Raw genomic sequence first — 144,179 nt, 5'->3', positions numbered from 1 at the left:
AAAGAAAGGAGGTAAAGAAGAGAAGAGAGGGCTTCCCTAGTGGCGCAGTGGTTGAGAGTCCGCCTGCCAATGCAGGGGACACGGGTTCGTGCCCCGGTCCGGAAAGATCCCACATGCCGCGGAGCGGCTGGGCCCGTGAGCTATGGCCACTGAGCCTGCGCGTCCGGAGCCTGTGCTCCACAACGGGAGAGGCCACAACAGTGAGAAGCCCACGTACCGCCAAAAAAGAAGAGAAGAGAACCTTGGAGTACAGAAGGGTGGGTGCCAATGGTATCCAGAATTTCTCTTGCAGTCTTCTACTGAGACCAAATAGAAATGCAGGACATTTCCTAGTGGACATAGCTGACTCCTTACACTTCTGACAGCGCTATCATTTCCATGGGTTACCCACAGTGCTCCACCCCACCCCACAAACCATCTGGGAAGTTAGATTAGCAGAATTTGTGCTGAATCTATGGGGTGGGGGGAGAGAAAGAGAAAGAGATGTGGAAACCAGAGTACTGAAGTTTCCAGCAGAATCAAGAACAATGTAGTGTCAGATTTTAGCCCCAAGAAAATGTCATAAAAAGAACTCCAACCAAACTTGGACTTTTCAAAGTGGCTATAAAATTGCAGGGTTCTGCCCACTTATCAATTCCCCCTGCTCCTCCCCCCCCCACACACACACACATTCTGAAGTGTGTGTAGCTGCCCAGGTGTGGTATTGGTGGAAGCGGTGATTGTTTGAGTGGGATTGGTTTATTCTGGTTTTGCTTTCATTTTATATCAAGAGTCAGAAATGTAAAACACCTTTAAGTTGCCCCTTACATTTTCACGGATAAGATATTTAGGTGGATATGTTACAAGTGTAATACAAATATATTGAGTGGCCATGAAAAATAAAATGTATGGATTCTGGGGATATATTCTGACAGTAGTAAATGTTTTCACATCATATGATTTTATGGTATGGTCAAAAATTCCCCTAAAAGTAATTAGCTGAATAAAATGTGACATCATGTAAAGGTAGCCCCTATTAGCAATTGTTCTGACAATCAGTATGAATAAAGCCAGAATAAAAACTTTATCAGATCAAGAGGATAAGATTACATTTCTGGAAGATGGCACGCATGAAACTACATGTGCTGAGACTGGGGAGACAGAGGACACCATCCCAGCCCAGGTTCCCTCTGCCAGAGCAACCCAGTACAACTCCTGGGACTGTCATGAGGTTAAAAATAAAATAGTTTGGTAAGAAAGTATATAGAAATCTAGAAAACTATGTGTCACTATTTATTATGCATTAATATAATTATCAAAGATAAAACCATTCTTAAGATATGCGGGTAATTAAATACTGGGTGAGAAACTGAAATAAAGGAGCAAAGACTTATTAGAGGCTACATTTTGTCATATTATCATTTACAAAAAACTAGGACAATGCACTCTGTTTAGTAGAATGTTTCAGGAAACACAGTAATAACAACAGCAACAATAATAATAATAAGCTTTGCATCTGTATGCTAAACAACTAAAACCTCACTTCACCTTCCCAATGTGGATATTATTCCTGTTTGATAATCAAGAAAAACATTTAGCCACCTGCCCAAGGTAGCTCAGCTCTAAACTGCAGAGCCAAGACTGAAATCCAGTCTCCTGACATGTCCTCATATGCTCTTTCCAAAAAGTGCTATTTAACAAGCAAATTTGTTAATGAAGCTAGATGCTGCTATTAAATGACCGAAGTCAAGTAAAAAGTTTTTAAGAACAAATAACACAGAAAATAACAAGTGTTAGTGAGGATGAGGAAATTGGAATCCTTGTGCACTGCTGGTGCAAATATAATATGGTACAGCCACTATAGAAAACAGAATGGAGTTTCCTCAAAAAATTAAACATAGAATTACCATACAATCCAGCAATTCCACTTCGGGGTTGAAAAGTCCACTTCTGAATTGAAAGCAGGGTGCAAAAAGATCATTGCAACCCATACTCATAGTAGCATTATTCACAATAGCCAAAAGGTGGAAGCAATCCAAGTGTCCATCCACAGATGAATGGATAAACAAAATGTGGCATATAATTCAGCCTTAAAAAGAAGGAAATTATGGGGCTTCCCTGGTGGCGCAGCGGTTGAGAGTCTGCCTGCTGATGCAGGGGACACGGGTTTGTGTCCCGGTCTGGGAAGATCCCACGTGCCGCGGAGCGGCTGGGCCCGTGAGCCATGGTGGCTGAGCCTGTGCGTTCGGAGCCTGTGCTCCGCAACAGGAGAGGCCACAACAGTCAGAAGCACGCGTACCGCAAAAAAAAAAAAAAAAAAAAAAAAAAAGAAGGAAATTATGACACATACTACAACATGAGTGAACCTTGAAGACATTTGGCTCAGTGAAACAAGCCAGTCACAAAAGACGAAATGTTGTATGATTCAACTTATGAGCTGCCTAGAGTGGTCCAATTCATGAAGACAGACAGTAGGATAGTGATAACCAGAGACTGCAGGGGAGGAGAACTAGGGAGTTATTGTTCAATGAATACAATTTCAGTTTTGCAAGATGAAAAGAGTCCTGGAGACCGTTGTTGGTGACAGTTGTGCAACAGTGTGAAATACTTATATGAACATACTTATGTCACTGAACTATCCATTTAAAACTGGTTAAAATGGCAAATATATTTTCCATAATTTTTAAATAAATAAATTGTACTAATAAAAAAGCATCCCTTCAATGAAAAGTATCTGTGATGGTTAATTGTATCCATCAATTTGGCTAGACTATGGTGGCTAGACTAGTTTGGTCAAATACTATCTAGATATTAATGTAAAGGTATTTTTTAGATGTGATTAACATTTACAATCAGTTGACTTTCAGTAAGGCAGATTACCCTCTGTAATGTGGGTGGGCCTCATCCAATCATTTAAAAGCCTTAAGAGCAAAACGGAGGTGTCCCAAAGGAGAAAATTCTGCCTCCATACTGCAACATAGAAATTCTACCTGAGTTTCCAGGCTTCAGACTCAAGACTACAACATCAGTTCTTACCTGAACCTGCAGATTGTCCTATAGATTTTACACTTGCCAGCCCCACACTTGCATAGCCAATTCCTTCAAGTAAACTAAATGCCTCTCTCCCTCTCTCTCATAGTCTACTGATTCTGTTCCTCTCCAAATCCTTGATTAATATAGTATCTAAAAATCTTAAAAAAAAAAAAAAAAGAAACTCATGTGTTTAACACTAGTAGCCAGCAGAAATGCAAATTAAAACCACAGTGAGATATCATTACAGACCTATCAGAATAGCTAACATGAAAAATGTCAAATGCTGGCAGGGATGCAGAGAAACTGGATCACTCACACATTACTGGTGAATGTAAAATGGCACAGCCACTCTGAGAAATAGTTTGGCAGTTCCTTTCCCAACTGAAAATGGAATTATTATATGATACAGTGATTGTACTATTGATCATTTATCCCAGAGAAATACACATTTATTTTCACAGAAGAACTTACATATAAATATTCATAGCAGATTCATTTATCTGAGCCAAAAACTACAAACTACCCAGATGCCTTTCAAAGGATGAATGGTTCAACAAACTGGTATATCCATGCCATGGCATACTACTCAGCCACAAAAACCAATGATCTACTACATGCAACCACCCAAATGAACCTCCGAAAATAAATGATGCTGAGTGAATAAAGTAAATCTCAAAAGGATTCGTACTGCAAGATTCTGTTTCTGTAACAATCATGAAATGACATAATTATAGAAATGGAGAACAGATTAACGGTTGCCAGAGGGTAGGAAAAGGGGAGGAGATGGGAATGCTATAAGGGGGGAACACAAAGGAGCTTTGTGGTGATGGTACAGTTGAGTATCTTTATTGTGGTGGTGGTTACCGAAGTTACACATGTGACAAAATTGCATAGAGCTACATACACACACACACACAACTTGTGCATATATAACTGATGAGGTTGGAGTAATCTGTATGGATCGTGCCAATGTCATATTCTTGGCTGTGATATTATCCTGTAGTTGTGTGGGATATTGGCATTGGATGTTTAGAAGGGATACGTGGGACTTCCCTGTACATTTCTTTGTAACCTCCTATGAATCTATAATCACTTCAAATCAAAAGTTAAATAAACTAATAAAACACCTGTTTTTTAATATTCATGTAAACTTTCTCTCTTTAGGAAATTAGACCTTATTCTAAATAAATTCTTCGTTCTAGAGTTTCTTTAATAAACATGCATTTTTCCTGATCCACTCTAAGACCAATTTTTTTGTCCATTTAATCTGCCAGCAATTTATTTCCCAAACAATAACTGCCTATGTAATAAAATAAAATTACCAGGAGGCAAACTTACATCTATTAGGACTGTTTACAGGTTTGTGAAATGTAACTACACCAAAGAAATCAAGAGCAATGAACAAAAGAGTAATTCTACTTATGCAAATAATGTGATTCTATTATTTTAATAGTTTATGACCCCCTTTAAGACAAATAAGCTTCAAGATTAGGAATGCCACAGATCATTCCACCACTAGACATTTCTATTGACTGGGTTAGTTCCCTTTCAATACCAAATTAATGAGCAGTCATGGCAAACAATCTTAGTAAGGTAGTTTGCATATTTATGAAGACCCAGTCGCTTAATAAACTGTTATAGGGCAATGAAAGTTTATGGAGATCACTAGAAATGTCAGACTAGTACTCTAAAGATACAATAAAATTTAGTAATCCTCATTTAAATCCCAACCTATCTAAAATAGAAACCAGTAGGGGATTTTTTTTTATTAGCCTTGTCTAACTCATAACAGAATCTAATTTTCTTATGTAGTGTTCTGTTTACTAATATTTAGTTGACCGTATGGAAGGGCTGCCATGAGCTAGATTGTATATAATAAATTTAAGGGATTTAGGTTTAATTTTATGAAAGATGATTTCTACTCTCTTTAGCTGTACATATAAAAGTTGATGGATAGTTAGAGAGAAGGGGTATGGTAGCTAAGATTATAAATAAAACACCGTACCAATAAAACTACAACAACACTACCCCTAAAGCTAAAATATTATGCTACCATGTCACAGTAGGGTTTGGAACTAGGTAATGAATCAGATCTTCCGGTTTTAAGCAGAGCATTTATCAGCTCAGAGTTTATCTCCACATTGATGACTGTCACTGTTCAAAGTAAAATCATTGTTAAGCTTTTATGTATTATGTAACAACTAAAAGCCACTGACAAGTGTATAATGATAATAGCCTTTAAAGGCAGGATTCTGTAAGTTACTTGTCAAGCTCTAGTTAGTGGCTGGCCCTTTTCCTCCTAGCTGCAGCATCTACCAATCTTCCCCACCCCTGAGTCTGTTAGTCTCCTCCCTCTGTGGGGGGTCAAACACTGGGACAATCTGGACCCATTTTCATGTCTGGCTGAGAAGGAAGGAAAATATTAGCATCTAAAACTATACTATATATCCCAGCCCATCACAGCATATAGGATTATTAAAGTGATCTCTGCAAAAATCAAAGAAGAAATGTTTCTGAAAAGGTATTTCTTGTCATTTTACATAGCTCGCAGAGATTGCCCCTGAGAAAATCATAGTGGAATTAAAATCTCTGACTCGATAAGGATGGATACGTTTTTTTAATTAACTTGCTAAATATTTTTTCAAAGGGGTGTCTCTTTATAAATCCAGCCAAAACTGTTTGTACTTAGAACCCAAATGCCTCAACAAATGTTTTCTACATATTCTACCAGCCAATGGATAATGTTTGCAACAGCTAAGAGTAGAGGAAAAAAAATCTGGATCTAAACCAAACCAGAGGGAAAAGAGGTACTAGATTTTGCATCCTTTATTTTACAGTCAAATTAAATAATTTTTGAGAAGACTTAGAGTTTAAATATTAGAGTGGAAGCTTTTCTCCTCCACATCAAGAGTTAATACCTTTAATTTTTGAAGAGCACGTTTAAATGTATAAGAAAACAATTTCTAAAAAGAAAAAGAATATAAATGGAAAAATTTAAGAAAAAAAATTATTGAATAGCACGTTGTGTATGTTCAACTTCATTAGTGGTCAAAGCATGTTGGCCAGGTTGGGATGAAAGTATGGTAAAGGTGCTGCCAAAGGCACTGTGAACTGGAAAATCCATTTGAAAAGGACTATAAAAATATGTAGTAAGGAAGGTAAAAAAAACTTCATGGCACCTTGACCTGATCAGCCCACTCCTGGGACTGTATGTTAGATGTGGCAGACGCTGCAGAATCACTGACTCATCCTTAACCCTTTCCTGTGTGCCATCTTCTGGCCCGGTGTCGCCACATATCACAGTTCTAGTTAAGGAAAGTGAGAGCAAGTCTGCTGGGTGCACCTTTCTTTCTCCTTCCTCCTACTTTAAATGGGAAAGTGGTAGTTGAAGCTGAAGCAGCCATCTTCTGGACATAAAAGAAAGATCGTAGAAACGCTGGCCCTGAAATCAGTGAACCACCGAATCAATGCCAACAACCAGCACATAACCTCCAAATTTGCTGTGTAGGAGAAATAAACCTTGGTTTGTTTGAGTCACTTAATGATATACAAAGGAATAAATTCAATAAGAGAATTGCTTAACATGCTTCTGACTAATTCAAGATTTTTCTATAGGAGTGAAAAAAGGAAAGCAACCAATTGCTTCCTAACTGGGAGATGTTTAGGAATAGTGATGCAAACAAATCAGATGATCAATCTGAAGATCATGTGTTTGGTGGATTGATTGTATTAATGACCCCAATTTTTTATCCTTTCCTAGATTCACACCTTTTCCCATGAGACTTTGCAGTTACTCTCAAAAAAGAGACAAGATGACTCTCCTGCCCTTGATTCTGAGTTCAGCCAAGGCACTTGCCTTTGAACAATGGGATGTTAGCAACCATGGCAGAAGCTGTCTTGAAAAGCACTTCTGCAGCGTACTTGTCCTCACGCTAGCACCTCGGCCATCTTCATGAAAATCATTCCAGGCGAGCCTGCTGAAGGCCAAGACATGTGAGTAGTGCCAGGTCTCCCCAGTTGTCTGAGCTGAGGCCCTTCTAAGCCATCTGGCAGCCAGGCAACTCTCAGACAAATAAGAGAGCCCAGCCAAGATCAGCAGAGCTGCCCTAGATGGCCCATGGCTGCCACATAAGGAAGCCCAGATGAGATCAACTGAGCCCACCCCAGACCAGCTGAACTCTATAGACTCATGGAATATTTACTGCTGCATGTCACAAGAGGTTTTGTGGTCGTTACACAGTATTTACATGGCAATAGGTAATTGATATAATGCAAAAAACAAATTTTATTTAATATCTGATGCTCATCTACAATATACCAGGCCTTATGTTCAGCAAAAAAGAAACAGGATTGTATTATTCTGTGAGGACAAAGTTGTAAACTGTATGACATACATGGGAAAGGCTAGGAAGGATGCTAATGCCATTTATTGTCTTTATTTTGTTTGTTTTGTCTTTCCTTTAAAATGGCTTTCACCTGCCAAGTTTGTAGGTCGGTGGCATGCAAAGGATGAAGGAGTAAATGTGAATTGAAAAAAATGGAGAGAATGAATGACAAGAATGGTGTAGAAGTGGGTAAGGAGACATTAGAATGACCAATAAGTCCTTTTTGGGATGGAGAATACAGAAGCATGTTCGTAAGCTCAAATGAAAGCACTGGAAAAGATGGAGCATTAGAAGAGATGAGAGACAGGAAAATTGATGTGTAAAGTCAGTGAGGAGAGTCAGGAAGACACAGGTTGCCCAGCACAAGTGAGGGCTGAGATGGAAGGAAAAGAAGCTACCTCTGTCTCTAAAACAGTGGAAAAGGATGGAAGAGTTTTATGTGCTTTTAACTGTAGAAGGTGATAAAGCTGCTACCTCAAGGGCTGTACTTTCTTAAGCCGCAATGCAGCAAAATTATGTACCAAGGGTGAAGAGAATGAGGTGGGAAGGGAGCAAAAAGCGTTTGAAAGAAATAGTGAAGGTCTGTGAAAGGAGGCTGAGTGTAGGTAACACCAAGGATTCCTGAATTGTGTTGCAACTTATTTCCTGTCTCAAAGAAGAAGTTATGTTTCAGAAGAATTTTTAAAAGCACTTTAAAGTGACAGCAGAGAAAAATCTATATAAAAATAATGCCTTCATTAATACCTTGCTTACTGGTATTGCTGAAGTTTCATTTTTAAAACTCCTTGATAGTTTATTTAGGGGTCAGCATAGATTCAATAAGATATGGAAATTTAGGTATAAGGTATAGTGAATTAAAATATAGACCAAAAATGCACAAATGAGAAAAAATTTTAAGTTATCTTCATGCACTCCACTTACAATTATAATTTTAATTAGAACATCTTAACTGCTCCATTACTTGATGAGGATTTTCTTTTCCTAATTCTATTGTTGCTGCCTTAATAGTTTCTGCCCTTAACTGCGTTAAAAGATTCTATGGTTGTAAATTCCTTAGTAGCAGTTTGGGAATAAAATAACCAAAAAAAAAAAATGGGTATTACCAAAAATACACATGTAAGAGATAATGGTGTTTAGTGTAAAAAGTAGGATTTAATTTCCCTTCCCTACTGCCACCATGTTACTTTTTTTTTAAAGCAAGGGGAAAGAGGCTGATATTAACAATTTTAAAACTAGTTTAACTTTGACAACCAGGGAATTAAAAGTCATAAGTTTTGAGGAAAAGAATGGAGTAGGGTCCAAAGTTACTGACATCCACAACCTCCTTGACTTCACTCGGTTACAGCATAACTTGAGTAAGCAGTCGAGTTATTCCTGTACTCCTGTATGGATATATCGACCCCCCAAAAAAGTACTTTATGTGCACAAACACTACCACATTTTTTCCCAGAGCTTTCTAACCTGTTTGGGGCCATAAACCCTCTAAAAACACACATTTGCACACATACATTGAAATTTTGCACATAGTTCCGGGAGGTTTATAGATCCCACAAAGCCCACCTAAGGGTCCTCCTTGAATCTCTTCTAGATCCTGTTTTCCAAGGTTCTACTAGATTAATGAATCTATGAAACTATTTTTGTTCTGTTCAGCACTGCATCAGCCTTACCTAGAGGGACAGTTGAGTGTTACCAAATGGATGTTTCACCTGAGGCACTGAGATGCAATAAATCAAAATGAAGAATTTACAGAGAAAATTATGAAAACTAGTCCCCTGACTCTTGGACCAGTCAACCAGGTTAAAGATTCTTTTTAAAGGGGGTCGAAGGAAGGATTTTTTTTTTTGGACCCAACAACAGTCTCAGCCTCCACTACCCCTCTCCTAACTGCACCCTCACCTAAAGCCTAGTAAGCAGGGGCAGGGGTCTTCAGTGGGACAGTCGGAGAGCCCATTACATGTGATGTATGTCTCCCTTACTCTGCAGCAGAGTGGACCGGGGGCTGACTCCTAACCTGGGAGATCCAGAGGGGCAGAGAAGTGACCAACTACTACAGAGGGGAATTGCTGTGCACCACTAAGAACCAGTGTGGGGTCAGTAGGTGAGGAAAGACTCAGCAACAGAAAGCTCAGGTAAAAGTCAGAAGCCCTAGGGCTTACAGATGGAAGCTCAAACATCCACTGACATCAATTTGCATCCCCCCTCCTCCTTCCAAGGCAGCTGCAGGTGAGAAGTTCCTAGAGATGGGGATCACGGAGGGAGCTTTGAAAGAACCTCACAGAGAACGAACTTCAAGTCTGCCTGAGCCAGCTCACAGCAGCACCATTTCAGGTAAGAATTTTATTATAGTTTTCACACCCTTCACCTGCGAGTTGAGAGAAGAGGTGAAGAAGAAAAGAAGGGCGATGACACTCTCTCACAGAGCAAGGGACCAGCTGAGGGAAAAGAGAAGATGGTTGACAGATCAATTATGAAATTTTGATTATTGTGGAGGACTGAAGACTCTAATTTCTGAACTGAGAATGTTTATGCCTTAAATCCATTGTGGGCAGGTCTTTTACTTACCAAAAGTCCTTTGAACCTGCCTACAGTTTTCAGTGGAAAAGTCTCTTCCATTAAATGCAATTTTAGAGAAATCAGGGGAGACCGAAACAAAATTGCATTTTGATTGTGTCTCTCAAATTATTTGTTCAGTCTATAGCATGAAACAGCATTTCAGAGGTTGCAAACTCCTGGCATGCATGCTTGGTGAGTCTAGGAAATAAGTGTGTCTAGCTGCTGAAGCGATTTTTAATGATTTAATTTAACGTGAATGCCTTCAGGTGCCATTGGTACCCCCCAGTTCAGCCTCACGTCCCCTACCACCGACCATTCACAGTCACTCATTTATGTCCCTGGCTAGTCGGTGAACGCACTTGAGTTTGAGGCGGGAAGGTCTCCACCTTAGAGTAACAGAGATGGATTTTATGTAGATTCAAGCAACTCTAAGTCAAAATCTTGGCTCAAGCATGTATTGGCTTATCCTGGACAAGATATTTAATGTTTCTGAAAGGTCTTGTCTATAAAATATGTTCAATATCTATCTCATCAGTTACTTAGAAGCTAATTAAGATACTGTGTGCAGTGCAAGTCACCTATCACAGAGTGATGGCCCGATGAATATTAGCTTCCTTCCTCCCCTTAATTTTTTATTGCTAAGTACATCAGATGAGAAAATAGCGTTGTATAAATAACTGTTCATTGCATATACTGCTAGCTTTTCATTTAGCTGTTTTGAAGTCTTTATAGCAAAATTACATTAAGAGAAAATTCCACCTAATTATAAATAATAACCAAAAATTGAGTTGGCCTCAATTAAAACAATTTCATCCAAGACTCTTCAAAACATTAAAGTTAAAATATGTGGCAACAATATAATTAAAAAGTCAAAAGTCTTGTAATTGCCTTGTTTTTGCAGTGAGTAAAGGTAAATGCATGAAATCTTTTAATTCTCTCCAAAGGACTGTTTACCTTTCACATGGCCTCATCAATTTTTATTTGTTTTTTGTCATATTAAGGTCCTTTTCAATTACTATTTTAATAACTATAGCTTCAGGGTGATTAAGCTTTGTCTTTGAATGAGTAGTTTTAACTGCTGGCTTTTCTGAGGAATTACACATTCTTGACTGGCATTGACAACTCACCAAGTGAAGAGTTACAATGGCCTGTTGATAGATCAAATTCTAAATGAAGGTCATATTTATGTTGACATGACTAGGAATTAAGACATAATCAAAGCAGCTCACATAAAAGCAGTTACCTAGTCTAACCATGCATTCTGTGTGTGAACCTCTCAATTATATTGCTGATAAATGATTGTCCCCCCTCTGCTTGGAAACCTCCAATAAAACAACTCACCACGACCATGAGCATCTGATTAAATTTTAAAACATGTGTAAGTTTTAGAGACTATTTCCTTATATCGAACTAAACCAACTGGCTCATTAGCAGAGATCCCTCCAGTCACTGCCACCTGATACCTATATACACAGCCATTCCAATTTTATCTGCCCAGAGACCTCAGCTAAAATGTCATCTAAGATGAATGCTGCCCAGATGGTGGCACGTTATAGTTAAGCCAGTTGATAATTGTTGCCAATGGCATCAAAATTGATCCCTTTTAAAGTTGCCTGTGTGCTTTAAAACTTTAAAAGTGCATGTGTGTGTGTGTGGTGGTGTGTGTGTGTGTGTGTGTGTGGGGGTGTGTGTGTGTGTGTGGGTGTGTGTGTGTGTGTGTGTGTGTCTGTGTGTGTGTGTGTGTGTGTAATTTCTTTATGAGTAAAACCTGGGATAAAGAACATTCTTGATCAGCATTGCTGAGAGATGGTATCTAAAAAAATGATGTCCTCAACTTATGAGAAAAAATAAAATCCCTTTTTCTGTGTCACCTCTACATTCTTCAAAATGAAGACACTGCTGGAAAAGAAGCTGGGGACCCATGTGACCAGCAGTGACTTTTGTGATGTCAGCTCTGCTTTGTAACAGACCCTGAGCTAAATACCTTATTCTCATTTAAACCTCCAGTCACCCACATGGTAGGTGCTATCATCATTGCTCTTGAATGAAGAAACTGAGACAGAGAAAGATAAAGCAATTGTCCAAAGTCATACAACTAGTCAGTGAAAGAGGCAAAATTTTTACACCATGAGTTGGAACTCAGAGCCCAATCTCTTCACCTCTGCAATTAGTGTCTTAACCAATCATTGTAATCCCATCCCTCTTGCCAGTGATTGGTTCAGCAACCTAGGTTTAAGCCAATTAAAACACTCCATAGGTTCCCTTGGAGACAATTTCTGCCCCAAGGATGAGCTGGTGATCTAAAGTGATTCACAAAACCTGGAGAGTGAACTTTTTTCAGAAAACTTAAACCTAACTCACAAAAACTTTAGGTAAAACCGATAGTTTATTATTCTTTAATGTAAAATTCAAGCTGATAAGGTAGCTCTCCTCCACAAAACTGTCAGATGTCCCAGCTCCTTCTACCTTACTGCTCTGCCCTTTTCCATAACAGACCATCTCAAGGACTAAACCCATCAACAAACCCTCATTCCATCATGTATGTGTGGTATGTGTGTGTGTGTACACACACACACACACACACGGACAGAGACAAGGAGAGAGAGAGATTGGAAGAGAAATGTTATTATAGGAATTGACTCACGTGATTATGGAAGCCACGAAGTCCCACAAGCTGGAGAACAGGAAAGCCAATGGCTTAATTCAGTCCAAGTCCAAAGGCTTCAGAACCAGGGGAGTCAATGGTGTAAGTCCCGTTAGGAGTCCCAAAGCCCAAGGTAGGGGGGTGGTCCAACTTTGTAAGTCCTGGTCCAAGTTTTAAAGCCCAAGAACCAGGAACACTGATGTCTGAGGGCGTTCAGCTCAACACAGTGAGCAAATCTACCCTCCCTCCCCCTTTTTGTTCTATTGAGGCCCTCAGCAGATGGAATGATGCCCACCTGCATGGGTGAGGATTATTTGCTTTGCTCAGTCTACTGATTCAAATGCTAATCTCTTCTAATGTGTGTTTCTAGAAGACACATTTTACCAGATATCTGAGCATCCCTTAGCCTTGTCAAGTTGACACATAAAATTAGCCATCACAAGGAAGAATAGATATTGGGTTATAACTAAGGTGTCTGACATATTCAAGAAGACATATTTTCTTCTGGACATGACCAAGGAAGCATGCTTCCTTGGATGTTGCTGGCAAGTATGTTAACACAATGGGAGAAGCCAGCCTGAGAATAAAGATAAGGCAGAGAAGAGGGAAGAGCCAAAAGAACAACAGAGAAACAGAGCAAGCATCCTGATTTCCTCATGCCTGAGGTCCATGCTACCTGTTAACCGCCTGTTAGGTGAGATAATAAATTTCTTTATTGGTTGAATTAGGTTGCCCATTAATTGCAGCTGAAAGGAATCTAACTACTACAATGGCCAAAAGACAAACAAGAGCAGGGAAGGAGAGAAGCAGCTGGATCCCAGTGACCTCATAATAATTAATGAGGGCTTTCATTTCTCTTTAGGTATAAGAACAAACTTCCCTACCGCTTTTTACTTTATCCTCTCAGTAAACTCTTAGTTTTCTACAGGAATGTTGTACATCATCTGTATTTGAAAACAGAACTAATTTGATACCCCTGACAGGATGGGCTGCCTTGTGCTGAATTGCAGGTCTCTCTAAGTGTGGTACACAGTGATACATCTTAATTAGAGAGGGTCATTGTAATCTCTAAGTCAATTAAAATTGCTCAGTGGCTTAGTTGTAAGTAGTGTTCAGTGAAGCTGCAGAATTGTGAATAACAATCTAAAATCATCATCATTGCACATTAAGAACAACACCTAATATCAGCATAAAGCATAAAAGTACAAGAAGGAATGAAAATGCAATGTTTTCATCATGCTATGTAATGCCCTGCAATTACTTAAATATCCACACAGCATACACTGCAGTTAAGCTGTTCTAAGTTTTAACCCCTAATTCTATAACCAAGTTTAACTCATAAGTTCATACCTCAGCCAGAGCCATATTTACAGTCCCATTACAAGGACTAACTTATGCTTTTGCCACACACCAGGAAAATGACTATTTCTGTCACTCATTAAAACAGAAATCATACAATATACCACCTGGTTTTGCAGGGGAAATCAGTTGTAAGGCAAACAAAACATAAAGACTGTATCAGTAACACTGCCGTTATATGTAGCTTAGTCTACACTGTAAAATATTCACCATATCCCTCAGTCCACCCCAACCGCCCCCCTAAAAAAATGTGTTCCTATGTTTAAAGACCTGTGGATCACTCTAATCCTGACTGGATGATTAGTATTATTACATCAGTTCTAAATTAATGAATAACTGCTCAGATATTTCTCACACATGGATACCTCCAAATTATTACAGTCTAAATTTTAACTTTTCCCCCATAGCAATCTTACCCCAAGTCAAGCATTTCAGATCATGACAATGCATATTCTTCTAATATCAACTCATCTAATATAGCATGAAAGAAAATCTTAGAACATTTCCTTTGCACTGTAGTATTTTCTAATAACTTCTGATCACAACACTTCTGAAAGCGATTTCAGTTTATCTGTAGAAGTTATTTTATTTAAAAAAGTACATAAATACATATATACTTACATCATGGTAGCTTGTATTTATCAGCAAACATTCACGCTACCTACTCCCACCCTTGCTCTGTGGGAAGAGTATACTTCTCAGCCCAGTTATGGGTTTGGTCAGAAGACTTTCTTTGCAAATGGAATTTGAGTGAATATGATTTATGTCCAAGCAGAAACTTTTAGTACCAGTTTCTATCACTCATTGAGCTCCAGCCCTCCACCATGAAGAAAACTTTCCCTACATAATGGCTGCTCATTCCACTTAGGTCCCCAGAATGAAAGAATATATGAAACAGACTTGAACCCAGTCCACAGCCTGGAGTGCAGTCCAGAGCAGCCAAGCAGAGCTGAGCAAAACTACAACCAACCTGTAAACACATGAGTGAGAAATAAATATTATAAACCATGGAAATTTGGCGGTTGTTTGTTACTGCAGGAGAAGCTCACTAATATATACCCAATGCTTCTGAAGGGCATTTAAGAGGATATATAATAAATGTAACCCTAAATTAACCCCTTTGAATCAGATACTTAAAAGTTATTTGACCAGAACATAGTCAACTGGAAAACCAAAGGGCCATTTTCTTCTTCTCACTTTAATAGGCTTATTCTTTGTCTGCTCTGACACCTCTCAGTAGAGACAAATAGCCCAAAACTGCTATACAAGTCTTTGAACACTTGAGGGTAAAGGATGGGAAATCCCTAAGAAAGTGTTTCAAATTCTATCTTGATTAGGATAGAATGGAGCCAGGTCAAACCCTGAATCTAGCTTCTTCCATTTTCATCTACCTCTCAGCTACTCTCACCTTCATATCATTGGGATATGACATTCCTACATTCTAAGAACTTTTAAGGATAAGATAGGGACCCTGTCATATTCATTGCTGTATGAATTCCCCCAGTGTTTATTAGTGCCATCCATAGAGTAGGCCTTACATAGATAGGATGATAAACAGAGAGACAGCTAGATGCATCTAGCTATCCCAGCCACATTACTAGAAGCATCTACTTCACTGGATTCTCATCGCATGCATTCCACATGACGTCAGCCCACATCCCCCTGTTTGCAGTTCTGCAAATTCACCAATCTCTTTCCAAACTGTAATTCTATCTACAGGAGCCCCTTACAGGAATGGCTTTCCTCCCTTTTCACCAAAAAAATACTTCAAGACACGGTTTAAAGTCATCTCCTCTGTCTTTCCCACTAAAGTGCCAGCTCCATGAAAACAAAGGCTCATCTTTCTTATTCAAAGCTGTATCTTCAGCATCTATCTTGATGCTGGTATGAGGTAGATGCTCAATGAACACTTCTTGAATGGGGAAAGAAATTAATGCAAAAGCTCCCCTAATCCTCACAGACTGCTTTGAACCTCTCTTCTGGTCTCCTATTATAGTTAATAAGTACTTTAATTAAGGAATTGACAAAACTGTATGATGACTATCTATCACAGTACCCAACTGTTAATGACCAATAAATATTTGAGGAGTGAAATATTTATGGCAGAAACAGACTAAGATTCTCAAATCTGTGCCTGTGGGGGGTTTTTGTTTAGCACACATAACTGAGAACTGGTTTTATAGTGAGAGATTAAATAATACAGTTTGCTTAGGTTGGTCATCTCCAAACCCTGTTTTCTTTTCTAGCAAACTCTCAGCTTGAGGATGACCAGAGACTGCTTTGGGTCTGGCTAGGCACACACACACACCTCTATTTTAATTTTTTTCACTATTTTTTGTCCTCTTTGTCATCACTAAAATTGCTTTCAATGATATTTCTTATTTTTTTCTGAGTTTTGCTTCCACTTTCAAATTATCTTAAATCATTTTCCTGCCTATAAGGTGTTAGACTCCACTTCCCAATGTAACACGGCTCATTAACTTAATAAGCATGCTTTGTTATCTCCTAACAAGTCATTATTGCAACATGAAGCCTGGTTTCTAGGACAACAAGCCTCCCTGGAACATCACACCATAAGGTTCCCAGGTTGGTGTTAACCACTGATGCCCAATCTTTGAAAATAGTCCTGAAACCAGTGATCCAGGTTTAGCCCTATATTCCTTAATCCTTTCTTTTTTTTTAATGAAGCAATCATTTGTTGATGAATAAGTGTCTTTTTCCTTTGTCCAACATTTAATTGGCCCACATTCAAAGAAAAGTTTAAGAAATGACAGCAATGTTGGATTTCAGAGATATAAAAAATACCTCTTGTTGGTCATTCTTGCCCCCCAATTTCCCTCAAAAAATTCTCCATCAGCTTCCCAGTTTCTGAAATTCCACCATCAGTATTCTGTTGATTTGTTTCGTTTCCTTTCAAAAGATAAATATCTAGGGGTTAAAGTAACAAAGAATTTTCATTAATATCTAAGCATTAATTCACTTATATCTAAGCATGAATTCACTTTGGGGAGCAATTTTAGTCCCACTAGGGGAGCTTACATTTGAGAGTTCTGGAAATCTAAGAGGAATGAATGAAAAGGAGGAGTGGGCTCAGGAAACAAACTGACCCACTTGTAGAAAAAGTGAAGTAGATTAAAACTCAAGAGTCTTGCATGCAGACAGTCTAAAGAACTCCTATAAATCAAAATGAAAAAGACAACCCACTAAAATTTGGCCAAAAAATTGAACAGGCACTTCACAAAAGAGGATATTCAAGTGCTCAATCAGTATACGAAAAGATGTCCAACACTTTAAGTACTACTGATACACGCAACACCATAGATGATATTCCAGACAGATGTTGAGGAAAGAAGACAGATATGAAAAACTCTAAACTGCATGATTCCATTTATATGAAGTTCAATAACATGCAAAATGAATCTATGGTAATAGACATTAGAGTCATGGTCATGTTTGTGGGATGGGGTGATTTGACTGGAAGTGGGCACAAGGAAGCCTTCCAAGTACTGGAAATTTTCCATATCATGACATGGTGGTGATTTCATGGGTATCACCGTCTGTTTAAAGCCACCAAGCTATACATTCAACACAGCTAAACTTTTCTGAAGGTATATAATATACCAATATTTTTTTTTCTTTTTCAAATCAGAAGCCTTTGGTTGCAATGTGAATGCTGCAATATTTGGGTCCTTGGGTCAACCATCTTGAGTTACAGAATCCAGGCTTTGGACTCTCTTCCCTCATGAGGAGTTGGTAAGGTGACTATAGAGATCCTTTCCAGGCCTGGGTGAAAGCTTCTGCCTCCTTTGGTTCTGGACTTTGCCAAGTCAACTTCTGATTTCCCCACAGAGTCTTTAGCCCTCTCCTGCTTGTCAGTCCAGGATCTTAGAAACAGACTTAGGGTCCCAGATGGTAATACCCAAATGTGAAAATGTCGTTCTTGGATTTTTGTTTAACATGTTTTTCCTACTGAGACTGAACTTTTGAAATAAATTGCTTATCTAGTACTCCATGGGGTAGTTAAATAAGAACATCAATCAACCAACTTGCTGGATTAAGTGTTTTCTCCAGTTCTCTTATAATAGCTATGGCATTTAAGTTCTTGGTCATCCCTGAGACAAAAGGATGGAACAACTCTTGTCTTTACTTAGTCACCTCTTCCATTCGACTGTGACTTCCTTGAAGACAAGAAATTATCTCATTCTTCTTTGTATCCCTGGCATCAAGCCCAGTGCCTGGTACATAGTAGGTGCTTATTAATTTTTCTTGAATTAAAATGAATGAGTAAGACCTTCACAAAACCTTTTGTCAGAGGCAATTTTAACTTGCATTCAACATCCAAGGAGAGTGGGCGTGCTGCTTTGGCTCTGACATTGAATAATCTGGATGTTCCAAATTTCTTCTTGCTCATTTATCCTCAGGAAAAAAAGGGAAGCAGGGGAAGATCATGTTTGTGGGCCTGGCAGACACATCTCAGACTCATCACCCTGTGTGACAGATCAGATGAAGCAGGAGCAAGACCAAGGCCACCTGCCCTGCTGTCTTCTGACTGCTGATGTTGCCTTAATCACCGAGCCGATGCAATTTCCTGCTGCTAACCCTCGCTATGGTCCACTGGGAGGTCTCATTTGTCACTGTCATTACCTTTCAGATCAGCAAAACATCCGTCTTTAGTTGGGCCTTCCTTCAATGCCTTGTTCAGGTATATAGGAAGCTCATGGTCAGCAATGGCAATCCAGGACAGTGGTCCTCAGTGCCTCAATATGAAGGTGGATTCATGCACTTTGATATACTAACTCTATCAACAGTAATTTTGAGGAGAGGGTGAACCTCAGTCTCATTTCAAAGGAGTAACACTTTATTTTTATATATCCTTTAGAGAACATATTCTTTGTATTTTTTTAATAACTCGCATATTCTATGGAAAGACCTTGATTAAATGTATAGCTCCAGGGCTTCCCTGGTGGCGCAGTGGTTAAGAGTCCGCCTGCTGATGCAAGGGACGCGGGTTCGTGCCCCGGTCTGGGAAGATCCCACATGCCGCGGAGCGGCTGCGCTTGTGAGCCATGGACGCTGGGCCTGCGCGTCCGGAGCCTGTGCTCCACAACGGGAGAGGCCGCGACAGTGAGAGGTCCGCGTACCGCAAAAAAATGTATAGCTCCAATTCCACCAACGCTCTCACCTCTGTTACTACCCTGAACCCAAATCAGTCCTCTTCCCCCTCCACTCAGCTGAAAAACTGAAACATACCTGACCCCAAAAAGGAATCTGAACCATATGCAAAATGCACCCTCTCACATTTGACTTGAATAGAACTGGCTTTCTTATCTGACAAACGTCTGTCTAGCATTCACTATGTGCCAGACACAGTTCTAAGAGTTTTGCAAATATAAACTCATTTATGACACCAGAATCTCATTTTATGGATGAGGAAATGGAGGCACAGATAGACTAAGCATCTTGCCCAAGGTCACATGGCTAGTAAATGAAACTCTAACCCAGTGCATCCCATTCCTGAGTCCATGCACTTAATCAATCACTACAGTCAGACAATAGGAGGTCTTTGGACCTAAAGGCCAGGCCCAAAGCTTCCAGTAGTGTTCTGACAACATTACTTAATTACCTAATCAATTCTTTCAGCCCTGGCTCAGAACAAAGGAGAGGGGTATGTGTAGGTGTGGGTGTGGGTATGTGGCGGGGGGCGCACATGTGTGAGTGCACAGTGAACAAATAGTCCACAAAACTGTGCCTCTACCACTGTCTCTCACATTTTCCATCTCATGGTCACCAGTTGGGTCTCCAGAAGCAAATGTTCAGAGAGAATCTGAGGCACAAGATGTTTATCAACCCCTGTGAAGGGAAGGGAAAGGAGGCAGAACTGAGCAGGGAAGAGCCCAACTGTAAGGAAGGCCCAGCAAAGCCTCAGTCAGGCAGCAGAGAGTCTGGAGCACATATGGGTCATCCAGGTAACCACCAAGGGCTGAGGCAGCTGTGCCTTTGTTCACCCACCTTGCTCGGTTATCAGTCTGGGGCTGCCCCACGAAGGGCAGCCTCAAAAGAGGCAGCTCTGTAGCCAAGGCAGACCTTGAAGGAGCACAGTCCCTCAGGAGGGCATCTAGACTTTCCTTGAAGGAGGTCTGGGTGGCGCAACTCCACATATACCAAACCAAAATCCTACACAATCTGTGACCCTATTGCCTCTCTGACCTCACCCCCCGCTTCCTGCAGTCTCACTGGTCTTCTTGCCAAGCAAGCCCCTACCTGAGGGATTTTGTCCTTGTGTTCCCGCTGCTTGCTCTCATGTCCACATGATTCGCTCTTTTGGCTTCTTCATATCTTAGCTCAAATATTACATCTCAGTGAAGCGTTTTCTGAACACTATTTTAAATCTCTCTCACCACCCCCCAACCCTACTCTGATACCCCCAATCCTTCTTCCTGCCATATTTCTCTCCATATCATTTATCATCTTCTGACATAATATATAGTTGGTGGCTTACATATTTTTAATTCTTTCTCTTCATAAGCACTATGAAGACAGAGGATGTTTTCCCCTGTTGTGCTCACTGATTTATCCTCAGTACCAAGAACAGTGCCTGGCACACAGTAACCCTAAGGCAATGAATGACTACACAGAGAGTAAAAGAAGGAAGCTTCTGTCTCCTCAGCGCCCTCCACAAGCTCAGGACAAGAGAGATGCCTTCCATGCATTTCCTACCTTAGAGGCAAGGAACCCTGAACATGCAAATCTCTCATGTCATCTCTATTAGACACAAGGTAATTCTTATACTTCAAGCAACAATAAATATGCTTTAATTCTAGTTCCTAGAACAATCAAGCACTACTAAATTTTCCCACCAAACTCACATGGATTATTCACTAGGCTGATCCGAGCGCCCAACTACACACTCCATTATCAGTAAACCCCATCGGTTCCAACTGCAGTTTTGCATGAAACCCATTCTTGTATCCCCTGCTGAAATATCAGTGGATTCTTGTCCCCTTCTCATTCCCTTTCCCACTTGGGGTGATAGCATTGAGAAACTGAGCTACTACCATTCTTTTTCCCATTATATCAATACCAGGTCTTACCAGTTAAGCTTTTTAGTAAACACTGCTTTGCTCCATTGGTTAAGAGGGCGGGTTCATGATATCTACAAAACAGAAACAGACACACAGACATAGAGAACAGATTTGTGGTTGCCAAGGGGGAGGGAGTGGGGGAGGGAAGGAGTGGGAGTTTGGCATTAGCAGATGCAAACTGTTATATATAGGGTGGATAAACAAGGTCCTACTGTATAGCACTGGGAAGTATATTCAGTATCCTGTGATAAACCCTAATGGAAAAGAATATGTATATGTGTAAGTGAATCACTTTGCTGTACAGAAGAAATTAACACAACATTGTAAATCAACTCTACTTCAATAAAATTTTTTAAAAAGAGTGTGGGTTCCTGGCTCCCCCACCTACCAGAGGGGTGTCCTTTGGCACATTGCCTAATAACCCCATGCCTCATTCTCCTCACGTGATCTATCACTTAAGGCACTTTAGACACATAAAGCTCAGGGCCTGGCACATTGTTGGGACCTAGGAAATAGCAGTTTCTATGACTCCATAATTCTCTCTCTCCTGCCTGCCCCACCCCCATCTTTGTCACTGGTAACTGCGTTGCTCTCAATTCTTCCTTCTCCCTAAGTCCTTCTTCCAAGTTTTACAGCATCCTGAAATCTTAAAGTCTTACAGTCTTCTTGCCTCATTTTAAAATCTTTTTGTAAGTGGCTTCACAGATATAGAATATAGTAATTCCCAGGACTCAGGATGACCCATTTGGGGCTGGGTTAAGTGATAAAAATGGATTAGATGCCCACTCAAAAGAAGCATCATCGCCAGCAACAGGAGACACGTTCCCCTTCCATACTTGTACGTTCCTTATTGCAACCCCGTGGAACCGGCCAGTAGTCCCCTGTCCCCACAGGAAAAAAAAATTCTGTAGCTCTTTGAAACACAATGAAACATAAAACATGGCATTTCATGAAGCCAGTTTCTTAATTATGGAATCTAAGAAGTCACAGTTTTAGTTACTTTGCAACTAGACTAGTAGTTTGTCATTGTTGTTTTACATTAAGATGGAAACCAAAAGCAAGATAACCTGTGAGCATCGCCTTGTAGAGAGATTTACAACCACCACAGCAGCTTGGACCCCATCAATCTTCATTCACTGAATTAATGTGCTGGTGCTGGGGAAAGGGCAATAAACAGATAAAAATCCTTGGAGTCCTGGAACTTACTTCCTAGTGGGAAGACAGAAAATAAAGATCAGTAAGGGAAATATATATTAGATGTGGTGAGTGCTGTGGAGAAAAAAGCAAGGATGAGAGGATGAGAGGCAGGACATGGGAATGCAATTTAAAATTTAAAATCAAGTAGTCAAAGACCTTACTGAAGAGGTGATATTTAAATAAAGGCTCTAGAGAGAGGAAGGGGCCAGTCATGCAGTTACCTGGGATAAGAGCCATTTAGGTAGAATGGCACGTGCAAAGCCCTAGCCCTAAGTGGAAATATGTGAGTGAATTTGAGAAATAGCATTGAGGGCAATGCCCAGGGTGAGCGTGGAGGAGATGGCAGAGTCAGAGGGAAAGCAGGGGCCCGATCACACGGGGCCTTTCCGGTCATAGTAAGGATTGAGCTTCTACTCCCGATGAGATAGGAGCTTCAAGAGGCTTTGAGCAGAGGAGTAAGGTGATCTAACTTCCTTTCTAACAGGATTGCTTTGATTAAAGGAGTTGGAGACAGAAACAGGAGATACTGCCTTTAGACCCAAGCAAGAGGGGCCCCTGCCCTGGGCCCCATGTTGTACGGGGTCCTGCATAAAACAAACTCACAACATGTACATTTATGATAGTACCCAGGGCATCCTTCTTAGTGATCAGGCTCAATTCCAGCACAGAACAGCCTGCAGTCGTAAATATGTATTCCCATGACTACCACGTTTCAGACCCTTTTAGACTCTTCTCCACACCTCTTGCCACATGTGCAGCAAACAAAACGTGACTGCCCCCAAATGCCATCAAGGCTGCAAACATGGGAGCTGGACACTGCTTAGGAGCGTGGGGAGGATTTGAGAAATGGATGTGCCTAATTAAGAGAAGTACGACTTCACTTACTTACTTCCTCTTGGAGAGCATAAGTGCCATAGATAACAACATATTATGTCTCAGTTGTGCTGAGAGTCCATTTCCTTGCTTCTCTTTGTGTTCCAATTCAGCATTCTTGAGATATTCACGAATGGCCCAGGGTTTGCAATGGTTGCATACTTAATGGCTAGAAATATTAAACAATTCATCTCTCTCTAAATTTGTATTTATGCAGGTCCAAACAAAATTCATGCTGGAGCTAAATTCTAGAATATTGTTTCAAGAGATGACGAAAATGGCAATATAAGTGATCATAGTTTATAGGATGAAATTTAAATATTTTGAAATATTGTTTACAATAGTAGTAATATATCATCTGCAACCCCAGTTACAATACTTGAACATGATATGTAGAAGTTGTGGTTCTTATTGCTAGTTCAGATGAGCAAAGTTTCTCCAAACTGAATTGAAATTAATATGTTTAATTAATTTTTAAAATACAAGGACTCAACAAGAGTGGTCTAATTTGATAAAACTATCAATAGAACATCAATTACATGGAAATCTTGGTTATGTGGCATATATTTTACTGAAATTAAGTTTTAAAAATAACATCTACAGGATAGACATATAGTAATGCATAACTTAAACTCTTTCTGTACTCATCCAAATATCACCTACCCATTAAGAGAACACCCAGACGCACACAACAGTAATTCAGTCATCTGTTATGTTTTGCTTACTGTTGGTCATATAAAAATCATTAATTGTTTCTTACTTTTTCAACATAAGAGTATACGTTAAAGTAGGAGGATAGAACATATTTTAAATAACTTTGTTAGATTGACTCATAAAGTTCGAATATTTAGATATTTATTATGTTGGGTCCCATTTGTATTTTGGCCCCTTGTATCTTACGGAAATCCAATTTGGAGGTTACTGTAATAAAAAAATCCTGGCAATAAATGATGGTGGTCTCATCAGGGTATGGCAATGGAGATGTGAGAAGTCATCAAATTCTGAATACTTTCTGAAAGAAGCACCAGAAGGATTCCTGACAGACTGGATTTAAGTGTGAAAGGGAAGAATCAAATGACACAAGGTTTTCAGCCTGAGCATCTCCATAAAAAGTTGCCATTATGTGAGCTAGGGCAGGATGTAGGAAGAGCAGCTTGGGGAGACTTTCAGAAGCTTGTTTTGTCATGTTAAGCCTGAGATGTATTTTAACTCTCAGCAGTTTTTTTTTTTTAATACATTTATTTATTTACTTACTTACTTACTTTTGGCTGCATTGGGTCTTCATTGCTGTGCACAGGCTTTCTCTAGTTGCGGCAAGCGGGGGCTACTCTTCGTTGCGGTGCGTGGACTTCTCTTGCAGTAGCTTCTCTTGTTGCAGAGCATGGGCTCTACGTGCACGGGCTTCAGTAGTTGTAGCATGCGGGCTGAGTAGTTGTGGCTCACGGGCTCTAGAGCGCAGGCTCAGTAGTTGTGGCGCACAAGTTTAGTTGCTCCGCGGCATGTGGGATCTTCCCGGACCAGGGATCGAACCCGTGTCCCCTGTTTTGGCAGGCGGATTCTTAACTACTGTACCACCAGGGAAGTCCTCTCAGCAGTTTAATACTCTGGGGAGGCATTCAGGGGAGAGGTCAGGATATGCAACAGTCATTAGGGTAGGAGCAGGATATGGGTTGCATTCAAATCCTTGGGATGCAAGAGATCCACTTTTGTTTTTGGGCTTTCAACGAGACGGAAGACATGGTATAGTTTAAAGAAGGGACATTGTTGTGCCACTTCACCCTTGTAGCAGAGAGTGGCGTACAGAACCCAGAAGTCACCTCCCAAAGCCATCCCAAAGGCTAAGAACTTCCTTAGTTGGGATGCCCTGAGGAAAATTCATAACTAACCACCAACCCTGGATCCTAACCCTAAACTCTTAAGTTCAGACTTCCTATAAAGTGTTTACCACAAACACACATGTAAGACACCGCTGGATATCATAAATCCTCCATGTGAATTGTTCCTCTCTTACTGGCCCTCTGCCCAGCTACCTTTTGCATCACATCCTTTGATGTGGTTTCTCTTCCATCTTCCTAGGTTAGTTGGTCTCAGCCTCCCAAATCCCTCCGACCCAAAGATGGAAAAGGCATAAAGAAAGAAATATATCTATAAGAAAATACAGAGAGACAAAACTCTAAGTTCCTGGAATCTCTTCACTATCCCGTCCTCAAACTGGAAAAGAAAAGTCTAAGTGCAAATATCGCTGTCTTAATCATTTGTGAATTTTTACTCTCCCTGTGACAAATACAAGCAAAGCCACAATTAAAGCAATATTGCAATCTAAATAGAGAAGAATTGCTGAAGCAAGGGCTAAATGTCAAAAGTAAACTTTATCCCAGCCTGCTGGGTAATCTTTGGATGAGAAACTAATGCAACATTTCCAAAATTGGCATCTTACAGAACGCTGTTCCATGGGATGCTGCTTGATGAGTTCTATGCTCAAAATAAATATAGTATCACTGGACAAAACAAAATTAAACAAATTTCTTTTCTGTGGGAATATCAGGGACTACACTAACATGCTCTATGAATCTTTAAAAGGGAGATAGAATATAGCATTTCCAACATTTGTTTGACACAGAACCCACTCTTTGCAGTAGCTCATAATAACAACTTCCAGTAATGGTTTTCCTCTGAACACAGTTTGAGAAGTACTATTCTAATATATATATACATATATATGAAGATCAAAAATAAATTATGTTTTTCAGAGTTTGTTTATCTGGCAGAGCAAGGCCAAAATGTTTCCCATCACTTACTCCCTGATTTGACTCACCAAGATTTGCAAATCTGCATAACTATATGCCTTCATTAAACCAAATTCAATTTAGAGTCAACAAATTCACTTCTTAATAAATGAGGCTGTTGAGTTATTATATATTCACAGCTTTAAATATTCACATTGCAAGTGAATTCCCAAATACCCACCTGTTACAGCAATGTTATCACTGAATAACCAGAATTAATTATTTTAGAGATGATGATAATGAAGCCAAAGAATTTATCCAAATTAAGTGTTCTTCCATGAAGAAAGGGCTGAAACTTTAGATCAATAATGATTTAATTTTACTCTGAAATCTTTGGGGGACATTCAGTTCTTCTAAGCACAATAATTAGATGAATCGCTGGATCTTTGCTATGATGAAGCAATATCTATATCAACTTTCTTTTTACCTTTTACCCAACACACAAGTCCATATAATACAGGTTTTTTATGAGCAAACCCTTACACACTGATTGATCTTAAAAATACTTTAGCTAGTCTTTACTATTCTTTCTGTGTATTCTCCCTGAATTAAACTAACATGGGAATAGTTCTATTTTGTGGGAAGGCAATCCTCCCAACAGAATTAGAAACTTTTGAGAAATACCTACCCATCATATGTCAGCTGTTAGCCTCACATTCACACTGAAAAGAGTTACACACATTTTTGTGAGACAGAAAATATTTAGTAAGAATATATTTATTTATTACAAATTTCATTCATATTTTTGTATACAAATATTATTTAAAGGGCTTGAGAAATGCCATTATAATGCTAAATGAAAAAAGCTAGCTACAAAATTAATAGACACATGCTCTCAAATACATATAAATATTTTTTAAAGGTGATGTTCTAAAATAGGAATTATTGACTCTAGGTGATATAATTTTTTCTTAATTTTTCTGTATTATTTTTATAATCATGAAAAGAAGTGAAGCTTACTTTTTTCAATAGCACTACCCAATGTTACCTGACTTATTCCACTAAACCCAAACTACAGTGTTGAAGATACAAGTTTATGGTGAAACGCCAGGGTTTTCCTCTGGGTACAAAAGGAACCCAGTAAAAATGCTATCATCCTCAGCACTGACATACACCCCATTCCAATCTTTTGAAACTTCCAGCCAGACTTGGTCCCCTGCTTTTAATTTCAAGATGATGAGGAGAGAGGCCTGGTCTATTTCATGACCATAGAGCGTTTCTCTGGACTTGAACTGCTTCCTATTCCAGGCCACCAGGCTGATCTGAGCAGGTCGGCCCCTCACGGTGACGTGGTAGGAAAAAACATATGCCCCAGGAATACTACAGTTAAATTTCCCAGTGACAGGGCTGTAGTTCCCTTGGTCATTATAGAGAACCTTGTCAAACTTGATAGGGGCATTTGGAGGGGGGAAAGGCTTGGATAAAGCAGCACTGAAAGCTGACTGTGGGACTCTGGCCACCTCCCCCTTGGAGCCCTTGAGGCCCCGAGAGCCCTTCTTCCCAATAGACCCTCGGACCCCTTTGCTCCCAAGTTCACCCTTTGGCCCTGCAGGTCCCACAAGACCAGGAGGACCCAACTCTCCCTTTTCTCCTTTAACTCCTGGATCACCTTGGGGCCCAGGCAGCCCGTCTGAACCACTTTTCCCTTCCATTCCAATATCTCCTTTGCTACCTTTTTCTCCTTTCATGCCCTCCTCGCCTTTTTCTCCTTTTCCCCCCCTCTCCCCAGAATCTCCACAGTAGCCCTTATCCCCCATCTCCCCCTTGTCTCCCTTGGCCCCAGGCTCTCCATTCAAGCCTGGTGCACCCACAGCCCCTCGGTCTCCTTTATCTCCTTTGGTACCATTGGCACACGTGTCCCCCTTCGAGCCTTTTTGTCCTTTCACTCCTGCCAGGCCAATATTTCCTCTATCTCCCTTAGGACCAAGTCCACCTGAAATGGAAAAATTAAAATAATGGTTAAGGCTCACATATGGTATGACCATTATGCTATTATTATGCTCACAAAATGAAACAAAACCTCTTAACTGGAGCTGGAAACCTGCTTCTTGCCTGAGCAATGGCCATGCAGAGGAGATTCTTACACTGAGCCATTCAAATCAAGCGACTCCCTCATAAAGGAAAGAGTTAATGCTACTGAGAAGCAACAGCTTATATTTAGATCTTATATATCTAGTTTGTCTGTTTGTTTGTTTGTTTGACTTTTAAGATGATGAAGAATATTAGAACTATAGTTGCCCGTTGTGTTCCATTATACTTTGCATTTTGGCCCAACCCAGCTATTCTCCTAAATCTCCATATTGTCCATCCAAACCCAAAATCTTACAGGCAAAACACCTGCAACCCAGAAAGATTTAGAGATCTTTTTCCCAAGGACAGCGAGAAAGAGGTGCAGAGTTCAGATACTTTTACCACTTCCAGACTCCTACACTAGTGCTGATAACACTCCATCCAATCAGTACACTAAATTATTAGAAGATTATTACTAATTGATATTTCCATCTTACCTCCCTGATAACTTTAAATACAAACAGGAAGAAAATTAAGGGCCATACTGCACATGTGACTACACACAGTAGATATACTTTATACACTACCTGGTACTCCAGGTTTTCCTGGGTATCCTGGAACTCCATTTGTTCCTTGCTCCCCACGTTCTCCCTTAAGTCCTAAAATGATACCAAGATTAACTTTTTTCTAACTATATTAGCTATGATATAACAAACACCCATTTCACAACTGTGTCACATTCTAATGCTTCCTTTACCAAAATGTGTAAAGGTAAAACAATATGGAAAAAGAATTTATTGAGTAACATTAGGAATATTTTATTCCAATTGATGGTGAACCATTTAAAGTATATTTGGAGGTAGTGCCAAATCTCTTCAGATTTCAGCTTTTCCCTCAGCATTCTTGTAGCTCTTCAAATCTCTTACAAAACCTATGACATTCTGCCTTACATTATGTATGTCTGTGTTTGTGCTCTTCTTATTACAAATTCTGAACGACAGTTAAAAGGTCCTCTTTTTTTATATCCCTCACAATGTGTGAGAGATCGCACCGTGCACCATATAAGCTAAAACACAGAGCACAACACTCTGCAGTCAGCTAAAACTATTCATGATAAAAACCCACACAGGGGGCTTCCCTGGTGGCGCAGTGGTTGAGAGTCCGCCTGCCGATGCAGGGGACACGGGTTCGTGCCCCGGTCCAGGAGGATCCCACATGCCGCGGAGCGGCTGGGCCTGTGAGCCATGGCTGCTGAGCCTGCGCTCCACAACAAGAGAGGCCACAGCAGTGGGAGGCCCGTGTACTGCAAAAAACAAACAAACAAACAAACAAAAACTCACACAGGATAAAAAATATTGTCCTTGATATACATAAAGCACCAAGGAAAAGCTAATTTTCATTTTGTTTGGAAATTTTTTCATATACTCTTTGGGCAATTATAAAGCTGCTGTGAAAATTCATGTTTGAAAAAATAAAAATATCTGGGCTTTTAGATATTTGCCATATTACCACAAAATGGACTTTTACACTGGGCCTGGCCAAAGGCCCATCCTGTTACAGTACAGCCACTCTAGATTTATTTTAATTGTAACTAATAATAGCAAAAATAACAGTAACAATAATACCTTACTCTCATTGAGCACTTACTTTGCACCAGGTAATGTTCCAAGCTCTTAACATGAATTTTTAAATTTCAAACTTTTAGTTTAATATTAATTTTTATTTGATAATAAAACAGCCTCTCACATAACAGGGAGGCTCACATAACAGAGCACATTTCATCAATTGGAATATTTTTCATTTACAAAAGTTTGTAGCATCTCCCATCAAGAAAGGTAGAGCACATATTTTTGTCACCACTTTCATCACAAAAGAAACTGAGGTATGAAAAAGTTTAGCAATCTGTACAGAGTCAAACATAACTGTATATAATATTGATTGGCATCAACTTACCAGCCATATTATTTATGATATAACCAACAAATTTTGTTTCATTTTTTCCAGGGAAAAAGAAACCCTAAGTCAAATTAAAAGTCATGAGAAGAGGGGACTTTTCAAGATGGCGGAGGAGTAGGAGGACATGGAGTTCATCTCTCTCCACAAATGCATCAAGAATACATCTACAGGGCTTCCCTGGTGGCGCAGTGGTTGAGAGTCCGCCTGCCGATGCAGGGGACGCGGGTTCGTGCCCCGGTCCGGGAAGATCCCACATGCCGCGGAGCAGCTGGGCCCATGAGCCATGGCCGCTGAGCCTGCGCGTCCGGAGCCTGTGCTCCGCAATGCGAGAGGCCACAACAGTGAGAGGCCCATGTACCGTGAAAAAAAAAAAAAAAAAGAATACATCTACAGATGCAACAATTCTCACAGAACACGGGCTGAACACTAGTAGAAGACCTTGGACACCAGAAAGGACAATAAAGATGCCTGCATAACCAGGCAGGATGAAAGAAAGGGAGAAAGAAGAGGAGAGGAAATGGGATGGAACCTGCTCCCCAGTTGGGGAGCTGAAGCAGAAGAGAGGTTCCCACATCTGGGGAAGCCCCCTCACCGACAGAGAAATTGGTTGGGACAGAAGGGAAGCACCTGAGGCTGTCAGAGGAGGGTGGAGCAGCCAGTCTGTGGCAGAGAGCACAGAGTGAGACCTACACAGACAGTCCATGCAACAGCACTGCATGCCCCACACTGGGACATGTGTCCACTGGTGCACACAGCGGTGGGAGCTGGAGCATGGGGATTGGAGTACAAACCCAGCAGGAGTACTATTGTTGGCTGCAAGGAGACAGCCGATGGGGATGGGAGGGAGGAAATATGCAACTGGGAATGCCTGTAGAGGAAACCTGGACTGCCATGGAAGCAAGGCACCACTGTTGAGTGACATGCAGGGGATGCAGCCCCCGCTGCAGCCTCTCTCCCCACGCACCAGCCCCTGCCCATCCCTGCAGGTGCTAGGAGAGGGCCCTGACAGGGCTGGCCCTCGCACACCTGCCACTGGGCACTAGAAAATGCTCACACTAGGCCAGATCTCTTGTGCCTGTGGCTGCCACCTCCCTGCACATCTGTCGCCACTGGAGCTCCTGCGACCCAGGCAGCCATACCACCTCCACGCCCTGTCCTCACTGGGGCAGGCCCAAGTGCTCCAGGGCAGCCTAGGGAACAGAATCCTGTGGGTGGCCCACATGCAGAAGTGGGGCTAAAATCACAGCTGAGCCCCAGGGGCAGGGTGACTAAGGAAGAGGAACAAAAATCTTTCCATCAGTTGCACAAGCTACATATTAAGGCCCTGTGATCAGCTTCGCAGACCCTGCATCTATGGATCTGAATGGACAATGAGTGTTCCCACAAATGAAACTGGTCTAGCTCTGGTAGCTGTGGACTTTGGGGGCAAGCACACGCATGAGCTGGGCCAGATCAGAGTCTGACCTGTCCTCACAGTGCCCACAGCAGGTCGAGAGACCAACCTAGAGGCACTAGAGGGCCTACTGGGGAGGTGGAGGTGGGCTGTGGCTCAGAGCAGGGGCTAGCACAATGACAGCTGAGACCCCAGGAAAATATTATTATTACTATTATTATTATTATGTTTTGATTTGTTCTGTTGCTGGCTTTGTTTTTTGTAATTATTATTTTTATTTAGTATTTTGGAGGGGGTTAGGTTTGTTTGGTTTTTCTCTGTTTTTTTTCTTTCTTTTTATAATTTTGTTCATTTTTTTGTTTTTATTTTTAATTGTTCTGTTTTTTTCCTTTTCTTTGTTCTATTTTGTTTTTATCTTTTTTTCCCTCTTTCTGTTTTTTCTTTTAATCCTTTTTTTAATTGTTTTTGTGTGTCTGTTTTTGTTTGCTTTATTCTTCAGTTTGCATTCTGTTTTAGTTTTTTGTTTTCTGTTTGTGTTAGTTTTGTTTTTAATTGTTTGATTTCATTTTGGGGTTCTGTTTGTCTGGTTGTTCTCTTGGGTTTTGTTTTCTTTGGTTTTGTTTTTGTTTCTTTTTGTGTGTGCATGAGTTTGTTTTCATTTTTGTTTGGTTGGTTTTGCTTTTACCATTTGGAGTTTTGTTTGTTTTTTGGTTTTATTGCTGTTGTTGCTATTTGTTTCTGTATTTGCTATTTCTCTTGGGTTTTGTTTCTCTTTTTGTTTTCTCCCCCCACCCCTTTTTTTCCCTTTATTGCTGTGATGTGTGGCTTGTGGGGTCTTGGTTCCCCAGCTGGGGGTCAGGCCGGAGCCTCGGGGAAGGGAGCACTGAGTCCAGGATGCTGGACTGCCAGAGAATTCCTGACCCCAAGGAATGTTAACTGATGAGACCTCTCCCAGAGGTCTGCATCTTGAATACAAGACATGGCTCTACCCAACTGCCTGCAGGCTCTAGTGCTAGATGCCTCACAGCAAACAACAAGCAAGACAGGAACACAAAACCAAATATCAGCAGACAGGCTGCCTAAAGTTGTGCTAAGCTCACAGACACCCCAAAACACACCACCTGACATGGCCCTGCTCATCAGAGGGACAAGATCCAGCTCCACCCACGAGAACACAGGCACCAGTCCCTCCCACCAGGAAGCCTACACAAGCCACTGGACCAACCTCACCCACCAAGGGCAGACACAAGAAGCAAGAGGAACTATGACACTTCAGCCTGTGGAAAGAAGACCTCAAACACAGTAAGTTAGACAAAATGAGAAGACTGAGAAATATGTTGCAGAAGAAGGAGCAAGGTAAAAACCCACAAGACCAAATAAATGAAGAGGAAATAGGCAGTCTACCTGAAAAAGAATTCAGAGTAATAACAGTAAAGATGATCCAATTCTGTTAAACAGAAATGTTTAACAAGGACCTAGAAGAACTAAAGAACAAACAAACTGTGATGAACAACACAATAACTGAAATTAAAAATAAACTCGAAGGAATCAATAGCAGAATTACTGAGGAAGAAGAACAGATAAGTGACCTGGAAGATACGATGGTGGAAATAACTGCCATGGAGCAAAATAAAGAAAAAAGAAAAAAAAAAGAAATGAGAACAGTCTCAGAGACCTCTAGGACAACATTAAAGGCACCAATGTTCAAATTATAGGGATCCCAGAAGAAGTAGAGAAAGTGTCTGAGAAAATATTTGAAGAGATTATAGTAAAAAAACTTCTCTAACATGGGAAAGGAAACAGTCAATCAAGTCCAGAAAGCACAGACAGTCCCATACAGGATAAATCCAAGGAGACACATATCTCTAAGAGGGAAGTTTAAAGTAATACAATCCTACCTCAAGAAACAAGAAAAATCTCAAATAAACAACCTAACCTTACACTTAAAGCAACTAGAGAAAGAAGAACAAAAAAAAAGTTAGTAGAAGGAAATAAATGAAATAGAAACAAAGAAAACAACAGCAAAGATCAATGAAACTAAAAGATGGTTCTTTGAGAAGATAAACCAAATTGATAAAACTTTAGGCAGACTCATCAAGAAAAAAAGGGAGAGGACTCAAATCAATAAAATTAGAAATTGAAAAGGACGAGTTACAACTGACATTGCAGAAATACAAAGGATCATAAGAGATCCTTTGTAAGCAACTCTATGCCAATAAAATGGACAACTTGGAAGAAATGGACAAATTCTTAGAAAGGCATAACCTTCCAAGACTGAACCAGGAAGAAGTAGAAAATATAAACAGACCAATCACAAGTAATGAAATTGAAACTGTGATTAAAAATCTTCCAACAAACAAAAGTCCAAGACCAGATGACTTCACAGGCAAATTCTATCAAATTTTAGAGAAGAGCTAACACCTATCCTTCTCAAACTCTTCCCAAAAATTGCAGAGGGAGGAACACTCCCAAACTCATTCTATGAGGCCACCACCACCATGATATCAAAACCAGAAAAAGATATCACACAAAAAAAGAAAATTACAGGCCAATATCACTGATGAACATTAAACGCAAAAATCCTCAACAAAATACTAACAAACCGAATCCAACAACACATTAAAAGGACCACATGCCATGATCAAGTAGGATTTATCCCAGGGATGCAAGGAATCTTAAATACATGCAAATCAATCAATGTGATACACCATATTAACAAATTGAAGGACAAAAACCATATGATCATCTCAAGAGATGTAGAAAGAGCTTTTGACAAAATTCAACACCCATTTAAGATAAAAAAAAAAACTCTCCAGAATGTGGGCATAGAGGGAACTTACCTCAACACAATAAAGGCCATATATGAAAAACCCACATCAAGCATTATTCTCAATGGTGAAAAACTGAAAGCATTTCCTCTAAGATCAGGAACAAGACAAGTGTGCCCACTCTCGTCACTATTAGACAACATAGTTTTGGAAGTCCTAGCCACAGCAATCAGAGAAGAAAAAGAAATAAAAGGAATACAAACTGGAAAAGAATATGTAAAACTGTAACTCTTTGCAGATTACATGATAATATACATAGAGAATCCTAAAGATGCCACTAGAAAACTACTAGAGCTAATCAATGAATTTAGTAAAGTTGCATGATACAAAATTAATACACAGAAATCTCTTGCATTCCTATACACTAACAATGAAAGATCAGAAAGAGAAATTAAGGAAACAATTTCATTCACCATTGCAAAAAAAAGAATAAAATATCTAGGAATAAACCTACCTAAGGAGGCAAAAGACCTGTACTCAGAAAACTATAAGATACTGATGAAAGAAATAAAAAAAGACACAAACAGAGATATACCATGTTCTTGAATTGGAAGAATCAATATTGTGAAAATGACTATAATACCCAAAGCAATCTACAGATTCAATGCAATCCCTATCAAATTACCAATGGCATTTTTCACAGAACTAGAACAAAAATTTTTTACAATTTGTATGGAAATACAAAGACCCCAAAGCCAAAGCAATCTTGAGAGAGAAAAACGGAGCTGGAGGAATCAGGCTCCCTGAGTTCAGACTATACCACAAAGCTACAGTAATCAAGACAGTATGGTACTGGCACAAAAACAGAAATATAGATCAATGGAACAGGATAGAAAGCCCAAAGATAAACCCATGCACCTACAGTCACCTTATTTTTGATAAAGGAGGCAAGAATATACAGTGGAGAAAAGACAGTCTCTTCAATAAGTGGTGCTGGGAAAACTGGACAACTACATGTAAAAGAATGAAATTAGAACACTCCCTAACACCATACACAAAAATAAACTCAAAATGGACCAAATATCTAAATGTAAGGCCAGACACTATAAAACTCTTAGATGAAAACATAGGCAAAACATTCAAAGACATAAATCATAGAAAGATCCTTTTTGACCCACCTCTTAGAGAAATGGAGATAAAAACAAAAATAAACAGATGGGAAGGACCTAATGAAACTTCAAAGCTTTTGCACAGCAAAGGAAACCATTAACAAGACCAAAAGACAACCCTCAGAATGGGAGAAAATATTTGCAAACGAAGCAACTGACAAAGGATTAACCTCCAAAATATATAAGCAACCCATGCAGCTCAATATGAAAAAAACAAACAACCCAATCCAAAAATGGGCAGAAGACCTAAATAGACATTTCTCCAAAGAAGACATACAGATTGCCAACAAACATATGAAAGGATGCTCAACATCAGTAATTATTAGAGAAATGCAAATCAAAACTACAATAAGGTATCACCTCACACCAGTCAGAATGGCCGTCATCAAAAAATCTACAAACAATAAATGCTGGAGAGGATGTGGAGAAAAGGGAACCCTCTTGCACTGTTGATGGGAATGTAAATTGATAAAACCACTATGGAGAACAGTATGGAGGTTCCTTAAAAAACTAAAAATAGAACTGCCATATGACCCAGCAATCCCACTACTGGGCATATACTGAGAGAAACCATAATGCAAAAAGACACATGACATGCACCCCAATGTTCATTGCAGCACTATTTACAATAGGCAGGACATAGAAGCAACCTAAATGTCCATCAACAGAGGAATGGATAAAGAAGATGTGGTACATATATATAATGGAATATTACTCAGCCATAAAAAAGGAATGAAACTGGGTCATTTGTAGAGATGTGGATGGACCTAGAGACTGTCATACAGAGTGAAGTAAGGCAGAAAGAGAAAAACAAATATCATATATTATCCCATATATGTGGATTCTTAAAAAATGGTATAGATTATCTTATTTGCAAAGCAGAAATAGAGACACAGACGTAGAGAACAAACGTATGGATACCAAAGGGGAAAAGGGTGTGGGTAGGATGAATTGTGAGATAGGGATTGACATATATACACTATTGATACTATATATAAAATAGATAACTAATGAGAACGTACTGTAAAGCACAGGGAACTCTACTCAATGCTCTGCGGTGACCTAAATGGGAAGGAAATCCAAAAATGAGGGCATATATGTATATGTATAGCTGATTCACTTTATAGCAACTATACCCCAATAAAAATTTTTCAAAGAAGAAACCAAAATAATTTTTTTAATTTCTTAATCTCTTTTATTTTATTTTTAATTGAAGTATAGTTGATTTACAATGTTGTGTAAGAAACCAGAATATTATCAGTGTCCCAGAAGACTCTATTGTGTCCCCTTTTTGTCACAGCCTAACCTTTGAGAGTAACTACAGTTGACTTTTAGCATCATAGACTTTGGGGGGTTTGTACTAACCACTATATAATTGAAATTGTATAGTATGTAATCTTTTGTGTCTGAATTCTTTTGCTCAACATTATATTTGTAAAATTGATTTATACTGTTGCATATAGTTGTTTGTTGGTTCTCATTACCATTGTATAAATATGCCAGTATTTAATAATCTACTATAAAGAATTTATTAATTTTATAATAAAAGCACAATGGCTGTAAATAAATAAATAAATACATAAATAAAAGTCATGAAAAGCAATTCAAGCAAATTTCATAAGACTAGCTAGAGAAATCCCACCATAAGCTGCTCAACAGAGTTTTCTAAGTAGCTTGCTCCTCTTTATCATTCCATTTAAAATTTGGAAATTAGGGCTTCCCTGGTGACACAGTGGTTAAGAGTCCACCTGCCGATGCAGGAGTCACGGGTTCGTGCCGTGGTCCAGGAAGATCCCACATGCCGCGGAGTGGCTGGGCCCATGAGCCATGGCCGCTGGGCCTGCGCGTCCGGAGCCTGTGCTCCGCAACGGAGAGGCCACAAGAGTTAGAGGCCCGCGTACCACAATAAAAAAAAAAAAAAAAAAATTGGAAATTTACCCATAGGCCATCAGGAGAACATCTGTATACCTTTGAAGAGAAAGAGCATAACTATGAATGGAAGTGAAGGAATAATTCTATTCCCAGTCCTTGTCAATATTCATATCCTGACCTTCACTGCAGTTATTCTGGTTCTCGAGTTCATTTAAAGAGTTTAACTGCTTATAATGAATTTACTCAATCAGATAATGATTGAGTAAAAAATACAGTCATTCTACTCATTTATTTTTTTAACTTTAAGTCTTAACTAAGAGTCCAAGTTAAGTGGAAGTAAAAGGAAAATACAGTTGTCACTTTATAGAGACTGGCTAAATGATTTTATACTTTTGATCCTTCATCAAAGCATATTCTTAAGAACCTCATTTTATAATACTTCCCTGTTGTTTTCTTCTACTTCCAGAAGTCTAACTTTCAAAATGTATGAATCACTGAGGAGGTTCATCACTCATCTTTATTTCACAGGGCTTTCTGCTAACATAATTCAGCCACAAAAGGCTTAAATGCTTCCAAGAATGAAAATCGCGTAACTGACAAGTGCGAAGTGCTCTCTCTTACCTTAGCATCTTTTTTGAGTAATTACTTCACTGAATGTTCTACCAGAAATGAGTTAGGCGGTTCCTGAGCCATGCAGAGGGTGATGTATAGATGATATTATGTCTTTTGACACGTGACACTAAGGCTAAAACATTTAACTTGATGGATATATAGTATTTCTACAGGCTGGTGGTATTCCCTGAGGAATTTCTAAATGTCCCAGTGAATCTATAACCTTCCCTCAATACCTTGAAGCAATTATAGAACCAGGGATTTCCCAGAGCAGAGCACCCTCTTTGCTGATACATCTATGGAATTACAGAATTTCTGAGCTGGAAAAGATCTAGGAAAGCCCCCGTAATGACAAATCTTCTTTAAACAGGGTACAAATAAATATCTAGTCTAGTCCTCTCAATTTCCAGATGAGGTAAAGTGACGGGTCCAAGGTCACTGCAAATAGCTTGACTTCTTCCATTTTAATTCAGTTCTCTTCCCACCGTTGACACTGCCCCTGATTTGAGAGTAAGCCAAAGGATATGTCATACTCTCCTTAGTAGGTAGGCTATCCATCTATATGGAATATTCTAGAGGATTGCCTGCTCTGATTAGTTTTATGTAGTATGAAATTAATTTGTATCATAAAGAAGAATTCAAACAGGAGTATATAGGAAAGGACCCTTCCCCAGAGTCTATGCCCTGTGGCTCCCAGTCACTGAGTCAGCCAGGTGAACTACAAGGAACAGAAAAGGTATGTGTGGGGGGGGGAGTATATTACCAGGCAAGTTTAAAATTTCTCAATTGGCTATTTATAAAGTTCACATTTTTATATCAAATATAACTCACAATATGCTTTACCAAGTTTTTACATTTTAAAAAATAGATCCACCTGCAAGAATCTGGTATTTACTTAACAAGCTGCTCTTCTTAAAAATGATGCAGAACATCTCTTGAGTTTTGACATGAAATGGATATAATTACCTACCCTTCTCTCCTTTCTGGCCTTTTGGACCTTGGGGTCCAGCGACTCCTGGTGGCCCTAGGATCCCCATACCACCAGCTTCTCCCTTAAAACCTGGAAATGAGATTTAAAAAACATCAGGGTAGAAAAATTCTCTTTTGAAATTCATTACTTCCAAAAAAATCAGTCATTTTATTGAGGCCAATGACTGTCAGTATCCTAATGATAAAATCTGGGTGAGAATAAACTATTACAGAGTTCTAAGGACAATATTTTTGTCTGATTTGCAATTTTGCACTACCTGAATAGATAAATTGAGCCCATTAGTACTTGTCACTGAATTCATGGCAGTGATCAAATGATTCAGAGAAGCAGTACTATATCAAACAACAAGAAAAGATGATTATCTGACTCTTAACCTCATGTGGACCACACTTTCAAATTGGAAGTAAAACCACAATACCTAACACTTTTGGTTTTCCCATTCCTTCACTTATATACTCATTCAGGAAAAATTGCTGAGTCCCCCTACACACCAAGCATCCTGATAGGTGTCAGGAATCAGCCATCAACATTCCAGCAGTCCCTTCCCTCATGGAGCTGAGAGTCCATGAAAGATAAACATGAACAAATAACCACACAAATAAATAGAAATGGCCACACTGTTGTTAGTTATGTAAAGAAAAGAGAAAGTTCCTATTGTAGATGGTGGTTTAAAAAAGAACTGATTTATGGGATCAGAGGATACCTCCTGGAAAAAAATGTCATTAAGCTAAGACCCAATGAACAAATTAGAAATTTCTGAGACAAAGAAAAAAAAAAAAAAACATGGATGAGTATTTCAGGAAAAACAAGAGTAGAAAAGACCATGGTGTTTTTAAGAAACTGAAAGAAGAGCACCATGGGCGGAGCTAGCGATCAGGGTAAAAGAGGCTGAGGGGCAGGGGAGGGGCAGATGGTGCAGGACTCAGACCTCACTGGTGTCCTCGCTCATCCCAGCAGCCCAGGTCCACTTCCACTTACCTGGGCCACACAGACACCCAAGCCTAGGACAGTTATCGTTCCTGCAACCCCAGCCCTGTTCAAGCTTGATTGGAATAATTTATGGCCAGGTTCTTTGAAAGTTAACCATATAAATAAGTACACTCAATTAAATTGTAATCTTTCATCTTAATTATTATAATTAAGTTGATGGGATGGAGAAAATTATTTTCAATCTGTTGAATTTCCTCTTTGAAAGAACGCTGTATTTGTTTAGATGAAAAGCTTTAATAAATTGCATGCAATGGAGGTTAAGGCTGAAGGCAAGCTTAAGAAGCCAAAGTGGTGGTTAAGCTCTTCTGTCTAAAAAAGAAGGAAGAGCAGAGAGGAAAGGAATGGAGAACAAAGAGCAGGGGAGGCAGAAGCAAGCAAAATGATCAATTACAGTTCACTGTGCAGTGACCCCCCTTCCTCACGACCCCCAAATGCCCAATGTGGTTATGAGGGAAACACACAGGGAGCACACAGCAACTGCCTGCAAGGGCACAAGGGGCAGGCAGGCTGCCCCTTCCATCTAGGCAGGGTGTACATCTTGGTTAGTTTAGTGTAAATATCGGAAGGCTGGACCTAATGGAAGAGCTGGGGCTGGAGGGTGCACACACTGAGTTTGACACCAGGTTCTATACTCTCAGGTGCTATAACCTCTAGAATTACCTGAAACTCTCTGAAATGCAATTAAATCATGCACTGAAATGTAATAATATTTTAATCATTTTCTACAAAGATGAGAAACAACATAAAGTGCTTAACAGTTATTGGCACATAGTAGGTAGCTATTATATAACTGAATTAATGAGAGAAGCTGGAGATAAAATTTCAAATGGAATTTTACCTTTATGAGCTATTAGATAGAGCTGAGCTGTATACTTCAAAACACTTTCATTCAGAAACTCTGTAAAATTAGGCTCATAACTTTTAAAGTCTACATTTATTATTCACATTACAGTAGATAACACAAATGTGATGTATGTACTATGTGTGTTAATTAATGTATGTAATAAGCTGAGCTCTAAGAACAGTGCAGCTAAATCCACCACTGGGTAAGACAAAAGCCCTGATGCTATGACTTATAAGACAGTTTAGCAACCAGCTGTGTTTACATGACCCCCTCCCGCTCCCCACTAGCAGCTTGCCAGACATGATACTAAGAGAAATCCTGGTAAATATAATTTTCTCAGTCTAATTAGATCTCCAGTAATGTTTTGGCAAGCCTGAAATCTTGGTTCCCCAGACCCCTGCCCAGCTTCTTTCCCATTCAATACCACCTCCACATAAACACTGATCACATTTCCCAAAAGCTTCCTGAAATGGGATGAAATAAATGAAAAGCTTAATGAGGATGCAGAATTCCTGATTTTATAACTTTAAATTCTTCAGGCAAGACACAACAAATATTTATATGTAATTCTTTCAGGGAAAAGTGGATTTGAAATTGACATTCTGATCTCACTTTTTCCTTGAATTCTCTGCTGTAGGACATGTGAAAGCTGAACTGTATTACAATAAAAGTGAGAGTATATTCATACTGTATACATGAAAGACATCTGAAATTTTGAAATATTTAACCGTGACGTTCAATGGAGAAAACTGCTGGGCAAGGAGACTGTGTTGCCTCAGAATTTCAATGAGAAGTGAACTGAATCCTGCCTTTATTCTCCACCTCACAGGCATTCCATTTCTAATCCTAACTACAAGTAGAACTCCAAAACCCCATCAGTCAGTATACATTCTTACCAGACCACAGAATTTTCACTTACCCTATTTACATCAGCCATTAATGAAAAGATTGTGTAACTGGAAGGACTACACACCAGTGCTAGGGTTGGTAGGCCAGTCTCTGCTCTAACCAGCACCATCCAGTAGAACTTTCTGCAATTATGGAAATGCTCTATATCTGTGCTGCCCACTGGCCACATGTGGCTACTGAGCACTTCAAATGGGACCCGTGTGACTGAGGAATTGAATTTTTAATCTCATTTAATTTTAATATTAATAGCCATACATGGGACTCTGGCTACCCCACTGGGCAACAGAACCCATTGCATTTGTCACAGTGTTACACCTAGGCTTGTCCCATTCGCATGACAATGTAGAAACCCTTGGGGCAATTCCACCACCAAACCACCACCTCTCAACTCAGGATGTACAAGTGAGAAATATAGGGCCTTGTATATTTTCAAATACCTGGTTTTCCAGTCTCTCCAGGTTCTCCTTTTTGCCCTGGTCCAGATGAACAACAATCACAGCAATTCAAGAAGAAATCAGCCGTGTCAAGAGTGAGGTTTTCAGAGGGGAAGAGGGTGGCAGCACCAAAGACAGAATTGAAAGCTGAGGGGTCAGGGGTTGGTTCTGCCATTTCAGCTGCTTCTGTGAAGGGAGTTTCTTCTTCTTCTGGAGGTTGGCCACTGGATGGCTTTGGACCCTTTGGCATCTCTTTTCCCTCAGACTTCTTCGTGAATTTGGTATATGGTGTGGTCTTTACTATTGTGTCCACACCAGCAACAGCCAAGATAATCAAAATGGCACAAAACCAAGAAAATATCCACATATTTGAGGCTGGAAGAAAGATATAATGGGAATATATACATATATTACAAACAAAAAGACAAAGTGATATAGATATATTCTTATATGAGAGGAATATATATACATATATGAACCATAAGAATGAACAGTATGCATAATACTAAATGATTTTTATACATTTCATATGTAAATGTATGCTTGATTCACAATGGAATATTTTATTTACTTAAAGTATTTGTTGTAAGGAACATTTTGCTTCAATTCTCCTTTCTGGTTGTTTTCCCAGTGTTACACGTACTAAAATACTGTTCTCAATCGTTAAAATTATCTTGCCAAAAAGCAAACATGATCTATAATAAATGCAACATGACTTAATAGCTCATATACCCTGTGGAAAACAAATATGAATAAAATCATGACTGACTTCACCCAGATTTATAGGAATCAAATACATCTGTATTAGAGGGAGATGAAAAATATTGAGCTGAATTGTTTATTTCAGCAAACTCAATTATTTCAAGAAAAAATACTGGTAAAAGAGTCCTTAAATCTACTCAGGATAATGGTCTTGTTATGAGAACAATCTTTTAGAACCTGTTGTAATAAATAGAGAGAATAAAAAATCATAAATTTAAATATGTGTTATGTCTTCAGATTCTTCACATGCCATTTAACTCTCCAATTCTTTGCTTTATAATTTAAGGGTTTTTCTGCAAACTCACATTTATCTTTGTATTATTTTAATGGGCCAAATAGTGGTTATTCTTATTAAGGCTTTTATCACTGTTCAAAGGGATATAAGGTTCCTGATGAAATGAAATTTTGAGAGTTCATAATATTCCATTCCCCAGACACTCCCAGTAGTCCAGTGGCTGCTAACAGGTAGCCAGGGTTAGAAATGCATGATTTCTGATTGGAAAAGGAAGGAGTGTTTAAGATAAACAGTAAGAGAGAAAAGAGAATGGAAATAAGGATAGTAACAACACCTACTATTTATAGAATCCCTACAAAGAGTAGGTGCCTTATATTCATCAATCCAATCTGTTCTCAAAACAGCTCTGCCAGGTAGACAACACTCTCACTCACCTTCACAGATGAGGAAAGAGGCACCAGGTGGTTACATACCTTGTTCAAGATCACACAACCCACAAGTTATTAAGTCAGAACTTAAATCCACGTCTGAATAATATCAAAGCCTCAACCATAGGACCTTCAAGATGGCAGGGAAGTAAGATGTGGAGATCAACTTCCTCCCCACAAATACATCAAAAATACATCTACATGTGGAACAACTCCTACAGAACACCTACTGAATGCTGGCAGAAGCCCTCAGACTTCCCAAAAGGCAAGAAAATGCCCACGTATCTGGCCGTGGGGCTGACAGGGTCTTGGTGCTCTGGCCGGGTGCCAAGCCTGTGCCTCTGAGGTGGGAGAGCCGAGTTCAGGACACTTTTCCACCAGAGACCTCCTGGCCTCACATAATATCAATTGGTAAGAGCTCTCCCAGAGATCTCCATCTCAACACTAACACCCAGTTCCACTCAATGATCAGCAAGCTCAAGTGCTGGAAACCCCATGCCAAACAACTAGCAACACAGGAACACAACCCCACCTATTAGCACAGAGGCTGCCTAAAATCATACTAAGTTCACAGACACCCCAAAACACACAACTGGATGCAGTCCTGCCCACCAGAAAATTCCAGCCTCATCCACAAGAACACAGGCATTAGTCCCCTCCACCAGGAAGCCTACACAAATCACTGAACCAACCTTACCCACTGGGGCAGACACGAAAAACAATGGGAACTATGAACCTGCAGCCTACGAAAAGGAGGCCCCAAATGCAGTAACTTAAGCAAAATGAGAAGACAGAGAAATACACAACAGATAACGGAGCAAGGTAAAAACCCACTAGACCAAAAAAAATGATGCGGAAATATGCAGTCTACCTGAAAAAGAATTCAGAGTAATGATAGTAAAGATGATCCAAAATCTTAGAAATAGAATGGAGAAAATACAGGAAACGTTTAACAAGGACCTAGAAGAACTAAAGAGCAAACAAACAATTATGAGCAACAAAATAAATGAAATTAAAAATTCTCCAGAAGAAATCAATAGCAGAATAACTGAGGCAGAAGAACAGATAAGTGACCTGGAAAATAACATAGTGGAAATAACTACCACAGAGCAGAAAAAATAATGAAAAGAATTGAGGACAGTCTCAGAGACCTCTGGGGCAACATTAAACTCACCAACATTCGAATTATAGGGGTCCCAGAGGAAGAAAAGGAAAAGAAAGGGACTGAGAAAATATTTGAAGAAATTATAGTTGAAAACTTCCCTAATACGGGAAAGGAAATAGTAAATCAAGTCCAGGAAGTGCAGAGAGTCCCACACAGGATAAATCCAAGGAGAAACACACCAAGGCACATATTAATCAAACTATCAAAAATTAAATACAAATAAAAAATATTAAAAGCAGCAAGGGAAAAGCAACAAATAACATACAAAGGAATCCCCAAAAAGTTAACAGCTGATCTTTCAGCGGAAACTCTGTAAGCCAGAAGTGAGTGGCAGGATATACTTACAGTGATGAAAGGGAAAAACCTACAACAAAGATTACGCTACACAACAAGGATCTCATTCCGATTCGACAAAGAAATTAAAACCTTTACAAACAAACAAAAGTTAAGAAAATTCATCACCATGAAACCAGCTTAACAACAAATGCTAAAGGAACTTCTGTAGGCAGAAAACACAAGAGAAGGAAAAGACCTACAATAACAAACACAAAAAAATTAAGAAAATGGTAATAGGAACATACATATCGATAATTACCTTAAATGTAAATGGATTAAATGCTCCAACCAAAAAACAGAGACTGGCTGAATGGATACAAAAACAACATCTATATAAATGGTGTCTACAAGAGACCCATTTCAGACCCACTTCAGACACATACAGACTGAAAGTGAGGGGATGGAAAAAGATATTCCAGGAAAATGGAAATCAAAAGAAAGCTGGAGTAGCAATACTCATATCAGACAAAATAGACTTTAAAATAAAGACTATTAGAAGAGACAAAGAAGGACACTACACAATGATCAAGGGATCAATCCAAGAAGATATAAAAATTGTACATATTTACGCACCCAACATAGGAGCACCTCAATACATAAGGCAAATGCTAACAGCCACAAAAGGGGAAATCGACAGTAACACAGTAATAGTAGGGGACTTTAACACCTACTTTCACCAATGGACAGAAAAGCCAAAATGCAAATAAATAAGGAAACAAAAGCTTTAAATGATACATTAAACAAGATGGACTTAATTGATATTTATAAGACATTCCATCCAAAAACAACAGAATACACTTTCTTCTCAAGTGTTCATGGAACATTCTCCAGGATAGACCACATCTTGGGTCACAAACCAAGCCTTAGTAAATTTAAGAAAGTTGAAATCATATCAAGTATCTTTTCTGACCACAACACTATGAGACTAGTTATCAATTACAGGAAAAAAACTGTAAAACATACAAACACATGGAGCCTAAAAAATACACTACTAAAAAACCAAGAGATCACTGAAGAAATCAAAGAGGAAATCAAAAAATACCAAGAAACAAATGACAGTGAAAACACAACGACCCAAAACCTATGCGATGCAGCAAAAGCAGTTCTAAGAGGGAAGTTTACAGCAATACAATCCTACCTGAAGAAACAAGAAACATCTCAAATAAACAACCTAACCTTACACCTAACAATTACAGAAAGAAGAACAAAAAAACCCCAAAGTTAGCAGAAGGAAAGAAATCATAAAGATCAGATCAGAAATAAATAAAAAAGAAATGAAGGAAATGATAGCCAAGATCAATAAAACTAAAATCTGGTTCTTTGAGAAGATAAACAAATTTGATAAACCATTAGCCAGACTCATCAAGAAAAACAGGGAGAAGACTCATATCAACAGGATTAGAAATGAAAAAGGAGAAGTAACAACTGACACTGAAGAAATACAAAGGATCATGAGAGATTACTACAAGCAACTATATGCCAATAAAATGGACAACCTGGAAGAAATGGACAAATTCTTAAAAAACACAACCTTCTGAGACTGAACCAGGAAGAAATAGAAAATATAAACAGACTAATCACAAGCACTAAAATTTCAACTGTTATTAAAAATCTTTGAACAAACAAAAGCCCAGGACCACATGGCTTCACAGATGAATTCTGGCAAACATTTAGACAAGAGCTAAAACCTATCCTTCTCAAACTCTTCCAAAATATAGCAGAGGGTGGAACACTCCCAAACTCATTCTATGAGGCCACCATCACCCTGATACCAAAACCAGACAAAGATGTTTCAAAAAAAGAAAACTACAGGCCAATATCACAGTTGAACATAGATGCAAAAATCCTTGCCAAAATACTAGAAAACAGAATCCTGAAGCACATGAGAAGGATCATACACCATGATCAACTGGGGTTTACCCCAGGAATTCAAGGATTCTTCAGTATAGGCAAATCAATCAATGTGATAAACTATACTAACAAACTGAAGGAGAAAAACCATATGATCATCTCAATAGATGTAGAAAAAGCTTTTGACAAAATTCAACACCCATTTATGATAAAAACTCTCCTGAATGTAGGCATAGATGGAACTTGCTTCAACATAATAAAGGCCATATATGACAAACCCAAAGTCAACATCATTCTCAATGGTGAAAAACTGAAACCATTTCCACTAAGGTCAGGAACTAGACAAGGCCACTCTCACCACTATTATTCAACATAGTTTTGGAAGTTTTAGCCACAGAAATCAGAGAAGAAAAGGAAATAAAAGGAATCCAAATTGGAAAAGAAGAAGTAAAGCTGTCACTGTTTGCAGATGACATGATACTATACATAGAGAATCCTAAAGATGCTACCAGAAAACTACTAGAGCTAATCAATGAATTTGGTAAAGTAGCAGGATACAAAATTAATGCACAGAAATCTCTCGCATTCCTATACACTAATGATGAAAAAACTGAAAGTGAAATCAAGAAAACACTCCCATTTACCATTGCAACAAGAAGAATAAAATATCTAGGAATAAACCTACCTAAGGAGACAAAAGACCTGTATGCAGAAAACTATAAGACACTTCTGAAAGAAATTAAAGATGATACAAACAGATGGAGAGACATACCATGTTCTTGGATTGGAAGGATCAACATTGTGAAAATGGCTATTCTACCCAAAGCAATCTACAGATTCAATGCAATCCCTATCAAACTACCAATGGCATTTTTCATAGAACAGGAACAAAAAATTTCACAATTTGTATGGAAACACAAAAGACTCCAAATAGCCAAAGCAATGTTGAGAACGAAAAACAGAGCTGGAGGAATCAGGCTCCCTGACTTCAGACTATACTACAAAGCTACAGCAATCAAGACAGTATGGTATTGGTGCAAAAACAGAAATATAGATCAATGGAACAGGATAGGAAGCCCAGAGATAAACCCATGCTCATATGGTCACCTTATCTTTGATAAAGGAGGCTAGAGTATACGATGGAGAAAAGACAGCCTCTTCAATAAGTGGTGTTGGGAAAACTGGATAGCTACATGTAAAAGAATGAAATAAGAACACTCCCTAACACCATACACAAAAATAAACTCAAAATGGATTAAAGACCTAAATGTAAGGCCAGACACTCTAAAACTCTTAGAGGAAAACATAGGCAGAACACTCTATGACATATATCACAGTAAGATCCTTTCTGACCCACCTCCTAGATAAACGGAAATAAAAGCAAAAATAAACAAATGGGACCTAATGAAACTTAAAAGCTTTTGTACAGCAAAGGAAACCATAAACAAGACAAAAAGACAACCCTCAAAATGGGAGAAAATATGCGCAAACAAAGCAACTAACAAAGGATTAATCTCCAAAATATACAAGCAGCTCATGCAGCTCAATATCAAAAAAACAAACAACCCAATCCAAAAATGGGCAGAAGACCTAAATAGACATTTCTCCAAAGAAGATATACAGAATGCCAACAAACACATGAGAGGATGCTCAACATCATTAATCATTAGAGAAATGCAGATCAAAACTACAATGAGATATCACCTCACACCAGTCAGAATAGTCATCATCAAAAAATCTATAAGCAATAAATGCTGTAGAGGGTGCAGAGAAAAGGGAATCCCTTTGCACTGTTGGTGGGAATGTAAATTGATACAGCCACTATGGAGAACAGTACGGAGGTTCCTTAAAAAAACAAAAATAGAACTACCATATGACCCAGCAATCCCACTATTTGGCATATACCCTGAGAAAATCATAATTCAAAAAGAGTCATGTACCACAATGTTCATTGCAGCTCTATTTACAATAGCCACGACATGGAAGCAACCTGAGTGTCCATCAACAGAAGAATGGATAAAGAAGATGTGGCACATATATACAATGGAATATTACTCAGTCATAAAAAGAAATGAAATTGAGCAATTTGTAGTTAGGTGGATGGACCTAGAGTCTGTCATACAGAGTGAAGTAAGTGAGAAAGAGAAAAACAAATACTGTATGATAACACATATATATGGAATCTAAAAAAAAAGTGGTTCTGAAGAACCTAGGGGCAGGACAGGAATAAAGACACAGATGTAGAGAATGGACTTGAGGACAAGGGAAATGGGAAGGGTAAGCTGGGACGAAGTGAGAGAGTGGCATGGACATATATACACTACCAAATATAAAATAGATAGCTAGTGGGAAGCTGCTGCATAGCACAGGGAGATCAGCTCAGTGTTTTGTGACCACATAGACGGGTGGGATAGGGAGGGTGGGAGGGAGATGCAAGATGTGGGGGGGCGGGATATGGGGATATATGTATATATATAGCTGATTCATTTTGTTACACAGCAGCAACTAACACAACAATGTAAAGCAATTATACTCCAATAAAGATGTCAAAAAATAAATAATTAAGAAGGAAAAAAATTATAAAATAAATAGCCTCAACACTTTCCCACAAATCATGTGACATTTATAAGGGTGAGATTAAAGAATAATAAATCCAAGTGTAGGATCAATGAAACAGCTACGGAGGAGACAGATATAAATCAAAGCAGATGAGAAGGGATGAAGGATGCTGCATTTCCAAAACACTATAAAGATCCAAAAGTGCTAATCTTCTTTCAAGCTGTCTTTGCTACCATATTCATCCATTCAACCAATATTAACTGAGTACTGACAGTATTACAAGCACTGAGAAATTATATGTGGTAACATACAGTAATACAGAATAAGCCATGGCCTGTGCCCTCTGGGAGTTGACAATCTAGTAGGAAAGATGAGAAACAACAAAAGCAAAGAGCAAAGTGTGAAGGGCAGATGATAATAATGCATCTCTCCAAATACAGATCCCACAGCCCCACTCCCCCCATCTCTGCAACACTGGGCACATAAACAAGGTTACTGTGCATCGGTAAGCTAAATCCAGCCCCAGCCAAAACCAGACAACACAAATATGCAGTTTAGATATAAAATAATTCAACTTTCATTAGTTCATACAATTGCATTCAATGAAACATTCATTTGTTCAACAAACATTTACTTAAGCATCGAAGAAGTGTCAGGTCCTGTGCTGGGTCATACAATATAAAGACAAATAAATCGAGCCCTATCCCTAAGGATCTTGTCTGCAGTAAACATTCAAATATGGCAAATATCCAAAGTGCAAAATATGCAAATTGAAATATTGGTAACTTTTAATTTTCTTACCACTTTGCTATAAAAATAATTTGAGCTTACAAAATGCTGAGTGTTAATGCTCTAAGGCATTGTTTATGTTCTCTTAAACAAAATGAGGTTATATGGGGAAAAAACAGGGTTTTTATTCCTTACTAAAACATATCTGTATTATTCTTCTAGGCACACAAAGTAGTTTTGATCCCGAAAACATGGTGTGATAGCCCCTTGGTAAACCAGTCATGAGGTGGCAAATAAGAGATAGCTATTGGGATGGAGAAGGGAAAGGAACTAACACTGAGATCATGACAGACATTTTCTAAGCACTTTGTAATTATTATTACAATTACCTCACACATGAACCATGCAAGGTAAGATTTACTACGCCCACATAATGGATTATAAAACTGAGGCACGGAGAGGTTAAGTAGCCTGCCCCAGATCACAGTATTAGTAAGCAGTGAAGCTGGAATTAAAACCTAAATCCATTTGACTCCAAAGTCAGCCCATGTGCTCCCCACTGTGCTGTGCTGCCTGGGGATTAATGAGTGATCAGAGATGCTGCAGAACAAACTGAGTTAGGCCCTTCAAGGAGCTCAGCTTGAGGCCCTTCAGTGGAAGAAAGTGGGACAAGAAACGGGAACCTAATGGGAGACATGAGGAAGAGGAAAGACAAGAAGTCTGGCTCTGACCGTGGAACATATTAGTGTGGGGCAAAGTTACAGAGGGGAACACAGCCCATCTGACAAGAGGCTAAAGGACCACAGAAAGGAATGAGCAGAACCAACCAATATTATGAAGGTGCTCAGTGTCCTATTGGAGGGTGTGACTTGTCCTCATAAATGTCTTCCTTGCATTGTAGCTTCCTGCTTCCCAATTTAAATACAGATATTAAAGGATAATGTAGTCAGTACCTGAAGACTATGATGAAGCTCCCCAAGAACTTGGAGATGAAGCCCTTTTTAAAACAGTAGAGGGCTTCCCCAGTGGCTCAGTGGTTGGGAATCCGCCTGCCAATGCAAGGGACACGGGTTCAAGCCCTGGTCTGGGAAGATCCCACATGCCGCGGAGCAACTGGGCCCGTGAGCCACAATTACTGAGCCTGTGCGTCCGGAGCCTGTGCTCCGCAACAAGAGAGGCCGCGGTAGTGAGAGGCCCGTGCGCCGCGATGAAGAGTGGCCCCTGCTTGCCACAGCTGGAGAAAGCCCTCGCACAGAAACGAAGACCCAACACAGCCATAAATAAATTAATTAATTAATTAATTAAAACAGTAGAGCAAGAGTTGATAGCAACCCGATTGATGGTGCATATATATTATTTCTTTTCATTTGGATTTTTTCATGTTTGTGTAGAAACACAAAAACTTAGCCAAACAAAACCTCCACAATGAGACAAGCAAGTAAGGGCTTTTGACCAAATTTTAAGTCACTAAAACAATAAGACATGACTCAAATGCTAACTCTGAAGTTTAACACAGGTATAAATCTTAACAGAGGGGTTAGAAGTAAAGATCTAAAAGGAGATTGAGGTCCCCAATAAACCTAAATACGGTAAAAGCCCTTTTACTCCTCCTGAAGTTCGCCTGGACTGTAGGCATTTCAAGAGCAGAAAGTTAGGTCTCTTTTGTTTCTGTGTTCCCAGTGTCTAGCATAATATGTATCTCATAAATGTTTGCTAAAATGAAATGAAGTAAATGTAGTAGATTGCATTATTGTCTCCAATTTTCCACCCTTCCCTGTACTCACACTCTTTGATGTATGAGTTTTGCACTGTCTCCCACAAAAGAAATGATGTCTATCCTCCAGCCCCTTGACTTTGAGTTCAGCCATGTGACTTTGGTCAGTAGAATGAGGTGGAAGTGACAGGATACCATTTCCAAGCCTAAGTCTCAAGAGGCCTTATGTGCTTCCACTTGCTCTTGCACTTTGGCCACTGCCATGAGATGGATATGCATGGCCAACCTTGCTTGTCACAGAAGGAGGATGAGAGACACATGGAGCAGAGCTTCCCCAGGTAAGCTGCCCCAGCCCAACTCAATCTAGATGAAAGTCCACAACTGATCCACAGATGTGAGTGAGCCCAGGTGAGACCAGTTGAGGCCAATCTAGATCAGATGACCCTCACTGATCCCACAGACATGTTCCAGTCATCTATTGCTGTGTAACAAAGTACCTCAAACTCACTGACTTAAAATAACCATTTTACCATAGCTCATAATGTCATGGGTCAGGAATTTGGGTCTAGATTATTCAGGTTGATTCTTCTGTTCCAGGAGGCATCAACTAAGGTCACTCAGCAGTATTCAGCTGGTGCATGGGCTAGTCTGGAGAGACTTCACTACAAATCCAATGCCTTGATAAAAATGGGGGAAAAAAAGCTGAGCTCATCAATCACAAGCATCTCCCTAGCACGTTAGTCTCAGGACTGTCAAATTTCTTCAATCAGACCTCAGAGTTCCCAAAGAGAGTGTTCTAAGAACATGGAAGCTACCAGTCTACTTAGGCTGTACCTGAGAAGTGGCACAGCAACACTTTTATTGAATTCTATTAGTTACAGAAGTCACAGAGGCCAGCCAGACTCTAAGGGAAGGGCCATAGACCCCATCTCTTAATGGAAGAAGAGACAAGTAATCTTTGGCCATCTTGAATCCACCGCCGACACTCAAACCATAATTTGTAAGCCATGGAGTGAGTTTGGGAAAGTTTAGGCAGCAAAAGATATTACCAATAGTTCCAGCCTCTAGCCTAACACTATATTTGCTACCATTGAGACAAAAATGACTAAGCAGCCTCCAGGCAGCACCATCTTTCCCTTTCCCAGCAGCAGGTATCCTATGTACTCCTCCCCCTTGTCAATCAGCCCCCATAGTCTTGGACATTGCCCCCATTGAAAGTTCTTAAGCAGAAGCTGGGCCATGTTTTGTTGAGATGCTACTATAAAGAATCTTGAAGACTCTTCAACCTTGAATGCCCTGTCTAACCTTAAATTCTATGACGTGGTTTTATAACAGTAGACATTTTATCAATATATGAAAATGAGTTCATACCATAAAATTGCATTCTAAATACAGGAGACATTACATTCCTTCTAATGGTGTACTTTCTTCTCTCTCATTAAGTTAGTGCCCATGCTTGGGAGGATGTTCTTTAAAGATTAATTAGTTTTTTTCCCCAAAATAAGTGAGGTATTTACACCAACTTAATAATGTATATTTGTAAGACGACTGGAAAATTTTATGTTGAGGCTAAGGCCATGGATTATAAATAAATTTAATAACTGACTAGTAAGTAATACAGTAAAAGGACTAAAAGCCATTGGCTTTGTAGACAGTGAGTCCTGAGTACAAGATTCAGATCTTCTATTTACGAGTTGTTTGACTGGGAGCAAGATATTATACCTCTCAAAGTCTTAGTTCCTTTTTTTTTTTTTTTTTTTTTTTTTGCAGTATGCAGCCTCTCACCGTTGTGGCCTCTCCCGTTGCGGAGCACAGGCTCCGGATGCGCAGGCTCAGCGGCCATGGCTCACGGGCCCAGCTGCTCCATGGCATGTGGGATCTTCCCGGACCGGGGCACGAACCCGTGTCCCCTGCATCGGCAGGCAGACTCTCAACCACTGCGCCACCAGGGAAGCCCTAGTTCCTTATTTTTTAAATAGAGATAATAATAGTAGAGACATATTTTACGGTTGTGAAACTTAATGATGTAATGCATGTAAAGCTCTTAACACAGTGCACCTGGTTGTTACTGTTGGCTATTATTTTTAGTGAGGATTAGAGCTAATGAAATTAGCCAGAAATAGTATTTTAAAGCAGTGACAAGTATTTCCTATTCTCATATTGTACCAGATTGGCATTTGGCCCCATTTCCATCCCTTTATATGCTCTCTCCTTTATCTCAGGAACTCAAAGCCTGAGAACTACTTGTCCCAGAATCTCTTGCCATCAGGGCTCCAGTTTAGTTTCTGCCAGTGAGAAAAAGTTGCATGGGATGTGGAAGACAGAAAGGAAGCAGAAGCCATTATACTTCTGCCGGCAGCAGCTAGTGAACGTATGGACTTTGGCAGAATCGAAGTTTTGCAGTGTTCTCTGGTACAACAACATGATTTCTTGCCCTGGTTGTGTAGCTGGCTGTGACCATCACTAGCAAAGTCTTAATTCTCTGAAGGCAGGTGACAAACCTGACAGCTAGTGGCAGCCCTTCCTGCCCTGTGCTCCTTCCCCTTCAATGACTGCATGAACACCTAATTACCTGTATCAAATCCCTTTCTGCCTTACACAGCTACAGGGGTCCCAGACTAAATCCTACTATAGTCTTCTTCTTCTCCCTTTACTTTTACTTCCACTTCTCTTATTATAAACTCCCAGCCTGCCTGCCTTAGCCTGTCTTATATCCAATCCTACATTCTCTTTTTTCTTAACCCAGTCACTCCTCATCCATCCACAACATCTTAATCTCTTAGAAATTAGCTGGATCCAATTATATCCCAAAAAATTTTGTCAAAAGATCCTCCCACAATGTTCTGAGCCTGCAAATACATCATCCACACCAGTGATGCATCCCAGTTGCATTCTTGAATGCTGACTCCAGTATAATTATAAAGACTTTTGAAATAATTTTAGGCACACAGATAGGTATGGATATGTTGTTGGGCTGTAACAGTGATGGCCTTTTTCGACCTTTTGTAGAGAATTCTTCCCTTCTGACACTTGTATCATTATATAAGATTATAAGATGGACGTTTATGTATATAGCATTCCTTTCCTATGTGAACAGTTACTTTTAATTTCTCACAACACTTCATTATGAACAATATTCCATGCTGTGTTCCTTCTCATACCCATGTTTCACATTCATTCATTCTTTCAGTCAACAAATGTTTATTAAACACCTATTTTGTGTAGACACATTATATGCAGGAGTCATAGAACAAAATATCTGCTCTCATAGAACTTACATTCCAATGAGAGTAATAAATATCTGATGGTAAAAAGAAAATCCAATATTTCAGACTGTAATAGTGCTATGGAAGAAATAAATAGGGGTATTTGATAAAGAGTGACAAGGAAAGATCGTTTCAGACAAGTGGCTAGAGAAAGTGTATCTAAGGAAGTGATACTTAAGTTAGGAAGGCCTGAGGAAGGAGCATTGATGAATCAGAGCAGCCAGTCTCAGGAAGAGCAAGGAGAAGAACTTTCCAAGCAGCAGGAACCAGGTGTGCCCTTGGTACTGGAGGCCTGACCATATGGAGTGAGGAAGAGAGATTACTGTCATGGTCACCCAGGATGCACTTTGTAGGGTGCTGTAGACCATCATTAGGATTTGGGGTTTCTTCTACAAGCTCTAAGAAGTCACTGAAAATTAAAGCATGAGCGAGACCCTGGCTTCTGTGTAGAGGATGGTTGCAGGTGGATCAAAACAATAAGCAGTAAAAGCACATGGGAGCTGCTGCAGTCCAGGCAATAGGAGATGAGGGTGGCTTACAACAGTTTGTTGATGTTAATTCACAACTAATAGGTCAACCCATTCTGGAAAACAAGTGTTACTTTAATTTTTATCTGAAAAGTGCCTCTTTCCCCAATGTTCATCACAGTGCTGTTTACAATAGCCAAGACATGGAAGCAACCTAAATGTCCATCAACAGATGAATGGATAAAGAAGATGTGGTACACATATACAGTGGAATATTACTCAGCCATAATAAAGAATGAAATAATGCCATTTGCAGCAACATGGATGGACCTAGAGATGATCATACTAAGTGAAGTCAGATAGAGAAAAACAAATATCATATGACATCAGTTATATGTAGAATCCCCAAAAATGATACAAATGAACTTATTTACAAAACAGAAACAGACTCACAGACATAGAAAACAAATTTATGGTTACCAAAGGGGAAATGTGGGAGAAAGGGATAAATTAAGAGGTTGGGATTAAGGTATACACACTACTATATATAAAAAAGGTAATCAACAAGAACCTACCATAGCACAAGGAACTATACTCAATACTCTGTAACAACCTATATGGGAAAAGAAGGTTATGAGGAAAAGAGGAAGTTTTATTAGAGGGCTGAGCCCTAGTCAAGAAATGGGATGACTTCAGGGCTTGTTCCTAGGATGTCGGCAGCCCCCTGTGACCTTTCCGCCTAAACAAGTAACCAAAAGTGGTGTTGAGAGTCAAGAGCTGCAGACAAGTGAGATCATTAACATCACACTCATTTCAGGCATGTTTACCCCAAGGAAGAAGGTCCCACAACAGAGCATATTATATAAGGATGTCAGGAAGAGGAAAACAGGGAGGGCCAGTTGCTGCCACTACTTCCTTCTCCTTCCCTGAGAGCCACATCCATCGAATAATCTCCTCTTTTCCTTTTTAAGGTGCCTGCTGTTGAGCTCTCAATGCTATGCAGCCATAAGGATGAATTAGGGAGAATTTCTGAGAAGCTGTTTTCTCTTGCCTGAATGCTTCCAGCAAACTCAGGCAGGCCTCCTTGAGCTCAGAGTTTGAGTTCACAAATAAAACACCATCAAAAGGAAGGAAGAGAAACTTTGCAACTAGAGATTCCTATTTCCCACTTTATTTTTTAAGGGCAGCTCCAGAGTGACTGTGATCAGCTCTAATAAGGCTTGCTCATCCCTTTGTGTCAAGAGATGCAGCAAAAGCATCATAATTTCCGTTATCCAGTGGGAGACTATTTCTCCCAGGGTGTCAAAATAAGTGAATCCATTACAATTTTATTAAGTACATTGAATATAACATTATATATATATATATATATATTCTATATATATATGTATATATATACATATATATATAGAATATATATATTCTACCCAGTTAAATGCTTCTTATATTTAACAAGTATGCAGTAAAATAAAAACATATTCTCATCATTTTTCAGTTAGATAAAAGGGATTAGCTTTGGTTCAGAGTCTAACACCATTTAAAAAAAAAAAAAAAAGTCCGGCAGCAAATGTGGATGCTTTTTTCCTTCTATGTATGCCACCACTTTTTCAGTTACACCTCTTCTCCGCCCACTTTGTGTTAAATCCAGGTAGTATGACAGGAAGCAAAATGTTCTAAGTGGCAGGCGAGGCCCGTGGCACAGAATTGGGTGCAGAGAAGGAATCACATTCAGGAGAGCTGGGAGCAGTCAAGCTAAGGCAGGAGGAAATAATCATTCAGGTGACCGGCTGGTAGAAAAGCCAACTCGACCCACACGGATGAGCAGACAGGTTATAAATGTACTTTAATTTAGGCATGAAAATAAGCCCTGGCCCCAGATCTCCAAAAACCAAAAGAAACCTTTAAGAATGGAATTAGGCAAAGGCAAGAATGAAATTCTTACTACTCTGGTTCATCTTTGTTTATTTCCCTCACAGGGATTCTGAGTGTGTCTGCTGTAGTGGTTTTCCTATTTTATGGAGAGAGAGAGAGGAGGTGAGAAAAGGGACAGTGTGACTGGGTGGGTAGACAATGAGCCACTGATTGTAAAAGGCAGTGGATAACTGCGTGTGAGGGGTGGGGGGATGGGCACATGGGACTCTGTACTTTCTGCTCAATTTTCTGTAAACTTGAAACTGCTCTAAAAGATAAAGTCCATTGATCAATAAAAAGAAAAAAGCAATGGGGCCCAAACATGATTGATTTGTTCCCTTACTTGTTTATTAGTTGGTCCTGGTGGCAGTTAATAATCTATCGAAGTTGCTGCTAAAAAACTGAATTTAAAATTTACCTATGCCCATGATATTTTTTTTTTTTCCCATGATATATTTTTGTTAAGTTTTGGCATGTTAACAAAAATCTATGGTGGAGCCAAACTGGCTTCCATGTTAGAAACTTTCTTCACGAAGCAGGGATTTCACTGAAATTTTTCAACTTCCTTGACATAAATTATTTAGACACCCATTTAAATAAGTATAACCAAACCTAAGCAAACCACTTCATGTTTCTGTCGACCAAGCAGAAGGTCCATCATGGGTGTTCCTCAGCAGGGAATTATTATGGAAAGGAGTGGAAGCCAGTTCACTCGTGCTCCATCAGGTCCACCGGAAAATTAGCCAGAGGTACCCTGATGGGGAGGTTCTGGACAACCTTGAGGATACAGAATCTAGCAGATTGGAGGGTTTAAAGAAAAGAAGTTTGTAATAACCTGTACTGGAAAAGGATCTAAAAAGTATATAGATGTATATATGTATATGTAACTAAATCACTTTGCTGTATACCTGAAACATCATAAATCAACTATACTTCAATTAAAAAATAAAAATAAAAAAGCAAGGACAAGGAGTTTGTCTTTGAAGCAAAAGGTATTTTTCAGATAACATGATGGATGAAAATTTTCATCACTAGTAGCTTACCTTCTGCTGGTAGCCTTGCTTCTCAGTGTTGAAAGATTAGTGTTGAACCTTTTATCAGCTTACTCACATGCTCATATGTAGGGAACTCAAATATGAAATAAATCTACTAAAGATATGGCATGAAATAAATGCTTTATTATACAAAGATACTTCCAATTACCAAACTTCTATTTGTCTTCCATTTCTGCAGTGTTTAAGATCTCCCTTTTTCTAAAATCCAGTGTTCCAAACTTATTCCAGTGCTCTGAATGTCTTATAAACAAACATTAGGAAAGTAAAACGTTTGAGGATGCCAACAGACATTACATATATCCCAAAAGATATCAGTTCCTATCCTGCCCACTGGAATCCGAACTAGTAACAGCTGTTTAGCATCTTAGATCAAGGCAAGAGCAGGCCCCATAGAAACATTTTAATCATAAGTTACTAAGAGAAATCAATCTAGGCCTATAGGTAACGGAGTTGGTCCTTACCCTGCCTCTAAAACATTTCCAAAAGTTTTTGAAAAACCGTTAATTACTTCCCACCACTCATAAGGTCATTGTCACTGACCCATACCATTGACCAAAAAAAGGCAGGAAACAAGGATATTGGCCACACTGCATTTTTCTGGGTCGTACAGACATGCTGATTCTAGCACTTTCCTGCTTTGCTCTAACTCCATAATTTGGCATTAATTTCCAAGACTTCATCATGGATATGGATTCTGTTAACTCCATAAAATGAAGCCAAGAACCTGGGTCACTAACAGCTGTGAGAGGCCTGGGGCAAGTCAGTTTACCATTAAAAACAATGAGTTTGGACTAGATGAGCCAGAATGATAAACCCTTTTCTAATTCTAAAGTATTAAGACTCTTTTCCCAACAAACCCTGGCTAATCATATCGCTCGAGAATTAAATATTGTTACATCCTCATTTTGTCACCTGGTCCAGGGCCTATTATTCCAGGACTTGAGAGGCACGTCATGGAAAGCTCTGCCTGTGGCAGTGGCTCTGGAAGACACTTTAGAGGTCAAGGGCTCTCCTAGAGAAAGCTGAGAATCCCAGAATAACAGGGATCTCTGATGAGCATCAGGTTTGGTATCAGCCCAGAGAAGAACAGAAGGGAGTCTGTCCCTGAAAAAGCTACCAAGAGGTTAATGCTTCACAAGCAAACCAGTAGTCCATTTCCTCCTCCAGAACAGCCATGCTATTTAATACCCCAAAAGATCAAGGACAAAGAATAAGCACTGTAACTCAAGCAATTAGCCAGGTAATGGTCTATGGGGTTCATTATAGCAGAATGTCAATTAAAACACTTGGAAGGAGATTATACAAAGCCCTTAGATTTCAAATCTTATAAGCTACGCAGTAAGACTAAATTATAGTAAATGTCATATCACTACAGTAGGTATCACATAAATGAAATTAAGTTTCTTTTCTAGTATGGACCCTTGCTTAATATCTTATCAATTCCAGAAATTGAAAAAAGCAGCCAAGTGTCTAGTTTTCATTCAGCAATAAAAGATAAGGGATAAAGGATGTGATGTTTCAATTGAATATCTTCTTTCCTACCTTTGGCCTTATTAAGCACTATTTTGTATATCTCTAGTTAATTGTTTTTTAAAGATTAAAAAGTAAAGCAATTAGTTTCATTTTAGATTTCTGCCAAAGAACTTAAGGAGGAAGAAAAGAAGAGGAAGGAATAAAATGCGAATTTCAGAAGGAAAATTATTTCTTAGAAAGATCTTTAGATAAGATTACTTCTGTTTAATGATCTGCCTGACTTCATTCTCACAGAAGCATAGCATTTCCTTTTTTTTTTAGTACAGATATGTTATTAGAAAAATTGGCTTCTTAAAAATAGAAAAATAAATGACAGAGTTCTTTATGAAATTTCAAAAATGCAAATAGCATTTAGGATCAAAAAGAGATGGCCACAATGATTTGCCTTAAACACTGGTAGAAAGAACATAATACATAAAAATTAGTTTCTGTCCTGAAAACCCTCAAGTCAAGTTTAAGTCAGCAGTTAATTTTTTTTATCACTTTTATTGGAGTATAATTGCTTTACAATGGTGGGTAGCTTCTGCTTTATAACAAAGTGAATCAGCTATACATATACATATATCCCCATATCCAGCAGTTAATTTTTATTCATGAATTATAAATCCTTTACAGAGGGGGTGAAAATAAAACGACCATTAGATCTAGAAATGTAATGCTCCACTAATTCTATCATAAGAAGCTAAATGCATATTAAATTTTTATTATTGTTCATAATTGTTCCCTAAAATACCACAGGCATAACATATTTTTGAAAGCAAACTATCTTTTCTCCTCACCAGATAATTATTATGATAGAAACCACATTTTTGATACAACTACCTACATCATCTTAACTGAAGATATACCACAGTATTGTAATCTAAACAAAACCTGATTTTTAAGATCTTCATCTCTGAAAGGGAGTTAAATATTGCATGGAACCAAAAATATGTAGTTTGACCTCAGTAATATCAATATATTATAATCTCCCTTTAGAATTTATTTATTCTACATGTCTCATGGATATTCACAAACTTAGAGACTTTAAAATTAAGAATGATTTTATACTCCATACCACAACCTTCCACATTTCAAAAATCAATACAAAAAATAGATTTAATACAACAGAGGAAAGACTGCCTTCTACCAATTGCATGCTTTTATCATGTCTATTCATATTCTTACTTCCTTGAGGCAAATTACATCAACACAACTTTTTTAAGCCTGGGATCTTATTGCAAAAGACCTGATAGAAGATAAAATAAATCCATGTTTGTAATCATCACCTACCTTATGGATGTTTCCTTATCAGTAATCCCTCTCCTGGATAGCACATTGGAAAATTCAATCTCATTCACCATCAGACAGGGGTCTGTTTTACTCCTTTCAAGATTTGCCCCTACCCAATGAGAGATGAGTACCCTATGATGAGGGGAGGGGTGACTTTTTTTGACTCTGAAGAAAGGCTCTGAAATCTGATGAAATGCAAATATCTTGGGAATATTAAAGCCTTAGCTCTTCACTGGCCTGAACTTCTCTGCCATTCCTCTTGGTTTACAGGATTATCTTTCATCCTAATACTTTAAGACCATGGCACCAATGTGTCAAACAATTCTCCTGTTTAGTAAATGTCACAGTTTTCTGGAGAATCTCCACTGGAATCTATTATTCAGGCAGCATTTGGGTATTTAAAGGCATCTGCTTCCGCTACTGATTGAGCCCTCACTGCAGGAGAACAATCACTTGGGTGACATTTCTGAACAAATACATTCCGCCCAACCTTCCCCTTTACTTCATAAGCCTGACACCCATTGAGGATTGACCAAGACTTGTAGATTCTTGGCCAGGTTCATTTCTAAGAAGATAACTTTGTCATATTGTTTGGGATTACAATAAGATGTTCCCAAGAACTTATACATTACAAAAGCACCATTGGTCTCTTGAAAGATCATTCATTCAGCAAACAAGTAAGCAAGCATTCGTGAGAACCTATCAAGTGCCAGACTCTCTTCTAGGTGCTGGGAATAGAGAAGAAGAAAGGCTGACAAGGTTCTTACCTTCATGGATCTTATATCCTAATGGGAGAGACAACCAAAAATTAAAACACAAAGATGTAAATAGTAAATATCATTTACTAATAAGCCAATGAGCATTACACACAACCTAAAATAAAGTGAAGTGACAGAGAACGAGTGGCTTCTTTAGACTGACTGCTCAGGGAAGGTCCTTCTAACAAACTGACTTTAAGCTGCTTCAATCTGAATGTGGAGAAGGAGAAATCAGAGGATAATGCAAGAGCAGCCCAAGTGCAGAGACTCTGAGATGGCAACAAGCATTAGACTGTGAAAGCAACACAGAATAGATCAGAGGAGAGATACAAAGAAAACCAAATTAAATCCCAGATCAGCAAAATGGTGATATGATTAAATATATTAACATACCTAGGACTGGTGCTATAGAAGGGACTAATCAACCATCAGAACATAGAAAAAGGAATTTGTGAGGCACAAACAGGATTGGAACCCATCCAGACAGGCCCAAGGAACCTAAGGCAATGGGACTTCAATATTCTGGTCCCATTGGTAACCTGATCCCCATTATGAGCTGGATGCAGCTGGTTAGCTTAACCAGAAGCCATGAAATATTTGATTCATGTAAATCCTCTCGTTTTGATTCCACACTCACCAAGTCCTTCCTTATTCTGCCCTCAGAGAGAATGTGTTGATCATAATGCTTAAAATAATTTGACATAGTGATTACTCATGGTAAGTTACAAAGTGGGTTTCTAATTATCATTCGGCTTCCGCTGTAGCTTGCTGGCTTGGAGAGTATGCTGTGGTCAGGCTAATACAAACACAGCAGCCCATATGGTTATATTTCTCACTATAAATTAATAGACTATAAATTAATTAATTTAATTAATTAATTAATTAATTAATTCTCACTATAAATTAATTCTGAAAGCTATCTGTCTCCTCCTCATTTTAGTGTTTCTGGGGTCTTGATCACTGCTGGACATTGACAAATGCAAGTTTAATCAAGCCACTACCTAGAGAATCCCAGCCCAGTCCCAGCTGGCCTTTCCTTCATAACCACTGACTCCTGATGATAAGGATATATATATGTCTATGTCTACCACATCTTCATCTAAAATGCCTGATGTGGGCTTCCCTGGTGGCGCAGTGGTTGAGGGTCCGCCTGCCGATGCGGGGGGGTGCGGGTTCGTGCCCCGGTCCGGGAGGATCCCGCATGCCACAGAGCGGCTGGGCCCGTGGGCCATGGCCGCTGGGCCTGCGCGTCCAGAGCCTGTGCTCTGCAACGGGAGAGGCCACAACAGTGAGAGGCCCGCGTACTGCCAAAAAACCATAAAATAAAATAAAAAATAAAATGCCTGATGAGTTCAACTGGGAATGATGAAGAAAGTTACTGCCATGAAATAAACAATCAAGCACACTGAATTCTCCCTTTGGGTTTACCATGCTCTCTGAGAGCCCTGGCAAGCAAATATCTGTTTCCTCTATAAAATGGAAGCGTTGGTCTCCTCCAGGTCTTTTTTCATAGATTTTTAATTACACAAGTAATATATCAATACATTTGTCCTGTAAATGCATAAAACATTACAAACAACAACACCCCAATTGCTGTCTGCTATTCCCACTGTCCAAAGAGGAGCGCTGTTATCACATTTGAATCCTTCCAAACCTTTTTAAGCATTTACATCCTATGTCTACATACATATATTTATTCATGAAAAAATAGTATTGTTTGCTTTATGTTTAATAAATAGTTCCACATGGTACATCTTGCTCTGTAACTTGCTTTCACTAAGCAATATATCTTAGAATTGGACTCATCTTCATAGAAAGTGAATAACAGTGGAAGATGGTTTAAAGTTGAAGTAATGGCCCCATGACCTGCACAGAGTTCGCTTCTCAGGTTACTTACATTTCTTTTTCTCTGTAAATACCTAAAACCATTATACTGCTTGGAGTTAAAAATATCTTTACCTAACAAAATTGTAATAGCTTTGTTCAGATCTCCTGTATAGCAGTAGAAGTAGATATTTTCCTCACAAAGTATATGAAAGTAAATGTAGATCTTTCCACATCAGAACACAGCTCTCCCCTAGTCTCTTTAATTGTTGCCTAACATTCCATCATATGAATACACTACACTTTTGTGTACTATTTATCAATTGGAAGCTATTAGGCTTATTTCAACGTTTAACCTCTACCAAATGTCACAATAAATATCCTTGTACATTCTTTACTGTGCACATAAAAGAGAGTTTCTCTAGAATAGCTCCAGGAACTACCAAATGACAGCATCTGAGTCTAGGCTCAAGCTATAGTCTGTAGACCACCTGGATCATAGAAGTGTTTACTAAAGATAAAGAAATGCATAATACGAGATAAAAAGGGAGCTTTCTTGGTCCCATCTCACACCTTCTGTGCCAGAATCCATAGGTATGGGGGCCAGGACCTACGTTTTATACAAACACTTTCACAGTGAAGTTAGAGAACTATTAGAGTAGGTGGCTCTCAGGTGCTGTCTGTCTCTAAAAATGTACTAAAATGTCCAGCTAGCAAACACTTGTATGTGCAAGGCTCTGCATTAGGAGTTTTGCACACGCTTCCTGTTGAATCATAACTCCCGTAGTCCAGAGCTGGGTTGCAGTTAAATCTGGATTCCAATCCAGACTTTGTCTACTAAAATATATGTGGGCCCATGGACACAGTGTTTCCCTCCCAGTGCACCCTTCGCTCCCACATCCCACCACTGTGACTGTCCTCATCCACCTCAACACTGTGTTTCCCAGTGCCTCAACACTGCTGTTTCCCAGAGTGTGCTCTGATGAGCCTGAGTCCCTGATGCGTGCTGTCCCTGTCAGAGTGTGATTGGCCTGCTGCTCTGACTGTCTGGTTTTCTATCATTTTCCCTCTGTTATTACCAAATCTGCCTGGATAGCCTTTCTCCTTAGACAGCAGGAGAAGAGACGCTAAATGAGCAAAGACCCACCCATCTTCACTGTGGTTAGAAGGTTACAGAGAAAGCTGTAAATATTAACATATTAATAATTGTATTTAATTATTAATTTACTAGTAAATGAAACCGTGTGCAGGAAGTACTGTTATCCCCATTTCATAGATGAGAAAACTGAACACAGAGAAGTTAAGAAATTTGCTCAAGAGAACCAGCCAGGGAGAGGTAGATCCAGCATTCAAACCCAGCTCTGTCTGGTGTCAAAGCCCAGTGCATACGCCTGTTTTGTACCATTTCTAGTCCACATGTACCTGTGAATTTTTTTTTTTTTTTTTTTTTGCGGTACGTGGGCCACTTTTGTGGCCTCTCCCATTGCAGAGCACAGGCTCCAGACGCGCAGGCTCAGCGGCCATGGCTCACGGGCCCAGCCGCTCTGTGGCATGCGGGATCCTCCCGGACCGGGGCACGAACCCGCACCCCCCCGCATCGGCAGGCGGACCCTCAACCACTGCGCCACCAGGGAAGCCCGTACCTGTGAATTTTATCCTTCCTCTTTTCTGGGCATTTGTGTAGGACTTTATCATTGAAGTACAAGAAACAACCTTGAGCATGAAGTTTAAAGGAGCGTGGACCACAGAAATCTGCATCAATTCATCTGAGAGTGTTCAACAGGCATCACACACTAGGCTGAGTCACATTAGGAATCCATGCCAGCCTGTAATTCTTCACCCTCTCTGATGTGCTGGCACTGGATGGATTTATGTACCACTAAACTTAGATAGCTTAAAACACCTCATTGCCTAAGCCCTCAGTAGTGCTGATAAAATACATGTAGCTGCATTTATAAATCATTACATTTACTTACACTTAAAAAATTGAAAATAATCTTCTCCAAGAAGTTGTTGGACAGTTTCAACTCACTGTGGACTGGCTGTGATTGCTTTTTATGCACCATATCTTTATACTCTTATCACCTCTTATGTAGTTACTATGAACTGAATTATGCTCCTCCCCCCAAAATTCATATATTGAAGCCCTACCCCTCAATGTGATGATATTTGGAGATGGGACCTTTAGGAAATAATTAGGTTTAAATGAGATCGTGAGGGTGGGGCCCTCGTGATGGGACTAGTGCTCATGTAAGAAGAGATACCAGAGAGCTTACTCTCTCTCTGCCACGTGAAGACACAGCAAGAGAGCAGCTGTCTGCAAACGAGGAAAAGAGCTCTCACCAGAACCCTGCCATACTCTGGCACAGAATTAGCATTTTTAACTCATACAGTCCCTAAATATTAACTTTTCTTTAACGGCCATCACAGTCACTTAAAGGAGTCTTTCCGTGTATTAAATTTTGAAAAAGAAAATGTGTTAGGGTGAAATTTAAATTATGAGCAGCAGAAAAACAAATACACAAATATATTTGTGTATTATAATATATACATATATGATATATATCATAATATATATTTATAACGTGTATTTTATAATATATGCATTATATATAGTTATAAATAAAACCAGATGACTTCATAAAATGTTTTATGTTCCTCTTCAGGGTACATTTGTACTCAAACTAATTTATTAGGAGGAAAACAATGAAGGCCCAGAATAAAGCTCTTTTTATAAAACAGCTACATCACCAAGCAGATTATATTCCTGACCCTGAGCTGAAGGAGCTTGTCAGCTTTCTTTCTTTCCAAGTAAATCTTCCCTGTTGGGCTTCAGTCCAGAAAACCTCTCTGCTTTAGCTCACTGCATCTCCCTCTGACCTTTACTTTTCAGATGTGTATCTCATGTAACAGGTCTGTACACTTGACCCTGACTCCTTTGAGCAAACATGAAAGAAGAAGGAGTTCAAGGAGAAAGCTTCCCTGAGTAAGAGGACTGCAGAAAGTCTTCATATATCAGAGCATTTTGATTTTAATAATATAATTTTCCCTTAAATGTACCTATTTAAAAATTAAAGTTTCATTAGTACCATGGAACTTGGAAAGTCCCAAACAGTTTGAAATTAATTTTATACTTTATAAGATTTTAATTGTATGAAGTTTTGTTTCATCCTCTCTCTAATTGAAAATCTCATTGCAAAAATACTCATTTGTTTTCAACTCTGGTAAAATTATAAACCTTATAGTGGAAAATTTAAATAGCAGAGAGCTTCCTTCTATTTTGTAATTTAATGTGTAAATAAAGTCAAATTTTCAACAGCTAGACATTTCACTATACTTGTTAATCATTCAGACTGACTACCAGAAAAAAAGAAAGATTATCTCTTTGGTTGCTTCAAACCTTTTTCTAAAACCATTTAGCTTCTTTCTCATTAATTCAAGCAATAAGAGACCTAATGTTCCTTGAACAACTTATATTTGAAAATGCTTTTTGCTTCCTGAAAATATTCAAGTTTTATAACATTGGGATTTTTTTCAATAAAGTAGAGTTCAAGAATATAGGCAAATCTCTCACCAGGGACCTTTGAAATATTGCAATATACCAGCAATTCAATTTAAACACTAAAAATATTTTCTTTTATATCATATATTTTCTTAAGGTCTGACAGATTTATACTTTCCCTCCATAAAATCAATTAATTTTTGCTAATCTGCATCCCTCACTAATATACATTAATGTCTAAGTGTTTGTTTTAAATACATGGTAAGGTGCCAATTAAAATGAAAACCTTCTTCAGTTATTTGAATTCCATCAGAGCAGTTAGTCTGTGCATATGGAAACAATCCCAGTTGCCCACAAAACAACCCCAACAATATATTGATGGATCAAAAATGAAATATGTGTATAACCTGATTTTTCTCCAGCTTCCAGGTTGCCTAAAAAGTAATTACTCATATTTTACTTACTTTCATATCTATGTCCTAAGACCCCCCCCCCCAAGTATCTCTAAGACATCTCATGGGTGTCTTGCCAGGTGGCACCACAGGCCCCGCATGGTCCACTGTGCCCCACCTTCCCCAAGTCTCTACTGGACCTGCCCCTCTGCTCCCCCTCCAACAGTGGAGGTGACGGTGCACTGTGAATCCGGGGAAATACCACTCCCCGCTGTGTACAGCCACTTGGATGTCTGTTTATTCTCTGGATGCCTTAAAGAGATTTAAGTGTAAAATATTTTCTGTTTCTCTCTCCCGCTCCACATAGAACTCAAACATGAGACGAAAGAGGGCTAGCCTGGGAGATAAATCTAATACATAGACAGGTTGCATTAGAATTCTCCTTCCTCAGTGGCAACTTTTCTTTAATTGATATCTAGTTAATTTACAATGTTGTGTTAGTTTCAAGTGTATATAGCAAAGTGACTCGGCTATACACACACACACACACACACACACACACACACACACACACACACACATTGTTTTTCAGATTTTTTCCATTATGGGTTAGTACAAGATATTGAATATAGTTCCCTGTGCTATGTAGTAGGTCCTTGCTGTTTACCTATTTTATATATAGTAGTGTATATATGTTAATCCCCAAATCCTAATTTACTCTTCTCCCCACCCCACTATCTCCTTTGGTAACCATAAGTTTGTTTTCTGTCTGTGAGTCTATTTCTGTTTTGTAAATGAGTTCATTTGTATCATTTTGTTAGATTGTATATATAAGTGACATATGATATTTGTCTTTCTCTGTCTGACTTACTTCACTTAGTATGATAATCTCCAGATCTGTCCATGTTGCTGCAAATGGCATTATTTCATTCTTTTTTATGGCTGAGTAGTATTCCATTGAATATATGTACCACATCTTCTTTATCCATTCATCTGTCAGTGGACATTGAGGTTGCTTCCATGTCTTGGCTATTGTAAACAGCACTGCAATGAACATTGGGGTGCATGTATCCTTTCGAACCATGTTTTTCTCCAGATATATGCCCAGGAGTGGGATTGCTGGATCATATGGTAGCTCTATTTTTAGTTTCTTAAGGAACTTCCATACTGTTCTCTATAGTGGTTGCACCAATTTACCTCTCACCAAAAGTGCAGGGGGGTTCCCTTTTCTCCATACTCTCTCCTGCATTTATTATTTGTAGACTTTTTGATGCTGGCCATTCTGACCAGTGTGAGGTGATACCTCACTGTAGTTTTGATTTACTTTTATATGATAATTAGCGATGTTGAGCATCTTTTCATGTGCCTATTGGCCATCTGTATGTCTTCTTTGGAGAAATGTCTCTTTTCAAATTAGAGTTTTTGTCTTTTCTGGATATATGCCTAGCGGTGGGATTGCTGGATCATATGGTAGCCCTATTTTTAGTTTTTAAAGGAAGTTCCATACTGTTTTCCAGAACAATCATTTTAAATTCAATATCAGACATGCTCTGAGTAATATTCCATTGCATATATATATACCGTATCTTCTTTATCCATTCATCTATTGATGGACGCTTAGATTGTTTCCATGTCTTGGCTACTGTAAACAGTGCTGCTGTGAACATTGGGGTGCATGTATCTTTTTGAATTAGTTTTCCCTGGATATATGGTCAGTGGCAACTTTTATCTCAAAAATGAATTCCTCCCCCAGGAGAGTTCTTAGTCCTTATGCTTACCAGCTTTTCATTCCTTAACGCTAACTCAATATTTTCCATACAACCCCAGAAGTATCTGGATCCCACTTTAAATTTACGACCTCTGGTCCAGGTGATTATCCACATCTAAAGCAATGTGTAGATATCACAAAAACATTTTCAAAACTATTTCTATTTGCATATTAAAATAAGAATATCTAATTCTCATAAAAACTGTGGAGGTACATGCTGTAGTGGACACTTGTAAGTTTTCTGACAGGCGTCTCTTTGTTTTTTAATAATTTTTTTTTTTTTTTTTTGGCGGTATGCGGGCCTCTCTCACTGTTGTGGCCTCTCCCGTTGCGGAGCACAGGCTCCGGACGCGCAGGCTCAGCGGCCATGGCTCACGGGCCCAGCCGCTCCGCGGCATGTGGGATCTTCCCGCACTGGGCACGAACCCATGTCCCCTGCATTGGCAGGCGGACTCTCAACCACTGCGCCACCAGGGAAGCCCTTTAATAATTTTTTTTAAAAATATTTTTAAGCGTAAGAGTCCTGCATCTTCAAGGTGGAACCCAAAACACTCACTCACATGACCTAGTCTCTACCAATAAGTACTCAATGAGGCTTCAGTTTGGAAGTAAGCAACTTGAGGAAGGAGGCTCTGCACACAATCCAACATATTGGTGAGGCTTACAGCAGAGCTGCCCGGCTTCCTCAGAGACTTCATGCAAGGCTCTAAGGCAAAGTAGGACAGAAACAGTCTCTCCTTGCTCTTTGCCTTTGTTAGCAGCATTCCAAATCACTCCTGGGATTGGCCTCAATATTTTATGAAACTTTCACTGAAACCGCTCTTCCTAGGTTTCTCACAGCCTTTCTGAATTACACGGGACTCAAACATGAATCCAATGGCAACTACATACAATGCAGAGTATGTCCTCCTAAGTTTGGTTCACTGAGTGTTTTCAGCAAAACTGACTCATTCTTCCCCAAATAAGATTCCTCAAGCCTCCTGCAAACAAGTATCTGGCAGGCCCAACCCTCAATTTCACTCTAGGTAAATCCCACTTAGACCCAAGCTGGAGTTCCTACTGTATCAATATCGCCAATGATTAAATTACTAAAGATTGAGCAGATAGCCAACAAGCACCTACTGTATAGCACAGGGAACTCTGATCAATATTCTCTAATAACATAAATGGGAAAAGAATTTGAAAAAGAGTATATATATATATATATATATATGTATAACTGAATCACCTTGCTGTATACCTGAAGTTAACACAACATTGTAAATCAACTATAATCCAATATAAAGTTAAAAAAATAGTCTATTTTGTCTGAAAAAAAATTAAAAAAAAATATTGAGCATATTTAAACAAATTTAAACATGTTTAAGTCAGTAATCAAATCAAAAAACTCCATTTCAACATTTCGGAGTAACAAAGAAGGTCTTTTCACTACTAGTATAATTCCAAGTGCTATTCTACAATTGCAGGAGGCCCCATCTTTACCCCAGGGGTCTGTTCCTGAGATATATCTAAGGACCTCAGCATTATTTACTTAATCTAAAGAGTTCATTCTCAGTTATAACTATCTGAGCCTCCTCAAACATCCCAGCAGCCCCTGCAGTTAATACTAATGGCAGTGGAGCCACCCAGACAAATGCCCCATTTGCTGTTCCTATTATAGTTCTCCTGCTGGTACTGGGCCAGAGAAGTTCAAGCACGAGCCACACTTTGTGGTCAACAACAGCCTCTCTCACAATTGCTGCAAGCTTGGCTGGAATACACCCTCTTGACTTCCCAGAAGCACAACTAAAAAGCAAGCTCTATGCTCCTGAAGAGACCGTCTCGAATTCATAGTTATTCAATCCTTAATAAACCGAAATAGAGGTCACTAATAGTCCTGATTGAATATCTTTTAGGAAAACTACTTCTGTTCCCTCTTTTAGAAGTAAAATATGTACATCTAATTGACATTACCAAATAGAACACAATGCATGTATTCTCAGATTCAAGGTAACCTCATACCTCTACTTGATAGCAATAGGTGGCTATTTTTTTTCTTACAAACCTGGAATGAAAGAGCCTATTCTGAAGAATTTCCTTAACAAAAGTAGTGTTCCAAAGGTAAAGACTTTTTTTATCTCCATGAAACCAAAAAAACTGTTTGCTCAGTAAATCTTTTAAAAGATAAAGTACCTGCTGTGTTTTTTGGTTTTTTAGTCTCAAAACAATTCGTGCCTTCTTACCTAAAAAATCATTTAAAAGCTTTTCAAATTAAATTTTATACATGTATTTTTTGAATAAGTACTACCTGAAGATGGTACAAAATTCAAAATATACAAAGTAGATCTCTCTTCCACCATATTCACCCTTTCATAAACAACCACTCAGTGATATTTTTTTTCTTTCCAGAGATTGCAGAAGAATTGATGCCTGCATAATGACATAACACTTCTTTGGGAGCTTCCTGAGTCAACTTCTCCTTAATTTTCAACTTTCCATGTATTACGATTCTATTGTTTTCCAATTTCTGTATTTTCTTCTGGTCCCTATTATTGTTTTGACATTACCATCAATTAGCTCTTTCACTTATTCTTCCCCAATGCAAGATGATGGCTATTTTGCCTCTTAATAGTAGCTCTGTTCTGCGAAGTGGGGAAGTTGTATTTTTGGTTAGATTTTACTTACTTCTTTGTTTTCCTTATCCAATATAAGGCTACTTATCCTGTTTTTTTTTTTTTAAGCTTTCCTGAGAATATGCACTCTAGTGCAAAAAGCATGTATAGCGTCAAGAACTGTGAAGGGCCTGAGATTTTAACCTACTTGCAAACTAAAGCTTAGCCTCCCACAGTCTGATGGATGTTGGTAGAAGATGTGAGACTTCTGGGCCAAAGACAAAGGGCAGTTTATTCTTCAGAGCGATAGCAACAACCTGAGTACCATCATTTGTGCCAGTTCCCAAGCCTCAATTCCCACAACGTGACATCCAGAAGATGAAATGATACCTACATGTGAAATACAGTGCATTATAGGAGAGGAACCCTCAGCATAAGGATCCCAAATCTTTTATAATGGGAAGTAAACTTGTGTGACTTTTGCTCCAAAAAGGGACATCTTTATTATACTGAACAGTAAGCAAACCTGCCCATTGCCCTGGAGGGAGATACTATCTCTATCTTCCAAGGCTGATTACTACATAAATATCCTCAAAAAGATAGTTCATAACAAAGGTAGTCAGTTCCTCTGCCCACAAGATGTACAGATGTGAGAGGTTATGCAGAATTATCTCCAAATATACAGCACCTACAATCTGCTAGACACTGCTAGGAATTTCAATCTATTCATTTGTCAAGCTTTTATTGATCACTTGCTTTGTTCCAGGGACCACGACTAGTGTCCATTAAAGGAAATAATGCATGTAAAGGAATTTTTTAAACTGTAGTGAGACAAGCATTACCTATTTTTCCTACTACCTTAGTTGATTTATCTTTTTAGTATTTGCCAATAGTAGGTATTTTGTCCATTGCTGTTGCTGGTTATCTTCCAATGTCTGTATTGGTATTTTACTTCCACAACTGGGATTTAGGGGAAGAGTCAGAGTACTAAAGTCCCAGAGCCTGTTTTCCTCTGCACAAAACAGACTGGCTTCTCTCTGCTCATAGCCAGCTTTCCTGGGGCTTTCAATTTCCTCCTTTCATAAAGGGATGAAGGGAGAAACTGATTAGGCTGAAACTCAAAAATGTAAAAATTCTCAGTTGTGAAATCAGACAATATTAAGCACATTTAAAAATGTTAAGCCAAAGATTGTTCCATTGGATTAATTTCTAATTTGAGTTAATCCATTTTACTTACCCAGAATTTGGCATGGTATATATTTAATTATGGTGTGTTATATAATGAATAAGAAAGTACTGGTAACTCTGAATATTTTTAATACATATTCATGTAAAAAAAATTTCAAGATGAAGAAATCAACTGTTCTGTAAGATTATACATAATATATAAATTGTTTATGTAATTACAAACAAAAAAAACTTTAGGTAAGTGAATGTAAATTTCTGGGGTTGATGAGGTTCTCTTACTTTTGTTTACTATTTTCTTTTTTTTAAACAACTCATTGAAATATAATTAACATGCAGCAGACTGCACAAATTTAAAGTATATAATTTGAGGAGTTTTAACATATGGATATACCCGTGAAATCATCACAACACTCAAGATAATAAACGTTCACTCCAAAAAGTTTCCTTGTGCCCCTTTGTAATTCCTCCCTCCAACAGGGTAAAAAGGCAACTTATGGAATGGGAGAAGACATTTGCAAACTATATATCTGATAATGAGTTAAAATCTAAAATATATAAGTCCTAAAACTCAGTAGCAAAACTAAATAAATAGCCCAATTAAGAAATGGGCAAAGGACTTGAATAGACATTTCTCCAAAGACATACAAATGGTCAACAAATATATTAAGATGCTCAACTTCACTACTCATCAGGGAAATGCAAATCAAAACCACAATGGGATATCACCTCATATCTGTTAGGATGGCCATTATCAAAAAAATAAATAAAATCAGAAAAAGCAAGTGATGCAGAGGATGTGGAGAAACTGGAACCATTGTGCACTGTCGGTGGGAATGTAAAATGGAGCAACCGCTATGGAAAACAGTATGCAGATTCCAAAAAGAAAATTAAAAAATAGAATTGCCATATGATCCAGCAATTTCTCTTTTGAGTATTTATTTAAAAGAATTGAAATCAGGATCTTGAAGAGATATTTGCACACCTATGTTCATCACAGCATTATTCACAATAGCCAAGAGGTAGAAGCAACCTATGTATGCATCAATGAATTAATAAAGTAAATGTGGTACATGCTTCCAGTGGAATATTGTTCAACCATAAAAAAGGAAGAAATCCTGTCATATGCTACTATGACGAACCTTGAGGGCCTCACACTAAATGAAACAAGCCAGTCACAAAAGGACAAATGCTGTATGATTCCACTTATAGGAGGTATCTAAAGTAGTCGAACTCACAGAACAGAAAGTAGAATGATGGTTGCCAGAGGCTGGGGGGCAGGGGAAATGGGGAATTGCTGTTCAATGGGTATAGAGTGCAGGTCATGCAAGATGGAAAAGTTCTAGAGATCTACTATACAACATTGTGCTTAGAGTTAACAATACTGTGCTGTACACTTAAAATTTTGTGAAGAAGAGAGATTTCATGTTGTATGATCTTTACCACAATAAAAAAAATCCAGTTGAGAGAGACAGATAATTATCAAATAAACAACTGAATTGTCGGGCAAGGATGAATGCTATGAAGAAGAATAAAAAGTGGGGTAAAAGGATAAAGAAAAAAATCCAATTGTATCAATACATGTATGGGTGGATTTATTTCTGGACTCTCCATTTTGTTCCATTGATCTGGGTAACTATTATTATGCCAATTATGACCTTTTTTTAGCCATTTTATTGAGGTATGATTGACATAAAAAAATCTATACATATTTCACTTTAAATATCTTAACAATTTTATTTATCAATTTTACCTCAGTAAAGTTGGGGAAAAAAATCAGTAATTGGAGACAGTGAAAAATAAAAAAGGAAAAAATCTGTATATATTTAATGTATACAGCTTGATGAATTTAGAGAGAAGTATTCATCCATAAAACCGTCACCACAATCTGTGCAATAAACATATCTGTCCATATATAATTTTTAAAAACATATTCATCACCTATAAAAGTTTCCTCCCACACTCTTTATTTATTTTGTGTGTGTGTAATAAGAACTCTTAATATAAGATCTATTCTCTCAGCACATTTTTAAGTATATAAAAATGTGCTGTTTACTATGAAGAATATGAAATAGTCAAACTCATAGAAGTAGAGCATAGATTGGTGGTTGCCAGGGCCTGGAAGGAGGGGAAAACAAGAGGTATTTGTGAAAAAACACAGTTTCCGTTATGCAAGCTGAATAAATCCTTGAGATCTTCTGTACAATATAGTGGCTATAGTTAGCAAGGCAGTATTGACACTATCTGATTATTGTAGCCATATAAAAACTCTTGAAATCCAGTAGTGTAAAAAAGCTTCATTCAGAATTGTTTTGGATATCTAGGTCCATTGCATTTCCACATAAATTTTAGAATCAGCCTATCAATTTCTACTAAAAATTTCTTCAGGGATTTTGATTGGGACTGAGTTAAAAATAAATCAATTTGGGGACTTCCCTGGTGGGGCAGTGGTTAAGACTCCACACTTCCAATGTAGGGGGCGTGAGTTCGATGCCTGGTCAGGCAATTAATATTTTACATGCCTCGTGGCAGTGCAAAAACTATATGTATATATATATGAATTTGGGTAGAATTGACATCTTAATAATATTGACTCTTCCCATACATGAGCCTGGTATATCCCTCCATTTATTCATGTCTCCTTTAAATTTTCTTAACAATGTTTCCTAGTATTTAGTATACAGTTTTTAAACATCTTTTGTCAAATATATTCCTAAATATCTCATATACTGATGCTAATGTAAAGATACTGTTTATTTAATTTTGTATTTTGTATATTGACTTAGTATCCTGCAACCTTGCTAAACTCACTTATTACTTCTAATTGCTTTTTATAGATTCCTTGGGATTTTCTACATAAAATGTCATGTTTTCTGTGAATACAGTTTTACCTTTTCTTTCCAGTCTGTATGACTTTTATTTATTTTACTTGCCTTTTTGTGCTGGCTAGGACATTTATTATACTGCCAAATGGAATTAGGGAGAGTAAACACTCTTGCCTTGTTGCCAGTGTTAAAGGGAAATCATTCAGTCTTTCATCACTAAATATTGGATTGGCCAAAAAGTGCCTTCGGTTTTTAAGTAAAACAAAAGATACATTTTTCATTTTCAGCAAGAACTTTATTAAACAATGTATTCACCGTTTTGTTCCACTACCTTCTGCCATTTTTCAGGCAACTTCATAATTCCATCTTCCCAAAACTTTTTATTTTTTTGAGCAAAGAACCGTTCCAGGTGCCTTTTACAGTCTTCCAGGGAATTGAAATTTTTTCCATTAAGAGAATTTTGTAAAGACCGAAATAAATGGAAATCCGAAGGTGCAATGTCTGGTGAATATGGTGGATGAATCAGAACTTCCCAGCCAAGCTGTAACAGTTTTTGCTTAGTCGTCAAAGAAACATGCGTTCTTGCATTATCCTGATAGAATATTATGCATTTTCTACTGACTAATTCCAGACGCTTTTCATCGAGTGTTGCTTTTGGTTGGTCTAACTGGGACCAGGACTTGTTGGAATTAATTGTTTCATTTTCCAGAAGGAGCTCATAATAGAGGACTCCCTTCCAATCCTACCACATACACAACATCACCTTCTTTGGATGAAGACCAGCCTTTGGTGTGCTTGGTGGTTGTTTATTTCTCTTGCCCCACGATCTCTTCTGTTCCACATTATTGTATAGTATCCACTTTTCATCGCCCATCACAATTTGTTTTAAAAATGGAACGTTTTCATTACGTTTAAGTAGAGAATTTCAGGCAGAAATACCGTCAAGAAGGTGTTTTTTTCACTTAACTGGAACCAAATCATCAAAGCGATGAACATAACCAAGCTGGTACTAATGATTTTCAACACTTGATTTGGATATTTTGAGTGTGTCAGCTCTCTCCCACATGGTATAACGTTTAATGTCTCAATTTGATCACTATCAACTTCAACTGGTCTACCCGACCATGGAGCGTCATCCAGCGAGAAACCTCCAGCATGAAACTTCGCAAACCACTTTTGGCATGTTCAATCAGTCACAGCACCTTCTCCATACACTGCACAAATCTTTTCTTGCGTTTCAGTTGCTTTCTTACCTTTCTTGAAATAATAAAGCATAATATGCTGAAAATGTTGCTTTTTTTCTTCCATCTTCCATATTAAAACAGCTACACAAAAATTCACCAATTTTGATATCTTTTTTTTATTTTCTAAAGAATTTATTTATTTATTTATTGGCTGCGTTGGGTCTTCGGTACTGCGTGCGGGCTTTCTCTAGTTGCGGCGAGTGGGGGCTACTCTTGTTGCGGTGCGCTGGCTTCTCATTGCGGTGGCTTCTGTTGTTGCGGAGCACGGGATCTAGGCGCGCCGGCTTCAGTAGCTGTGGCTCGCGGGCTCTAGAGCGCAGGCTCAGTAGTTGTGGTGCACAGGCTTAGTTGCTCCACGGCACGTGGGATATTCCCGGGCCAGGGCTCGAACCCGTGTCCCCTGCATTGGCAGGAGGATTCTTAACCACTGTGCCACCAAGGAAGCCCCAGATAAGTCTTTTTTTTAATGCACGCTGATATGACAGCTGTCACATACAATCTAACAAAATTGTTTTGAATGAAGTTAATGACAACTCAGTGCTACTAGAGCCATCTTACAGAAAAAACCAAACGAAACTTCTGGCCAACCCAATATAGTGCTGGTTGTAAGTTTTTCATAGATGCTCTTTATCAGGTTGGGGAAATTCCCTTGTATTTCTACTTTTATCAGGAAGCAGTGTTGAATTTTTTCAAATGCTTTGTCGGTATCTTACAAGAAAATCATATGTTTTTCTTTTTTCATTCTGTTAATATTAAAATTACATGATTACTTTTTTCAAAGTTAAACCAGCTTTGCATTTCTGGGATAAACACCATTTGGTTGTGATATATTATTCTTTTACCATATTGCTAGATTCAATTTGTTAATTCTCAAATGATTTTTTGCATTCATGTTTGTGAGAGATATTGGTCTCTAGTTTCTTGCCATGTCTATGTCTAATTTTGGTATCAGGATTATTCTGTAGTCATAAATGAGTTGGAAATTTCCCTATCCTATTCCGTTTTTTGGGGAAAAAAATGTGTAAAATTGGTATTTCTTCCTCAAATATGTGGTAGAACTCACCATGAAATCTTCTGGGCCTAGGGTTTTCTTTGTGAGAAGATTTTTTAACTACAAATTCAATTTGTTTAATAGATATAGGGCTACTCAGTCCATCTATTTCTTTTTATTTGAGCTTCAGCAGTTTGTATCTTTTCAAGAAATTTTTGTTTATCAAAGTTATTGAATTAATTAGCATAAAGTTGTTCATAATATATTCATAATAAACATCTTTTTAATATATGTAGGATTTGCTCTAGGATTACAGTATACATATTTAAGTTATTACAGTCTATGTTCAACTAATATTACACCACTTTACAGACAGCAGTAGACCCCTATCTACTTACATTTCCCCCATCCTGGACCTTATGCCACTACTGTCATACAGTTTACCCATACTGTCATACAATTATGTTATAAACTGTACAATACATTGTTACTATGTTTGCTTTAAAGAGTCAATTATCTTTTAATGAATTTTTTTAAATAAGGAAAAAACTTTTATATTTACATAAATAGTTTTTACTTCTGATTCTCTTCATTTCTTTAAGTAGGTATAAATTTCTATCTGACATCCTTTTCCTTGAAGGACTTTCTATGGCATTTCTTGTTGTACTACTCTGCTGGTAATAAATTCTATCAGCTTTTGTATGTCTTTTAAAAAATCTTTATTTTACCTTCATTTTATGAATATATTCTAGTTGGGTAAAGATTTCTAGAATGATGGGGTATTATGTCTTCTGGTACTTAAAATGTGTTGCTCTACCATCTTCTAGTTTGCGTTCTTTATTTGTCATGCTTATCTTTGTGCCTCTGTATGGAATACGTTATTTTCCTTTGACTAATTTAATTATTTTTTCTTTATTCCTGCTTTTAAGCAATTTGATTATCTGCCTCGTGTTGCTTTCTTCATGTGTCTTCTGATTGAGGTTTGCTGAGCTTTTGCTGTCTATGGGATTTGGTAATACTCTGTCATTATTTCTCCAGACATTTTTTCTACCCTCCTTGCGTCTCTCTCCACCCCTTCTGAGACTCCTATGGCATATATATGAGGATACATGAAGGTTTCCCACAGTGCACTGATGCTGCATTCACTTTTCCATCTTCTTTTCTCTGTTTCATTTATGATAGTCTCCATTACTATGTCTTCAAGTTCACTAATCTTTCCTCCTAATCGTGTCTAATAACCTAATAATTTCATTCAGTATATTTTTATCTAAAACATCATATATTTCATCTCTACAAATTTAGTTTAGGTGTTATTTATACTTTCCATTTCTCTCTTCATCATGCTCATGTTTTTCTCCACCTTTTTCAATTTACACTGTGTATTTATAATAGCTGATTTATTGTCCTTTCCTAAAAATTCTATTATCAATGCCATTTTTGTTTCTATTAATTGACATCTGTCTTCATTATGGGTCATCTTTTACTGCCCCTTTGAATACGTGGTTATTTTTTATTAGATGCCAGACATTGTGATTTTTACATTGTCAGATACTAGATGCTTTGTATTCCTTTAAATATTTATGGACATTGTTCAGGGATGCAGAAATTTTCTTGGAAATGGATACTAGTTTTTTCCCTTTAAGTATTTTTAGGTTATGTTTTAGGATGTGGTTAATTTACTTGGAAATGGATACTTTTGAGATTTGCTTTTAACCCTTATTAGGCAGGTTTAGAACAGCCTTTAGTCTAGGATAGGGTTCAGCAAACTTTTTGTAAAGGACCACATGGTTACTAGTTAGGTTTTATGGGCCACATATAATCTGTGGCATACTCTTCATTTGCTTTCAATAACCCTTTAAAAATGTAAAAACCATTCCTAGCTTGTGAACTGTACATAAAAGGCCAGATTTGACCCACATGTCATAGTTGTCTACCCCTCATCCAGGGTTATTTGACTCTCTTATCAATCCCTGGGAATAAAGAAGCTTTTCACTCTGGCTGGTACAAACACAAACTATTCCTGGAACTGTGTGAGCTCCATGGACTATTCTGACTAGTCTGAACCTTTCTGTATAAACATTTGAAAGCCAGATCTCTAGAACTCTCTAGCTGTGCAGCTCTTTCCTCTCGAGTACTCTGCTCTTTCCATTATAAGTGGCTTGGCCACCATGAACTCTGCACTCTGTCTCCTCAACTAAGGGAGTCTGCCAGGTTCTGTATGGACTCCCGCACCCTGCAGTGAAGCCCAGAAACTCTCTTTAGCCTGTAGCTTGAGCAATCATAGGGCTCACCTTGTTTGTTCCCTTCTCTCAGAGATCGCTCTCATGTACTGCCTGTTGTCCAATATCTGAAAGCCATTGTTTCATATATTTTGTCTGCTTATTTCGTTGTTTAAGATAAATCCTGTGCTTGCTAATCCATCCTGGACAGAAATGGCAGTAAACAATACAATTTTTTTTTTCTGACCACGCGGTGCATTTTACAGGATCTTAGTTCCCCAACCAGGGATCGAACCCCAGCCCTCAGCAGTGGAAGTGCGGACTCCTAACCGCTGGACTGCCAGGGAATTCCCAAGATTACAATTTTTAAGTATTTGTTTACTTAAAATTAAATATTGATTCAAGCTCAAGTGAAAGCATCTCAGTTTATTTTCTTCCTATAACTTACGTAAATCAAATTATGTTCCTATATTACATGAACCACAGGAAGAAAACATTTTCTTAGGACTTTTTTGGAAAAGAAATTTCATATGTAAGTATAAATAAGAAAATGTCTATTATTATTGAAATGACAAATTTTCATTTAATTCTAATATTTCCTAAGAATGAGAAAGTTGTTAAAAATTATCATTAGCTAAAGAGAGGAAGCTATAGGACATGCCTCACCTAGATATTACAACTAGGACATATTCATATTTGTTTAAAATTTTTGAAATGTGGGACTGACATCATACTTGGTTAGTAAGTAAGCTTTATATTCAGAACAGCAATAGATATTTTTAGGGTTCTAACAATTTGGTTTTTAGAAAAAATAAAAGAGTTTCACTTATTTAAAAACTAGGACAGCAATTTTGGTATTATATATGTAAAGCCTTTAAATGTATAAAGTAAACAAATTCAAATTACATGGGTCTTTTAAAAACCATCAACTAATTGCTCTGAATAACTCTAATGACTTCTTTCAGACTTTGTTTAGAATGCAAATTACTTCAAATGACATGTTCACTATAATTTTATATCTTTTTCTATTTTTAAACTATTTAACTTGTGGTGGTATTGCTTTCCAGCAATTAAGCTAAAAATGTGCCTTAAATATTCAACATTAGAACCTAAATTACATGAGCAATAACATCTCATCCATGAATTTCCAAGAAAAAAAATTTTATAATTTAACTCATGCTTCTTCCACTAACTGAAAAAAACAATAATACACCTGAGAAGAGACTTCCATTTAAAAAAATTAAAAAATAGAAATAGGGACTTCCCTGGTGGCACAGTGGTTGGGAGTCTGCCTGCCAGTGCGGGGGACACGGGTTCAAGCCCTGGTCCGGGAGGATCCCACATGCTGCGGAGCAGCTAAGCCCAGGCGCCACAGCTATGGAGCCTGCGCTCTGCAGCCCACGAGCTCACAGCTACTGAGCCCACATGCCACAACTAAAGCCCGCGCGCGCCTGGGGCCTGTGCTCCGCAACAAGAGGGGCCCCCACTCTCTGCAACTAGAGAAAGCCTGCGCGTAGCAACGAAGACCCAACGCAGCCAAAGTTAAAAATAAATAAATAAATAAAGTTATTTTTTAAAAAAAATAAATAAAAAAAAATAAAAATAAATGCTACTTCTAACTTGAGATAAATTCACAGAAAACAAGTCTACCTTCACTGGAAGATATTAAGGTCATTCTAGTTCTATAATCAAATAATACATTTTCATGTTCTTATTTATCAATGAAGAATATCTTTTTTACAGAAATTAACTAAGATCATGCTAGACCCTCTGGAAAGCAAGGAAGTATAATATGCATGTTTCCTGCCCTCATGGAACTGACAATGTGTTTGTAAGACAGGGCATATAAACATAGGAAATAAAATAATAATGTATAAAACATAAGCAATTTGTGATTTAGTTTTAAAAAACAACATTTGTTGAAAGTCTGCTATGTCAGCAATTTTATACGTATTATGTCTAATCCTTTCAAAAATCTTTTAAGATGACCATATTAAATGGAATTCTTTGGTTGGAAATAAATCTCTCCAATCCCCTCCATTCTCTCTCTCCCTCTCTGTCTCTCTCTCCCTGTCTCTCTGTCTCTCTGTCTGTCTGTCTCTCTCTCTCTCTCTCTCTCTCACACACACACACACACACACACACACACACACACACACATATACACTTTTCCTTCTCCTTTCAGATTGGTTTCATTCTAAAGATCAAAGGCTACCGAAACCTGAAACTGACTAGAGCTGTCTTGGGGCTTGCATTCTTATATTCTCACAACCAGAGAGAAAATATAGCTTTTCTATCCCAGCTTCACCTTGAAAAAATAAAGGTTGAAGGGAAAATTCTGATTGGTCTGCCTTAGATAAATGTTCACATCTTGGTGAGATTATTGTCACCATAGGGATGAAGAATTATAATTGGTCCAAACAGAGGGGTCTTTTACCATTAGGAGAAGTAGCAGCACAATAAGGTCACTGAAAGATACGTCGTAAGCCACTATGTTCCTTCAGATACACCCAAGCTTCTTTTTATTACTCACTCAAGAAACACACAGCATGAGATTAAAAAAAAAAGAGAGCATTTATGGAAAAAACAGAATGTAAGTCATTTTCATGCCAGTAATGTTTTTTTGAAAAAACCATGTCACTTGTCTCACTTTCCAAGTTTGGCTGATTTAATGTGTTTCTGTCTCCGCCAGGTTTTCTATAAAATCTCAAACAAGGATTATGACTTGTGGGCCAAATGTGACCTGCTGCCTGCTCTGAAATAAAGTTTTATTGGGGCAAAGCAATGTCTTCTATTTACACATTGTCTGTACCTCCTTTCATGCTTCTCAGTAGAGTTTAGAAGTTGTGACAGAGACTGTATGGTCCACAAAGCCTAAAATATTTACTGTCTTGCCCTTTACAGAAAAGTTTACATATTCCTGATCTACATGCTTGATTATATTCAGATTCAGTTGCTTAGATCAGAATACTTTGTATGTATGCTGTATATTTTTTTACATCATATTATGAAGCGCATAATACTTTACCATCCTACTTTTAGTGATAAGATGGAATCACCTCAAAAAGTTAAACATAAGTGACCATATGACCCACCAATTTCAATTCTAGGTATATAACAAAAGAAACTAAAAACATATGTCCACACAAAGACTTGTACACAGATGCTCTTAGCAGTGTTACAATAGCCAAAAATAGAAAGAACCTAATTTCCATCAACTAATGAATGGATAAACAAAATGTGGTATATCTATACAATGGAATATTATTCAACCATTAAAAGGAACAAAATACTGATACATGCTACTACACAGATGACCATAAAAACATTATGGTAAGTGAAAGAAGCCATATCATTTGATTCTGTTTAAATGAAATGTCCAGAATAAGCAAATCCACAGAGAGAGGAGATAGATTAATTGTTGCCAAAAACTGGTGGGAAGGAGGAATGGAGACTTACTGCTAATAGGGATCAAGTTTCTTTTTGAAGTGTTAACAAAATGTTCTGGAATTAGATAGTGGTGATGGTTGCACCACTCTGTGATTATACTCAAAACCACTGAATTGTATACTTTAAAGGGTGAATTTTTATTGTATGTGGATTATTTCTCGATAAAGCTGTTATTTTTTAAAAGGATGAAATCAGAGGGTTCAAATTATATGACCCTGATCCCTCCATTATAAGATTTTCCCATCAAATTTTACCTCATACTTTTATTATTTATACATGATTGTTGCCCAGAAGCATTATTTCCTTAGAAGTTGCAAAACAGTGATTTTCTTATTCTACCATTCTCTCTGTACCTTTAGGCTGAACTTCTTCTATAAAGAATTTTCTTTCATCAGCTCTTCAGTTATATAAATATACAATTCATACAGGTAAGGCAGGATAAGCTTGGTTCTTTTCCTCTTTCAGTTTTTCACAGAAATGATTGGTGGTCTGGCAACCTCCAGTGGTGAATGGTGAGATATTTGTTTTGTTGTCTTTACAAACTAAAACTCACTATATATATATATATATATATACTGTGTTTCAATTCAATGCAGTCAGTCTTTTTGATGCTCAAATTGCCCTGTGCACTGGGAGCTCCTTTCCAGTTGGCTGCTATGCACTGTTGGCATGATTTCATTAGACTTTTTTTTAACAGCATTATTAAGATATAATTCACATACTATTCACCCATTTAAGGTATACAATTCACTTGTTTTTAGTTTGTTCACAGAATTGCACAATTATCACCATAATGGATTTTTAGAACATTTCATTCCCCTACAAAGAAACCCCATGTCCATCAGTAGTAACTCCTCATTTCTCCTACCCCCAATCTATCCCCTGCCCTAGGCAACTACTAATCTACTTTCTGAATCTATAGATTTGCCTATAGAGGACATTTCATATAAATGGAATCATACAGTATGAAGTCTTTTCTGTCTACATTCTTTCGCTTAGCATGTTTTCAAGATTCACCCCTATTGTAGCATTTATCAGTACTTTATTCCTTTTAATGGCTGGATAATATTCCATTGTACAGATATAGCACATTTTGTTTGTCCATTCACTAGCTGATGGACATTTGAGTTGATTCCAAGTTTTGGATATTATGATATAATGCTGCTATGAACATTTGTGTACAAGTCTTTGTGTGGACATATGTTTTCAATTTTCTTGGGTATAGCTCTATTCCCTTTTTCTCCTTTTTGAGCTGTAATTGTTATGCATTGTACATGTATATATGTTACAAACCCAACAATAGGTTATTCTACTTATTATCTTATATATTTTTTTATTTTAAAGAAGTTGAGAGAATAAAGGAGAGGAAGTATATAAACTAGAGTTGGTTAAATTAATCTCCTTACTTACTATTTTTGGTTCTCTTCCTTTGTCGCCATACATTCACGTCGCCATCTGGCATCGTTTCCTTACTCCAACATAGCCTTGCTCCCATCCACTTCCTTTGTGCTGTTCAAATATGTTGCATTCCTATGTGTTATAGGACCAATAATTCATTTATATATGTAATTTCACAGAATTGCTTTTAAATTGTAGTTCAAAGAAATAAGCATCTTTTATGATTATATAATTACCTTTACCATTACTTTTTGGGTTTTGGTGTGCAGTTGAATTACAGTCCAGGTGTCACTTGCTTTTAGCCTGAAGAAGTCTTTAGTATTTCAGATAAAGTGATCTCCTAGCAACTAATTGTCTCCACTTTTGTTTATCTGGGAATGTCTTTATTTCACCTTTTTTGCAGAATCTAAGATTCTTAGTTGACAATTTTTTTCTTTCAGTTCTTTGAAAATGTCATCACACTACCTTCTGTCCTTCATTGTTTCTGAGAAGAAGTCATCTGTTAATCTTATGGAAGTTCCCTTGTATGTAAAGAGTCCATTTTCCCCCCACTCCTTTTGAGATTTCCTTTTTGTCGTTGGCTTTTACTCTTTTCACTACAACATGTCTGGGTATGGACCCCTTGCATTTACCCTGCTTGGACTAGGTGAGTAGTTTCCCAGGGCACATATATAAATCTATGCTTACATTCCTTATATATATACACTCCACCAGGAAGCAACAGTCAAAACACTGTGCTTTAGAGTTACTTTAAATAATTCATTTATGTGTGTGATTAATGCTATCAAATTGATATACAGCTAGATTTGTTTTATTTCCATTAGTTTTTAATATTTAATAGTTCCTTTTTATTCTTTAATTTTGTTTTTAATTATGTAAGCCAAAGTACCAAAGTCAAAAGACAATAAGGTGTATCACAAAAGTCTCACATGAGTCCCATCTCCTCCTTGGTCCCTGACTGCCCCTCTAAGTAACCGTATTTGTTTATTTTGGTTAATCATTCCACTGTTTCTTTTTGAAAATGTAAGCATTGGTGTGTATGTACTCTTATCCCCCTTTTCTTATACAAAAGATTGCATGTAAAAACACCATTCCCCACCTAGATCTTTTTATCCTTTCTACAACTACAAAGTACTCAGTTGTGTGGATATACCATAGTCTATTCAATCTGTCCCCTATTGATGGACATTTGGTAGTATTTTGTTTGTCAGTGTATTCATTTTCTACTGTTACATAACAAATTACCACAAATTTAGTAACTTAAAACAACACAAATTTATTACCTCACAGTTCTCTGGGTCAGAAGTCTACACACAGGTTGTCTGGGTCCTCTGCTTAGCATCCCACCAGGCTGAAATCAAAATGTTGGCCAAGGCTGTGATCTCATGTGAAGTTTGCAGTTCTCTTCCTCCTTCACTAGTATTTGCAGAATTCAGTTCCTTATGGTTGTAAAGTGAAATCCCTATTTTTTTTTCACTAGCTGTCATCTGGGATGACTTTCAGAAACTAGAAGCCTCTCTCAGGTTCTAACCACAGAACCCCCTCCAGAGGTCCTCTCACATGTGGAGCTTACTTCTCCAAAGCCATCAAGAGAATCTCTGCTTCGAGAAAGAAATATCGTATGATATCACTTATATGCAGAATCTAAAAAGAAATGATACAAATGAACGTATTTACAAAACAGAAATGGACTCAAAGACTTAAAGAATGATCTTATGGTTACCGTGGGGGAAAGGTGGAGGGAAGGGATAATTAGGGAATTTGAGATTGACATGTACACACTGCTATATTTAAAAAGGATAACCAACAAAGACCTACTGTATAGCACAGAGAACTCTGCTCAATGTTATGTGCAGCCTGGATGGGAGGGGAATCTGGGGGAGAATGGATACATGTATACGTACAGCTGAGTCGCTTTGCTATGCACCTGAAACTATCACAACATTGTTAATCGGCTATACTTCAATATAAAATAAAAAGTTAAAAAAAAAGGGTACAAGGAAATGTTGAGGAAAAAAAAGAGAGAGAGAATCTGTTTCAAGGACCCACCTGATTAGGTCAGGTCCACTCAGTATAATCCCCCTTTTGTTTAACTCAAAGTCAACAGTTTAGGGACCTTAACTACATCTGAAAGATTCCTTTACATTTGCCATATAATATAGCCTAATCCTGAGAGGGATATCCTATGATATTCACAGATTCTGCTTGCCCTGAAGAGGAGGGAGCTATGCAAGACATATGCTGGGGGGAGAGAATGGGTGGGTCTAAGTATTCTGCCTACTACATTTAGAATTACAAATAATGCCTCAATGAAAAGCTCTGTGCGTTTGTTATTTTGTATTTTTTGCCAGTGTATCTTTGAGATGGATTCCTAAAAAAAAGATTATGCCTATGTAGTTGCTCTATATTGCCAAAGTTTCCTCCAGAGAGGTCAGACAATTTTACATTTCCATCAGCAATGTAAGAAAGAGTCAGTTTCCCAACAGCTTCACTAACAGAATATGATGTCAGACTTTTTGGTTTTTCCAATATAATTGATAATAACTGGTATCACTGTAATTTAAATTTGTATTTTTCTTATTATGAGAGGATTTAAGCATTTTTTTCATATGTTTAAGAGACATTCTGAGCTTTGAGTGTAATGTGTTCAAACTCTCTAGGTGATGGAGATGAGAAAGAAAATCTGGCATTGGGGAAAGTATAAAAAGACAATGACTTTTTCAAAAGCTCATGAAACCTATGCATCTGCTCCCCAAAATAATTTTATCTAAAAATACCCATGGGCATCTTTATACACAATTTATATTATTGCCTTGAATGTTTCTTGCTTTCACATAGGCAACATAGAAAAACCACACTTTATTAAAAAATTTTTCTCCATATTGTATATGATTGTAATTTCTATCTTTCTTTTGATTTCCTCACACATTATACCCATATTAACCTCATTCACTGCTCAAGCTTACTTCCCACCATGGGAGCCACAAAACACAGATGCTTATTCCCCAGCACCCCTGACATTTAGGGCATGGACTACTGGCACAGATTTGGCCAGTTAAATGCAGCAGCCTGGCATTCTCAATTTGGACAAAGAAGCAGGAACAGCACAACATCCGTTATGGTGGCTGGGCCAGCAGCTGCTGGGTGTGATATTCAGCGCCGTTAGCAACAGTGGTGAAAACTGAGGCATCCAGAGCCCTCTAGAGGCAGCAACGTGCTTCCCTGACTTTGATTCTGTTGTGCAACCTTGGCTGTGGCTGTGGCTGCCTGGTTAGTCTGCCACTGTTCCTGTTGGCTTCACAAGGCTCATCTGCCAGCCCTCCCAGAAACTCTGGGAGCAGCCCCATATTCTTTCAGTAAAACCCTTTTCTGCTTTATCAACCCTAACTGGTATATTTCTTTTTTTTTTTTTTTCTTGCAGAAATTAGTGGCAACTTCCTGAAAATGTGAAATAAATCAAGTCGTTCCAGTGAAATGAAAATTAGCTTGATGACTGCTCAGAAATGAGAATCCTGAAGTTATTTTGCAAGAATAAGAAGTTACATTACAGTGATCTTTGACATTACACACTTGTCAGCTTTAATATCCAACTTATTTCCACTTCTGGTTTCTAATAAGTGCTTAATCACAAAGATGTGAATTATTGTAACCTTCAAGACAGCTGGAGGCCTCGCTGCCCCCATGATCTTTAGGTAAAATTTTCTTGTACTCAATAATTTCATGGCTCATGAAATCCAAAGCTCAATCTCAAGGTTTCTACTAGTTCTGCGCCAACTGGCATTTGCCTGGCCTCACCTCTAAGCTCTGATGTCCTTACATCCTACCTTATCCATCCAACAATAACTCCATCTCGGCCCCCTTTTCACACACAAGCTTTTGTGTTATTTATAGATGTGACCGAACCTTTCTTTTGGTTGGGGGAAAGCACAGAAAGGTCACATCAAGTAATGTTGTACCATTTTACTGACTCTAAATTTTTCTTTCTATTAGACAAAGCAGTGGTGGTCATTCTTTGAAGCTTTGGGACTCATCAATATCCAGACACCAAGAGGGCTCCCCTTTTACCCAGTGATAATCTTGTACCTTGTCTTTGTTGTTTCTGTACCACTTCTTTGTACTGACCCTCCCCAATCTGCAAGAGGCAGCCACGATGCCTTGAAAAGGATTAGAATTATAAAAGGCATACAAAAAGCAAAACACACAGTGTAGAGTTTTGGGGGTTTTGTTGGATCTCTGGATTTTGTTCAACTTTTGATTTCTGTTTTACATCTACAACGGGCTCTTACGTGGAAAACAGGAAAGTCCTGAGGGAATTTAATCAGAATACTTTATTAGAAAGAAAGTTGAAGGAGAGGCAGACAGTTCCCTCAAAGGAACTAAATGAGGATTACTGGGTAAGGAGGTGACAGGGAAAAGAGCATGTACTAGAGCACATGAGAGGAAGTAGGAGGAAGAGCTGAATCACAAAGATGGGGTGGGGGAGGGATGGCAAGTGAACGAGCAGAGTCATCATCAAGGGCAGCCAGATTCCTAAAGCATCTTCTGCAAGGAGGCTGATGGAAGCTGAGCCAATGCCCAGTCACCACCCGCGGCCATTGCAGTGAGAGCCAGACAGCTCAGTTACTACTGATACACTGAGAGGCTATGGCAACTTTCTTTTCATTGCTGATGGGGGAGGGCTTGTCACCCATGGGTCATCCACCAGAAGGACATTTATCTGGACTCTACCACATCCAAAATGTGTCCTATAGACACTTCATTTTTCAAAAGCCCAGGATTTGCAAAAGTCCCCCAGAGAGGGAGTTGGAAGACGGAGGGGCAAGTCACCAGTTCCAGCATTGGGCACAACTGAGCAGTGACAAAATCTATCCTAGTTACACATTTATCAACAAATGATTTCCAACAGACAGTTCTCTCAAAGAGGAATTTGGGGGTCAGCTCTTAAATGTTACAACAATTTCTCTGCAGTAAATGAAATAAAAAACTACCATTGGGCTTCCCTGGTGGCGCGGTGGTTGGGAGTCCACCTGCCGATGCGGGGGACAAGGGTTCGTGCCCCGGTCCGGGAAGATCCCACATGCCACGGAGCGGCTGGGCCCATGAGCCATGGCCGATGACCATGCGCTTCCAGAGCCTGTGCTCCGCAACGGGAGAGGCCACAACCGTGAGAGGCCCACGTACCGCCAAAAAAAAAAAAAAAAAAAAAATACCATCACTTGATTTGCAAAATTAAAATACTCTTGTGTCAAGGAACACTAGGATTCTCCAGGTCTCTGAACTGACCACAGTCAAGTTATCTCTTTTGGCTTCACATCAGTGGTGGTATCTGTAATTGTCAGGGTTCTCCAGAGAATTGTACCAAGAGGATAAAGATATAGATATAGATATAGATATATAGATATAGATGATATAGAGATAATAAGAAATTGGCTCACATGATTATGGAGGCCGGCAAGTCCCAGGAGGTCCAACAGCACAGTTTCAGTCCAAAGGCTGGCAGGTTGGAGACTCAGGAAGCAGCAATGTTTCAATTTGAGTTCAAAGGCAGGGAAAAAAATCAATATCCCAGTTCAAAGGCAGTTAGGCAGGAAGAATTCTGTCTTACTCAGAAGAGGGTCAGACTTTTTGTTCTATTCAGACTTTCAACTGATTAGATGAGGCTTACCCACATTAGGGAAGACAACCTCCTTTACTCAACCTATCAATTTAAATGTGAAGCTCATCCAAAAACACAGAAACACCCAGAATATTTAACCAAATATCTGGGCACACCATGGTCTAATCAAGTGGACACATAAAATTAACCATCACAGTATCTTTAGCAAAGTCTGAATCTTTGGTGCTGTCTTTGTCAGCAAGGAAGGAATTTCAAATCCAAACTCCTATTTTAAGGTTATCTCAGCAAAATAACTTCTAAACAAACTCTACCATATTGCCAGGAGTCTACATACAATGCTATCTTCTCAGTATCTCCATTTCCAGACTACAAAAGTACTTCTTCCAGCACCAGAAAATTCACACATTTGGCCACCTTCAGTAGCAGCTTGGTCAAAGAGCTTGTCATTTTTCAGTGGCACCCACAATTATCACTGCAGAAACTTGAATCAAAAGATTTACTCAAGTGTGTGACCAAAACTATTTGCCAGGAAAGTCAGGCCATGAATGAGCTGCTCCCATGCCAAAACTGAGAGTAAATTTACTTTCTTTTTCTCTCAAAAGAAAAGAAATTACCGTCTGATATCCAACCACTAGTTTCAAGGTTTGATCTTGGGAAACCATAAATTGTGTAATACAGAAGAACTTTGTATCTGGCTCCCATTTCTTGACAAAACCTCTTGAAAGATGCTAGTTGTGAATTTAATGCTTCTCCTAGCAGTAAGCAGGGCTTCTTTCAGGACTTTTGACAGGGTTTTGATGCCAACATATGCCTGTGTCAAAGACAGTGAATCACTGCAACATGTCACAAGGCAGGAAAGTCTAGTGCAGCGCCAAGCACCCAGGGACCCCATCTGTACACAGGGTATCACGATTTTTCTTTCAGACAAAGTTTTGCTTGGCTAAGATACACTGCACCATTTTGAAACTGTTGACAACCCTTCCAGTTTCCAGAAGAGAAGTTGGACTTTTTCTCTGATGGCATCAGTATGCACGTAACAGACGGAAAAGAGGAGCTGCCTGCGCTGAAAAACATCATTCATTTGGTTGAAGAAACTAGTGGTGGAAGCTCCACCATCAGCTGTGAAATATCAGGAGAAATGTCAACAGTTACATAGGGAGTCACATAATTTAGGACAGATGCTACTTCAATTACCCTCCCCTGCTCCAACCTCCTCCCAATTTAACCATTCTCAGGGCACATGGTTTCAAGTCCTCTCTGGATGTATGTAGCTTCTTTCCTTTCTGGTGAAACTAGAATTCTAGTAGGATCCAAGGTTTTTGTTTGAGGTCAAATCCAAGTGTTCATAAAATCCTAACCTTTTCAAATCAAGGATTTTCCCAGAGATGTTCCAATGAGCTTCAGAATGAACAGACACAAAGTGTCCACTGGTTTTGCTGGATTAAGAATCTCATTGGCAAGAACTCAGCCACACTAAGAAGCACACCAGCTTTTGTGTTGGAGATAAAAAAGGGAAGCAAGTGAAATAGACATCTCATCATTTTACCCAGGTGAGTATCTCAGTTACAGGCCTGTCCTTCTCATTCCTGCTTGGCTGACAGAGTGAGCTGAATTTTCTGTCATGGAGCAGGTTTCCACCACAGCTGCTAGAGCAGCAGACATGTCCAGCTCCCCATGCACTTTGGGTGCTTCAACTACTCCCCTCACTCCTTCCTCCCATAAGGAAGGGAAGAGAATTAAGGATTGGTCATTAGCCCACATTTTATCAGCAGATGAAGCAGCTTTTTCTTTAAGCCTTGCAGCCATGTTCCAGTTGCTTCTCTTCCATTTTGTTTCTTTAATCTAATTAGTACATTTATGTGGTCCTGGTTTTTTGGAGCAAGTTCACAACATTCTTTGTGTTCTAGCAGCTCCTCCTGAGGCTGGGAAGATAAGTCTGGTCAAAATCTTCTCCACGGAGCCACTCATCTTAATTTCTGAAAAAGCTTATTGAAGCCTTCTGGCCTTGATAGGGACGCTGTCCTCCAACCAACTTTGCCAAAGAGCCTTAAATGGGGGGGGGAGGGGGGGAGATCAGACAAGGGTTCAGTCAGAAAAACAGGAAGCACTCTGTCATTTAAAACAGAAAAGAAATGAATGCTGGGGGTTAGGCTACAACATCGCTGGAGAGCCTAGAGGAGACCAGAGGGGAAGGAGGTGTCCAGAGATCAGGACCTACAAGAAGCCATGCTGGTCTTCCTCACGCAGTGGGACCACATTCTCTGTGGCTGCTGCTGCCACTGATGCCCTGCAGGTCACCACAGCTGCTGGAGCCAGAAGTCAAAGGGCTTCTGCTTATTTCCATCTTCGTATCACATGGGAGTCCCTTCCATGGAAGAACCTAACGAAACCAGCCATCAAGCTGGGAGATGTAGCTCCCAGGCTTTCTCCTCAATGGGACGAGACAAGTATGGGGCTGAGTACACCCAGATAATAAGATGTGATTAGTCTTGTGGATCAAAGATAAAGGACTTTATTACTCAAGAGCACAGCAGGCAGCGTGAAGTTCATGTTCACATCTGTTCTCCTTACCACCCAGCTCAAGTTCTGCAGGGCAAGGTCCAGTGGCCAACATTGAGTATCACACACACAATAGGTTTGTATCCCAGTTTAGGAGCCCCAAGCTTAGGAAATCCCTAAGGGGACTTTTAAAGGGGACTGCTAGCAAACCTGCACAACCATTGCTCCAGAGAGATTATCTTTATTATCCTGAAAAGCAAACAAATCTGCCCTCTACCCTATAAATAAACACTATTGCTATCTTCCAAGACTATTTGCCATACAAACATCCTCCCAAAGATAGTTGAGAACGAATTCTGATACAAATTGTGCAGGAATACAAGAAACCCATGAAGAATTATCTCCCACAAAGGCAGCCAATAGATTTTTGAAGCAACACTAGGGAAAGTATTAGAAAACCTCTACCTGTAACCAAGGAAAGGATTCCCTTCAGCTGTGAAAGTTGCTCCCTTACTAAGTGAGCATCTACCCTCCATCTAGTCAAATCGAGAGCTCAACATGAATAATCACTGGGGTGAGAGATGTTAAAACAGACTACCATCTTTTTTAAGTCATTAGCAAGTAGTCAAGGAGGAAGGACAATGAAAAAATGTCTGGACAAGGCTTCCCTGGTGGCGCAGTGGTTAAGAGTCCACCTGCCAATGCAGGGGACAGGGGTTTGAGCCCTGGTCCAGGGGATCCCACATGCCGCGGAGCAACTAAGCCTATGCACCACAACTACTGAGCCTGCGCTCTGGAGCCCGTGAGCCACAACTACTGAAGCCCGCATGCCACAGCTACTGAAGCCCACATGCCACAGCTACTGAAGCCCGTGCACCTAGAGCCCGTGCTCCACAATGGGAGGGGTCACCACTTTGAGAGGTCCATGCACCACAACAAAAAGTGGTCACCACTCACCGCAGCTAGAGAGAGCCCGCATGCAATGGCGAAGACCCAACACAGCCAAAAAAAAAAAAAAAAAAGTCTGGACATAAATGAGGTTTCTTCTGTTGATCAATTCATTTGGAAAGGAAGTACACCAGAAGAATGACTTGAGAAGCTCTCTAACAATTTTGTATTAAGAGGTGTGTTTCTTGAAACGACTGAGGCAATGATAACTTTTCAAGAATTTCTTGCCAACATTTACAACACAACTAAATGTATAAACATACCAGATTTACATTTGCTCACCAATTGACAACTTTTTCTTTTCATAAATTCCAAGTACCAAACACTGTGCTAAGTACCAAAAACAAAGTTGAACAAGACAGACAAGATCCCTGCACTCATAAGGGTTATATTCCAATGAGATAGAAAGATAGGAAGCAAGAAAAGAAATGTAAAAATACAAAAGTTACAGGTTTTGAGAGATGCTGGAAAGGAGATAAACAGGGAACTACAAGAGAGGCAAAGGTTTAATCAGATAAGATGAAGATACACCATTTAAATTCAGGACAATGGGAAGACGGTGGAGTAGAAAGACCCTGAGCTCACCTCCTCTCACAGGCACACCAAAATCACAACAATATACAGAACAACCATCAATGAAAAAGATCGGAACCTACCAGAAAAGATCTTCTTCCACTAAAAATATAAAGATGGAACCACAAAGAGATGAATAAGAGGGACAGAGTCATAGTAGAGTCAAGCCTACACTTTTGGGTAGGCAGCCCACAAACGGGAGATAATTACAATTGCAGAAGTTCTCCCCGAGGAGCAAAGGATCTGAACCCCACGCGGGGCTCCCCAACCCAGTCTTGTGCTAGGAACGTTTGGCTTTGAATGCCAGTGGGGCTTTCAGGAGTCCCAGAGGCCTGAAGAAAATAGAGCCTCTATTCTTAAAGGGTACACACAAAATCTCACATGCTCCAGAACCCAAGGCAGAAGCAGTATTTTGAAAGGATCCTGGATCAGACCCACCTGCTGATCTTGGAGGGACTTCCAGAGAGACAGGAGACAACGGGAGCTTACCCTGGGGACACAGACAGTGGTGGCAAGCATTTTGGGGAGCTCATTCTACCACATGGACACTGGTGCTGGCAGTCACTATTTTGGAATTCTCCCTCTAGCTTATTAGCCTCAGGACCCAGCCCTGCCCCTACCCACCAGCCTGCAGGCACTAGTACTGGGATGCCTCTGGCCAAGCAACTAACGGGGCAGTGACACAGCCCCATCCACAAGCAGACAGGCTGCATTAAGAACCCCTGAGCCCACAGCTGCCCCCTGGACACAGCCATGCCCACCAGAGGGCCCAGCACCCAGCCCCACACACCTGTGCACAGGCACTAGACCCAAAACCCCCAGCAGAGACCTGCAGCCACAGATCCCAGGGCCGAGCTTCATCCACCAGTGAGCAAGCACCAGCCCCAGAATCCCCTGGACCCAGACGTCACCCACCAGTGAGCCTGCTGTAGCCTCAGGACCAGCCTGACCCACCAGCAGGCAGACACCAAACCCAGGACAAATGTAGCCCCACAGCCTGCCATGGCTAGCAGCAGTTTGGGGACTGGCTGGGCCACAGCCCTGTCTACCAGCAGGCCAATATAAGCTTCAGGACAACCCAAACCCCACAGTCCTGTGTCAGAAACTGGCCCAACCTGCCAGCAGTCTGACACCAGCTCTGGGACCCCTGGACCATAGAGCCACATCCCAGAACACGGCTCTGCCCACCAGTAGGCCAGCACTAGCCCTAGGTCCTAGCCTCACCCATCAGGGGACAGGCACCAGCCCCAGGATCTCCTGGACCCCACTCTGTCCACAGTGAGCCAGTACTAGCCCCAGGACCCTCCGGGGTTCTGCAGCCAGCTGCCCCATGACCCAGCCCCAACAACCAGAGGCTTTCAACCTCCACACAAGGCCAGGCCTGGCAACCAACCAGACCAGAGCCAGCCATGCCTACCAGACTGCCCACAATAGTCAGCTGACCAAAACAGAAGGACCCATGCAGCCCACATATTGGACATCCCAAGAGCATATAACTCTGGTGACCAGAGGGGAGAGCATTGCTGGGATGCACAGGATGTCTTCTACAAAAGGCTACTTCTCCAAGGTCGGGAAATGTAACCAACCTACCAGATACATAAAAATAAAAACACCAAGTTAGGCAAAATGAGGTGATAGAGGAATACATTCCAAACAAAGGAGCAAGATAAAAAACTAAGTGAAGTGGAGATAGGCAATCTACCTGAGGAAGAGTTCAAGGTAATAATCATAAAGATGATCAAAGAATTTAGAAGACAGAAGAATGGATGAACAGAGTGAGGAGTTAGAAGTTTTTAACAAAGAGTTAAAAAATATTAAAAAAAACAAACAGAGATGAAGAATACAATAACTGAATGAAAAATACACTAGAAGGAATCAACAGTAGACTGAATGATACAGAGGAATGGATCAATAAGCTGGAAGACAGAGTAATGGAAATTACTGAAGATGAACAGAAAGAAGAATAAAAAGAAATGAGGACAGTTTAAGAGACCTCTGTGACAACATCAAGCATACTAACATTCACATTATAGGGGTCCCAGAAGGAGAAGAGAGAGAAAGGAGCAGAGAAGATATTTGAAAATATGATAGCTGAAAACTTCCCTAACTTCTCTGGTAAAGAAAGCAGATATCCAAGTCCAGGAAGCACAGAGAGTCCTCAACAGGATCAACTCAAAGAGGACCACACCAAGGCACACTGTAGTTTAAATGGTAAAAATTAAAAATAAAGAGAGAATACTGAAGCCAGCAAGGGAAAAACAGTAAATTACATACAGGGAACTCCCAAATGCTATCAGCTGAATTTTCAGCAGAAATGCTGCAGGCCAGAAGGGAGTGGCACAATATATTTCAAATGATGAAAGGGAAAAACTTACAACAAAGAATATTCTACCTAGCAAGAGTCTCATTCAGATTTGACGGAGAGATTAAAAGTTTTACAGACAAGCAAAAGCTAAAAGAGTTCAGCACCACCAAACCAACTTTACAAGAAATGTCAAAGGGACTTCCCTAATAGAAAAAGAAGAGGCCACAACTAAAACATGGAAATTATGAAAGGAAAAAGTTCATCGGTAAAGGCAAATATACAGTAAATGTAGTTAATCAACCAATTACTAAGCTGGTAGGAAGGTTAAAAGACAAAAGTAGCAAAATTATCTATATCCACAATAAGCAGTTAAGGGATACACAAAACAAATAGATGTAAAATATGATGTCAAAAACAGCAATTGTGAGGGGAGGACAGTAAATTGCAGGGTTGTGAAAATGCATTTGAATTTAAGTGACCAGCCACTTAAAATAATCATGTGTAGATAGATAGACAGATAGATTGCTATATATAAACTTCATGGTAACCACAAATCAAAAATCTATAATAGATACACACACAAAAAAAGAGAAAGGAATCCAAACATAACACTAAAGAGAGTCATCAAATCAGAAGAGAACAAAAAAGAACTACAAAACAAGTAACAAAATGGCAATAAGTAATACCCATAAATAATTACTTTAAATGTAAATAGACTAAATGCTTCAATCAAAAGACATAGAGGGGGCTTCCCTGGTGGCGCAGTGGTTGCAAGTCCACCTGCCGATGCAGGGGACACGGGTTCGTGCCCTGGTCCGGGAAGATCCCACATGCCGCGGAGTGGCTAGGCCCATGAGCCATGGCCACTGAGCCTGCGCGTCCAGAGCCTGTGCTCTGCAACAGGAGAGGCCACAACAGTGAGAGGCCCAAGTACTGCAAAAAAAAAAAATAAAAAGACAGAGGGGCTGAATGGAAACAAATATAAGACCTGTGTATATGCTTCCTACAAGAGACTCATTTCAGATCTAAAGACATATACAAACTGAAAATGAGAAGATGGAAAAAAGTATTTAATGCAAATGGAAATCCAAAGAAAGCTGGGGTAGCGATGCTTATACCAGACAAAATATACTTTAAAACAAAGACTGTTCCAAGAGACAAAGAAGGACACTACATAATGATCAAGGGATCAATCCAAGAAGAAGATAAACAATTGTACATATATATGTACCCAGCATAGGATCACCTAAATACATAAAGCAAATTAACAGACATAAAGGGAGAAATTGACAGTAACACAATAGTAATAGGGGACTTTAACACCCCACTGACACCAACGGACAGGTCATTCTGACAGAAAAATTAATAACAAAACACTGGCCTTCAATGGCCACATGTACTTAATAGACATATAGAGAACATTCCATCCAAAAGCAGCAGAATACACATTCTTTTCAAGTGGACATAGAACATTCTCTAGGATAGGTCACATGCTAGGCTACAAAACAAGCCTTGGTAAATTTAAGAAAATTGAAATCATATCAAGCATCTTCTGCAGACACAATGCCATGAGACTAGAAATCAACTACAAGAAAAAAAATTGCAAAGAACTCAAACGGGGCTTCCCTGGTGGCGCAGAGGTTGAGAGTCCGCCTGCTGATGCAGGGGACACGGGTTCGTGCCCCGGTCCGGGAAGATCCCACATGCCGTGGAGCGGCTGGGCCCGTGAGCCATGGCCGCTGAGCCTGTGCGTCCAGAGCCTGTGCTCCGCAACGGGAGAGGCCACAACAGTGAGAGGCCCGCGTACCGCAAAAAAAAAAAAAAAAAAAAAAAAAAAGAACTCAAACATGTGGGGGCTAAACAATATGATATTAACAAATGGATCACTAAAAAAATCAAAGAAGAAACCAATAAATGCCTGGAGACAAATGAAAATGAAAACACAACAACCCAAAATCTATGAGACACAGCAAAAGGAGTTCTAAGAGGGAAGTTTACAGCAATACAAGCTTACCTGAGGAAACAAGAAAAATAAACAACTTAACCTTACACATAAAGGAACTAGAGGAAGAAGAACAAACAAAACCCAAAATTGGTAGAAGGAAAGAGATCATAAAGATCAGAGAAGAAAAAAATGAAATAGAAACTAAAAAAGAAAAGATCAATGAAACTAAGAGCTGATTCTTTGAAAAGATAAAATAAAACTGATAAAACTTTAGCCAGACTTACTAAGAAAAAAAGAGAGGAGGCCCAAATCAGAAAAGAAAAAGGAGAGGTTACAACTGACAACACAGATATACAAAGGATCATAAGAGATAACTATGAACAACTATATGCCAATAAAGTAGACAACTTAGAAGAAATGGACGAATTCCTAGAAATGTACAATCTCCCAAGACTGAACCAGGAAGAAACAGAAAATATGAACAGACCAATTATAAGTACTGAAGTTGAATCAGTAATTAAAAAACAAACACAACAACAACAAACAAAAAGCCAGGACCAGATGGCTTCACAGATGAATTCTACCAAACATTTAGAAAAAAGTTAACACCTATCCTTTTCAAATTATTCCAAAAACTTGCTGAGGAAGGAATGTTTCTGAACTTGTTCTAAGAGGACAGCATCACCTTGATACCAAAAACAGACAAAGATAACACAGAAAAAGAAACTTACAGGCCAATATCACTGATAAACATAGATGCAAAAATCCTCAATAAAATATTAGCAAACCAAATTCAACAATATATTTAAAAGACCATACACCACAATCAAGTTGGATTTATCCCAGGGATGAAAGAATGATTCAATATCCACAAATTGATCAATGTGATACACCACATTAACACACTGAAGAGTAAAAACCACACGATCCCCTCAATATAGGCAGAAAAACATTTGACAAAATTCAACATCCATTTACGATAAAAACTCTGTAGAAAGTGCGTTAGAGAGAACATACCTCAATGTAATAAAAGCCATATATGACAGTCCCACAGCTAACATCATACTCAAAGGTGAAAAACTGAAAGAACTTCTTCTAAGATCAGGAACAAGACAAGGCCACCCACTCTTGCCACTTCTATTCAACACAGTTTTGAAACCCCTAGCCACAGCAATCAGACAAGAAATAAAAAGAATCCAAATTGAAAAGGAAGAAGTAAAATTGTCACTGTTGGCAGATTGCATGACACTATACACAGAAAATCCTAAAGATGCCACCAAAAGCTACTAGAGCTCATCAATGAATTCAGTAAAGATTCAGGATATAAAATTAACATGAGAAATCTGTTGCATTTCTATACACTAACAATGAACCATCAGAAAGAGAAATTAAGGAAATAATCCCATTCATCACTGCATAAAAAAAAATAAAATACCTAGGAGGTAAAAGACCTGTACTCAGAAAACTGTAAGACACTGATGAAAGAAATGGAAGATGACACAAACAGATGGAATCCAGTCCATGTTCATTGATTGGAAAAATTAATAATGTTAAAATGACCAAACTACCCAAGGCAATCTACAGATTTGATGCAATTCCTATCAAAATATCAATGGCATTTTTAACAGAACTATTTAGAACAAATACTTTTTAAAAGTGTATAGAAGCACAAAAGACCCCTAATAGCCAAAACAACCTTGAAAGAAGAACAGAGTTGGAGGTATCACACTCCCTGACTTCAGACTATACTGCAAAGCTACAGTAATCAAAACAGCATTGTACTGGTATAAAAACTTACACATAGACCAATGGAACAGAATAGACAGCCCAGAAATAAACCCATGTGCTTATTGTCAATTAGTCTACAACAAAACAGGCAAAAGTATACAGTGGAGAAAAGATGGTCTCTTAAAAAAATGGTGCTGGGAAAACTGGACAACTACATGTAAAAAATGAAATTAGAATATTTTCTCACATCACATACAAAAATAAACTCAAAATGGATTAAAAACCTAAATTTAAGACTGGAAACCATAAAACTCCTAGAAGAAAACATAGGCAATAAACTGTAGCAATATTTTTTGGATCTGTCTCCTAAGGCAAAGGAAACAAAAGCAAAAATAAACAAATGGGACCCAATGAAACTGAAAAACTTTTGCACAGCAAAGGAAACCATTGACAAAACAAAAAGACAACCTACTGAATGGGAGAAAATATTTGCAAATTATAGACCGACGAGGAGTTAATATCCAAATATATAAACAGTTCATACAACTTAATATGAAAAAAATTAAAAACCCCATTAAAAAATGGGCAAGAGACCTGAATAGAAATTTTTCCAAAGGAGATATATAGATGGCCAACAGGCACATGAAAAGATTTTCAGCATCACTAATCATCAGAGAAATACAAATCAAAACAACAAGGTATCACCTCACACTTATCAGAATGGCTATTATCAAAAAGACCAATGTTGACAAGGATGTGGAAAAAAGGGAAACCTTGTATACTGTTGGTGAGAAAAATGGGTGCATTCACTGTGGAAAATAGTATAGAGGTGCCTCAAAAAACTAAAAATAGAAGTACCATATGACCCAGCAATTCCACTCCTTGGTATATATTCAAAGAAAACAAAAACACTAATTCAAAAAGATACATGCACCCCAATGTTCACAGCAACATTATTTACAACTGCCAAGATATGGAAGAAACCTAAGTATCCATCAGTAGATGAATGGATAAAGAAGATGTGGTGTGTACACACACACACACACACACACACACACACACTGGAATACTACTCAGCCATAAAAAATATGAGATTATGCAACAACATGAATGGACATGGAGGGCATTATGCTTAGTGAAGTAAGACAGAAAAAGACAAATACTGTGTGTTATCACTTACATGTGGAATCTAAAAAATAAAACAAACCAGTTAATTTAACAAAAAAGAAACAGACTCACAGTTATGGAGAACAAACTAGTAATTACCAGTGGGGAGAAGGAAGGAGAGAGAGGCAAAGTAAAGGTAGGTAATTAAGAGGTAAAAACTACTATGTATAAAATAAATAAACTACAAGGATATATCGTACAGCACAGGGAATATAATAAATACTTTATAATAACTATAAAGGGAGTATATTATATAAAAATTTTGAATCACTATGTTATATACCTGAAACTAATATAATTTTGTAAATCAACTATACCTCAATTTTTAAAAATGATCATAATGTGTGAAAAAGAGCCAGTTCCACAAAAAGCCAGAGGAAGAGTGTTCCTAGCAGAGCATACAGCCTAAGCAAAGATCTTCAGTCAGGAAAGTTGTAGGAACTGACAAAAGGCCTATGTGACTGCAGCCTATGAAAAAAAGACTGTAAAATCTAAATTGAAAAACACTTATCACCATTTCCTTTAGGAATCCTTTGTTTCCACTTATAAAATACTAACAGACCTTGATCATCAGTAGCAGACGAAATTCTGAACTTTCTAAAGATTTTGGGAAGACTATGGTTGTACATACTCCTAGTCTCTTTTGTATTGCCTCCCCCTCTTCTTCCCTTACTAAAGCCACACAGGAGTTTGCACTGCCCCTTTGCCCCTCTAGATGTCACCAGGGTTACCAAAAATTTCCTTGTTAATGACATCTCTCATCATCCTCTCCAGACTGCTCCTCCAGCATCATGGGAGGGTCTGCCACTGCCTGCTGTGGCTTTGGGGTGGGATCTCCCTGGCTCTTGTAATTCCCACCACCACCACCACCACCCCAACAAAACTCTGACACAATCCCCTTGAAAGGGTGCAGCCCTCTCTCCCCTGGAGACTGGGAGGAGTTGGAAGAACAGGCTTCCCTTCTCCTTTACCATTAAGTGACCCAGGACTAGCTCACCAGGCAGTGCAGGCATGTTCAGACACTTTTCAGAAAGGGATCACTTCTTGGGAGGAGAGACATTACCATCCAGCTGGTGTCGATGTTTCCTCAAGCCTCTTCATTCCAAAAATCTTCCTTCCCACTGGAAGAATTCTCATCTCCTAGTTCTTCTTCTGTATCCCCTTACAATGTCCCAAGTCAGGGCTTCATAGTCTTGAGTATCTTCTACCTAGGAGATGGTTATGCATCTCACCTCCCAAGATTATGCATCTCACCTCCCAAGATCTTAGAAGAGGAGAGTTTCAGTCTTGTAGATAAATGAGCATCCATCTTCTAATTCAAAGTCTCTTTTTAAGTCTCACCAGTGAGAGCTGTGGTCCTGCTGGTTCCTTTCTCAGTTGACCTATAAAATAGCCTACCCACTGACTTCTGGCAAGACTGTCATAAGGTGCCCTGAGACTTTGCTTAGTTCAAACCTAAATAACCCCTTAGGGCAGCCTCACTTTCAGCATCCCAGGATACTCATGAGCCCCTCAGTGAAGTGGACTTTAGACTCCCTGGGACAAGTTGGAACTGTGGTAAAATACCCTAGTTACGGTGCTCTAAGAAGCTACAAGTGGAAAAAAGAAAAGGTATGTGTAATAAAACCCTACTCGAACTCCTCTTGATAGGTCCATAATTCATTTGTATTCAAAAGAATAGACAGCGTGCCTAGGACGGGGAAATTCCTATGGCTTAGTTATCTATCTTCTTGGAAAAAATCACTAAAGATTCTGCAAAAGTTAATTCCTAAATATACTCCACTCAATAGTTTTATGGAATAAACTTGGGGAAAATTATGTGATAAACCCCTGGCAACAGAAAACAAAAATGAGATGATGGATTTTTTTTTAGCAATCCCATGGTGCCTTTTCTATTGTAGAGACTGAAGCCACTCGTTGAAAAGATATTGGACATATGTACCTACTTTGGCCCAGAAGGATTCTTTTAGTTAATTTACCAAAAACTTGCATTCAGGTTTAAGTCTGCTGGGCACAGCTTTTATCATTTGCTGTAGGAAATTTAGAAATTGTTCATAGAGTCAATTTAATAATTTTCTCCCAGTTTTTATTTTTATTGAAGTATATAATTCAGTAATAGTAACCTGCTTTAGTAAAGAAAGCTGAGAGTTAAGCAATGAATGACAACCATCTAAAGGGAAAAGGATCTTGAGACTGGTTTTCTCCTGGCTTCTCTGTGTGTGCAGGCACAGTACAGTTTGGCGATGTTTGTAAAACACAAGCCACTTAATAACCCAACACAGTGCCTTTGTTGGAATCAGCCAGTTCAATCATTAGAAAACAGAATTCTTCTGTTCTACTTCATGTTTCTCTAAAATGGCATCCAGCTTGCAGTGGTAAATTGTTTGTAAATGATTGGTTCTCTGAAACCAAGAATGCATGAAAGAACCATTCTCTTGAAGATGAGTATTATTTTCCACTCCATCTATCTCACTGTGGAAAATGGTGGCAGTGGTGGAAGTTACAGCCGGCTGGGAACACTGGTGACACCCGGCCATCTGCACCTGGATTGGTTTCAGAGCTCTTTTAAAGTGAGTCTGGATGAACAGAGGAGGTTTGTTTAAAACGCTTTGTTGCACTGCAAGGCAAATAACTCGTTGGGCGATGCCAAAGACAGAACAGGGTTATAGGCCCCTAGATAGCTCATCAGAGAACTTGTATGAGTGAACTGGAAACTCTACACCTGAAAAAAACAGGGCAGTAAATACTATTGTAAAAGTGATTTAAAGACACTCTCTAGTCCTCAAAGAGAAGGCGTTTAATGGGTTTTGATACTTATTCACATATGCCTTTAACAGAAATAAAGAAAAAAAAATAATGCTCCGAAGTGATGTCTTTGGGACCAACATACTTTAAAAATCTCTCAAAATATGTGAGAGAACATTGTGAGTAAATACACCACTGTTAAAGGGTGTTAACATACAACAAATTTGCTAGGTCTTAATTTATGTAGAAATGACAATTTTTAATGAAGTTAACTACCCACAAATAAGGGAAAGGGGCCAATAGATGGCAAAATTAAATTAGAAAGTATAACAGAAGATAAAAGCAAATGAGATTTCATGTCATATTTTAAATAACAATGTTTTGCATTTAAATGAAACTCTACCTTAAAATAACAGCATATGTTAAAAGAAGAAAAACAAGTTTTCTCTCATTTTGTGGAGGGAAGCAGATGTACTCAGATGGAGAACTATTTATTCTACTCCACAAAACATTCACTAAGTATTATAATGTATATATCATTTTCCCATAGTCAAATGTCATATATGGATTCAATTAAATTATAAATTTTAACATTATGTAAGAATTTTGTGAAAAACTATAGGGTTTTTAATTTAACTGCTATCATAAAAAATTGTAGAAATTTCAAGTAAACCAGCGATTCTGTACAACAAGTGAACAAAAAGAAAATAATTTTACCCAGGAAAGTTCACTTGAGCTGATAAACTGACTTCAGGTTACAAAATCACCAGATGTCACTGAGGCTGTCCTAGAGCAGAACCTTCCCTCCATCCTTAAAATGATGAAAAAATAGATTAAAGAACTTTGGTCATATTCTTTAGTCTCATAGAAAATGCCAGTTTTATTAGGGGCACTTCTCCCTGTTACCATAAGCTCAGACTACCACAATCTACTACTACACACACACACACACACACACACTCACATGCACTCACACACAATCAATAGCCCCTTTCAATCAATAGATCCTTTGCTGAGGTTCTAGAGACTGGACCACCATTCAGCCTGTCCCCAGTGCCATCTTTGCCTCTCCACATTTTATCTAAAACAATGGATAAATCCTGCATACTTTAAAAAGGTTGGAATAAGCATCTCAAAATTACAGTTGATGAAGTGACAGTCTAGCAATTCTGAAACTAGCAACGTCTATCAAACCTGGGTTCAAATCTTGAACTCAGGACTTACTGCCTATGCTACCTTGCAATCATCACTTATTCCTCTAAGGTTTAGTTTCCTTCTCGGTAAATGGAATTATATAACTTTGTGCATTGTTGAGAGAATTAAAGATAATTTAAGTAAAGCATCCAGCACCAGGGCAGGAATGTGTAGTTGCTGCTCAATTGGTTACACCTGTTAAGCTATTGCTACTTTGGGAATGGGATTCTCTCATTTTTGCTGTTTGCACGTAGAGTCTTCTTTTGTCATTTAAAAAGTTATAAATTTTAAAAACGGGGGAGGGGGATGCTCTGGTCACTCTAGAGTGGGCTGCCTTCTCTTTTGCAGGTTTATTTTCCTGCTTCATTTCATTGGGATTGGGAGGTATACTCGCTTGCTAGAATGGCTAAAATAGAACTTATTGTTTTTCCAGAACTCACAATTCTGGAGGCTAGAAGTTCAAGATCAAGGTGTTGGCAGGGTTTGTTCCTTCTAAGGGCTGTGAGGAAGAATCTGTTTCATGCCTCTCCCCCAGCTTCTGGTGTTTGGTTGGCAATCTTTGTCCTTGGCTTGCAGAACCATTACCCCAATCTCTGCATTTATATTTACATGGTGTTCTTCCTGTGTGCATGTCTGTGTCCGAATTTCCCCTTTTCATAAGGACACTAGTAATATTGGATTAAAGCCTATCCTACTCCAGTATGACCTCATCTTAACTAATTACATCTGCAAGGACACTTTTTCCAAATAAGATCACATTCTGAGATGGGGGGGTGGTGGTTAGAACTTCAACATATGAATGGCGGATGAAGGGGGGGGACACAATTCAACCCATAAGAGGTTATAAGACTCTCATTTCCATCTCCAAAGGAAATAAGCAGAACCTAATTATAACTCTTGTTGCCAACCTTTTTATATTGCAAGCCACCTGCCCTGGAGCATGAATGTGTAACTTCATGTATATAAGAGAAAGGATCTTACTTTCCTATAAAACAGTAGATCTTTCTAGGATTTTTATCTGATTTTTTAAAAAGTAGGAACACCGCAATTAATGCCTTAAATTTATTATTTACTTTCATCTATTGCAGTTATTAGTTCAGCCAAAAATCACTTCATTGACCAGACGGGATTTCAGAAATCCTGCAATAGGAAATTAAAAAAACATGACAGCACTTGACCAAAATCCTGAGGATGGGTTTCAACTAAATCCATAAACATTTGGATGTTACTCAAAACAAGGGAGCCAAACTTTGAGGCCTGGAAGCGTTTTTGCCATGACAAGATTTCCTTTGGGTAGATTTTTTTTGTATTGTGGTTTTCTGTTTCTGTAATTTGATGAAGTGATCCTCAGATGGAGTTTTTTTAATGGGGAGGTCAGAATGCACAAAAGCTTTGCACTAAAAATAAAGGAAGTCTCCCTCTGTGCCTCCCAGACCCCCAGCTCCCCTCCCCGGAGACAACCACTGCTACCAGGGTCTTTGGTCTCCACAATTAAAAACAAAGATGCATGTAGGGGCTTCCCAGGTGGCGCAGTGGTTGAGAAAATCTACCTGCCAATGCAGGGGATGCGGGTTCAATCCCTGGTCCGGGAAGATTCCACATGCCGTGGAGCAACTAAGCCCATGCACCACAACTACTGAGCCTGCACTCTACAGCCCGCGAGCCACAACTACTGAGCCTGTGCGCCTAGAGCCTGTGCTCCACAGCAAGAGAAGCCACCGCAGTGAGAGGCCCGTGCACCACAATGAAGAGTAGCCCCCACTCACTGCAACTAGAGAAAACCTGCGCACAGCAATGAAGACCCAATGCAGCCAAAAATAAATAAAATTTTTTAAAATAAATTTTTAAAAATAGGGCTTCCCTGGTGGCGCAGTGGTTGAGGGTCCGCCTGCTGATGCAGGGGACACGAGTTCGTTCCCCAGTCCGGGAGGATCCCGCATGCCACGGAGCAGCTGGGCCCGTGAGCCATGGCCGCTGGGCCTGCGCATCCGGAGCCTGTGCTCTGCAACGGGAGAGGCCACAGCGGTGAGAGGCCTGCGTACCGCAAAAAAAAAAAAGAAAAAAAAAGAATAAATTTAAAAAATAAAAGCAAAATATCTTGTTTAAAAAAAAAAAACATGCATGTAAACTCACAGCAAAGAAAGCAGAACTGTCCAGCTCCTGGCTTATTTTCTCTTTATCTTGTATCTTGAAGATCCTGCCCTGTTAGTAGCTGTTTCATTTGTTGTAACTGCTGCACTCACTGTGTTCCAGAGTCACAATTCCTCTTTGGTAGGAATATTATCTATATAAGCAATGCCGTGTTCTCACAGTACTATAATGTGCCCCTCCCCACCCACACCTCTGCTGAGGACCGAGAAGGAAGGTTCATGCCTAGCACACAATATCAAATGAAAGACAGATTTAATCAAGACTTTCAATGGCGCCATTGTACTGGAGAAGTTCTGTTTGGTGACTTGCAGTTAAAAAAAAAAAAATCATGTTCAGGAATTGTTGCTTCTCTACCCAGCCTCCTTCACTCGTTCCTTTGCTAATAAAATTTACAAGTGAAAGAATCATTCATTCTATAGCACTATTAGTAATAGCCATAGTGACTCCCTCCTAGGGCTTGAACGTGATTTATTTGAAACTTCCCTATTGTTGAACATTTAGGTGGTTTGTAGTTGTTAAACATCAAAACAATGCCATAATGCACATACCATACCGGTGAACATGTTTTGTTACAAATTGCCAACTTCCCCCATCCCCTCCAGAAATAATTTAAACATTTATTCTTAACATTTGGGAGCATGGGCTTTGAGAATCTGATGGAACTTTCATCTCTCCTCAGAAAAAAAAAAGACAAATACACACAAAACTCTTTATACAATTTTAGGGAACTTCCCCCTCAAAAAAGGACTCCAGGTTAAGAACTCAATACCAACTATGCTCCTACCAACAATGTAAATACCTCTTTGCTCACACCTTCACTTTCTTTTCAACCCTCTTACTGATTTGATAGATGAAAAGGTATACCTCTCTTTTCTTAATTTGTATTTTTTGATTGCTTATGAAATGTGAATACTTTTTAAAAAGTTGATTGGTTATATATGTTTTTTGGGGTTTTTTATGGTACGCGGGCCTCTCACTGTTGTGGCCTCTCCCGTTGCGGAGCACAGGCTCCGGACGCGCAGGCTCAGCGGCCATGGCTCACGGGCCCAGCCGCTCCGTGGCATGTGGGATCCCCCCAGACCGGGGCACGAACCCGTGTCCCCTGCATCGGCAGGCGGACTCTCAACCACTGCGCCACCAGGGAAGCCCTATATATGTCTTTTGTACCTTGATTATTCAAGTCTTTTATATAATTGAGATTTTAAATATCAAATTAAATTTTTTATTTCAACACTATAAAAGCAGATGATAAATTGGAAACATCCAATCCCTAGGCATTCCCTGGACTGGAATGGAGTCTTTTATGATTATCAGATGCCAATGTTGCAAGTCTCACATTTTCCACTAGAGGGCAATATTAACTCATCTATTATTCTCTGGCTTCTACAGCATACAGACGGCTCAATTTATGGTCCCTAGAAAGTATTCTACTGAAAAACACTTGCAAAGAGTAAAGAGTTATAAATACTTCATTATGCATATAACACATTATTATGTTAAAATGATTATTTAAAATTTTTCTATTTAATTTATTTCAACACAAAAAAATGTACAAATGGAATTTCAATCATTATCTTAATCAGATGAAAACTATGCTTTTATTATCATTCACTATTACATAGATTTACTAAAACTATCATTACTTATAGAATTGTATTTACAGTATGATTTATAATTGAAACTTCATAAACCATTAGAGTAAACTTAGGAAAAGCAATTGACTCCTGAAAAGCTTCTTGAAAGGCAAACAGATTAATTCTTGATTCCAAATATTTGATCCCATTGGCTGATCATGTACTAAATGATAAAGCATGATTTTTTTCATTTTATAAATATTTGCTGATCACCTGAATTTGCAGGGCATTCTTCTGGTGCCTGCAACTACAGTGATGAAGAAAACATAAATCCCTGACCTCGAAGAGCTTACATGCTAGAGAGGTAGGGCAAGGAGCATATACAGACATGTGTGTCTTATATACACGTTAGAAGGTTACAGGTGATGAGAAGAAGGTAAAGCTGGGAAGGGAGATAGCACGCTGGGGACATGAGGATACTATTTTACGTAGAGTGGCCAGTGGAGACTTCACACATGATTTGACATCTGAGCAGAGAGCTTAAAGAGCTCAGAGTCACAAAGATCTGAAGAAAGATCACTCTGTGAAGAAAGGGAACACAGGCACAAGGGTCTTGAGATGGGAGTGGATCTGACTGGTGAGAAACAGCAAGGAAGCAAGGTAGGTGGAGAGAAAGTGAGCCAGGGGAGAGAGAAGGGGCCAGAGAGCGGGAAGCCTTGGCAGCCAGCATCAGTACTTGGGCTTTTCCTCTGAAGTAAAGAAAAGTTGGGGCATTAAGCACAGGGAGGATATGATCTATATGCATAAAAAGGGTCATTCCGACTACCATTTCAAGAATAGACCGTAGAGGAACAAGGGTAGAAACAGGAAGACTAGTTAGGAAGCTGCTGCAGTTAATCAGGTGAGAGACAGTGGTGATGAGGACCATGCTGATAGCAGCCCAGGAAAGATTCGGAGGCAGACGACGTTTCAGGTGCCTGTGAGCAGCTGAAAAAGTAGTTGCATACGGCAGACTGGCATTCAAGGAAGTGGTCCGGGTTGGAAATATAAACCTGAGACACATAAGTGTAGAGATGGAATAAAATCACAGAGAGGACACGTGTAGAAAGAAAAGTCTGAAAACCAAACCCTGGAACATCCAACATTTAGAAGTTGGGGCAATGAGGACACACCAGCAAAGGACGCTGAGAAAGTTTCAAATGAGACAGGAGAAGAACCAGGGATGAGGGGCCTGGACTCCAACTGCTTCCAGGAGCAGAAAGTGATCCATCCTCAAAAACCGAGGGCAAAGCCTGACCCTTGACGTCAGCAGAGTGGATCACGGGGCCTTGACAAGAGCAGTGTTCCTGGAGTGGTAGGACCCGAAGCCTGATCAGAGAGGGTTACAGAAAGGAAGCATGATAGAGGAGCCAGCAAGCATAACACTTATTTCAAGGACTCTTGATAGAAAGGGGACCCAGAAATGAAGCAATAGCTGGAGAAAGATACAAGGTCAAGAGAGGGTTTTCAAAAGATGGGAGAAATGAGAGCATGACTTTATGCTATTAGCAGCAGAGAGGGAAACTGAAGGTTGCAAGAAAGAGACTTTCCAGAGCAATGCCACTGAGTAGATAAGGGGACGGGATCTAATGCAAAAGCTAGGCCTTTAGCTCCCTTTAGCATGTGGCCAACCATATGGGCCCACACGCCAGGATGTGGGAGCATTTTTCATTAAGAAACTAAGGTCAGTATTCCCCATGGCCCTTTATCCTGCATTTTATTGGGGAAATGTGCCTTATAGGAGCTGTTTATATGATTAAGCTAGTACCTTGTCTAACTGATTAAGTTAAACCGTAAAGCAGCCTGATTACTCTGCTCTCTGTTGTTCAAAGGCCTATTGGGTGGATGACATCTGCTGCACAAGATGCTGCCTCTCATTATCAAGGGGGGGCTTTCTCAGAAAAAAATTCCCCACGAGAACAAACAGCATTTTGCCCATAGTATCTCCTGCTGCAGCAGAGAAGCCCTGTCAGCCAGTTCCTTTGTGTCCTCTGCTGATTTGATACAGAAAATGGACAATTAAAAATAATTGCTATTTTATAGCAGGGAGATCAGCTCGGTGCTTTGTGACCACCTAGAAGGGTGGGATAAGGAGGGTGGGAGGGAGGGAGACACAAGAGGGAGGAGATATGGGCATATATGTATACGTATAGCTGATTCACTTTGTTATAAAGCAGAAACTAACACACCATTGTAAAGCAATTATACTCCAATAAAGATGTTAAAAAATATAATAATAATAATAGTTGCTGGGGGTGGGAGTGGGGAATAGAGTATTGCTAAAAATGAACAATTTTTAAATCGTTTTAAATTGTTTTAGATTTCTGGCATATTTGCTGTCCTCTCTGGCTGGACGGTTTTGTCCCAGATCTCCATGTGACTCACATTTTCATTCCCTCCTCAAATCAGATGTCACCATCTCAGAGATGTCTTTCCTGGATGGGGACTTAACCACAGTCTCCATTCTTCATGTGCACCACCCATCATTCCCTTTCCTTGGCTTTGATGCCCTTGCCATTTCTGAAAGTCCGTGAGGTATTTCTTTACCTGGTTTACTTCCCCACTCCACGAGGGCAGCAAACTTGTCAGTTTTGTTGCCTCTTCTCCCCACATCCAGAACACAGCACAGAGAAGCTGCCCATTAAAGTATGTGTTGAGTGAATGAATTGATGAGAATCAAGACAGAAGAGAAAGAATGGAGTGCTGGATCCAGCAGGAACCACATAATAATATTTGGGACATCTTTACACTAAAAAAAATTGATGTTTATCTGAAATTCAAATTTAACTGGGAAGCCTGTATTTATTTCATTTGGCAACTCTTCCCCCAGATATTTTCATTGTTGGCAACTCACACCAAACCACGATACAGTTGTCCCCTGATATCTACTGGGGATTGGTTCCAGGACCCCCACTGACGCCGAAATCCGCGGATGCTCAAATCCCTTATATAAAATAGTGCAGTATTGATATTTGCATATAACCTCCCATATACTTTACATATCCTCCTGTATACTTTAAATCATCACTAGATCACTTAAAATACCTAATGCAATGTAATACTATAGATATATACAAATTTATATACAAATAGATATAAATTCAATGTCAATGCTGTGTAAATATAGTTGTCGGCTCACAGCAAATTCAAGTTTTGCTTTTTAGAACTTTCTGAAATTTTTTCTGAATATGTTCAATCTGCAGTTGGTTGAACCCATGGATGCAGAACTCAAGGAGGCAGAATCAACAGGTACAGAGAGCTGACCGTACAGCCAATGTAGGTGCTAAAGGTAATCAGAAGGTGGCATGACATAGTGGATACCATGGAATTAGGGTCAGTTAGATAGCCCTGGGATCATGTGGCTGTCGAATGTTGGTTTTAGGAAACTTACTTTCTTGTATGCTATAAATATGACTCAATTATTTGTTCAGTAAATACTATGTGCTAGGCACTTGGCTAGCACATAAAAATTATTCCACAATGGGAGAAAAGGGAACCCTCTTACACTGTTGGTGGGAATGTAAATTGATGCAGCCACTGTGGAGAACGGTATGGAGGTTTCTCCAAAGACTACAAATAGAAGAACTACCATATGACCCAGCAATTCCATTCCTGGGTATATATCTGAAAGAAACAAAAACACTAATTTGAAAAGATACAGGCCCCCCAGTGTTCATAGCAGCATTATTTACAATTGCCAAGATATGGAAGCAAACCTAAGTGTCCATCAACAGATGAATGAGTAAAGACGTGATATATATACACAATGGAATACTACTCGGCCACAAAGAAGAGTGAAATTTTGCCATTTGTAGCAACATGGATGGACTTGGAGGGCACTTGGCTAAGTGAAGTAAGTCAGACAGAGAAAGACAAATACTGTATGATATCATTTATATGTGGAATCTAAAAAATACAGCAAACTAGTGAATATAACAAAAAAAGCAGCAGACTCGCAGATATAGAGAACAAACTAGCAGTTACCAGTGGGGAGAGGGAAGGGGGAGGGACGAGACGGGATGGGGCAAGATAAGGGTAGGGGATCAGCAGGTACAAATTATTAGGTATAAAATAAACTGCAAGGATATATTGTACAACATGGGGAATATGGCCAATATTTTATAATAACTATAAATGGAGTATAAACTTTAAAAATTGTGAATCACTATATTGTACACCTGTAACTTATATAATATTGCACAGCAACTATACTTCAATTTTTAAAAATGCCCACACCAACTACAAGAAAAATAAATTATTCCACAATGGAGGAAACTTTCCTACATCTTACTTTTTCCTCTTACTTTATTGACAACATCTTGCAAATTAATTACCTTCCTCAAAATTTTATCCACTCTGGGGCTTCCCTGGTGGCGCAGTGGTTGAGAATCTGCCTGCTAATGCAGGGGACACGGGTTCAAGCCCTGGTCTGGGAGGATCCCACATGCCACGGAGCAACTAGGCCCGTGAGCCAGAACTACTGAGCCTGCGCGTCTGGAGCCTGTGCTCCGAAACAAGAGAGGCCTCGATAGTGAGAGGCCCGCGCACTGCGATGAAGAGTGGCCCGCGCACTGCGATGAAGAGTGGCCCCTACTTGGCACAACTAGGGAAAGCCCTCGCGCAGAAACGAAGACCCAACACAGCAAAAATAAATTAATTAATTAATAAAATCCTACCCCCAATATCTTAAAAAAAAAAAATTTATCCACTCATTCTTGCCCGGAATCATGAAAGAAGACAGTTCTTGCATTTTTGCTGAAGGACAGATGATTCTATGGGCAGGAATTACTTACACAAAATGAATCTCCCAGTCTAACTGTGCCTGAAGGATTTTTCTCCACCATCTTTATAGCCCCCTCACACTAATGTAAGATCATGGTCTCAAGAACTTGTATTGTTTCTATGTATTCCATTATCTTCATCAATAACATGTTATTTTAAATGCATATTAAAAATACATTTATTTCCACTGCCATCAGTTCCCCTGGCAAACATTAGTGATTGCTTTTCTCTTGAGTTCTCAAAGGGGCATTTTTTAACATGGCTGCCTTTTCTTTCTTGTCAGATCTTTTTTTTCAGTCTGTTCAATTAGCAGCATTTAATTAACAAAGTGGGTTACTTCGGGCTCTGCAAAACACCCACTGCACATCACGTGTCTTTTATGGGGAAAAAGGAAGGGTGTGACATTTGAATAGCAAGAATTCATGAATAATCTGCCACAAGATTCATACAATTTGAAATCTCTCAATGGAGGTCTGTACATTTTTTCTCATACTTGACAGTGAAGATAAGATTAGTAAAAATCACTTACAAGGAGGGAGAAGGGACAGTTCCCTCAAAAACTAGGAATGTTGCCCTCTAGTGTGGCGTCAAAGAGCAAACTGAAATGGAACAAACCAGAACTGCTTGGCCAGACTTTGATTACCCTATGGTTCTGATTCTTGGGGCAGGCATTATGGAAGAAATGAACTCTCCTCACAGGAAATGGCTTTGTGCTCTCTTCAGTGGTGGCTGCAGTTACTTGAGTGTTAGAAAGCTTATCTGAGAGGCCCTTGCTCTGGGTCCCTGGGCCCAACCTGCCCATCAGGTGGTTCCAACCAGGGACAAAGGACCCACTGAAAATGAAAGAAGAGGAAGAGTCATCCTGGAGGTGGGGAGAGGAAGATGGACAGCTAGAGCACTGCAGAAGAACGGGAAGCCAGTGCAGGCTTCTCCAGCGCTTCTCCTTAAGACTCTGTGCGTTAAACACTCAATCCCACCCCCCAGCATCCCCTCTCCTCACAGGGGGTTGCACTCCCCAAGGTCACAGAGCAGACCTTCTCACTGCCAAAAGCTCAAACGCTGCACTAATACCAACATCATGGTCTTGCCTACCACCCAAAGTTTACTGCATAGTTTTACAACTTAGAAATTCTTGAAGCTCTGAGAAAAACTCAAGTAACATAAATTACATTAATAGGCCCCAGGATTCGGGGGCCAGACCTGTCTGGCAGCCTTGTAAATGTTATCATCCTGCACTCGGTGTGCTCAGAAACCCCTCTGCTTATTGATGTGCTAGAATTGTTGACATTCCTTATGGGCCCCCACCCTGCTAAGAGAGAGAAACACAAATATAATTCAGTTGGTAAACTCCATTAAATAAAGAGCATCTTTAGGTATCAGGCTTGCGGAGAAGCCTGAGCATATTGTAAACTTCCTCCACTTCCCCGGCTCCTCCAGGATGGCAGCTCAGTGAATGGCGGTGGGACCCCAGATACATACTCACCATCCCCTGCCTTCCATCGCCTATTCCAGGCATGGGAACCCCACCGCAACTACTGGGCCTGATCTGTCTCAGTTCTCTCTCAGCTGGGTCTGATGAGGTCTGGTCTTCAACTTCCAGTCTACCTTCAGCCCAGGTGGGCCAGCCTACCCTTGCTTAGTGTCACTTTGCCCCAACACATTAATACCCCTCCCTTTAAGTTCACATATCAGTGCCTTTAGCTATCTAGATAGTTCTCTGTAGCATTCTTAGGAACTTCTAGAAAGGGATATTCAGGGGAATCAGGCCCTCACTCCACCTACCTGACCCTGTAGTTGCCCACCCTGTTATGGGAAGAATCACCCTGTGAGATTTCTTTCTCTCAAGAAGAAATAGTGCAAAAGCCATTCTTCTTTCATCCCTGCCCTCCCTGTACCTAAAATGTCTCCCCATTTAGCACTTTAGCCTAGACAAGGTCACCCAGACACTTGGTCACCATGTTCTCCCTCTGCCTCTGTTACCTCCTTCCTCCCACGAGGATGGGATCTCCTCTTTATCTTCTCTTCTGACCAGGACGTACCCGGCAGAATATTGGTGATGCACTTAGTCCAAAGGACGTCCCGATGGGGGCCCGCCCTCCCCTTCTCTGAAGCTTTTGATGTCATGGTTCAGGCTTGAAGGTGAAAGACTGAAAGAAAAGAAATGATTATAAGACTAAACAAAAGTACATCTGTTCAATATTGTACGAAATGTGATGCCTTTATATCTATTTTCTCAGAAGCAGGATTTCTGAATTCCTTTCAAAAGTTTCTTCACGAGGGCTTCCGGGAAGATGGCGGAAGAGTAAGATGCGGAGATCACCTTCCTCGCCACAGATACACCAGAAATACATCTACACGTGGAGCTGCTCCTATAGAACACCCACTGAATGCTGGCAGAAGACCTCAGACCTCCCAAAAGGCAAGAAACTCCCCACGTACCGGAGTAGGGCAAAAGAAAAAAGAATAAACAGAGACAAAAGGATAGGGATGGGACCTGCACCAGGGGGAGGGAGCTGTGAAGGAGGAAAGGTTTCCACACACTAGGAAGCCCCTTCCTTCGCGGGCGGAGACTGCGGGTGGCGGAGGGAGAAAACTTCGGCGCCGCAGTGGAGAGCGCAGCAACGGGGGTGCGGTGTAAAGCCAAGACATTCCCGCACAGAAGAGCGGTGCCGACCGACCGGCACTCACCAGCTCGAGAAGCTTGTCTGCTCACCCGCCAGGGCGGGCGGGGCTGGGAGCTGAGGTTCGGGCTTCGGTTGGAGCGCAGGGAGATGACTGGGGTTGGCGGCGTGAACACAGCCTGCAGGGGGTTAGTGCAACACGGCTAGCCGGGAGGGAGTCCGGGAAAAAGTCTGGACCTGCCGAAGAGGCAAGAGACTTTTTCTTCCCTCTTTGTTTCCTGGTGCACGAGGAAAGGGGATTAAGAGCGCTGCTTAAAGGAGCTCCAGAGATGGGCGTGAGCCGCGGCTAAAAGCGCGGACCCCAGAGACAGGCAGGAGACGCTAAGGCTGCTGCTGCTGCCACCAAGAAGCCTGTATGCGAGCACAGGTCACTATCCACACCCCCCTTCCAGGGAGCCTGTGCAGCCCACCACTGCCAGGGTCCCGTGATCCAGGGACAACTCCCCCGGGAGAACGCACGGCGTGCCTCAGGCTGGTGCTACGTCAGGCCGGCCTCTGCAGCCGCAGGCTCGCCCCTCACTCCGTGCCCCTCCCTCCCCATGGCCTGAGTGAGCCAGAGCCCCCGAATCACCTGCTCCTTTAACCCCCTCCTGTCTGAGCGAAGAACAGACGCCCTCCAGTGACCTACACACAGAGGCGGGGCCAAATCCAAAGCTGAGCCCCTGGGAGCTGTGAGAACAAAGAAGAGAAAGGGAAATCTCTCCCAGCAGCCTCAGAAGCAGCGGATTAAAGCTCCACAATCAACTTGATGTACCTGCATCTGTGGAATACCTGAATAGACAACGAATCATCCCAAATTGAGGAGGTGGACTTTGAGAGGAAGATTTATGATTTTTTCCCCTTTTCCTCTTTTTGTGAGTGTGTATTGTGTATGCTTCTGTGTGAGATTTTGTCTGTATAGCTTTGCTTCCACCATTTGTCCTAGAGTTCCACCCTTCTGTTCTTTTTTTGTTTTGTTTTTCTTAATTATCTTTTATTTTAATAACTTTATTTTATTTTACTTTATCTCTTTCTTTATTTCTTTCCTTCCTTCCCTCCTTTAGACAATGAGCCACCCCAAATTGAGAAGGTGGACTTTGAGAGCAAGATTTATGATTTTTTCGCCTTTTCCTCTTTTTGTGAATGTGTATGTGTATGCTTCTGTGTGAGACTTTCTCTGTATAGTTTTACTTCCACCATTTGTCCTAGGGTTCTATCAGTCTGTTTTTTTTGTTTGTTTGTTTGTTTTTGTTTTTCTTAATAATTATTTTTTATTTTAACAACTTTATTGTATTTTATCTTACTTTATTTTATTTATCTTCTTTCTTTCTTTCCTTCCTTCCTTCCTCCCTCCCTCCCTCCGTTCTTTCTTTCTTTCTTTCTTTCTACTTCTATTAATTCTTTCTTTCTACGTTTTCTCCCTTTTATTCTGAGCCGTGTGGATGAAAGGCTCTTGGTGCTGCAGCCAGGAGTCAGTGATGTGCCTCTGAGGTGGGAGAGCCAACTTCAGGACACTGGTCCACAAGAGACCTCCCAGCTCCACATAATATCAAATGGTGAAAATCTCCCAGAGATCTCCATCTCAACACCAGCACCCAGCTTCGCTCAATGACCAGCAAGGCACAGTGATGGACATCCTATGCCAAACAACTAGCAAGACAGGAACACAACCCCACCGATTAGCACAGAGGCTGCCTAAAATCATAATAAGTCCACAGACACCACAAAACACACCAACAGACGTGGACCTAACCACCAGAAAGACAAGATTCAGCCTCATCCACCAGAACACAGGCACTAGTCCCCTCCACCAGGAAGCCTACACAACCCACTGAACCAACCTTAGCCACTGGGGACAGACACCAAAAATAACGGGAACTACGAACCTGTAGCCTGCAAAAAGGAGACCCCAAACACAGTAAGATAAGCAAAATGAGAAGACAGAAAAACACACAGCAAATGAAGAAGCAAGATAAAAACCCACCAGACCTAACAAATGAAGAGGAAATAGGCAGTCTACCTGAAAAAGAATTCAGAATAATGATAGTAAAGATGATCCAAAATCTTGGAAATAGAATAGACAAAATGCAAGAAACATTTAACAAGGACCTAGAAGAACTAAAGATGAAACAAACAACAATGAACAACACAATAAATGAAATTAAAAATACTCTAGATGGCATCAACAGCAGAATAACTGAGGCAGAAGAACGGATAAGTGACCTGGGAGATAAAATAGTGGAAATAACTACTGCAGAGCAGAATAAAGAAAAAAGAATGAAAGGAACTGAGGACGGTCTCAGAGACCTCTGGGACAACATTAAACACACCAACATTCGAATTATAGGGGTTCCAGAAGAATAAGAGAAAAAGAAAGGGACTGAGAAAATATTTGAAGAGATTATAGTTGAAAACTTCCCTAATATGGGAAAGGAAACAGTTAATCAAGTCCAGGAAGAACAGAGAGTCACATACAGGATAAATCCAAGGAGAAATACACCAAGACACATATTAATCAAACTGTCAAGAATTAAATACAAAGAAAACATATTAAAAACAGCAAGGAAAAAACAACAAATAACACACAAGGGAATCCCCATAAGGTTAACAGCTGATCTTTCAGCAGAAACTCTGCAAGCCAGAAGGGACTGGCAGGACATATTTAAAGTGATGAAGGAGAAAAACCTGCAACCAAGATTACTCTACCCAGCAAGGATCTCATTCAGATTTGATGGAGAAATTAAAACCTCTACAGACAAGCAAAAGCTGAGAGAGTTCAGCACCACCAAACCAGCTTTACAACAAATGCTAAAGGAACTTCTCTAGGCAAGAAACACAAGAGAAGGAAAAGACCTACAATAACAAACACAAAACAATTTAAAAAATGGGAATAGGAACATACATATCGATAATTACCTTAAATGTAAATGGACTAAATGCTCCCAGCAAAACACACAGATTGACTGAATGGATGTAAAAACAAGACCCATATATATGCTGTCTACAAGAGACCCACTTCAGACCTAGAGACACATACAGACTGAAAGTAAGGGGATGGAAAAAGATATTTCAAGCAAATGGAAACCAAAAGAAAGCTGGAGTAGCAATTCTCATATCAGACAAAATAGACTTTAAAATAAAGACTACTAGAAGAGACAAAGAAGGACCCTACATAATGATCAAGGGATCGATCCAAGAAGATATAACAATTGTAAATATTTATGCACCCAAAATAGGACCACCTCAATACATAAGGCAAATACTACCAGCCATAAAAGGGGAAATTGACAGTAACACATTCATAGTAGGGGACTTTAACACCCCACTTTCACCAATGGACAGATCATCCAAAATGAAAATAAATAAGGAAACACAAGCTTTAAATGATACATTAAACAAGATGGACCTAATTGATATTTATAGGACATTCCGTACAAAAACAACACAATACATATTTTTCTCAAGTGCTCATGGAACATTGTCCAGGATAGATCATATCTTAGGGTCACAAATCAAGCCTTGGTAAATTTAAGAAAATTGAGATTGTATCAAGTATCTTTTCCAACCACAACGCTATGAGACTAGATATCAATTACAGGAAAAGATCTGTAAAAAATACAAACACATGGAGGCTAAACAATACACTACTTAATAATGAAGTGATCACTGAAGAAATCAAAGAGGAAATAAAAAAATACCTAGAAACAAATGACAATGGAGATACGACAACCCAAAATCTGTGGGATGCAGCAAAAGCAGTTCTAAGAGGGAAGTTTATAGCAATACAATCCTACCTTAAGAAACAGGAAACATCTCGAATAAACAACTAACCTTGCACATAAAGCAATTAGAGAAACAAGAACAAAAAACCCCCAAAGTTAGCAGTAGGAAAGAAATCATAAAGATCAGATCAGAAATAAATGAAAAAGAAATGAAGGAAACGATAGCAAAGATCCATAAAATTAAAAGCTGCTTCTTTGAGAAGATAAACAAAATTGCTAAACAGCCAGACTCATCAAGAAAAAAAGGGAGAAAACTCAAATCAATAGAATTAGAAATGAAAAAGGAGAGGTAACAACTGACACTGCAGAAATACAAAAGATCATGAGACATTACTACAAGGAACTCTATACCAATAAAATGGACAACCTAGAAGAGATGGACAAATTCTTTGAAATGCACAACCTGCCAAGACTGAGTCAGGAAGAAACAGAAAATAGGAACAGACCAATCACAAGCACTGAAATTGAAACTGTGATTAAAAATCTTCCAACAAACAAAAGCCCAGGACCAGATGGCTTCACAGGCGAATTCTACCAATCATTTAGTGAAGAGCTAACACCTATCCTTCTCAAACTCTTCCAAAATATAGCAGAGGGAGGAACACTCCCAAACTCATTCGATGAGGCCAGCACCACCTTGATACCAAAACCAGACAAGGATGTCACAAAGAAAGAAAACTACAGGCCAATATCACTGATAAACATACATGCAAAAATCCTCAATAAAATACTAGCAAACAGAATCCAACAGCACATTAAAAGGATCACACACATGATCAAGTGGGGTTTATTCCAGGAATGCAAGGATTCTTCAATGTGTACAAATCAATCAATGTGATAAGCCATATAAATAAATTGAAGGAGGAAAACCATATGATCATCTCAATAGATGCAGAGAAAGCTTTTGACAAAATTCAACACCCATTTATGATAAAAACCCTGCAGAAAGTAGGCATAGAGAGAACTTTCCTCAATATAATAAAGGCCATATATGACAAACCCACAGCCAACATCATCCTCAATGGTGAAAAACTGAAAGCATTTCCACTAAGATCAGGAACAAGACAAGGTTGCCCACTCTCACCACTCTTATTCAACATAGTTTTGGAAGTTTTAGCCACAGCAATCAGAGAAGAAAAGGAAATAAAAGGAATCCAAATCGGAAAAGAAGAAGTAAAGCTGTCACTCTTTGCAGTTGACATGATACTATACAGAGAGAATCCTAAAGATGCTACCAGAAAACTACTAGAGCTAATCAATGAATTTGGTAAAGTAGCAGGATACAAAATTAATGCACAGAAATCTCTGGCATTCCTATACACTAAGGATGAAAAATCTGAAAGTGAAATCAAGAAAACACTCCCATTTACCATTGCAACATAAAGAATAAAATATCTAGGAATAAACCTACCTAAGGAGACAAAAGACCTGTATGCAGAAAATTGTAAGACAATGATGAAAGAAAATAAAGATGATACAAATAGATGGAGAGATATACCATGTTCTTGGATTGGAAGAATCAACATTGTGAAAATGACTCTACTACCCAAAGCAATCTACAGATTCAATGCAATCCCTATCAAATTACCACTGGTATTTTTCACAGAACTAGAACAAAATATTTCACAATTTGTATGGAAAAACAAAAGACCCCGAATAGCCAAAGCAATCTTGAGAACAAAAAACGGAGCTGGAGGAATCAGGTTCCCTGTCTTCAGACTATACTACAAAGCTACAGTGATCAAGACAGTATGGTACTGGCACAAAAACAGAAAGATAGAGCAATGGAATAGGATAGAAATCCCAGAGATAAACCCATGCACATATGGCCACCTTATCTTTGATAAAGGAGGCAGGAATGTGCAGTGGAGAAAGGACAGCCACTTCAATAAGTGGTGCTGGGAAAACTGGACAGGTACATGTAAAAGTATGAGATTAGATCACTCCCTAACACCATACACAAAAATAAGCTCAAAATGGATTAAAGACCTAAATGTAAGGCCAGACACTATAAAACTCTTAGAGGAAAACATAGGCAGAACACTCTATGACATATATCACAGTAAGATCCTTTCTGACCCACCTCCTAGATAAACGGAAATAAAAGCAAAAATAAACAAATGGGACCTAATGAAACTTAAAAGCTTTTGTACAGCAAAGGAAACCATAAACAAGACCAAAAGACAACCTTCAGAAAGGGAGAAAATATTTGCAAATGAAGCAACTGACAAAGGATTAATCTCCAAAATTTATAAGCAGCTCATGCAGCTCAATAACAAAAAAGCAAACAACCCAATCCAAAAATGGGCAGAAGACCTAAATAGACATTTCTCCAAAGAAGATATACAGACTGCCAACAACCACATGATAGAATGCTCAACATCATTAATCTTTAGAGAAATGCAAATCAAAACTACAGTGAGATATCATCTCACACCAGTCAGAATGGCCATCATCAAAAAATCTAGAAACAATAAATGCTGGAGAGGGTGTGGAGAAAACGGAACACTTTTGCACTGTTGGTGGGAATGTAAATTGATACAGCCACTGTGGAGAACAGTATGGAGGTTCCTTAAAAAACTACAAATAGAACTACCAAATGACCCAGCAATCCCACTACTGGGCATATACCCTGAGAAAACCATAATTCAAAAAGAGTCATGTACCAAAATGTTCACTGCAGCTCTATTTACAATAACCCAGAGATGGAAACAACCTAAGTGCCCATCACCGTATGAATGGATAAAGAAGATGTGGCACATATATACAATGGAATAATACTCAGCCATAAAAAGAAATAAAATTGAGCTATTTGTAATGAGATGGATAGACCTAGAGTCTGTCATACATAGTGAAGTAAATCAGAAAGAGAAAGACAAATACCGTATGCTAACACATATATATGGAATTTAAGGAGAAAAAATGTCATGAATAACCTAGGGGTACGACAGGAATAAAGACACAGACCTACTAGGGAATGGACTTGAGGATATGGGGAGAAGGAAAGCTATGACAAAGCGAGAGAGAGGTATGGACATATATACACTACCAAACGTAAGGTAGATAGCTAGTGGGAAGCAGCCGCATAGCACAGGGAGATCAGCTCAGTGCTTTGTGACAGCCTGGAGGGGTGGGATAGGGAGGGTGGGAGGGAGGGAGACGCAAGAGGGAAGTGATATGGGAACATATGTATATGTATAATTGATTCACTTTGTTATAAAGCAGAAACTAACACACCATTGTAAAGCAATTATACTCTAATAAAGATGTAAAAAAAAAAAACTTTCTTCACTAGTTTTTAGCTTTCTAACTTGCCAGTGCACCTTTAGTGCACCTTTATTCGAAGAAGAACTTTTTCATTATCTCATTTAAAAAACAAAACAAGAGAAAACAAACCCACCTAACTAGTTCTCCAAGATTTGCTCTCAAGTGAAAGGCAGTCAGCAGTATGAGAATGGAGGCTGCAGAAAAGCCGTGGGTAAGGAATTAAACACAAGATTCAATCCACAGAGAAAATAACTCACAGAATTTGGGGCAAATAATAGTTTCTGAAAAATTCAACACCAGCATTATTAATGAAGTAGACTTGTTTTATATGATGGTGAACATATACTCATAACTGCTTTAATAATCTTCAATATCACACAATGAGGACACACCTGCCAGTTTCCAAAGGTGAGCACTGCCCTATGAAACTTAGAAACTCTTTAAGCTCTGGGAAAAACTCAAGTAATAAAATTACATTAATATAAGACCACTTTTTCTAGCTTGTTTTAAAAATTAATCTTCCAATGTGCTTGCCTTAGTGTGACTCAACGTCATTTGATTTACTTTAGGAATTCAGTCCAAATATTGCTGTAATTTTTGGCACAAAGAGTCATTTGCAAGGTCATGGGGTACGAGTAAAAGACTAATTTTCTCATTACTTGTCATTTCCAAATAGTATTTATATGTCCTTTTGAATAGTAATTACAACTCAGGGAGAAGTTAGAGATCACTTCTAGAGCCTCACTATTAAAGTCTCAAATAGATGCCAGGTGAAAAAATTTGCATAGTGACTATTATGGGCATTATTTTTAAAAGTCATTCCTAAGCAAGATACGTTTTCTTCTGTTTTGTTTTTTTGTTTTTTGCGTTACGCGGGCCTCTCACTGCTGTGGCCTCTCCCGTTGCGGAGCACAGGCTCCGGACGCGCAGGCTCAGCGGCCATGGCTCACGGGCCCAGCCGCTCCGCGGCATGTGGGATTCTCCCAGACCAGGGCACGAACCCGTGTCCCCTGCATCGGCAGGCGGACTCTCAACCACTGCGCCACCAGGGAAGTCCAAAATAAGTTTTATTCAATTAAATTGACTAAAAAATCCATTACAGATTGCTTCTAGTAGGTTCTCTTCAATATTTACATAACAGTGTCATTGTCTTCCATGGATGACTTAGATCACAATCAAAAAAGAATAAGCCTCTTTTTGGTACCACTAGTTTTTAAAAGGGGGGGAAATGATGAGATGTGTTGAAAAATATAGCTATGAAGAAATTCTGGGGAAAACAGGCCGAAATAGGAATAATAATTTTCTGAGAATATCAAGTCTACTTAAGCTCCTTAGTTAAACTTCCCTGAAACTTAATTGTTAAGCAGGATATAAAATGTCACTGAGAAAAACCACAGTTTTTTAGGAACTGGAATCTCTTCTGTCCTATTTTTCATTTTTTAAATGTCAAAATCCACTTTTCAAGAGCAAAGAAAGAGCAGGCATGGATATTTCTCTATGAACTCTTGCAGCTCTTGGTTAATTTGTGTATTAACATACTTACCATGAACAAACTTCTGCATATGTTTATCCACCCCAACACACACACATACACACACACACACACACACACACACACACCCCAGATTATAAACTAGGGCAGGGATTGTATCTTAATCTTTTTTAATCTTCCATAATTCTTATTTCAGTTCTTGTAGAGAGTAGGTGCTTAGAAAATGTTTATCAGGTTGAACTGAATTTTGCTTTAATGGTTTAAAATTTCAGCTCCTGTTTTCTATAGAGAAACATGGAGCTAATAGATGGTGAACTTGACACAGGCAAACGCTTAAAAAGAGAGAGAGAATTTCTAAATAAATTATCTAAAAACCTCCATAATTTTATGGTACACTGGCATGGTGTGCAGACTAAATTTTATTTTTTTATCAGTCCTATTATTATACCTAGATTCAGCAGAAATTTTGCTGATAAGTCAATATGGTAAATTTCCAGGGTTTTAGATTGTCTATTCAAAACCTAAAGCTGCATTGACAAAAAGTATATCAAAGAGACTGATTGCACTGACTTCTGATTAAATTAGTACTGGATAAGCTTTACTGCCTTCCTTTTTAATATCTCACCACTGAAGGCTCAGTGCAGGAAGGCTGAATTTAATTGTGTTATATCAGGTTTCAGAAAGTATGCCTGTCTTTCCAGATTCTACCCACTTTTCCCTCTAGGATAATTTTCTTTAATTAAAGAGATAACTGTCTGCCTCTGTGTGTGTGTGTGTGTGTGTGTGTGTGTGTCAAGAGTGGCTCAGAATTAAAGACCTAGAAAAAGCAATGCACGCACAAATGAATACAGCTCTGATGAAGCAGAGTAACCAGAGGAGGAAGGAAGGAAGGAGCTAAGAAAGGAAGTAAAAGGAGAAAAGAAGTGAAAGATATTTAAATGAAAAACAAAAATAGATGGAGAAGTGAGTTTTTGTGGATTTAAAGACACTACTCAGGCACAGCCAGGACTCTGCCTCTTCCTGACTCAGTTACCTCAAGGCACTTATCACCCTGCATTTCTCTCTGTAGTTCTTACAGAGTGTTGGTCCATGCTTCTCAAAGTTGAGCGTGTGTATGAATCACCTGGGGACCTTATGAAAAAGTGCAGATTCTAATCCCATGAGTCTAGAGTGGATCCTGGGAGTCTGCATTTCTCACAAACTTCCAAGTGATGCTGATGTCATCTGGGGACCACACTCTGAGTAGGAAGGTGTTAACTGACACACTTAAGCAAGAAACTGGTTTTCTTGTCTTAAAATATAGAAGTGGGTTTCTCCATGTTAGCACTCTGGATTTCTGGGTTGGATGAGTCTTTGTTGTGGGGAGATGTTCTGTGCACTGTAGGACGTTTAGCAGCATCCCTGTCCTCTACCTACTAGATCCCAGAAGCAAATCCCCCAATTGTGACTATCAAAAATGTCTCCAGGGGCTTCCCTGGTGGCGCAGTGGTTGGGGGTCCGCCTGCTGATGCAGGGGATGCGGGTTCGTGCCCCGGTCCGGGAAGATCCCACATGCCACGGAGCGGCTGGGCCCGTGGGCCATGGCCACTGAGCCTGCGTGTCCGGAGCCTGTGCTCCGCAACGGGAGAGGCCACAGCAGTGAGAGGCCCGCGTACCGCAAAAAAAAAAAAAAAAAAAAAAAAAAAAGTCTCCAGATACTGCTAAATGTCCCCTGGGAGGCAGAATCACCCTAGCTGAGACCACTGAAATAGAAGATATTTGGGGCTATAACTGGGGGAAAGGCCGCTGGATAAAATGCATGCATCTTTCAGTTCTGTGCTAGCCCTGACCCTTACCCAACCTTTAGAAACAGTGTTAGAAGCCTTCATGCCAACACCTCAGATGAAAACATTACAACTCGGCCAAGTGGAGCCTGGCCTCCCTCCAGGGAGACCTGCCATCCAAGAGCCATCTCCTCCATTTGCTGCAGAGCTGGCAAGATCTGAGAGTATTCTTAGCATCTAGAAGGAGTAAAATTCTTTGTACCTATTCTTAGGGTTTAGATAAATGTTAAACTAGCAGACATTTTTACTATTTTCTACAATGTTAAGTCAGACGCCCACAAAAATGTAGTTTTAATATCACCTACACAGTGTATCTCAGAGATCCATTCCTTCCTTGTAATTATGGAAGGAAATAGCACATATTTTTTATAATATTTCAGAAAAATAAGAGAAGTTAGTGTGGCCTTTAGGGTGAATTTGAGTTTCTTCTTCACGTCAAAAAGGGTAGTAAAAGGGCTTCCCTGGTGGCACAGTGGTTGAGAGTCCGCCTGCCAATGCAGGGGACACGGGTTCGTGCCCCGGCCCAGGAAGATCCCACGTGCTGCAGAGCGGCTGGGCTCGTGAGCCATGGCCGCTGAGCCTGCGCGTCCGGAGCCTGTGCTCCGCAACGGGAGAGGCCGCGACAGTGAGAGGCCCGCGTACCGCAAAAAAAAAAAAAAAAAGGGTAGTAAAAGAATCTCTTTTATTTTGATGTTGTCATTTTCTTTTTCTTCTACACTTAACAACCAGATTACTCAAATTCTTCCCAAAGTATTTTCCTTTACCTTCTTCATTTATTCTGTAGTTCAATTATATTGTATAAATTCAATTGAATATTTACTAGGCTCTACTAAATTACAAACCGAGTGGAGGACAGAAGAATAAGGCAGTGTCTATAATCTCAAAGATGTTCACCATCTATGTAGTTAAGGTAAAACTAACACAAAGCAACCAGAGAAAAATGCAAACAGTTCTAAGACTCCTGACTCTTGAACGCTGCCCCTCATGCAGAAGGCTCCCAACTAATCCTTGTGGAGTGAATGGACCAACCACTAGTGCTCCAGTTTCCGAATGCCACCAAGGCTGACAGATGGAGACCCACGAGGGGTTACACTGGTCAGAGAAGGCCCCCTGGTGAGCACTGCACTGAAACCTCTGCGCTACTGCTACCTCGGCAGAGCCTGGCTTCTAGCACACGAGGCTGTGTCCCTGGGATGAGCCCAGCCCCCTATCAAAATGCCTGCCTGAGAAACCACAGTGCTGCCGGCAAATTTACTGCTTCCCTACCGACACCTGAGGACGGCCAGAACTCACTTTCTTAGAGCATTTCCTTAAAAGGGCCCACCATTGTGAATCCTTCCTCTGTCCCTGGGAGATGTATACTATCTCCTACAACTCAGGAGTGTCTTTCTAAAGGACCTGAGAGCCATTCCTTTGAAGTGTAACCATCAGAGGATGGGGTCCCTCTCTCCCAGTCTCTGCAGGAGAACAGAACCCTGACTTCGTCATTGCCAGCTGGCGCCCAGAGCTACCTCAGCACATTTCCCCTTGTCAACCAACCCTCGGTCAGGTTTCACTGGATGCCCCACTCCCTCCCCTCCCTACTCTTCCCTTTAAAACGCCTGGTCAGGGCTTCCCTGGCGGCGCAGTGGTTGAGAGTCCGCCTGCCGATGCAGGGGACACGGCTTCATGCCGCGGAGCGGCTGGGCCCGTGAGCCATGGCCGCTGAGCCTGCGCGTCCGGATCCTGTGCTCCCCAACAGGAGAGGCCACAAGAGTGAGAGGCCCGCGCACCGCAAAAAAAAAAAAAAAGCCCGGTCAAAAAGCATGATATATAACTGTGTGATCTTAATTACATAAAAATGGATGCTTAGTTGTGTAGATACACAAATGAGACCTAGAAGGACACATCAAGTGGTAAACTGCTTGTGATTGTGGATGACTTTGTTATTTGCTTCTTGTGCTTTTTGGTTTCCTATTACGCACGTGTTAACTTTTAAGAAATAAATGTTATTTTTAAAACCTTAAAAAAAAAGAAAAATGCCCTGTCAACCTCTACACAAATCAAAATGGAGCTCAGCTCTTTCCCCCACTGCCAGTAGTTACAGAATCAAATCTGTTTTCACCACTTTAACTCCTGTCCGGGTTTGTTTATCTTTGACAGCGGTGAAGGGAAGACTTCGGGACAACAGGCAGAATTTTCCTGTCATCGGTCCCTTCGGTGTGCCTTCTACACTCCATTTCTAGACATTAATTAATACCCCACGTTCCAAGCTCCCTGCAACCCCTGCCACTGCCTACCACCATCTCCCACGTACCTGCTGAGTCTTTCCCCAATCAGTCATCCGAGGAGTGTGGTCCTGGGGGCATGTGGTTGTATACGCCTGGAGGGGGCTGGTATCAGAAGTAACACCCCCCCACCACCCTCCACCCCCCACCCCCGCTGCATCTAACTCCCTTAAGTGCTCAGAAACAGTGGCCCTCACCAGGAGCCCCTACGGGCAAATGAACTGAAATCCCTGCTCCGTCCAGGTGTGGTGGAGAGGGACCAGCCTTCCCTGGTGGGAGGAAATGAAAACACTGATCTTGGTGCCTCCTCCTTCCCCATTTATCCTGCATCCCTAAGATCAGAGATGTAAGAACTCGAGAGGGCTTGGAGCTCCTTCAGTACAAGCTCCCCATGTAATAATAGAGGAGATGAAGACCCAGGGGTTACAGCTACTACAACCACCACCACGAGTTTTACTCTTGCAAGCACACTCTGCCCCAGGAATTGTTTCAAATGCTTCATAAATGGCACCATTCTCCCCATTTTACAGAGGAAAACACTGAGGCTCAAGGAAATTAAGTCTTACTTGAGGCTATGCAGCCAACAAGGGGCAGGGCTGGAATTCAAACTCACTTTTTAAAAAAGCTAAACTTCCAAACATTTCACAAATATGAAACGTAAACCATCTTGTCCCCCAAGTTTAGTAAAATATTAAGACCACCACCCCATTTTGTTAGATACATTTTTTTAAATGTGTACAAGATGATTCGTCCTGAGGATGTGCGTGAAAGGGGCTATGACATACAGTTAGACATTTTCACAAGGTTTTCTGTTGACTTACCCATAATCACATTTTCCTTAAATTTGACAAAATTTCAGCAACAGTTGATTTGAAAGATGAAAATATTAAGATAACATGTTACCCTGAGAAAAGCTAACGCTTGTAAATCATGTGTTATTTGCCTCAGTTCAGTAAAAGACTAATTCAGTAAACTATTTTGCAAACATCAAAAGTTCCATAAGGGGGCAACATGGGGCCATAATATATTTCAAAACAAAAACAAAAAACAAAACCCTCTTTAACCTCAAAAATTTCCAGAGCCACAGCTTACTCCAAAAATAATATTCCAGGAATTGTTTTTAAGAATTACTGCCAGGAATTCCATGTTCTATGAAATCTTCCCAATGGCAATCAGAGCTACGTAACAGAAGAATTAAGGAGTATTAAGAACTGAAGTTACACCTTGGGCAAGTCCCTTACCCTCTTCGAGTTCGTATGTTCTTATTTGTAAAATGGGGCTAATCCCACCTGCACTGCTTACTAGAGAGAGCTGGTACCAATTCCCAATTTAACACTCTGCTGCTCATGTAAGATTTGATTAAAAATACGGTTAATTCAAATAGATGGTGGCATCACCTGTTTGCTTCCAAGATCCTCAAGATGACATAAGCCCAGAAGCATAAAGCGGGAGATAACCTCCTACAACCAGAAATTTTCTTGATGTAAAGGAAATCAAGGCCCTTCCTCAAATGCAGTTTTCTCCTGTCAGGGATTAGGGGCCATGTGGAGACATGGCTCAGAACCAGTGGCACCTGGGTGGCCAAGCTCCATCAGGGCTCGGGGAGTTTCCAGTGGGTCTCAAGAAACTGGTCACCAATAACTGTAGATATGTAACAGATTAAACTTATGCATTTAAAAATGCCTCTTGAGCTTATCATACTAAATGAGGTCAGAAAGCGACAGACAAATACCATACGATATCACCTATATGTGGAATCTAAAATATGGCACAAATGAACCTATCTACAAAACAAAAACAGACTCACAGACATAGAGAACAGATTTGTAGTTGCCAAGGGGAAGGTTGGGTGGGGGAGGGATAGAGTGGGAGTTTGGGATTAGCAGATGCAAACTAGTATATATAGAATGGATAAACAACAAGGTCCTACTGTATAGTACAGGGAACTATATTCAGTATCCTGTGATAAGCCATAATGGAAAAGAATATTAAAAATGTATATATATGTATAACTGAATCACTTAGCTATATAGCAGATATTAATACAACATTGTAAATCAACTATACATCAGTTAAAATTTTTTTAATTAAAAACAAAGAATAAAAATGTCTCTTGATTAACTTTTTTGAATATGATTTTACAGACTTTCATGAAATGATGTCGTGCCCGGTAGGTTGCCTAATGATTTATTTGCCTGCTCTTCACCTTAAAGGTAGAAATTTTAGGTGTTGTTGAATCATTGCACGCTGTGACAGTACTGGTTGATGTTAATGATACAACCATGAGGACCTTGTTTTGCACATCATGTTTAAGAAAACTAACTTTGTATACTGCCTTACAGTTTGTGATTTTATGTAAGTATACTGCTTTACAGTTTAGGATTTTATGTACATGTTTATCTCCAGAACTAATTCTGACAGCATTTTGAAACTCATATCACTCAAGGTGCTTTGCTTACGTGAGGGCAGTTTTTTCACCAGTCTCAAAATGAGAGTACTAAAAATCAAATGAGTCAAACAACTTTGAGATTCCCGTCAAATCCCCTGGTGACCTGATGTAAGTCATCAGCTGGGGTCCCTGAAGAAATGATGGGGTAAGACCAGGTTATTTAGCCTAAACTATAATATGAATTTTCAAAGGGGGTCCCTGGGAGATAAAAATCTGTTTAGCATTTTCCACAGATGTTATATATTATAAAGACAGGGATGGGAAACCATCCCATTCCAGAAAATTCATCAGTTGGGGAGGAAAAAATATATAATGCTTAGTCAGAATCATAATAGGCTCAACCCTTGAGAAAAAAAACAGAGCATGGCTTCATCCATCTACTGAGTCAATATTTGCACATTCAAAACTTGCAGGTATAAAATGTACATATTTGCTTTGAAAAGAATTTTAGAGTTGGAAGATATTCTATTCTTGGTGTCAACCTTTGCCATCTCCTGGCTTTTTTTCTACTGTGTATGAAAATTTCTCACAAGGAATTTTACTTCTTACAATTTTAAGGGTTCTTCCTATTGTGCTGAAAAATCCACGGCTAGAAACAAAAAAGTTCTATGCCTCTGGGTCCCACCCTCCTCTGCAAAGCTTTACTTCGGATTTGATTGTGAGTGCTGACCCTCTGGCAAGGTGCAAAAGAAAGTTCTCAAGAAGCAGTGAGAGAAGGCAGAGCAAAAGAGGGGAAGCAGGAGAAGCCAAAGGGGAAATGTTCTATTTGTATTCAAAGAAAATTCTGTGACTGTGGTGTTGTGACGGAAAAGAGCCATGCTTTGGGCGCAAGAAATAAAGGCACAGGATGTAATAAATATAAGTGCTACTTTGGGAGGAGTTCAGAGAATATTTGAAATCAGAGTTGTCCTACACCCAGGTTTTATCTCTGGAGTTAACAGACCCTTTCACTAGGCTCTTTGGTAAGTGGCTTCAGGAAGTCTTAGCACCATCTGCAGCCTTCTTCTCTTAGGCGCCACACGCACACACACGTGAAAACAATGGCTAGATTTCCTCAAACACTAGGGTATTTTAACTTAATACATACCGAAATTTTCAGACCAGTTTTTGCATTTAGATGAGGGCTTTGCCCCTGTAATCCCTGCTGAGCCAGTCTTGCCCTAAAAAATGCATTCTGGGTCCCTGTCCGGGAAAGCTGGTCATCATCCTGGTGCATGCCTCCCAGCTCTCAACCTAGGGATCCACATGCTAGGTTTCACTGGGGTTTCCACCCACCTGAGTCCTCTCCATGACATTAATTTGAACCCTTCTGAGGCTGCTTCTTTCTCATCACCTGCCATTCTGCAAGCCTGCTGTTTCACCACAGCAGAGAATGCCAGGATTGCCCACAGTGATCCAACTCTTCCAGGAAGTTCAAACAGGTAAAAGGCACCATCAGCACCACCTCTCCCAACCTTGCCCATCGCTTTCAGGAGCTTTTGCTCCCTTTTTCACATCCCCTTACCCTGTGGGGGCACAGGGACAGCTCTCCACGTCCAAGACCCACCTACTGACTCCTGCTGTAGGACCCACAGAGAAGCTGAACTTAGCATCTCTAGTGGGCATCTCCACCATGGTATTTGCTGTGTTGGGAAATAAATTCAAAGATGCACAAGACACATCCCCCCATCCTCAAGCCAATAACCATCAAGTGTCAAAGGTAACCTCACAAGTTAACAAGATGTTCTAGTACCATGTCCTCAGGCATGAGGAAATGTTGTAAAATAACTAGATTGTCAAGGATGTAGGTTTTATGTCAGTGGCCTTGTAGATAAGCCCCAAAAGTAGGTTAGGTGAGAGCGGGAAGTTTTTCAACACCAAGGAAAGAAGTTCAGCTGAACTCCATGGGTCTTTCACAGGCCATTGATAAAGGTTTTTAGGCAAGGGGTAGCACGAATGATGTGTGAGTTGGTAATACTACCCTATAGACACCCTACCAGGATATTTGCAAGGGAAGTGTCTGAAAGCAGAAAGGCCAGCTGGAAGACTATTTTAATTCTCCAGCAGGGAAAGCACCAGGGCCTGAGCCAGAGAAGGGCAGAAAAAAATTAAGAAATAAGAAGGCTTTACAAAGGAAGAAGACACAGGACAGAACACAGAATGGATAAATGCAGTAAAGGTGAAATTTCAATCCCTAGTTCCAGGTAGAGGAGTGGTACTATGAGCAGAAATCCTCTTTGAGTTAAAGTAAATCTGTCCCTAAGGCCCCAAGAACCTCTGGTTCCCCCAAATGGAAATCACAGTGGCCTCAAGATTGAATCCTACTTTCTTCAGTTGTCCATTTAACGAGCATTTATTTAGTACTTTCTACGTGCTAGGCATTAAGAAGCCAAAAATAATGAAACGAGGTCCAGACTTCCTAGGAGTTCATCAACTAGTTCCATGACTTACAGGTAATTATTTTGGTTTCCCCACCTCTAACATAGAGAGCTGCCACTCAATTTTCATTCATGATTCCCCCCGTAACCAATTATTATACAGCTGTCATTATTTAAATGCATGTTCTCTTTGAACTATCACTAGCCACGGCTAGTGAGTAATAAGGTGTGAATTATTTATTATGCTCCCCTTTCTAGCTGCATTGTCAAGGAGAACACACAGCTTAAAGAACACCATTTCAAATGCAGTATCAAACAACACAGAGAGCCAGAGGCACTGATCCTTCACAGTTTTTAGCAAAAAGTGTCCTTTCCCACTATTTCCCAGATGGAATTTTGTGTACCACTAAGAGGATGGGCCGTACACTCCACTGTACTCAGAGCCACGGGTAGCAGGGCACATTATTCTGGAGCATCTATTTTATTTGAAGATTTGGGGTAATTTATTGATTTGAAATGGTTTCTATTAAAACACACCAAAACATTATGCAGTAGAACATAAATCTGGCACAAGATTTTCACTTAAACAGGGGACTAAACATAAATTTAGTGCTGGGCTGCTTGGGTGCACGTGAAAGAGATTGAGGGAGCAGGGAGAGGAAGGTAAGTATATTGGCTCTTGAATGCTCTCTAGGGAAAAGCTTTGGAACCTCGATGGATACATCCGGGCCAGCCTAATGACTCACATGCCTCAGGATGAAAAAAACAATCCAGGACCACTCAGTGAGACCCAAAACTCCGACTTGCTGGGTATCAGGACCATTTTAAAATACCCTTCCTTTCCCCCTACATTTACTTTCAGTGGAGCTTATATGTGCTTTATAATTCTGAGGCTATAGGCTACCCGTTATCAAATCAATAACTCTCTGAAATCAAAGAGCAAGCTATGAACCGAGTGACCACATCAGAGCTGACAGTGGTATATGTGAGGTTACATACTTGTGAAGATGGACACCATTCTCTGCGGGACATGGTCCACCCCCCTCACCATCTATGAATCAGTGACGTGTCCCAACTAAAACACCAGCAGCTCAGATTCAAGGTTGGTACACACCGTCTGTTTTCGGTTTCCCCCACCTCTCAAGGCCCTTAAAGAACACAGTAGCCCAAATATTTTTTCCCTCTAAAATGTCTGTGTAAATCTGGACACCAGGGAAATTGTCTCCATAGTAACCATGGATAAATCTAGATGGAAGAGTGGTTTTGTATCTCTTCACCTGAAATGAGAATATCTGCTTCAAACTGTATGGCTTTTTGATGCTAGAGATGATGGATTCAAAAGATTAAACATAACATTATTCAAACCTGTCCTGTGAGGCATTTAAGTAAAGTGGGCATACAATTTTCCCAGAGTTTAGCAGTTCTTGTGACTGATTTCTGGGCCTTTTTGCAGCTGGCCGAGCTTGGGTATAATAGCAGGGTGTCTTCAGCAGGAAACAGCTATAGAATCACACAGCTTAGAAAGACCCTTAATGAGGTCCAGAGCAGAGCAGGCCTCCATCCCCCAGGCAGAAGTGTTCACAGGGCAGGGGCAGCTCTAGGATGACTGGGAAGAGAGAGGGAGGAGAGCCAACAGCCAACAGTGCCCACACTGAACAGAAAAAGAGCAGAGCGTTGACAGAAGTGGTGGTCTCAGCAGACTGGTTTCCCCAGACTACTGTGCTCCCACCACCCCTCTACTTGAAGGCATAATTTTGGGAGGTGTTTAAAGTGCCTGGAAATCCTGAGTTGGAGGAGCTTGGTTGGGAAAGGGTGACCTGCTCCCTTGGCTCCCTGGGGAATTTGACCCACTTAGTCCACACTCAGGTGCAGGTGGATTCAGCCTCCGCCAGGAGCTGCAACCCCAGTGTACCTGACTCCACCCTGCCCTGCGCCAGCAGATCCTGGCAGCCACCCTGGTGCTTACAGGGCAAGCTGGACCCCAGGAACACGAGGCTCCTTCAGCTCCAGGAGCAGAGGAACCGTGGGTGGGAATGGCTAGCTGACTTCGTTTATAACTTAGTTTATAACTCTAAACTTTGGCTTAGTTTATGACTTTAAATATTGAGCTATGTGGTATATGGCCTGCTTTCATACTGCTGAATTTTATCAAGCATGAGTAATCAATTTCCAAGAAACATCAAGTCAGGGAAGCACGTTAAACCAAAGCCTACTGGTGGAATCAGCAAAAGCCAGAATGTGGAAACTCTATGGGACAAATAACAAACAGATTACAAGGGGGAGGAAAGAGGAGGCTGTAGAAACAGAGACTTCAGAAACCATTCAACCAGTGACACTGTACAGCCCTTGCTTGGATGGAGTAAGCTGACTGTGACATCATTCATGAGACAGTTGGGGTGATTTGAATACTGACTGCATATTTGACAAATCTAAGGAATTACTGTTAATTTTTTTAACATGTGGTAATGGCACTGAAGTCACTTTTTTTTTGCGGGGGGTTGGTACGCGGGCCTCTCACTGCTGTGGCCTCTCCCGTTGCGGAGCACAGGCTCCGGACGCGCAGGCTCAGCGGCCATGGCTCACGGGCCCAGCCGCTCCGCGGCATGTGGGATCTTCCCGGACCGGGGCACGAACCCGTGTCCCGTGCATTGGCAGGTGGACTCCCAACCACTGCACCACCAGGGAAGCCCTGAAGTCACATTTTAAAAATTACCTTTTAGAAATATACAGTGAAATACTAATGAATGACATGATGTGACGTCTGGGATTTGCTTCAAAACAACCTAGTGTCGGGGGAGAGAAAATATGATTAGATAGAGATGAAACAAGATTGCCCAGGAGTCAACCCCCGTTGAAGCTGGAACATGGGATATGAGGGTTCATGATGCTACTCTCTCTGGTTTTACATAGATTTTCCTCCTTCTTGCCTGCCTGCCTTTCTTCCTTCCTTCCTTTTAGCCATATCTATACACCAGACTAGAAGAACAATAGGAGTATTTGGAGCCTAATGTTTTTCCCATGTTAAACAGGGAGTATTACCTATATCAAAACATTCACTATATCAAGGCAGTGTATGAGGGAGAGCAACTCTGAATCCAGAATTAGCTTTAATTTAAATCTCGCCTTACCAGCTGGGTGACCTTGAGCAAATCATTAAACCCTGCAGAACCTCACTGGCAGTATTCTCACTTGTCAAACCATAATGAAACCACTTTGCTTCGTTGTACAAACCAGCAAGAATGTTTGAAAAGTGCCAGGAATAGGAGAGGTTCTCAGTACACAGAAGTTACAATTGATCGTAGACACCAGTGTCCCCATTATTTATACAAAGATTTAAATTCTTTGAGCAAAAACAGAAGACATGATTCTTGATTTGAAAACTTTCACATTTTATCATTTAATTATGATTTTGTTGCCTTTACTTTTACAGTGGATTTCTTCCTTTCATCTGAGACAACAGCCCTAGAAAATAGCAAGCAGTTTAAAGTTCAATATTAAATGTAGGTCTGATAATGAAATCGCCTTTGACTGTTAAATTTTACCTGATTCTCACACCAGCTTCTGACTGAATACTTTCTGTGTATATATTTATCCGTAAGAATACACTTACATCAGTTAGCATTTGTGAAATCCACCAGCTCTTGAGAGTCTAATAATATGAAGGTAAAGGAGGAATGTTACCATCAGCACTGCGTATCCTGCCTTCCCTCCTGGAATATGGGAGACGCTCCGTTGGAGCTCTGCTTCCCTCGCCTCTATGCTTCCTCATCACTCCAGTGATTCTCCCCTCTCTCTCCTGCATCTTCAGTTTCTCCCTCACTACTAGGTCATTTCCTTGAGCATAAAATAGACCTTAATACTCACCTATTCTTTTTGAAAATCTCTCCCTTGACCTTATGTCCCCATTCAGCTTTTGCCCCATCCCTCGGCTCTTTATAGTAAAACTTTAAAGAATTGACTAATCCTTGCTTTCCATTCTCTCTCCAACCACTCTACCCATCTTTCATCCCCGCCGTGCCCATGAAACAACTCTTATCAAGGACTTTCAGCCACGCCAAACCCAATGGTCACTTCTTTGTCCTCATCCAACCGTATTGTGACACAGCTGTCCACGCTCATCTTCCCAGATCACTTTCTTCTCTTAGCATCCATGACTCCTCACTCCTAGTTTTCCCATTCCAACTCAGTTTTCCTTCTTCTATACCCAGCTGCTAATTATAGAAGCCCAGGACTAAGCCTTCAGTCCTCTTCTCTTCTCTTGCACACCACCCGCCCCACCATAAATCTCATCTAAGCCCATGGTGGGGTTTTTGTTTGTTTCTTTTTGTGGTTTGTTTGGCCATGCCACACGGCTTGCAGGATCTTAGTTCCCAGACCAGGGATTGAACCCACGCCCCCTGCAGTGGAAGCACTGAGTCCTAACCACTGGACACCAGGAAATTCCCAGGCCCATGATTTTAGATGCTATCTATTCACTGAAGAAAACCATATTTTCATCTTCAGCCCTGATTTCTCCCCTATGCTCTGGCCCCATAAATACTACTATTTAACCAACATTCGCATTTGGATGTCTAATTGGCAACTCAAAGCTACCATTTCCGAAAGGGATTCCAAATTTTCCCTTAATAATCTCCACCTCTTTAATGTTCACGGTGGGAAAAAAGATCTAAGGATACCCGTCGTTTTGCAAATGTCCCTTTAAAGATGTTTGGGTTCTGTAAATCATTCAACAAACATTGTATTATAGACACAGCTGCGTGCTGAAGATATCAAGAGGGATGAGATGGGACTTCCACCATCAAGAGGTTCAATACAGTATAAAACCATAGTTAAAGGCTCTGGCTTTGACATGTGCTACTTACAATTGCCTAAACTTGGCAACTCTTCTTGCCTTTGGTTTCCTCATCTCTAATGTGATAGTAATAAAAATAATAATTATACTTTTCTCATATGATTGTTATGAGAATCATATAAAGCAATACATACACAAGTGATTATTTCAGTGCCTGGTACATTAAAAAAGCACTCAATAAATGTTACCTTTTAAATAAGTGGCTAAATTGTATGCCTATCGTCACCTGAAATTCAAAGTGTCTTTTCCTTTATGCCTAGAAGGGAGACAGATATATAAATAAATAGGAAATTATGCAGTACACTTGAAAGTAACACAGAAAATAGTATAAATTCTGAAAGGAAATGTTCTCCAACGAAAAGCCCAAACCAAACAATTGCCACAGAAACATCCACCTCATGGGATGTCTTTTTCTCTATCCTATTCTTACCCCTTTTTAACTTATTTCATCTCTCAAGTATTCTTCATGAAAAAAGGCACCCCATTTTTAGAGGCATATTCATTCTTGCTTCCTCCTACACACAAGGGATCTGTTACATGATAAAGCTGAGCCAGCAGAATGACTGTGTTTAAATGCCAATTATGGAAAGCCATAAATGAAGCATATCATTCAGTTTCCTGCATAAATGCTTTGCAAGCGCTCTGATTTCCAGACTATTAGGACTGTTTTTCCTCTCCAGGCACAAGCCCTGAGCCTTTAGAAGAGGGTCCTTTCCTTGGGAATATGGAGGGAAACAAAGGTAAGCACTGGGAAGCAAGGGCGCTCTGCAGAGCAGCAAGGCCTCGCTGGATCACTTGAGACCAGCTTTTTTCCATCTTGGTTGAAAACAAGTTCAGTATGTCACAGACTGTTTGAAATTCCCTCAGACACTCATAATAACCAAGCTAATTGTCCAACCGTAGGTCCTCCTCCCAATTTTTGCTATGACCAAAGTTTAATATATCCTGCTATTAAGGGATCACATATCAAATTTTCTCATAGCTTGTAAGGTTTTCTTGGACAGCACACTTAAGCTCAAATTACGTAGTATACACATAAAATTTTTTTACCAAAATCTTTGCATCCACGTAAATTATTGGAAAACTGAACCCATCAAATGTCACATCAATCCTGAGGTGTGTATCAGAGTGCACTTTAAGGGTCATATGTGGAGAGATGGAGACCCAGAGACATTGCTGAATCCATAACAGGGCAGGAATGGGGTCATGGAGCCTGAGAGTAAAATGCTTTCTCCTTTTGTTTTTCCTACAGGCCTTCTTTACCCATGCAGCCTAATCAGCTCCTGAAGAAGGGGCATCCTCCTGAAGATGTTTGCATCCTTCTTGAGAAGGAATGAGAGAAGACTGTCTTCATGGCACGCATTTTGCTGTATTCATTTTCCCAGATCTCTTAAAGCAAACGAGTCCCTCTGTACCCCTCCCTTGCTTTATTTTTGTGAGGACTTTATTGACAAGTAAACTTTCTTGTCTCTATTCAGAGTCTCTAAATTATGAATTAGTGTCTTCAGAGATAAAGGGGAGGATTCGTTCTTCCATACATGGAAATCCCACAGCAAGGTCAACAGCGCACTGTAACGCTCCCTTAAGCTTAATACAGCACAGAAAGAGCAGGTTCTATGTCACAAACTGCCTCACTGGGACCCGGGAGGGAAGCATTAAAATACCTCTTTCCAGATGGAGAAACAGACTCAGATGGAGGAACTTTACAGATGGAGTTGCCTGAGCTCCCACAGCTAGCGTGTGTGGCAGAGCTGGCGTTTAACAGAGGCCTGTCCTACTCCATGCCCATCCTTTTTCCCTTCTACACTCCGGAAGACAAAGCTTCTCTCCTAGAGCACCTTCAGAACATCTGAACAGATCTGAAGATCTGTAATCTAACCCAATGCCATCCAGATCCCCTGCTCTGCTTCAACCCTTGGGCCAGTCTCAGAAATCCATTCGCTCCACCTGAGAAACTAAAGCTTTGCCAAGGGCTACCTCAGAGTAGGGCTGAATTCCTGAATGTTGACATTCTGAGTCTTTCTCAAAGATGAGGCAGAGTGGGCTTCCCTAGTGGCGCAGTGGTTGAGAGTCCGCCTGCCGATGCAGGGAACATGGGTTCGTGCCCTGGTCTGGGAAGATCCCACATGCCGCGGACTGGCTGGGCCCATTGGCTGCTGAGCCTGCGCGTCCGGAGCCTGCGCTCCGCAACGGGAGAGGCCACAGCAGTGAGAGGCCCGCGTAATGCAAAAAAAAAAAAAAGATGAGGCAGAGTTAGACAGAATCCTGGAGTCAGATAGGGCAGAACTCCAGGTAAAGGCCAGAAACAAACTGGCCTTGGAAAATGGAAAGAAAACAGAGGCCCTGGAACCAGAAGACCAGATTCTCCTCCTGGATTCAGCATTTGCCAGCAGTGAGAACTTACATTGCCTCATTTCTCTGAGCTCCAGCTTTCTGGTCTGGAAAATGGAGATATCAGAACCTTCTGCTTATTCAACATCATTACATTGATGATGAAAAGAAGTAGTGGGAGCAGCCTAGGTGTTCCTCAACAGGAAAATGGATAAACAGAGACATAGCCACACAATAGAATATTATTCAGCAACAAAAAAGAACAAATTATTTACACATGCAACAACACAGATGACTCTCAAAAACATTATACTAAAGGAAAAAAAAGACAGACGTAAAAGACTGCATGATTCAATTTATATGAAGTTTTCCAGCAAAAAAAGCTAACCAATAAGGATAGAAATTAAGATAGTGGTTGCATGGGGAATTGACCGAGAAGAGGCAGGAGGAGATGGGGTGATGGAAATGTTCTATACATTTGATAGAAGAAGCGTATGCATTCGTCAAGAATGATTGAATGCAGACTTAAGATCTACACCTGTCACCATATGTAAAGTGTACCTCAATAGAAAACATAATACAATTTTAAAAGCTTTGTAAATAAAAGAGCTTTGTACAAATGGAGAATTCCACAGTTGCTTTACCAGAATACTGGTCCTCTTTACGTGACGGCTTGGTCGGACAACCTCATATGAGTGACGCGCGGCGGCTCCAAAAAAATGCACTTAACTGAGGTTACTCTCTTTTATTATCCAAAGTTTATGATTGGATCTGAACATAGGGATTTCTGAGAAAAGCAAATAGCATACAAATAAAGCAACACTAAGTTTAGAAATAATGAGTCATATTCTAATAGCGAAGTGGCATATGGGCCATTCCACAGCACATACACATTTCCTCTAAATCAGACTCCCTACATTTCCATAGGAAAGGGAAGTTGCTATTTAAAATTTAGCTCGAGAAAAGCAAGCAGCAATAAAAAGAATAATGCCATTTGTATTGAGTACACCAGCCTCTTCCAAAATGTTCTTGTTTCTGCTCACAACTGCCCTGCAAAGCAGAAAGCATTATCTCCATTTCAGAGATAAGAAAATCCAGGCTCGGGTGTGACTAAATTACTTGCCAGAAGACACATACCAAGAAATCAAACCTGACAGATTATATATATTTTCCTGACAGATTATATATATTTTCCAGTCACACTTATTGCTCTAATTAGTTATCTATTATCTATTGCTCTAATTAGTTATCTTCTCAGTTGTAGGTAATTTTCTCATTACACAATAGTCATAGAAGTAATATCTAATGTTTATTGAGTATTTATCAAGTGTCAGGAAGTTAACATGTATTAAGGCATTAAATGCTTAAAATTTAGTAAAAGGGAGACATTATTCCCAGCCTGATTTACAAATGAAGAAACTGACCAAGAGGAGGATAAGGGCTTTCCCAAGGTCACACATGGAGCAAGTAGCAGAGCCAGCATTTGTGCCCAAGCAGCCTGGATTCAAAGGCCACGTGATCAGCCCAACCATTGCACTGTCTTTTCTCAATGGGTGAGAAACCCAAAGTGCAAGGCATTATACAATAGTACTCAAACCTTTATTTCAGAAAAGAGTAGAACATTTTCAACTTTTCTAGGAAAGGTCGGCGAGCAGAAGCAAGTTCAAGATTGTAAAACAACGTACATCTACTATTTCTGTCTAACTCATAGTAGCAGTTGGGGCTATCAGTGTATCTATAGTAAATGCAAAGACAACAGAACTTTATAAATCCTAAAAAGGTCACAAGGTCAGGACATGACACCATCATGATTGAGCATCGCCTAGAAAATTTCATTCTGGTCCAACGATTCACCCCAAAGCCTCCAAAGAGTGTGTCAGATTCTCAGAGTAACAGCTCACTGTGCAACAATGGGAGTAGAAGGAGGGGCAGAGGAAGAGAGACTGTGAGCTTGAGAAAAGAAGAAACCCGGGGGCTTCTGATACTCTCCTTTCTCTTCTTCTTCCTACAGAAGTACTGATCTAAGGCTCATATTCCTATTACAGGGTTCTCAAATTTTAGCACGCATCAGAACCACCTGGAGCAGGGGGAATTTCTAACAAGTCCCCACGTGAGGCTAATGCTCCCGGTCTAAAGACCACACTTTGAAAATCACTGCCCTGGGGACTTCCCAGGTGGCGCAGTGGTTAAGAATCCACCTGACAATGCAGGGGACACGGGTTCGATCCCTGGCCCGGGAAAATCCCACATGCCGCGGAGCAACTAAGCCCGTGTGCCACAACTACTGAGCCTATGCTCTAGAGCCCACGAGCCACAACTACTGAGCTCACGTGCCACAACTACTGATGCCCACGCAACTAGAG

The 144,179-nt window shown here is 39.7% G+C and overlaps 1 protein-coding gene and 1 long non-coding RNA gene across 3 annotated transcripts in view; both read right to left on the bottom strand.

Moving 5' to 3' along the window:
- Nucleotides 1-26,610: 26,610 nt before the first annotated feature.
- On the bottom strand, nt 26,611-97,763 carry OTOL1 (otolin 1). 2 transcript variants are annotated; one of them, XM_019946325.3, is made up of 8 exons: nt 90,705-97,763; nt 86,843-86,913; nt 86,553-86,620; nt 85,282-85,401; nt 41,843-42,214; nt 38,642-38,731; nt 28,489-28,560; nt 26,611-27,824 (listed from the first exon to the last, which is right to left on the bottom strand). In XM_019946325.3, the coding sequence occupies exons 4-8, from the start codon at nt 85,364-85,366 to the stop codon at nt 26,926-26,928; spliced, it is 1,518 nt and encodes a 505-aa protein (XP_019801884.1). In that variant the 5' UTR covers nt 85,367-85,401; nt 86,553-86,620; nt 86,843-86,913; nt 90,705-97,763; the 3' UTR covers nt 26,611-26,925. The 2 variants fall into 2 exon arrangements, with proteins under 2 accessions (XP_019801884.1, XP_004319915.2); XM_004319867.4 differs by lacking the exon at nt 86,843-86,913.
- Nucleotides 97,764-114,246: 16,483 nt separating this feature from the next.
- Nucleotides 114,247-144,179, bottom strand: part of LOC109551919 (uncharacterized) — a 175,556-nt gene continuing 145,623 nt past the window's right edge. The window contains exon 10 of the long non-coding RNA XR_002178624.3: nt 114,247-116,683. This is a non-coding gene — a long non-coding RNA (uncharacterized lncRNA). The remainder of the gene's footprint in view (nt 116,684-144,179) is intronic.

This window comes from Tursiops truncatus, chromosome 4, assembly GCF_011762595.2.
Source record: "Tursiops truncatus isolate mTurTru1 chromosome 4, mTurTru1.mat.Y, whole genome shotgun sequence".
Taxonomy (NCBI): domain Eukaryota; kingdom Metazoa; phylum Chordata; class Mammalia; order Artiodactyla; family Delphinidae; genus Tursiops; species Tursiops truncatus.
The sequence above is the reverse complement of the archived record's forward strand: the minus strand, read 5'-3'. Positions and strand labels throughout refer to the sequence as shown.

Bases quoted from the DNA above. Each gene is read 5' to 3' on its own strand.
- OTOL1 (XM_019946325.3), bottom strand. From the start codon at position 85,366: ATGGGAGCAAGGCTATGTTGGAGTAAGGAAACGATGCCAGATGGCGAC. The intron at 28,561-38,641 runs GTAGGTAATTAT...GTATCATTTTAG, and splicing joins AGGCCAGAAAGGAGAGAAGG to GACTTAAGGGAGAACGTGGG. The intron at 27,825-28,488 runs GTAGTGTATAAA...TTTCCATTTCAG, and splicing joins AGGAAAACCTGGAGTACCAG to GTGGACTTGGTCCTAAGGGA.